We start from the raw sequence: 144,179 nt of genomic DNA, 5'->3' as shown, positions 1-144,179 counted from the left end.
AAGCCGGTGTCTCGAATGCTCGATGCTCAGATCTGCGCTCCGTCACCACAGCGTGAAGCTCATTTAAATTGCCGATTGCTGCAGACTTCGCGGCTTAAAGACTACATAACTAAACAGCTAGCTTCTGTGCTCGGCCTTTTGCGCTTGACTGCTTTTTTCTTAACTACAGTCTCACTTGTGAAGCACTTTAACGTTATCTTGTGCTTATTTGCATCAAACTAGCGGCTTTTGAAACGAATCGCACGCTGATTATGCGCTGTGCCCGAGACCGCGTCCTCACGTGCAGCACTTGCGTTCGTTTCTCTCTCGCCGAACTGTTTCTGCATAGCCTCTCGGAACTACTCATCGAAGAGATCTTCCCATAAACGACTAACACCACAAGCACTTGCGTATATTTAGCCCGAGGCATGAACTTTCTTTTGGTACATTTGGCTGGTCCCTGCCGCGCTCTGACTCGTATAGGCAACGATGCGGAGCCCGCTCTTGGTCGGGGTCAAAGAAAGAGTGACCAAGCTGAACGTGCAGCCCCTTGTCAGAGCAACCTGAAGCCGGAAGAGGAAACACGTCAGCGCTACTTCGGTTGTAAACAAGGTATGCAGGCGCGGAAGCATGCCGCCGTGGCTGACGTCACGCCAACAACGGAAGGTGCAGCAACCACGTGACCGGAACGCCGCCAGATCTTGGTCGCACTCTCAGGTGGAAGGTGAGCTAGAGCACAGAGCTGGAGCTCTGGCAGTGCTCTGGCGAGCTCGAAAACAGCCAGCTGATTGTACGCTTAATATAACAATGCGTGACCGGTGTCAACTGCGGGACACTTCATGCGATTTAGTATAATAGAGCCTGAAAGTAAATATACTATTTAGGAAAAAAAAACGTGAGCAAATGATAAGAAATGCATAAAGTGATTAGGTAAACGCTTATGTCACACACTCGAGTACAATTTGAAGCCATATTTGTGAGATAAAGGCATTGCCTGATTTACCTTGTTAATGAGATTCGAGACGAATAAAAGTAAAAGAAATACAGGAAGATTAACCAGAGGATATCGCCGGGGGCTATACCCTCTCTTGGAGATCGAGTGCCCCCTCTTGGAGTTCTTCATGTTAACGCACGGAGCCACTCCATGTTTTTGCCTGTCAGGGAGACCTAGAGTCTGGGGCTCTTCCACGAATTCTGGGCATTTTAAGAAGCAATGTTTCATACCACCATCAGTGTGGCAGAACGAACACGTTGGTGAGGGTGATAGTGCCATCTTGTTTCGCCACTGTGACGTTATCGCGCTCACCGCGTGCAACCACGGTGTAGTATTGAGGCTTTCCATCGGATGGATCCCTTGGTCAGGCATAGGGCTGGTACGGCGGTGTCCAAAAGTACCGGCAGTTGTTCACGATAGTTGTCTTTGATAGACGATGGGCATTTTGCGCTACTCTTGCTGTCGGTCTGTACGCGCAAGACTCCCCGAAGGTTCGTTTCCGGTAACGCCGATGTGCGATGACAGCCAGTGAAAGTGCAGGTGAAATACTAAACTGCCGTGCTGCTTGAGGCTGCGTAATGACCACTGTATAAGCGAAAGTCCTTTAGAAATCCTGGTTTTAGTATACCGGGCGTTCTCGGTTGGAGTCCGACCATACCTATACCCGACCGGTTGTAGTTGGCAAGAGTTAAATTTTCGCAAGGCAGCTTCAAATGCTAACCTTTCGCTTCAACCCTCGTAGAAACAACCCTCTCAAGTTGGGCAACCCATGAGGCTCCCAGGGAAGGTATCACGAAAGCTGTAGCGTTAGCCTCTCGTTCCACGTCACCGAGTCATGGGTGAATGCCTGCAGGCAGTGTCCATACATCTTATCGAACTGCTCGAGCACCAAGGACTTGGCGGCCTGTACCAGTTGTGTTCTGCGCTTGGTGGCCATTTGAGTCTATGAGATTGTGATTTACTGTTGTGCATCTGGTAGTTTAACTGCATATGATGTAAATGAGAGCTTGTAATAAAGCTATATAACGAAGTGAAATATCCTATTCGCTGCATTATGGGGGATACGAACGGGAAACATGCAAAAAAGCTCCCTTCCGGAAAAAGAAATCTTCTTGCCGAATACAAAGAACAACTAACACATAGTCCTCGAAGGTGGTTACGTGTTTGACGACTCAAGCAAGTTTTTTCTGCTAAAGTGCCGCTAATTACCTGTATGCGGAATACTATAGGCTGCCAAAAAAAAAAGGAGAGAGAGAGAGAAAGAAAGAAAGAAAAGAAAGGAAATGCTTGAGTTCATCGAACAGTGGTTGCTAAGCGCTAGAAAACAACAAAAAACAAAGCAAGAAATAACTGCAACGCAGAAATCCCTGGTTAGTGCCAAATTCACCGCCAAAAAAAATTAAGGCCATCTATAACAGCCAGACATGTACGTAACAAATTACACCTAAATAATAAATTGTAATCAATTACGCTTTTTGATAATTTTTAAATAAACGGTTACATTGTTTACTCAGTAATGCCCACTGTAATTCGATTACATTGTTCAGTAACCGATTACATTATTGACAAAACAAGTTTTGACAAGCGACGCAGCTTTCAGCACTTAGATTTGGCGGGAACTGCTGAGTCCAAAGGGATGAAAACATGAACACGAGTTAACTCCTACCTAAAATCAGCGTAGTGAAGCTACACCTCGATCATGTGATCCTGGCAGGCTTGCAGATTTGCACATTTATCTTGGAAGACCGACCTCTGAGCTTTTTTTCTTATAATATTTTTTCTCTCTCCTGGAAGCGCTTATAGGCGGCCTTTATAGGCGGTAAGAGCTGCTGCTCTATTCTTCTCTTGGTGCAGTCTATGAGTGCTCTGATATAAACAGAAGTTTGTGGACATCTATATCGGCTTGATATTGCGTGACTCATAGACACCTATTTTTGTGATTGTAACAGAGAAGCAGTAATTCCAAGACTGAATAATCAGCTTTATTTTAAATTACATTACAAACTTTGTCATATTTTCAAGGAACGTGAACGCGTTTGCTTGCGTCCGCTACAATTAGTCGTTTAAGTCTAAATGGCTAACGAGTGAAGAGCGCCGAGAGGAGGTCCACCAGAGATGTTGGCCGACAAATTGATACCACGCGTCTATGACTCGATTGCGATGGGCACTTCGGAGGTTGATGCTTAGGAATCATGTACCTATATATGTAAGACTTTTCAATTTTTTACCGGCCATATATCGGGAGTGCCCCAGCAACAATGTAGCGCTGCGCTTTATAAAGAACCCAGAGCATCGCGGCATTCAGTAATCGCCATCTTGAGAGCAAAGCGCTTCTCACCAGCGCGCGCACAGAATGCAGAAGACGCATTGAAAGAGAAAAGCGAGCTCGTTCTATTGACTGTATGCAATGTTTATAACAGTAGAAAGGGAAGTATAACGGTATTAGTAATCGATTACTTTTTAGCAATAACTCAATCACTTTCGTGGAGCAGTAATTTGTTAACTGAAATCAATAAAATTTTCAAAGAAGTAATTGTGATTGTAATCGGTTACATTTTTTTCCTGTAGCGTGTGCAAATGTGACAATAGCCGACTAACGTAGCAATAAAGCAGCGTGGCAAAACCTATGTTTTCCAACAGCCATTACCTCACGCTCACACGTCGTCTATACATCGACGGGCTGATGAGACATGGTCGTAACTTGAGCTGAAGCCACATGCAGGTCAAAATACTCTGCGCATTCCGACTTCAATATCGGTGCGCCAATTGAGAGCCACTTAATAGTCTCGCCGACTGCCAAAAGATGGCAGAACTGTCACAGTGTCCCCGACTGGGTTACGTGCGTCAAGCACCCGTTTCCGGCACGCGCAGAAACGTGAATGTAGCACCGATGACATGTCAAGAGTAGCGAGAGCTCGCACGAGGTGAGATAAATAGTCCGTGACGCATATGACTCGCAGTAAAGCTCGCATGCACGTGAACAGGGCAGGAAGGCCCCTCGAGTGTGCTTATATACCATCCCGATACTTGGATGTCTTTATTTTAACGAATGCAGAAACCGAGTCACATAACGACAACAACGCCCCTGTGGCAAGGTGCGTCTGTATACGGTGTAGTATACACATATACGGAGTGTAAGAAACCAGAAACTGTGGGAAACGGCAAGGGGGAGTGAGCCGGAGAGCCGCCGCCAACTCGTCCAGAGCTGCCGCCTTTTGCCTCCTCCGCGCTTTATTCCTTGAGTGGGCGTCGCTTTCGTTGTATATTTTTCGCGGCAACTTATACCTCTACGGACTCCGTTCGTCTCCGCTGGAGCGGAGCTCGAGAAGTTAAGAGCGTTCAGAGAAGCAAGGAGGGGTATCCTTCTTCCGTTTGTTAGCCTTCTCGATTTTTTTCTTTTTTTTTTTTCTTCGCACCGGTTGGTTTGTCTCTTCTTTCTCTCTGGTTCGTTTGTCTGCTTCTTTCTTTCTATATTGCTTTCTTTCTTTCCATTTTTCTCTTTCTTCAACGTGGCTGGCTCTCCCTCTCCTTTTCAGTTTTATATATGAGAGAAGCGCATACGCCTTCTCCATTTCTGATGACTTTTCGGCCACAGCGTGGTCTTTTTTTTTTTTTTCCTTTCGATTTGCGAGTGCGTGTCTTGTTCTCGCTCCCGCGCATGCAGGTATGGGTGCCACGGTTTTCGAGCGCATATACTTGCGGGCAGGGTGGGTGCAGGTGGAAAGAGCCGCTGCTGCTTTCCGGAACAAAGTTCACGCGCCGATTATCCCACATTTAGGTGACCAAAAGCAATGCGGCGCGATCGATGTGAGCTGAAGCCCTCTTAAGCTGAACGAGAGTGAGCAACGTATCTCTCATCAGTTACTATACACAAGCGTGAGCCGCGCTGTCACGTGCCGCACGTGGTGTAGTGACTGTTTGCGCATGCGCAATGCCTCACAGCATCGCACGCTCTGTTTAGGATGATCAGCTTGGTATATACATTGCATCGGTTTCTTGAGCAGCGCTCGGTTTATGTCTCACGCGCTTGGATCTCATTGGTCGAACGGTTTCATACACTTAGCGGTCGTCCGAAACCCGCTGTTGCGCCATTTGACGTACAAACCGTAAGTGATAGCGAGCTAAATCATGCACAAGTACACGAACACAGAAGAGAAAAAATACTGCAGTCTCTAGCATGACAAAGCCTCACATCGCAGCTACTTGGCTATATAAAGTCCCGCATTTTGTCCGGCGACAATCACGGTGCGCTAAAAGGACGACTTAGTAACAGTATAAAAAAAAATATTCGGAACAGACGCTACAGAACTAAACCTCTTCTAACCGGGCGATACAAAATTCGGAATGCCGCGTTTAGTGCGCGCGCGCAGTCCGTGGCTATAAATTTTTATGTATGAGGCGATCATTCTAAAGTTTTTCGTAATTTTTAAAAAATCGCATGTCGCAGATAACATAACAGTCCTTGAGCTGGTTTAGTCATAGAGGCGGACACCACTTGCACGAGAAATGAAAACATGCTCAAATAATTAACAATAGTTTACTAATTACTTTCTTAATTAATTACTCTGCGGTAGATACTGCAATTTACTAATTGTAGCCGATGAGCTTGCAAGGCGTATCCATTTGGAATAAATTACGAGAATGACACAAGTTTGGAGATATGCGCTATCAAACACGCCGTAAAAATACACTGTTGCTCCACTTACTTTTTTAACAAAACGCTGTTTTACGCATTGAAGCAGAAAAGTAATTGGAACGCCCATATATTTCGTATAACACCAGCTTCGAGGTATTAATTTTGGAAGTGTGCGACGAAATTGATTTATGTTCCAGTTGCTTTTGCGCCTCAGTGCATAGAACAGCGTTTTCTTTCAAAAAATAAGTGGAACAGCAGTGCACTTAGTTTGACAGAGCATATTTTGAAACCGGTGTCATACTTAGAATTCGTTCCGAGTCGATCTGCCTTGCAAACTTAGTATTCGCAATTCGTAAATTGTAATATATCTGCTGTAAATCAACTAGCAAAAACGTAATTAGTAGAATAATTCCTCGAAGTAATGTTCGCCTCGATCATCGAGTAATTTAGTTCAAGGGTTAGAATTATGCTATCTGCTACAGGTGATTTAAAATTTTGTGCAGCTAAAAAAATTACCAACCCTTCCCCTACCGGAAGATGGGGGTAAGCGAAGCATGTCGTTTGTTTCTCCGGTGTCCCTCGGAACGTTTTGCACTGACGAGTGCCACGTTGTGCTCGAACCACAACCGGTCACACGCACTGCAGCTGGCTCCGAAGTTCCGGTTGAGAAAATCGCGTTGAAACCTGGCCGTCGAACCGGGCCAATTGGCGTTGCCAAGGCGTGCACCACCGTTGTCGGGTTCCTGGAGGGCAAGACGGCGCTGACGTTTGGCCTATCGCGCTCCCGCAACTCGGGGTCGGCGGCTCTTCGCTGACGTTTCGCCTGGGCTTCGGAAGGCCTCACGCTAGAATTGGAACGTCGACAACGAGCCCTTTCCCGAGCGAGTTCGTGGCGACGTTGCTCAAACGCAGCCTGTTCCTCGGCGGAACGCATCACGCGCGGGCTTCCCAACCGGGCGCCGAGACTGATCTGAGGCGAGGTAAGCCCGGTGGAGGGCGCGGCAACCCCCTTTTCTTTAAAGTCCCTATATAAGAAAAGCACCGCCATCCTTTGATCAACGCCGCTTCGCTCTCTCCCGTATCTCCGATTGGACGATGATAGCGTGCGCTTTCACTCCTTTATATTTTGTTTTTGTTTTTTTCGCCTCAGCGTCATGTTGAAAGTCCTCTGCGCAGTCGCAGTCGCCGGTGGCGGCGGCGGCGCGCTCCCGGCCTGAAAGCTTCAACGTGGACTTTCTAGGTGCGCCACCGTCGACTTGCTTTCGCAAGCAAAAAGTAAAGAAAAAAACAAGCGCTTTAGGAGAGGAGACGGCGGAGGAAAGAGTAGATTAGGGTGCTTTTCTTATATGGGGACTTAACTTTTCTTCCCTTTCGTTCCCCGCGACACACCGAACGACCCTGATTGGCCGCGCGCGTCCCGTGATCCCGCCCCGGCGCAGCTCGAACAGCTGCTCTACTGTGGGAGCAGCCGGGTTTTTTTGCATGACCGCGGCAACGCCACCGAAACTTGTCAGCCAATACAAGCTTCGCTTGAAAATTTTGGAGGACGCTTAAGCTTCGCTTTAAGAGTGGAACGCGATAGCATTCAAAGATCCTTCACTGTTGGTCAGGCTTCCCGGCAACTGCAGCTTTCATTTTTCTGCACCTTCGCCTCGGCGCGCCGCTGCCGTACGCTGCCGTAGAGTTGTACATGCTCCCTACGGGAGCACAGTTGCGCACAGGTCCGCCATCTCGCCCGCCAACGCATCCGTGTTAAGCAGAAAAGACACTCCTCTTGAATGCAGGATACCGCGCCGCTCAGCTGCCGAGTGTGCTTGCTCTTTCATTCCGCGAAGGCCAGTTCGGGCGGCGGGCGGCAGCGCACAGAGGCTCGCGACGATGGTGCGCGGCGGTTGGTAGTGCAGGCCATAGAAACTCTATGGGGCAGGCGCAGCCGTGAAGTTGGCTTTTCCTGAAAGGGAAGCTTTTTGCGCATGTGACCAGATTTAGCGAATAGGGGCGCGACCGGCGCGTTCATTCAGATGCGCAAGTCTGCTTCCCAAGGGGAGCATATACAGTAACTCTACGCGGCCGAGGAGCTGAGCGCCATCTGGATGGTGTTTTTGCAAGGAACACCGACCGGGCCGCGCCGCTGTATGAATGGCAGAAATGCTGAAAAAGGGGTTTGTGTTTGAGTTTCCACGTAAGAGTATTGTGTTTTCTCGTATATTCAAATTACAATCCGACGCTATCCCTGTAGCTTGTGGTTAAGTTCGTACTTTAAGATTTTTCTGACTCATTTTACTTTGAGAAATTCAATTATTTCACCAGCGCCTCTGCGCCACGCGGAGGTCCTGCGTGGTCGGGGGGTTTCGGGATGATTTTCTTGACCGCGGACGCCGACGCAGATTTTCTGCGACACGAGGCCATTAACGTTGTCGCGTTAAAACACTATATGTATTGTGCATTAGTCTCATGAAAGGGCGTTTAGAACGGGTATACATCGCAGAAACGCAGAGCAACTAACGAGGGGCTAAAAGCGAGAGAGGAAAGGCAGGGAGGTTAGCCAGAGGCGAGTTTCCGGTTTGCTATCCTGCACTGAGGTGGTAGATATAGTGGTTGGAAAGAGGGCAACGAGAGCGAGAAAAAAAAGTAAACAAAAATGAAAACAGGAACAGGTAACAGAAAAGCCGTTCCAATCACAGGCGTTCACACAGGCCGGTCTATCTCGAGAAGTGCAGGGCGCTTGCACGCCCTTCTGATGCGACGTTAAGTAGCGTCGATGTTGCAAAATTGTTTCTTCCGACAGAGGCTTGTCGTCCAGCTCGTTCAGTGCGACGGAAAGCGCTTGTTTCTGCACACTGTACAGCGGGCACCGGCAAAGAACATGCCGAGTCGTTTCCGCGTCGCCGCAATCGCCACATGCTGCGGTGTCGGCCATCCCTACCCGGAACGCGTAGGCATTGGTAAACGCGACGGCCAACCATAGCCTACACAAAATGGTAGCATCTCTCGGAAAGTCTTGTTGGAAGTCGAATGCTTAAGGTTGGATCCAGGATGTATAAACGGGCATGCATAAAATGTGGTTCATTCCACTCTGATGCAGTGCATTGATGAGCAAATAGGCGGATCATCCTTGCAGCATCTGTCTATAGACAGTGGGATCGATAGGCGGTTGTTTTCTGCATGAGCTGAGCGAGCAGCTTGATTGGCACGTTCATTGCCAATGATAGATACCACAGTGACTTGGTAGCCACTGAAAAATTATTCAAGCGAAGCTTGTTATAACTCACAGATTTCGGTGGCGTCCTTGTACGCACAAAATGATCATCATCAGCATTGGCTCGAGCGTCGTCTTCTTCCGCAGCTGGCTCGTTGGCGCCCCCAACCTCCTCGGGCGCCCCTCGGTTTGCGCTCGTACCCCTGCTCCCGCGTTCGTCGTCGTTGCCTGCTTCCACAACTGGCTGCGTATTGCGACTCGGGGTCGAGGACGAGAGGCGGACACTTGGAGCCGGCGAAGAGGAGACGAAAGCTTTATACAGTATGCATAGATATAGCAGGTAACAGCAGGCAATAGCAGTAAGAGTGCACCAGACCTACGGGGCGGCTGGTGGCGACTCTCTCTCACAAAGGGCCGTTTCTGCCTTAAATCCCTTTTTGGCTCCTCGTCGGCAGGAATGAGGCGGGGCGGGTGCTGACGTCAACCGCGTCGAGTTATTCTTTCGTCGCGGAAAAGGCCTGGTGCTGCTTGAAGTCACCCGCGTCGCAGTCTTGATTCGTCGGGGTGATTAGTCGTGGTGCTCAGAAGAACGCAAGGGAAGGGGGGGTGGGGGGTAGGGGGGGGGGGGGGAAGCGCTCGTCACCTCGATGAAAGGCACCGGTCTGGCACAGTACTGCGTTGCCGCTAATCATTCCAGCGTAGAACTTCACTTCTCTTCTGTCGTCGTAATGGGGAGGCCGCGTTTACGGTGGTATGAGCCATTGGTTAAGGAGGTACGTAACGGACAGATTTAATTTTGAAGCACTTTTCTGGAAATCCATCCAGAATGAACGCGCTTGGGAAAGGGCTCGTCGTCGATGTGCCGATTCTAGTGTGAGGGCTTCCGAAGCCCAGGCGAAACGTCAGCGAACAGCTGCGCACCCCGAGTCGAGGGATCGCGATGTTGAGGCCAAACGTCAGCGTCGTCTTGCCCTCCAGGAAACCGACAACGGTGGTGCACGCCTCGGAAACGCTAGCGCCAACTTCCCCGGTGCGACGGCCAGGTTTCAACGCGATTTTCTCAACCGGAACTTCGGAGCCAGTTGCAGTGCGTGTGACCGGTTGTGGTTCAAGTAACAACGTGGTACTCGTCAGTGCAATTCGTTCCGAGGAACAGCGAAGAAACACACAAGCTTCGCTTACCCCCATTTCCTCGACAGGGTAGCGGCTACTGATTTATTTGATATTTAAAATGTTGGTAGGTGCAGTATAGCAAACGGGCGCTTCGGCGTACCATGTAAGCTCTGTGCCTGGAGCCTCCGTGGCACTCCCGAAGCGGCCGTTTACTACTGCAGCTACCAACGTTGGCTACTTCAGCTGTACTACGTATTCCTAGGTGACCTCAAACGTGTACCCGGGAAAACACGACGTGAGAAACGAAAATGACAGAATAATGGTTAACGAAACCGCCCAAAACAAGGTGTTATCTAATTGTGTAAGCTGTGCACAAGGTAACTTTTATTTTGTAATCATTGATAATTACGTTTCAAAGCAAAATAATTCCAGACTCTGATGCAGATTGCTTTGCTGACTGATCTCGACCACGCTGCCGTACGAGAACGGCTACGAAACCTTAAAGCATTAAAGGGGCCCTGAACCACTTTTTTTTTTCGAAGTGGAGAAAGGCATTTGAAGTGAAAATAGGCTATTTCAGAAATACTTTGCCGCAAAAAGTACTTCAATGCGTTCAGCAGAAGCGGAGTTATTAGCAATCAAACATGGCCTCCCCTGTGCTCCCGTTCCTTCTTCAATGCCTTGCACTGCGAAGGCTACGGCGGAGTGGATCGGGGCCACAACGCTCCGCCTTCGAAATGTCACCATGGCGCGCAGTTCAAATTTGATTTTGGATGTTAACGTAGACGCCACAACTTCCGATTTTGGTGCATATACTAAACGCAAGCCAAACGCGGTTGTCCTCAGCGAGCCGCAGTGCGCTTAGCCAGTGGCCTCGTGGCGGCACCCCGCGGCGGCCGCGGTATCTACGCTACGTAGCCAAGCGCAGCTACCAACAGCAGCCGCATATGGGAATCCGCTTTTAACAGCGGAGCTGTTTAGGCCGGGCGTAATGTGTCAACCGCGAACTGAAAATGTGGGCCGACCCTGGCAGGTTGTGCAGAAAGGGTCCAAGCGCAATGGCACATACCCATGTGAACTAGCGAAGCTGACCCTGGCAAAGTCTAGCTAAGCATGGCTGGGACTACTTAAGCTTAGTCAGTCCATCGATAGCCAATCAATATCCAATCAATAGGTAATCAATAATCGATCAATAATAAATTAATTCCGGAAAATTCTGGGAATGATTCGGTAGTGCTTAGCCTTGCCCAAATACGTGGCCAATACCTTGCGATAGGCAATCGATAGCCACTCAATAGCTAATCGACAATCGATCAATAATCCATAAATTTCAGAAAAAATGCTGGGGATGACTTGGTAGTGCTTAGCCGAGCTCAAATACGTGGCCAATACCTTGCAATAACCAATCAATAGGTAATCGATCAATAATCAATAAATTCCGGAAAAGCATAACCCGTAAGGCCAGGACCAGCTATGTGCTGTTGTGCCTGGCGGTCCTTCGGGACAAAGGATACCTCACCGACAGGCGTGCAGCTGTGGAGTGCTGTTCACGCTTCATCGTTTCTCGAGGCCGGGGAGCGTCACCGTCACCCGGGACTAATGGAAGGAGCAATTAGACCCCAGGCTGAGAAATCTGAGAAATGAGAAATCGACCGCGTGCGTCGCTAAAACGGCAACGTCGCTCTTGGTGTGTTTCTGTGAAGCACCGGCACCCGCCCGGACTACGACGGGGCTCGGCGGTAGCTTCCGCGAAGGCCAGTCTCCTAATTGACAAGCTGACCGTCACGGAGAGGTCACTAATTCTTCCAAGGTGCCAACGTCAGTCATTTCCGTGGTACCAGCTTCGACGTTTGGCTCCCAAGGTGCCACCTGTTGCCTGGTATATGCGAGGGCGATCGAGTAACATTGGAGGCGGAGCCCGGCGGAACGGCGCCATATGATGGGCGGGATTTTGCGAACAGTCGACGACTGTGAATGGCCCAGAAGAACCACAGTGAAATCCCTCGACGAGTGAAAGGGGGAAATGAACTGATAAAAAGTTCGGAGATGTAAACGCTAGCGCATGCAAAGACGTTATAGCATGTAGACGGCTCCAAAAGTCATGGAGCCCTTCGTGTACATAGCATGTACAGTTGTATATAAAACCCGTTTCTGATCTCTCTGGACCTCTCCTTCTCCCGGTACCTGGCACGTCACCATCCATGGAACCTTGGAGCCGCTCGGAGCCTCGACTCTTCGCAACAGTGCCGATCAGCTCCGCCGTTTCTTTAGCCTTGCGCCACTAGTGCAAGCTACGCAATTTTTTTTTTTTTTTTCGTGTCCTTTCCCAGCCAGGTGGTATGTGGCCTCCGTGATTTCGAATACCAACTGTTCATGTGGACCGCGTCGTAAGGCGGACAGTAAAATCTGCAATGCCGTCTTCGAGTCGCAGAAAATCGACCATTTGTGGGTTGGTTCGACATTAATAAACTGTAGTGCGACTCGAAGCGCTGCGAGTTTTGCTGCCGTCGACGTTGTCAAGTGAGATGCTTTCAACTTGATAGTGGTGGCTTTTGCTGGAATCATGACAGCTGCGGTAGAGCTGTTCGGCAGGACGGAGCCGTCGGTGTATATGTGGGTGTAATTCCGATACTTCTGATATAATAGAAGTAAGGTAAGGTGTTTAAGAGCCGGCGATGACATATCTGCTTTTTTGAGGGCGCCAGGTACTTTCAGGTTGACCTTTTTCTGTAGGAAGCACCAAGGACTAGGTCTCGGGGCGGGTGTGAAGCAAGATGGTATAGCCTCACGATGTGTGGATACCGTTCGGCAGAACGAGGCACGTAGCCTCCCCGCAGGTAGAGAGACTATAGATTGGGGCAAGCTTGTCCCGGCAAGGTGCCTTACGTGCACTCTTGGTGCTTCAACTGCGATGTGGGTCTTGATGAGGTGATCTCTGGCGATTGCAGTAGTTGCCGCCATTGACGCACTTCGAGAAATACCAAGACAAATCTGGACCGCCTGTGCCTGAACACTTTGTATATACAGTATAGTACGTAGGCTTGTTTTACTTGCGTTAGTCAATGCTGGCAAGCTGTACCGCAAAAAGGCGAGAAAGGTACTCTATATAGTTGAAGCATAGCGCTTGTGGACATTCCTCATGCAGATCTTTCCAGCGATGAACTTCAAAAGGTGACAGATGCCTGTCAACCGCTTTTCCATGTACAATACATGGGGGCTCCATGAGATGTCTCTGTCAATTATGACACGCAAGAACTTGCATGACCGCACAAACGGTAGCATATCCACCCATTGATTAATACACTGTAGTGCGTCATAGGCTTACGCGTAAATACCACAAGTGCACATTTATCAGATGAAATCTCCAGGCCTTGATTGTGGAGGTAGAGTGTAGTGCGAGTGTCAGCTTTTTGGAGCCTTGCGCGGACGCCCAAACGCATATGTTGTCCGTGTACATTGATAATTTAACTGGGCTTGGAAGGTGATCAAGGAGACCGATCAGCGTGAGGTTAAACAACGTAGGGCTCAGTACGCCGCCCTGGGGGACGCCACAGTAGGTGTAATGTAAAGACGTGTGGCCGTCCTCGGTGCTCACAAAGAAAGATCGCATAGATACCTATGTATCCATCGAAAGATCCGACCACCGAGGCCTACCTCTTCGAGATAAAGAAATACAAGTTAAACAAGAAGTCTATGCGCCCAGCAATGTCGTAACATCATTCTACGAAAGATTACATGATAAATGAATATGAACGCTGCTGATTTCACGTCACACAAAAGAACAAGTGGCAAGTGCAAAATAAGGCAAGGTCCACACCTATATACGTCGAATGACTGTAGCAAAATTATACAAACATTGGTATGAAAATGTGCAATTTATGAAGAAAACATTTATTAGCTGCTGTGCAGTGTCGTCAGAAAGGTCATCTTAGTACGCTACGGGACGAGGCAATGATGATAAGATAAGCGTATTGCCGAAGATGTTCACGAGATAGAAGCGGGCAGCGAGTGGGTTCTGGGCCGGTATTTTGTAGCGATGTGTTATATGCCTTATTATATACTAGTCTTATCATCCACCGCTCACGGCCGGCTGATCCCGTTGATAACGTGTGCGGACCGTCGCTCTGACCACTGAGCAAGCGCGAAAAGCGCGGAAAGGCATTAGCATCGGAAAGGCATCGCTACAAAACACCGGCCCTGGCATGCGCTGTAGTAAGCGCACTTGTGATAGGGGCAAAAAAAAAAGAAGAAAATTATGGGGTTTTACGTGCCAAAACCACGATCTGATTATGAGGCACGCCGTAGTGGGGGGACTCCGAAAATTTGGACCACCTGTGGTTCTTTAACGTGCACCTAAATCTAAGTACAAAAAAGAAAGAAAAAAGGCTGGTTCGGCGATGTAGTTCTTGTGGCGGGATCAAGATATCTCGCTTTAATTCGGCTACATTTGAACGCCTGTTAGAATCACGGGTAATGAAACGTGCTGCTCGGTTCGGAATTGATTCTAACGTGTCAGTTAAGTACTCTTGATAAGGGTACTTACGGGCACAATACGGGGAAAGCAGGAAGCATATCCTATAGTTGTGATCTATCTGAATGTTATGTACGATAATTTACAAACGGTAGGTAATGAGTAGTAGTAGTAGTAGTAGTAGTAGTAGTAGTAGTAGTAGTAGTAGTAGTAGTAGTAGTAGTAGTAGTAGTAGTGTTAGCAGCAGCAGCAGCAGCACTGGTAATGTAGTAGTAGTAAGCAGTAGTTGTATTTATTTAACGAGTAACGTTGGTAGTAGTTAGGCTCGTTAGGAGTTTCAGAGTGTTTTCCACGTGTTTGCTAAGCGCCTTTTGCCAGCAGCGCAGAGTACGCCGACGCGAGCCTGCCAGCGCGCGGTCACGTCCGCTCGGACGTCACAGACACGCGCAATAAGCTCCCCGGCGGTAGCAGAAAGAAACTGCTTAAAACGCGCCATTCGTATAGCGCCGCCCGCTCTTCCTGCAACGCGCGACATGCCGCGCACGCGCGGCCCGTAGCACTTCCCCTCTGCGCGCCGCTCACGACAACAAAGCGCGCTTTGGGAAACGTACTACTACTTCAGGGGACTGCGGAAAAGTGCTGAGCTTACGCCTAACGGCACGGATCGCTGCTATTCGCCACCGAGATAAGCGGGCAAAAAGGGGCGAAAACACGCAAAAAATGAAATAACATAAGGGAGTGCGAAATGATAGCTGGTTGAACGGATCGTGCTGGCAGTTTTCGTGCGCGGAAACTTCTGAGCGTTTTGTTTTCCTGGTCCTTTCGTGGCTGTTTTGACTGCGGCCTGAAATCGGCCCGATGCGCGAGATCACGTACGCATGGGACAGACTCGCGCTCCGCGGAGCCAAGCTTTATATAGAGTATACACACATGCCCAGCTTTTCCATGCATCGACGTGACTCCCGGCCCTAATGGCTCTCTCTCTCTCTCTCTCTCCCTCTCTCTAAGCTGTATAGGCAGTGTCCGGAGCCTTCAGCGCAAATACGGGACGGCGTTGTTTCTTTTCTCTATTTTCGTTTCGCGGAAGAATAAGCGATGCGAATCGCTGCCTCTTAAGATTAGATAGCCGCAAACACAACGGCGAAATGGCCGACCCCCCTCCACTTTCAAAGCAAATATCCGCACGCCCACCATGCCATTTGGCTTTTCCCCAAGGACTGAACTTTTCAAAAAGAAAAAAAAGGGGGGAGTACAGAAACAGAACAGAATAAAAACATTGATGTACAAAACGTATTATAGTAATGAACATACGCTGAATCTTGAATCTCGTGTCCTTGATTAACACCCACTGCGGTGGCTCAGTCAGCTAAGGCGTTGCGCTGCTGAGCACGAGATCGCGGGATCGAATCCCGGCCGCGGCGGACGCATTTCGATGGAGGCGAAAATGAAAAAAAAAAAAAACCCCGTGTGCTTGCGTTGTAGTGCCCGTTAAAGAACCCCGGGTGGTCAAAATTAATCCGGAGCCCTCCACTACGTCGTGCCTCATAATCAGAACTGGTTTTGGCACGTAAAACCCCAGAAAGAAGAAGAAATGTCCTTGGTTAAAATACATTAATTTCTGCTTTTTTAATATACTCCCTGAGGGAAAAGCCTCAACAAACAATTGCGCAGAGCCGCAAGCAATACTTGTACGAATTACACACAAAAAGATGAAAAACTCGTTGCGATTATTCACTAACCTAAATTATGGAATAAGTTAAATGAACGGGGGAAACGACGTCCACATGCGGGCAAGGACCGACTGTATACGCGGAGCCCGTGAGCCACCACAACGGACCATCATCAAGTGGTCAACATGCTTGCGTTAACTTACGTAAGCCATGTCAAGGACTGGTCTTTACGTGGCGACCACTAGATTGCACTAATGCCCGTCGTGTTACTCAGGTGATCTGGCGTTGCGCTGCTGAGCTCAAGGACACGGGCTCGATCCCGGCCGTGGGGGCCGAATTCTGATTGGGGCGGAAGGCAAAACACTCGCGTACCGGGCATTGGGGGCACGTTAAAAAACGCCACATGGTCAAAATTAATCAGGAGCCCACCACTACAACGTGCCTCATAATCAGATCGTGATGTTGGCTCGTAAGACCCCTGAATTTTTTTTTTTCAATTTTTTGTTCCCCTGTTGAGGTGAACGTGCGCGTGTTAGTGTTAGTTGCAAGCGAATTTGACCTGGTTTTTTGAGGCGCCTCATACCCTTGACACACGGGCACTCCAAAGGCCTTTGGACTATAGGGGACATCTACAGGAAAGGCGTTCACGCAGGGGTATCTGCTCTTCGGTGAAGGCCCCTTGCTGAAGGGGAGATATCGGACATCTTTCATGGGCTAAAGGGGGTAACCTCGATCGCAGCTCTTCAACAAGCCAAAACTTGACGAAACACAATGATACCTTATTAATAATTTTAGTACATGAAAACACAAGTTTATTGTTAGCAATCAGGCAGTCGGAGCAGATGCACTATTCTATAATGTTTTGTCAGTTTCAGCTTAAAGAGGTAGCGCCATGTGATTTGCTACGGTGCTTACTGAATACATATAAAGGCGACCGCACCGTACCGTGTTTCAGCGTCAAAACGCCCTTGGATAAGGATTTAGTTCAAACGACTTTAGTTCGCCCTGGTGTCAGGGGTATCAGTGTCATCGCATGAGAAGCCAAGGGGTAGCACTTGTCGACCTTGATATCCCTCTGAGGTATAACAACTTTAAATCCTTGAAATACTTCAAGCGCCATCTAGCGACCGAAGACAGCACAAACCGAACATGACAAGTTGCGCCACCGACTTCCACCATGCACGCTTCTATCATGCACATTCAAGTCACAGAGGAGCTGCTTGATGTGCCGTTGCCACTGAAAGCCAGTAAATATTCACGGCGATGCAAACGGAATGTATTAATCGGTGCTGTATAGCCACTGGTATACGCGCTAATACCTGTAATCATGTGCTTTTGGCAACCACTTTCCTATGATGTGGCATCCATCGCGGTGTCTCACAGTAACGAAGGGGCATTATGTGACGTTTCGTGACACTTCTACTTCTCATTCACGCCGATGCGAATGACAGCTACACGATGCGAAAGCAGCAACAAATGTCTTCTGCCATGCATGCACGTCTTCTTTTGTCTGTTTAGCCAATCAGCCACCAAGGAAGAACTAGTAATATATCTAGGAGTTCTCCGCAGTCGAGCATATAGCAGCCTACGTACGCCAGTGTGCGGCTTCGATACAATGGAAGAAAACATTACAAAAGGTACGCGACTGGAGCATCGTGCTAGAAGTCGTGGAGTCACCCCGCGGGTCTCATGCACTTGATGTGGCCTTGCATATACACTTTTGACTAAAGGCGTATGCGCTGCTCCTGTCCGGTGCGCCGTTCCTGACACTTCCTATAGAATGCGGTAGTGAAAATGCGGAATAAGGGCAAGCCTCATGTCAGAGAGAGAGAGAGAGAGAGAAAGAAATGCAGTCAAGAGAGCCGCCACTTCGCTCCCTTTTGCTCTCTAAAAAAAAAAGAAAAAAGGAGAGAAGCAGACGCAGACGCGCTCCATGACTCCTTTCACGCTCGAGAAGAGGCGCGCTGCTGCGCTGGACGCCTCAGGAGCGCGTTTGAGTAGCGCTCGAATTTCATGCTCGACGACGATAGCTTTTCAACTCGTTTAGTCCTTTTGGGTAACCTCGGTGAGCGGGCTCTTTTTCCGCTGCCGCCCGAGAAAACAGAGCGAAGCGCGCGCGCCGCTCTCAGCATTTAGGTGCGGCAACCATTGTCGTAAACGCTAGCGCAGAACGCGCGAAAGGTCTCACACTGCCGAAACACGCAGACCGGGCCCCGTATTCACAGTAAATGAAGTTAATGGGAGGAGAAAAACGCGGTGCGATGGAAGAGTGGAATTTTGGGGTTGCGTGAGAAGTAATAACAATAATAATAATTGGTCGGAGTTTACGCCTCAACGCTACAATTGTGAGGTAGAGTGGTCGGGATAGATGTTAACCACCTGTGATTTCTTGACACGCACTTATATCTAAGAAGGTTTTCTTATTTGTTTTTGTCCCCCCGTATATGCGGCGCCTACGACCGAGAAGTGAACCTGTAACTTTGTGCACAGCAGAAGAATGCCATGGGTGTCGGAGCAAGCTTCACCAGGCGCTGCAGCCATGCGTGAGAACAGAGGAGCAGAGAAAATGATTGGGCTGATTAGTTGTGGAAGCCTGCTGCAAGATGAAGAAGCAGCAGGCAAATAGTACACAAAAGGAACCCGCGGACAAAGCAACGGGTCTGCGCCTCGACGTAGAGGTGGTTATATTATTTGTACAAAATGAATGAACAAACATCTTAATACTAATGGCAGGCGTCAGTCGTAACACTGTGAACATGGCATATCGATCCCACTGCCGCCGCATCCGGGGGTCAAATCACCCTACCCACCCCTCCAAACTTGGCTTTCACTTTCGGGATGATGATGATGATGATGATGATTATGATGATGATGACGACGACGACGACGACGACGATGGTGATGGTGATTATGACGATGTTCTCCTTCAATAGTGGCACGAACCCTCCGTGAGAGGGTTCGTGCAGCGCAGTGGGAGGTTCGAACAGAGCAGTGGCCGTATATACAGGGTGTTTCATTTTAGCTGCACCAAATTTTTAAACATTGCCTGTGGCAGATAGCACAGTTATAATCCTTGATCTAAACTAATCCATGAGGCGGCCATTACTTACACGAGAAATCAAAACGCCTAATTGAGTAATTAATATAATTACGCTAGTCAACTTTTTAATTAATGATTTTACGGCACATCTTTCAATCTACGAATTATAGCCGCTGAGTTCGCAAGGCGTATCCACTTGGAACGAATTCTCAGGACTGAACCAGTTTCGACATATTAATTTTTAAAGTGTCCGACGAAATGTATGGGCGTTACAGTTAACTATTTGAGGAAAACGCTGTTTTATGCATTGTAGCACAAAGTTAACTGGAACGCCCGTGTATTTCGTCGGACACTTTGAAAATTAATATCTCGAAACTGGTGCAGTCCTGAGAATTCGTTCCAAGTGGATACGCCTTGCGAACTCAGCGGCTATAATTCGTAGATTGAAAGATGTGCCGTAAAACAAAGAATTAAAAAGTTAATTAGCGTAATTATGTTAATTACTCAATTCGGCGTTTTTATTTCTCGTGGAAGTAATGGCCGCCTCATCGATTAGTTTAGATCAAGGATTACAATTGTGCTATCTGCCACAGGCAATTTTTAAAATTTTGGTGCAGCTAAAATGAAACACCCTGTATAGACCGAGCGTACTGTAAATTATGTATAGATAGATAGATAGATAGATAGATAGATAGATAGATAGATAGATAGATAGATAGATAGATAGATAGATAGATAGATAGATAGATAGATAGATAGATAGATAGATAGATAGATAGATAGATAGATAGATAGATAGATAGATAGATAGATAGATAGATAGGCGCAAAGCGCACGAGCGACATAGAAGTACACATATTAAGGCGACTAAGGCGCAAACATGTCCGCAACCTCAAACGCTGTATACCGTCTTTACGCCCCATCTTTGACGATGGGGTCCTCTCTCTGGGCGTTAGACAATGTGCGGGCAGGTCAGACACATTCGGCCTGTGAAAAAAAAAAAAAAAAAGTCACAGGAGTTGGCGGGGGAGGTCTGTGCGCCGCGCATCGTGGAGGAGGCCCGTATGATCGGACAGGCCCTTTTATTAGGCTCAATAGCCGACTAAACGGAAGTGGCTTCTGGCGCTCCATCTCAGCCATTGTTACATCGCGCTGTTTCCCATGGACGCTCGCCCTCCTCGTATTCACGCATGGCATAAACACAAGTGTGGACCACGCTGTGCGCAAATGCGTATGGAGAGCAATCTGGCACTCGGAACATTTGAGCACAGTCGCCTACATTCGCTACGCCCGCTCGGGTATGAGTGCAGTGTCCGCGTTATGTAGTGAACATAACATTATGGAGTAATATGAGCGGAACGCCACTTTTAACAGGAGGCAGTGAAAGGAAAACGTGTTCCTTTTATTTATTTATTTATTTATTTATTTATTTATTTATTTATTTACTTACTTAGTTAGTTAGTTAGTTAGTTAGTTAGTTAGTTAGTTAGTTAGTTAGTTAGTTAGTTAGTTAGTTAGTTAGTTAGTTAGTTATGGAACGCGGGATTTTTGCACCATCAGCGTGATTATTTGAGGAAAGTAAACAGCTTCTGAAGTTTTTTACGTCTCAGAATGAGCGGGACCACGAAGTACTAAATTCATTTGCCCTCATGCATCTTAATGCGGTGCCCGTTATCACACATCAGCCAGGTTAGTCTAATACCTAACTGTGGCGTCCGTTTACTGCGCAAAACGAAGTTTATCGAAAGAAAACGGCGCAAGTGCGATGTCTCCGGTATCTTGAAATACAGTATATCAGGAAATTCGATGTGTTTCGTTTTTAATTTCGGCTCGATTCGTTCACAAATTTGTTTGCGAATTTTCTCTTTCTTTTCCCAAACTCATCCGCACAATAAAGTGTCACGTCGTCAGGGGCTGCATGAACGAGCTGGTATACACCAGTTAAATTTACTGTATATGCGTGCCACGTATATTCTATGCGACAGACAGTTCGCAATAGCAACGCGACTAAAGCTATATTCATGTCATATACTGTATACTGGCAGGATGACCAACTCGCCATGATCACCGTGGACGCCGAGTTGTAGGTATTCTTCAGAAAACTGGCCTTCTATTCCGATGGGCGAATCCTTGTAGTGTCTCCTCCCCTATCTTTCTCCTTTGCGCAAACGTCGAGTCTCGCTCGCTATTTCTTTCTTTCTTTTTTCTCGTAAGAGTTATTGTCGTACACGCGCATTATCTTAGAAGGCGCCCGAATCACACGCCGCAGCTGTGAAACGTTCATCTCCACCTATAAGCACACGCTCTCGCTAAGCGTGTCCGTGAAGTATATGCTGTGGAAGAGAGAGAGAGATAACACCAAGAAACAAACGTGCGCGTCCCTATACAAGGCATACATCGCGGCTTTGTGAAAGGGAGAATCGGTTTTCGCTGCGTGCCATGCCCACTCTGTATATATATATATATATATCGAGTCTCCGGTGCCGTCCTTTTCAAAGAAAGCAAGAAGAGAGAAAGGGAAGACGAGAAGAAATACCGGTGTCGCGGCGATCGACCCTAATAGCAGCGTTGGACAACGGGCGGGCGGAGATGCAGCTCCGGCCGACGCTCTTGGGAACGCCGGAGACAATCTCCGCCGCCGAAGAGCGGCGGCTCCTGTCCGTGCCCGCCTAATCGCGTTACAGAAGCCTATACTCTTACGCAGTCGGCTACACACTCGGCTATCAAACGCGCCTGTCTCGCTTGGGAGCCCCCCCCCCTTCTGCTGGCCGCCCCCTCTGCCTCTTCCAGTTTGCAACTGGCCAGAAAATGACCGGTCTCCTTCATTCCGTCTCTCGCTGGCTTCTATTCTCTTGCTGTTTCTTTTTTATTTCTTTTTTTTTCGACCTGTTCGTTTCATCGCCCGCCCTCCTCATCCTCTGTTTCGGTCGTGAGAAAAAAAGAACGCCAGCGCGCGATTCCAAAGCGCCTCGCACCTCGTGCAGGGCTGGCAGAATGTTGCAACTGGACGTGGGGGCCCCATATCACGCGCACACACGCACAAACGTTCGCCCGTCGGTAGCGGTTGCGCGCGCCAGACGATGGACACAGCCATGCTGCAGCATGCATGCGACTAACCGCGGGGCGTTTCGAAATCGCGGCCGCGTGCATGGAGGGAACGGCTATTGAGATTCAGTGACGATGTACGTGTGAAGTCGTCGCTGCCAGTTCGCAGCCCCGAGCAGCCAACTCTAGCTTTATCCTTATCTGGCTTCTGTCTAGACAGTAATATATATATATATATATATATATATATATATATATATATATATATAATAAAAAGTGAGAGGCGACATTACTGGCCGTTGACGGTTGTCCGCTTATGAACCTTCTGCCGATGGAAAAATGTAACGCAAAAGAAAAAAACAATGTCTGACTTTCGCCCGAAAGGCGAAGCATTCAAGCGATAGCAAGGTATTAGACAATTACACGATGGTAGGTTCGTAGTTTTATCGAGCGTATAAATTGCAGTACACATTCGCTTCCTAATTAAATTGACATGTATTCTGTCCCCAGCGCACTGGCAATCATGAACAGATCTCACTCGATGACCACGAACACTCGCTGTCACAACGCTGGCGTGATGAAGAGCGCCGGCAGCAGCGCCGGCAGCAGCTGCCTCTCGCTTCATTGCGTTTCGGAAACTTGAGATTACACGACGTCCATCACTAGGCGCGCGGGAACACGGAGCGCACGAAGCCACCAGTCATCTCGGATCGCCTTTTTTACCTTCTCACCCACCGCAGATTACCGCCAAAATACGGATCGTGGACGCGTATGCCCTCAGCTACGCGGACAGTCATGCGTAGCTACGCCCGGGCTAGATGAGGAGACGCACGCTCACCCCTGCCTCCCTTAGCGTGCGCTTGGTCACGTTACTGCACGCTCACCTCAATTCGACTTAAGTTTAGTTTCTGCTACATTTTCGCTCTCCATTGTGATTACTAAGTGCGGCTATCACTCGCGGTTACTGAATTGAATTTTTAAGTATACATTTAGGTAAGAAATATATCGGAAGGAGTTCTCAAACAACTGTAAGGGCGAGACCTCCTTTTAATAAGACATCCTGTTGTTCTTGAGAGACAGAACTGGAGAATGGAGAGCTTGTAACGTTGAAGCTTGAAAGCAGGTACAGAGCATCGTAGTAATGTTCCTATCGTGAGCTCTTGGGCCAGTGTCACCTTCACGCGAAAGATTCAAATATCCTGTCCCATGCGGTTGGGACAGGTGGCAACTTAGGTGGCAGGTTATGACACTGATTACAAAGCGGCACGTACGTACACTTGCCACATGACCCAAGTTGGTCCGATGGTTGGTTTCGAACCCTGTTACCTCATCCCAGAAGGCCCATGCACTATACATTCGACCATTGACTACCCTGTGACCCAGGTCGCTGGGAAAATGGTTAGATACAAACATGCATTGATACAATCATAGATAGCCCCTGATGCGAAGTGCGTAAACTACCCAAAGAATGATAACGCGTTAATGCTGATAAAAATTTATCTTTCAACCCGGATAGTACAAAAAGTACAGATCTAACAGCATTATTATATTGCCATTAAATGATCTCTATATTGGTAGAAATACAGACTTACAACCGAGTTTACTTGGAAAGAAAATGCCTTAAGTATAAATATCGCCAGATTTTCAGGACGTGGTTGTTCTGTCAGGAGAGAGCACTATAGAGGCATTTTATACCAGGAGGAGCGGATAGCAGCACGTTAGCCATCTTTTCGCTGACTGTTACAGGTAAGGAATATGCCTCTTTATCTTCCACGTGCAATATAACAAAGGGAATAATGCGGTTTTGGTTTGACTGGTATCTTTGAGCCAAACGTGTAACACGGACACTCCGTACGCATGTTTAATGTGTGTGTGTGTGTTTTTTTTTTAGATAGGTATAAACTAAATCTTGAAACTAAAGTCTGCCCTCGTTCGTTTTCTCTCCTTCCATGTGTCTCGTCTTACCGCGCCACTCGCACAAATGCAACTTTAGCCATCTTGTATTTCCGTGCAGAAAAACGCCTATAATCGCACCTAAAATATCCGACATAATGAAACAGGGGCAGTACTTGTCCCATGCAGCTGTTCAGTGGCGAATTATCATGCTGTTTATAAGGTCTTGCGCCATGGCTAAGTTAATTTTGAACAAGACAATGTTGAAAGAAGATATGAGTCACAACATGTATGAGACGCCCTCGCAGTGACCTGGCATGGTACCTCAGTGGCTACGGCGCTGCGCGGCTGAGAACGAGGTTGTGGGTTCGATCCCGGCTGCGGCGGCCGCATTCTAATGGGGTCGGAATGGGAAAACGCACGTGTACCACGAATTGTGCGCACTTTAAAGAAGCCCAGGTGGTGAATAGTAATCCGGGGTCCACCACTACGACGGCCCTCGTAATCATATCGTGGTTATCGCACTAAAATCCCAGAATTTAGTACATTATAACTTAACGACGTCGCAGAACTTTTCCGAATGGTGCAACCGCATAATTTCCACTTCGACAATGTCTCCTGAGAGTCCTGTTAGATTTTTTTTTCTCTCTCTCGCGTTTGAAAGCACACATCACCGCGGTTATTGGCGGGCGACAGTCGTGTAACATGTAGTAGACTGGTTTCGCATGCTGACTGCAAGAGTAAGCAGAAGCATTCGCGCGTGTGTGTCGAAAACATAATCTGAGTGTATTTTTTCTTCTTCTTTTTTTGTCAAACAAGCATTGCGCTCCATAGACACATTATGTTCGTAACACGCGTTCACGCATCAAAGGCGCGCAGGTGCAGGGTTAACGGAAGAGGGCGTCCGCATCAAGCATGTCCGACTGTTTCACGTCGCTGATGAGCAGTGAAGATCTTATTGTCTTCTAGTGGGGCTATGTTTTCGAGCTCATTTTTGTTACCCTCGGCTGAACAACGCTTCAGCAATAACGCTGCATTACGCATGCTCGTTATAGGCTTTCATGCGTAGAGTATAGGAACATTTTACAAAACACCACGAGGGTACCGTTTCAGATTACAGATCAGCAAGGACGGCGCGCTTAGGCATTGGCGCGAACGTGTGAAGGAACGCCCTTGAAGGGGACGCTCCATTGTCTCTCCTGGCGGATGTTAAGGCCGCATAGCTGCGCGTGTGTATACGCCGTGCACAAACGCCGAAACTGCGAGGAAAGCTTATAGAACGCGGGAACATCGGTCGTTCAGTGGGTATTATACACACGTTCCGTCCCGAGAGAGACTTCCTTCGCGAACGGCAACGCCGAGATGGGTTACGGCGGCGAGCTGGCGGAAGCCGTAACAGCACCGGTCTCTCTCTCTCTCTCGGCAACTTGCTCCCGTTCCCAGGAGGGTCAGTCTTCGAGAAAGAATTTCCCAAAGCCGCCGCTTGCTAGGCGCGCCGCCACACGTATATAGCGAACTGTTTCTCGTCGCCTAATGGTTCCCACGCACGGCGACTGCGCGCCAGAGCCAACGCGGGGGTGGAGACGAAGGCGACGACGTAATAGATCGTCCACCCTCGCGCTCAGTGCCTGCGCTGCTCTAAAGTGAACACCGTCGTCGGGCCTTTTTTTTCTGCGACCGACGCCGCGCTCCCAGCCCTCCTTCCTATTTTTCCTCCATCCGACGACAATCATAGCCAGTTTTGTCCGTTTGGCGGCTCCCACGGGCAAACGTACCAGTGGCTGAAAGGGGGGAGGGGGGGGGGCACTTCACGCCCACCCAAGCGCCGCAACTGAGCAGCAGCAGCAGGGAGGGCATCTGGCAGGCCGTGCGTTTCGCACGCACGGACGCTGGAACGGTTTGCCGGTGGCTCTATCGAATCTGTGCGGACGTTTGACCCGCGTAATGACAGAGAGCTTTCCAAGGCGCGCCATTCCTTAAAGGTGCAGGGACTCGAATGCCTGGCCCGAAGCGCCTCCAAACGCCTGCTGACTGACGGCATCTGCGCATGACCGATCGCGTTGCGTCTATATATAGGCGCCCCTGCAGCGGCATGTATACTCGTGCAGCCGATTGCCGTTAAATGGGCCCTTGCAGGACCGCATGATTTTGTCGAATTATCCGAAAGGTCGAATTAACAAACTGCGGCAAAATTATCGAACTCGAATATTTATTTTTTTTTTCATCGCCCCTCGACCATTGTTGCTCTTTGTGGGTAATCACACATTTTAACTTGCGGGATTCTACCTGCCGAAGCCACATACGGGCTAAGATAGACGCCTTAGCGGGGGTCTCTGGATTCATTTCGACCAGCCGTAGTTCTTTAACGTGCACCTAAACGTAAGTTCTGGAACGTCTTTGCATTCCACCCCAGTCAGAAGGCGACCGCTGCGACCGGCAATCGAACCGTCGCCGAGGCCCCCGTAGCTAGTCTTGAGGCAAGGAATGGCTGGGGGAGCCGGAAGCGCCATTTCTTTTCTAGACATGCAACTAGTTGGTGAAAAGCGTTTATATCTTAAGTGATGATTTGCGCTCCGGGAAGGCTTCTAGGGTACCAGTGAGAATGCCATATATCGGAGCTACCAATAGAACGTTACCTTCAGGTTAATTTTATGCATAAGATTGTGACATCCAACAACAATAAAAATATCTGTCGAGAAGAAAAAAAATATGTAAACAAATCTCCACTGGAAGAGCTCGAGCAGTTGGCCGCTGTTATCAAGCTTCCGCAGATTTCTGAGGCTGCTTGATATAAAAGGCATCCATGAGATTCCCTCCAGTAATGACAAGATTAAAGCAATTAAACCTGACCTGGCCTTTCGAGGTTTTTCATTATGCATGACAAGAGACAAACGGCTTGCTTGAAAGGGCGCGAACTGCGAAAGCAAAGCTAACTTTTCAACGAAAACCACACGACCAAGAAACTATCTTGCCAGGTGAAATGTAGGGGCCTCGAAGAGGAATACTAACTTTCGTATAGAAACAGAATGAAAATATTTTCGTGTTAGCGCGACTCTCTCGATCGACTGATCAGAACTTTCACAATTCAGGATCTCAAAAAACTACAAGAAGACTTAGATAATAGCTTAGCAGCAAGTGACAACGTCATATTACCGTGCGATGAACAAGATATATGTGACGGCCTCCTAATGCCAATTGTTTTGTACACTTGTGGCTTTTCGCAATAGAAACAAATTGCCGTTGCCGTATCTGAGTGGCCGCAAAAGTATACAAAATCAAAATCCAGCGATTTTCTTAATATTCAGCCACAACTTTGGTTTCCTGGCTTTTACAGAGAGTTCGTTTGATTACTGCTATGATACCGTGTCGTTTCGGTGTGCAGGCGTACGTCGGTGTATCACGATGCGAAACATGAAATACGTGTGGCGATTCATGTCAAAGGCAGATTGAAATTCGGTACGACGAATGAGTACTTTTGGGCGTATATTGACACGTTATCCTTCCGAATTTTTACATATGCGTTCGTATTTAAGTCCACCAGCTATTTATTTATACATGTACCCCAATATTGATTTCGAACCTGTTATTATATTCTGCGCGCATGGTTCCTGTTTTACCAATGACCCCAATATAACTGTATACGCTTATCTACAGCCTCCCGCATTTTCAGCTAAATCAGGTGAGCGTCCATCACGCGTCATTTACGCGACATTAAGCGGCGATAATCAGCGAGACCATCAGAATTACTCTCAAGTACACTAAGCAGTCTCCCGTGCAAGAGTCGTCTAATGTGATGTTCCCTTCAGGACGACGTACGATCATATTATAGTGTTCTCGCGCGATATAGCTAAACGTGCGGGAGGCTGCACTTATATACCTAGTGTAAGTGATCATCCCCCAATTTTTTTTTCATTGGGTACACCTGAATCTTCTAAAATATAAGATTCAGGTGTTCAGGAAATTCTAACGGCAAAGCAAAACGGTCTATCAAGGACACCTTTCTCGCTGGAGCGTAGCAGCTCTCTCGTGGTAAAATGCAAGAGTCATAAATAAATGTATTCATTTGCGAGAGATGACGACTTGGCTTCGCGTATGGATGAGGATGTAAGGCACGTTGTGCAATTGAGGCCTCGCATGCCGAGTTCCCCTGTGAGGGTAGCATCTTCTTGCCCTTTTGGTGACAAATTCCGCCTTTTGTAAGGATAAGTTGGAAATATCAACATTCGTTCTGCGCTGTCGGTCTGTACGTCACTTCGAATGCTGCTGGCTCCGCAAAGAACGTGCCTTCTATTCCGTCGCGTACTTCAGCCACCCCCACCGTGTTGCGCTGGAACGACGCTTTTTTTCCACTGATGACCCGAAATTCTGGTCTCCACGCGAGAACATTACTCTGCTTCTTAGGTCGAACCATCCCTTCTTTCTCACGCTCGGAAGATAATTCGAAGGAAGGCAAGAAAGAAGCGGAAGCAAACGGCAGAGCTAGAGCGAGAGATATTACGAACTTTCTTTAACGCGCAATGCCATCCACCACGATATTCCTTTTTGCTCTCAGGCTGTTGCTCACTTGGGCACGCACTGCGCGGTACCCGCGTGTTGGCGCTTCCGACAGCGAGCAACCCGCGTACGCGCACGTCCCCATACGCCACACGTAGGATAGCACCCCCCCCCCCCCCCCCCCCCAAATCAAGAAAAAGCAACGGGCGTTCTCACGTTGCTCACGCAGAGCTGCGGAGCAACCGAGCGCAGCAACAAACGAGAGAGCAGCGGAGAACCTCTCCGGAGGCGATCGTCAAGCGACCCTGAAATGCGTCGCCGCCGCTGCGCGCGTGGGAGGACGCCGGACCGTGCGGACGTCGGCGTCCATCTATAGTTGAGTGCAGCAGCGACCCTGCGGGGCCCAAGATGCGCGCCGTACGCTACACTGTGACGTAAGTCAGCCGCCGCTTTTGGTAAAAGCCATGACACGGTGTCCTTATCGCACGGCCACGGGCGATGCTTTTTCTTCGTTATAGCCGTATATGCTTCGCACGAAGGCAGCGGCAGCTTTTCGCTAATGAAAACATGGCAGGAGTGAAAATGGGGAATTTCGCCCTGCGCCGCAGTCACTGTTTCTGTTCCACCGTGTTTGTAGATTTCGGTGTCCTGCTGCATGCAACTTGACGGAAATAGGGTTATAAACAGCGCTTCTGAGGCGTGACGCGCGCGCCGAGCGCGCCGTCTACCGGAGTTCGTCGAGAGGTGCTCGCTGCGTGCCACCGGGCAGCGGGATGGAGAGAGAGGGGGAGAAGAAGCTAAAACTGTACCGCAAACGCAAGAAAACGATCGTGACCATGAGAACCAAGTAGCTCGATTAACCGTCTTCCGCGGATAGCATAGAAGGAGGAGGGGGAGAAAGAGAAGAAGTGAACATAAGAAAATATAAAAGCTAAGCTGAAAGACTTCCGTGGCACTTGTACGGCACGCAGTGGACACGTCTTCGGACCAATGAAGGGAACGATCGAAAATAAATAACAACAAAAAAAACGATGTATTGCGGGGGATAAAAAGTTTTTTTTAGATTTTTTTTTTCTTAAACACCTAAAAAAAGTGGCCGATATCTTCTTCAGTCCTCGAAAATAACACCAAATTTGAACAAAATTTTTGGGCAGAAAGGGGTCCAAAAGGTCCGTTTTCTGCACAAGAAATCCAAAAACGAGCGCAGTGATATACCGACAGAGAAGAGGTGGTGCCGTTTTGTTTTACGTGTTTGTGTTTGGAAACATTTGCGCTATGTTTGTAGAAAATGGATGTTTTGATTTCACGTTGACTGCGGCAGATCTGCTTAATCGTGTATTTCTAGTCAAGTGAATAAAATGTATTGAGTCAGAGTATATATTTTTACCTGCATAGCGCACCGAATCGCTTTGCTACAAGTATTTGCAGTGGACAGTGTAAAGCCTAGTCTGTTTCGAAATTCTGTCTCTGAAAAAAAAAAAAAAAAGCAACGAAAGGCTTCTGTTTTCTGTTCTCCTTTTTTTTTTGCCATTTGAATTTTCCGAAAATTTTGCACCTCTACTTGCATGGCATCGCATTGAATTGCATTGCCTCACTTATTTCGCCTTGGTGATAGTTTATTGCTATCTCGTGTCCATATTGGGGATCGTACCGCAACCATTACCTCGTGAAACACTGCTGTTCAATAGCGCTCGCGCTTGGTCGATGCCCCGATGCTGTATTCCCGGTCAACCTCGGGGATACATACTTTCGGGGATACATTCACTTCTGCGTGACGTGGTGTCCCGGCGAGACGTCTCATTGGAGTGACTGGCGTTTCGTGTCCGCTGGTTTAACCAATCAGCGTCCACTGAAAGTCATACCCTTCGGATATTATCGACGTTTAGTTTGAGCGCCAACTTAGGTAAGTGGGGGTGCCGGTTTGGATACCGACTGAAGTGCAATTTTTTTCAATCTACATGTTGTCTTTAGATTAAGGTCATGATGATGATGATGATTTGCGTGGAGTTAGAATGACAGAGGTCTACTGTGACGGCTACATCGCGAAGGCAGGCGGGAAGTTTCTAATACAAATATTGCCGTTAAAAAATAAAAATAAAAAATTGCTGGCTCTCCCGTAACCGAGAGTAGATGTAAGCATGAAATGGCTACCATATGGCGTCTTTTGCTGCCTGTGGTGCCGCCGCTTTCAACCGCTTTTCTTCTTCCAACAGTGCAGCGCGCTCAGCGTCTGTCGCTACTTTTTCTTGTCGCGTCGATGTAGGCGGCTGCAAATGAGCGGCCAACTCACGGACCACTGGCGTTGAAAAGAGCACAGGCAACCCTGTCTCAGCGCCAAAAGATGGCAATCAAGTGTATGGTGCCCTGTATCTGCCTTTTGAACGTCGCTGTTGGAAATGACAAATAAAGCTTGGGCGCACTATAGAAGTTACAGCTTGAGTGATATTGTGAACAAACATTAGGAAGAAATCGGAAGCAATATTTTTTTGTAACTTGTTTGGCCAGTAAGTAGCGTATGTAATGCGGTACTGTACAAAGGGCCAGAGACCGTATTTTCCAAAGGTTTGACTGGTTGCCCAGATGTTCTCGTTTCAGTGCGTTTGAGTGCCCGGATAACAGCTCTGGCTTTTGGATCAAGGTCACTTGAAGGTCGCCGATAACGGGAGCTAAAAGCATTTCATGCTTAACAAAGAAACAAGGAAAGAAAGGAAGAAAGAGGAAGAAATAAACAAACAAACTAGTATGAAGTGGTCGTGATGCTTTGTTTTCGATTTCCTTCCTTCCCTTACCTTTTTCTGGCTGTAAGGCAGCAAACCAGATGTATATCTTCCGGTGAACCTCCCAGCCTTTCGAACAGTCATTTATATCTCCCTCTCTTTCGACGAATTGTTAACAGAGTGTGTTGATAAGTAGCGGTGAGACGGCGTCTGCCGGACTCCGATAAGGGCGGAGTCGCACCACGCACATCTGTCGCTGTGTTTGTCGGGAATATTTTTGTGCATGCAGTATATGTAAGGGTGGGTATAGGTATGTGTCTGCATTCGGCGCCAGTCTCTCGCCTGTCGCCTGTTGAGCTGGGGGTGAGGTGGAGCTTTGGTTCGTCTTCCCAGCCTTTTTGCTTCGAGTATGTCTCTCGGTGTGCCGCCGGGTTTCGGAGAGGCGTCCGTTTGAGCGGTATGTATCGCGGCTCGGTCTATTATGACTCGAGCCAGGCGGTCTCCCCGATCGTTAATTGCCTTCCACTCCGGTGTGCGCCAGACACCAGTATGCAAAGGTCGTGGGAGGCTCTCCGAACGGGACTTGGGAAGCCAATTGGCGACCCTCGACCAGGCCCGGCGAGCCGCAATAGGTATTGGGGTCCTGGAAGAGGGACTCCACCCGCATTAACCAAGCGCAGACTTTATTGAAATAAAAATGTTTCTCTCTCGCGCGCGCTCTCTCGTTCTTTCGAACCTCGTCTTCCTGTTTCACTTGACTGACTGATTGCTTATCAGGCAGGCAGCACAAAGGGAGAGAAAGAAATATAGCAGAAGTGAAGAAGAGCAAGGGGTGTGCCACGGGCTCCATAGCTGCCTCACTGCCTTGCGGGCACCTGAACTATCCCGCGGCCAAAGATGAGTAGAGAGAGTGTCATTTGGGAATGAAGAGGTGGAGATTTGGAGTGGAGAGTCCAGCGTATGCCACATATCCCGCACGCTGGCTTTTGCCCAAGTGCACGTTGGTTGCGAGCGGCAGCTTACCTGGCTTTCTCGTGCTCTGCGACAGTGCTTGTTCGCGGGTCAAATTCGCTGACTTATCGGCGCCACTCGTTCGAAGAGTGCTCGGTATTCACTGAACTGACCCCTTGTTGGCGTTGCTGCCATCAGCGACAGTGGTACACCTTGCTGTGAGGAATCTACCAAGAATGGGTCGGTGGATTGTAACGAGATTGTGGTCGACCATTAAAGATAATTTAAGGCATCTTAAACTATTAAAAAGGACCGTGAAATTGAGAACTGCCACGTTGACTTCGAGAGCAAGAAACTTAAAAGACATCCAGAGGCTCTTCAGTAAACAAATTGAGATGGCAACAAAGGGGGGAGAAATGGCCCACGGTGGGAATAATGATGATGACGATACTAATAATCATAATAAAAACTTGCAGTTTCGCCAGAAAGACGAAGCATCGATTGCGATAGCAATTTAGTAGAAAGCTTTACGACGGAAGGATAGTAGTTTTGTCGGCTGTATAAACTTGTAAACATAGGCATACTAACTAAAAAGCATGGTGTCACGTGCTCACAAGCAAACATGAACGCATCTCACTCAATGACCGCGGAAACTTGCTGTCGAAATGCTGGAGTGAGGAAGTGTGGCAGCAGCAGCGAGCGAATTGACCTTCGTGCCGCCACTCGCATCAACGCGACTTCGCCGCGAAAACACAGCGCGCGGCGGACTCTGTCCACGTCGCAGATGGCTTTCATGATACAGCGGCCCGGAGTAGAACGCGCCCCCCTCCCTCCCCTCCCGCTGGAGCCTTGCGAGCGACGGAAGACGGTGCGCTTCCTCACAGCTTTCCTCCATTTCGTGCGCGAGATTGAACCGCTATCGCCGGCTCACCCTCCCACGCTTTCACTGGCACGTACAGCATATACGGCGCACGGCGATGATTTTATCGCCCTTGCATTTTATACGGAACCTCACGGCGACGGCGATGGTAGAAATGCGCCTGGAGTGTCCATATAATTGCTATGACAATAATAAAATAATAATAATAACAGCATCTTAAAAAGTTGCTCGTCACAGGTAGCGAAATTGCAGTTGTGAATTAAGAAAGCTCGAAGAGTCAACATTGTATTTATTCGCTTCAGGAGGCATGGTGCAAATGCGGAATTCAAGCCCGTCTGTGTTGAGTTGTGTTAAGCAGATATCGGGGTACTCTTTTTTTTTTGTCGCCAGTATGCCCAAAGGCATAAAAATAAATGAAAAGGTGTAGGCCTGTTTCCTGGATGAAGTCCAGCAGCGGCTGGTGCAAAGGTTCGTGCGTCCAGCGCATTAGGTCGCTGGCCTGTGCCTTAAGCCATGGCGAAATTTCAGGCAAGGGTATATCCTGGTACTCACGTCCCTTTTGACTTTCCCGTCCCCAATATAAACTGTGAAATACATTGACATATGATTTTTTTCTGAGGGGGCGGAGGGGGGAATTGAATTACTAAAACGCAAATTTATTTCGTAGCGTATTTTGGGAACTCTGCTCTTTGCAGATATATCGCGCAACTTGCACTATACTCTAAAAAGGGAGCTCTACTCTTCGGAGACAACTTGATTGCAGCGTAGCTACTATGGCACAGACAACTATACACAGATACATTATGTAGCCGATGGTCGTTGGCTTGGCCACTATGTCTATCACGAAGGACGTTTTAGAGCTTTTCTCTTTTGCTCAACACGTAGCTGTATCTCCTGCCTTTACCTGCCTTTACCTTCGAATTTACCGCTGCCATGCGGTGATTCACTCGGTGAACGTCCTGGTTCCCTTTACTTTTATTTTTATTTTTTTTTGGCAGGTCGTGTATACACTTGTCACAGGCCGCATCAGCGTGCACTCACAAACACGGCAACGACTTCCTGGGAGCTCTCAGATCATTCCGAGTCAACTGCCCGAGTAAATCGCGAGCGTCGAAGTGGACTTGTGCGTGCACCAAGCATCGGCACACGAAAGCATCCAACTCGGCGTCGCTTCTTCGGGTACGCGGCAGCGGCGATAGAGGTCGCACCGCCTCCAAGCGCACCGTTTGCGGCCCCCATCGTATGTACGCACACACCATCCGCAGCGGATGCACGCACGCAACGCGCAGAGTCATCCAGACGTTCCTCTTCTCCGCCTCTCAAAATGGTGCGTTTATTGCGTTAGCCTGCAAGCGGCGCCGAGAAACTGCCGACAGATGAGCGGGCTCGGGCACGGTCGTGGGAGAAGGCCTCCCATGCACTCGCTTGTTTCTCCTGTGTTTGTGTGGGCCTATGCGAATGGGAAACTTCTTCGAGGAAAAGAGGTGTTATACGGTGCGTTTCCAGAGGTGTTTCTTGAAGGGAACAATCAACCATGAGAACAGCCCATACGCTGTCCTTTTATTTCCTTCTTTTGCTTCATTTTTAATTTTTTTTTTTTTTTTGCGAGCGATGGTAAAAGACACGACTTGCGTGTTTTAAAGGAGAGCGAATAGAGGTAAGTGTACGTTAGGTGCGATAACTGTAACGTAGATCCACCATCATAAAGTCTTGGCCTCAGCGGGCTGTTTCGCCATCCGACGCTCTGGCACCATGCTGTGGGAAAAGGGAAGGCGTGTTTCGATAACATTCATAACACGTCGTGTCTTTCGCCTCAACGATCTGTAGCAAACCGATATTAATAAAAAGAATGTCAATCAGCTTTTTTACGCGTAGGATATAAGGTGATCGTATGGGAACAATGTGAATCAGTGTAGTTCTGTAAATGAATCACCAACATGTGCAGTCGCGCGCTATATGAGCTGCAACACGGTGCCCGAAGTCGAAGGCACCCCAGGACTACACGGCAGCGCCGACATTATTGGTTTCATAAATACCAGCATAAAATATTCACCAAGATAATTTCCAATATAATCAGGGCAACACTTGACTTCAGTCAACCAAGAGAACAGGCTGGCTTGAGGAAGGGATATTCTACGATGGATCATATCCATGTCATAAATCAGGTAATCGAGAAATCTGCGGAGTACAATCAACCTCTCTATATGGCTTTCATAGAATATGAAAAGGCATTTGATTCAGTAGAGATACCAGCAGTGATAGAGGCATTGCGTAATCAAGGGGTATAGGAGGCGTACGTGAATATCTTGGGAAACATCTACAAGGATTCCACAGCTACCTTGGTTCTCCACAAGAAAAGTAGAAAGTTACCTATCAAGAAAGGGGTCAGGCAAGGAGACACAATCTCTTCAATGCTATTCACTGCATGCTTAGAAGAAGTATTCAAGCTCTTAGACTGGCAAGGCTTAGGAGTGAGGATAAACGGCGAATATCTCAACAATCTTCGGTTTGTTAATGACATTATCCTATTCAGCAACAATGGGGACGAATTACAACAAATGATTGAGGACCTTAACCGAGAAAGTGTAAGAGTGGGGTTGAAGATTAATATGCAGAAGACAAAAGTAATGTTCAATAGCCTGGCAAGGGGACAAGATATCAGGATCGCCGGTCAGCCTCTAGAGCTGGTAAGCAGTACGTTTATCTAGATCAATTACTCACAGGGGACCCTGATCATGAGAAGGAAACTTACAGAAGAATAAAATTGGGTTGGAGTGCATACGGCAGCCATCGCCAAATCCTGACTGTCGTTGAAAAGAAATGTGTACAATCAATGCATTCTACCGGTACTAACATATGGGGGAGAAACTTGGAGGTTAACAAAGAAGCTCGAGAACAAGTTAAGGACCGCACAAAGAGCGATGGAACGAAAAATGTTAGGCCTAACGTTAAGAGACAGGAAGAGAGCGGCGTGGATCAGAGAACAAACGGGAATAACCGATATTCTAGTTGACATTAAACGGAAAAAATGGAGCTGGGCAGGCCATGTAATGCGTAGGATGGATAACCGGTGGACCATCAGATTTACAGAATGGATACCAAGAGAAGGGAGGCGCAGTCGAGGATGGCAGATAACTGGGTGGGGTGGTAAAGTTAGCCAATTTGCAGGTACAAGCTGTAATCAGCACAAGGTAGGCGTAATTGGAGATCGCAGGGAGAGACCTTCGTCCTGCAATGGACATTAATATAGGCTGATGATGATGATGATGATGATGATGATGATGATGATGATGATGATGATGATGATGATGAAATATCAGTAATCAGAATGGTAAATAGTTGTCCAATTTTCCGTATGTAGGCGCCGGCGTGCAGTCTCGGGGCCCCTTCAACCACGGGCTCCGGCTTGCAGCGCATATTGCACACGACTGTACATGTTGATGATTCTTATACAGAACTATACTGACTCTCATTGTTAAGACCTTAAATGACCTTAAACGCGTGTAAAAGGAATATGTCCCATTTGAGTTCATTTCCCGACGAGATCATATACAGGGTGTTTCATTTTAGCTGCACCAAATTTTAAAAAATTGCCTGTGGCAGATAGCACAATTATAATCCTTGATCTAAACTACGCGATGAGGCGGCCATTATTTCCACGAGAAATCAAAACGCCTGATTGAATAATTAACATAATTACGCTAATTAACTTTTCAATCAATTATTTTACGGCACATCTTTCAACCTACGAATTATAGCCGCTGAGTTCGCAAGGAGTATTCACTTGGAACGAATTGTCAGGACTGAACCAGTTTCGAGATATTAATTTTCAATGTGTCTGATGCATGGGCGTTCCAGTTAACTTTATGAGGAAAACGCTGTTTTAGGCACTGAAGCACAAATTTAACTCGAACGCCCATAGCGCTCCGCCGAAAAATTGCAATGCTTTGTCTCTTCCACAAATTATATTTTACTTTCCTGCTCTACGCGAAAACTTGTTACATGCTCCTTTACGCTCATCTCGCCGTATATTTAACTCTCTCAGCATTCAACGTTTGCACGGCTCATCCAACGCCTTCAACAAATATTCACTTCCCGTCACCATTGAAGAATGGAACAATCTTCCTGAAAGAGTTGTTACCGAATCTAATCCCTCCAGATTTCGGCCGCTACTAACTGACCACTTGAACCTACAATAGTTACTTCGATCACGCTCCTCTCCCAGCAATACGATCTGCTTGTATTATTGCGTCATCACCTATTTTTCTGTTTCTCTATCTCTGGCCAACTTGTTTACTCACCACGAGTTCATTTCGCCCGCACAGCTCAATTTGTACTTAAATATGCCGGTACATTGCTTGTCATATTTTGCTTTTTTATTGATTGGATTACTTGACGTTTTTTACACCTTTTGTTATTCTTTTTATTCTTATAATGCTGTTTTTCACTTCTGTTTTCCCATGGCTATGTATGACCGCTTCACACCCTTGTCCCATGCCCATTTTTGGCCGCTTTGTTTGCTCACCGAAGTTCGTTTCGACCGCATAGCTGAATTTTTACTTTTATACGAGGTGTTTCTTCGAACACTTTCAACACTTTTTAAAGGTTGCCTGTGGAAGATAGCGCAATTCTAGTTCATGAGCTGGTCTACTCGAAGAGGCGGACATTACTTGCACAAAAAAATTGAAATGCATAATCGACTAATTAACAAGAAGTTACTAATTAGGTTTTAACTAATTATCTTATGGCCCATATTGCAATTTACAAATTCTAGCCGTGGAGTTCGCAAGGCGGATCCACTTCGGAACGAATTTTCAGGATGACGCCAGTTTCGAGATATTGATTCCCGAACTTTGCGGAGAAATGCATTGGCGTTCCAGCTACTTTCGTAACAAAACGTCGTTTTATGCATTGTAACGCAAAAGAACAAAAGGGAATAGGTACGAAGAGGGCACGCACGTTGATACCACCAACCCGTATTTTCTTCCTGTACGATACTACGTTCTCAACTATATCGTGCACTTTTTATAGAACCTCCGAGTCTGCTCCTTCAGTGGCTGCCATGCTGAAGAAGTTGAGTCCATGGCTTTTCACCTATTGATTCGATTTTTTTAAATAATCGCGAAAAAAATAAACAATTGTTTATATGGAAAGTTGGTCCATCAGTCGCCCAGCCTTACAGTCAGGAGTACTAAATACGAGTCAACTCTGAAAAGAAGGGTTTTCCCAGAATTCGCATCAAAGCACCAACCTTGTGTTACTCATTTGCACAATCCTCTTGACGCAGGTTTGTATCTGCCTTTATCAAGGGTGTCATCGCAATAGGCGCCCACGTGAACTGCGCATCAGCAGCAATCTTATCGTCTTCGACCCCGTCTGCGACGCCAGCACGACTGGTGTTCATCGCGGGTATAATGTGACGATGCCTTCCGCTCGATTCAATGCCACTCTTATCATCCACCGTTCACGGCCGGCTGATCCCATTGATAACGCGAGCGGAGCGCCGCCCTGGCCACTGACGAAGCGTGAAAAGAAATAGCATCGGAGAAGACGTACGTCATTACAAAATCGCGGCCCGTATCCGCCTTCCTTTGTGCCCTTCTTACTCGGCTGCAGTTAGCTTTTTGTATCAAAGTTGCATTGGTGCTCCCTGTGTCAGGAAGCTGTAAAAACGCTAGGGGTGACGTCTACTCTGCTCAAGGTGAACCATGTAATTGGTTCAGCCTGTGTTTGAATCTGCTCGACTACCAGACGTACAGCGTGAAACTCAACGATCTGTGTCCAAGACATCGCATGTAAACTTCCAATATATCGCATGTATACAACTTACGCATACAGTGAGAGATGGAACCACAAATAACGACATTGACCTGTTTTTAGTGGTTGAGTCAGCCGAACAAGGTGCAGATGTAATGCTTCGTAGGCAAACCTACCATATATGTTTACGCGTGTCTGCAACTGATATTTAAGTCACTGTATAGCCACTGTTATGGATCAACGCCGCCACTGTGGATGTTCCAAAACGTTATTGTATTGGCGCATATGTTGCAATGGCCTGGCATTGTCAGTCGTTTTCCTTATTGATCCACGTTTTCAGGCTATAATAACAAAAACAACGAGTGGCATTCAGCTGCACACTTATTCCTCGATAAATTTTGATGGGGTCGATGCCTTCCCAGCCAAGGAAGCGAACGCTGTTCCTCTGTGGTCCATCGTGGCCGTGATGTAGTGTACTAGAATTCGAGTACACTGTAATGGATTCGTTATAGAACCTCCAAGTCAGCTTTCCTGCACAAGGCATACTTCTTCCGTGGCAGTTATGCTGTAGGAGTTGAGTCGATGAATTGCCACCTATAATTTCGATTTTTTTCTTTTAATAATCGCGATAAAAGTAATAATAGTTCATGCGAAGAGTTAGTATACCAGGGGCTACATTAACGCTACCACCCCCGTGTCACTCGTGAAAGTTGACTATTAACAATTCTTAATCTATTTTGATCAAAAATTCATCAGCTCTCTCTACCTTTGTTAAGATTATTTGCGAAGTTTAGAATTGCCTGTGGCAAATAGCACAATTATAACCCTTGAGATAAGTTACTCGATAGATAGATAGATAGATAGATAGATAGATAGATAGATAGATAGATAGATAAATAGATAGATAGATAGATAGATAGATAGATAGATAGATAGATAGATAGATAGATAGATAGATAGATAGATAGATAGATAGATAGATAGATAGATAGATAGATAGATAGATAAACTTTATTAGAAAAATAATCAGTTTTGTGTTTCTCCGAAGGGGCATCGCTAATGGTCGGGGCCCCTAGTCCAGGGCTCCGCTGGCCCTTGCCATCTTCTCTGCTCTCTGGATCAGCTTGAGCTGGTCGTCGAGGGCCGAGCTGGACAGTAGTGCCTCCCATTGCTCCCTCGTGGTGTTCGTGTCGTGGTGTTCGTGTCGTGGTGTTCTATGTTGTGCAGCGTGCACTCCCACGTAATGTGGTATAGGGTTGGTGTGGCCCCGCACCACGGGCATTCGTCCATGTAGGCTGTGGGGTGCATGCGATGTGTAGGTTCGTGTAAGTGCCTCTCTGGGGCCTACGCCAGGCACCGGCATCCTCAGCTTTAGTTTTCGGTGGGGTGGGGGATATCGCAAGCGACTCCCTCTATGGTAGTTCAGGATGGCTGAATACTCGGGGTCAACTGGATCAGGGTAATCTGCAGTCGGCGTGATGAGTGCTCGGTTATGTACAAATTCTCGAGCTGCTCTGTCGGCATACAGTTTACCCGTGATGCTAGCGTGGCCCGGTAACCAGATGATGGTTTGGGTGGTGATGTCGTCAGTGCCCTCCTCGGGTATTTGGGCTAGGACTTGTGCAGCAATTACTTCTATGAGAAATCAAAATGCTTAATTCAATAATTAAAATTAAAATTACACTAATTATTTTTGTATATTATTACTTTGCGGCACATATTTCAATCTACGAATTGTAGCTAGTGAGTTTGGTAGCTAGCTATATCTAGTTTGTAGCTAGTGAGTATTAGTGAGCTAACGAATTCTGGGGATGGTACCGGTTTCGAGATATGCGCCGTCCGACTTGCGGTAAAGATGTACTGTTGTTCCACTTAATTTTTTAAAGAAAACGCTGCTTTATGCACTAAAGCGCAAAAGTAACTGGAACGTTAATGCCCCCATTTCGTCGAGCTATTTGAAAATTAATACCACGAAACTGCATGGTGTAGTCCTGAGGAATTCGTTCCAAGTGCCTTGCGAGCTTACCGGCTACAATTCGTGAATTTCCATATGTACCGTAAAGTAATTAATTTAAAAAGTAATTAGCGTAACTGTTTTAATTATTCAAATTAGTATTTTGATTTCTCGTCGAAGTAATGGCCGCCTCATCGAGTAATCTTATCTGAAGGGTTAGAATTGTGCTATCTGCCACAGGCTTTTTTTTTTAATTCTTATTTAAAACATGCACATTGTGTGCGCACAACGGAATACAGCAGCTCTGAAGTTTCGGTGCTGGCCTTAGAATTTTTTTTTCTTTTTTTCAGTCAAACAGTGATTTTTATTATTTCATCAACCACGTATCATTTACGAGAGGTAAGATCGAAGCCGGGACAGCTTAATTTTGAACGCTTAGCACATTGGAAACGTGCTCGACATTGCATTATAGCTGCAGGTTGGCAATCACATATAGTTGACTGGCCTGAAGGGAACCGAGGGGAACTGTCGGAGAGCACGATAGGCAGGCGCGTTTTCATACCTTTTGGTTGACACGCTAACCGCAGCTAAGGCGATGCGCATTTACTACTTACCGCAAGTCATGCTGCATGAGCGACATGAACGGACTGCCGTTATTCCCCTCAACAGTTGTATACAAATAAATATGTATACATAATACATATAAAATATAACGTAGCCTTTTTGCTTGGAAACAAACGCAACCGTTGTTGACCCTGAATCCGAGGTCAACTTAACCACGGTTAGCGTGCCTATATATACGGTACACATATTATACTTGATTTTGCATGCGACCTCACGTTTCACGTGCAGTGCACGTTCACGAAATCAAAGACTCCCAACACAACCACTTTTTTTTTTTTGCTCGCCTTATTAGCATTTTTTTTATTGCCATATCTACGCGAGATTACAAACTTATATTACACAGGGCGCGTTCTGGTGCGCCGTACACCCGAGCTTCCATTCACAATGTCACACGAGGATAACGGCACACGATTCTTTTCCCGCATCGTCCACAGTCACTTTCGCGAAACGTGCGCGACTGTTCAAGAGCGCACAGCACACCTTGACGCGACCTCACGTCGGAGGAGGAAACAAAAAATGCAACAAAAGCAGTACGGCGAAAGAACAATTGCAGCTGCGTTCGTAATGCGGTGGTCTCGTCAGAGGTCGGTCGAACTGACGGTGGATGGTCAGGAATGCCGCTTGAAATGGGTTCACGTCAGCCAACGTCGCTGCCGAGGGCATTGCTGTCCGTTGGCGCCATCTTATAAGACAGCCTTTGTCTTCTTCAGTTCTTGCACGCACTCAGTGTTTTCACGAGACTGTTCCAAAGAGCTCTACGAGTTCGAAGCACGGCACCGGCCTTCGCGGCACACAGTTCTCAGCCAACAGGTATCGCACTCGTAAACAAGTCCGGCTCGCGCCATTTAATACCAAGCTGCTTCCGGCGAGTCGTCATATCCACTACCGAATTTCCTATAGCTTTTTCCCTCTTTCGGTTATTTACACAACGCGAGAAGATTGCCCTCCAGCGTGGAATGCGTTAGAAGTTACACGTCGGCCATAGCCATGCTATAGACACTGACATCGGAACGCAACGTATCTTTTCGCTTAATTTCAACACGTTCACTCGCGACTGAAGTGCGCCGCCAATCTATACACCTGGACAAGATACGCAAAGGTGTGTTCGCAAGAATGCTGTTTCAGCCGGGTCGCAAGAAACCGACACTGTTACCATCTCGTAACAGCTTCCTTGGCAGACTGCGTTGCTAAAGGAAGGTGCAGATGGTGGGAGTTCGTACTCGATTGAAAAAAACAAAATTAGCAATGGTCGATGCGTGAGATAGAGCCACCGAACAGTAAAGGCGTTCGTCCTAAAGTTTGACTTTGGTCTAAACACCCCTGCGGAAATACAGTCCCACGTAACGTGTCATGCCCTTAACCATACGCCTCCATATTACTCTTTCTTCACAAGCACCGTGATGCTTACACGGGAAATTCAAATGCAGTAGAATTTACAACTCTGCTGCACTACTATGCCGCTTGCACGAATTATCTTATGCCCGTCGGTAAATCTACTCCCGGCTTAAAATCTTCGCGCCAGTGGCACCAAATTGACCCGCGCAGTAAGTTGTCGAGTGACAGAATAACATTTCCGCAAGTATCACTTGACAAGCCGGTGCGCACCAACTTACTGTCCGTTGCGCAAAGCCTCTCATCCGCGGAAAAAATTGACCCGCCGGTAAAATGAATCGCGCAAGAAGCTCCTCCTCTAAGAGCTTTCAAAACACCGAAGTTTGGGTAATGGCTCAAATCGGTGGTTCTGCTCGCTCTTGCTAAGCAAATGAGGAAAAAAAAAAAAAAAAAAAAAAAACGAGAGCGTAAAAAGTTCGCATTCCGTGGGTGTAACGACTAGACTTTCCGCTTCGAAAGCTCACCACCCTCCCACTTTTCTCCGCCCCTCTCTCAGTCTCTCTCTTGTAGTGCATCAAAGAGCAAGATAACGGTCGAAGGTGGGAGGAATCTTCTCTGCTTTCTACAAAAGGATTGGGACGAGGAGGAGGTTGCAGGAGGTGCATCAGTGCGGGGACGCCTGCGATGGAGCGGGCGACTGACGCTGGTCTCCTCTAGCAGGATTCCCTACTCGTCGGCCGGAAAGATGACACCGAAGACGACAGGGCCATCGACGAGGACGACATAGAGGACGACGACGTCGTGGGGAGAGGAGGATGAGACGGCGCAGCGGGAGACGACGGCCTGGCCGTCGAGCACGGCGAAGCGCTCGCCGTCGAAGACGAGCACGGCGGCGGCATCTGAGGCGGCACGACGGCCACGGAGGCGGGCAGTCCGTTGCTCGAGGCGCCCGGCGGAGGAGGAGGGGCGTGATGGGGCGGCGGCGGCGGGGGTGCGCCGGCACCCGGCGGTGGAGCGACCCCGGCCGGAACCCCCGGTGGCGGAACGCCCGGGTAGAGCCGGTACGCCATGGGCTTCTGCAGAGCGGCCTGCCGGTAGTAGAGGTCCAACGCGGCCATAGTGCTTAGCGAGGACTGCGGTGACAGGCCCGTGTAGCTGGACAACCAGTACGGGGCCGTCTGGAGCATTCGCTGCACGGCGGCGTAGTTTCCGGCCTCCGCCAGCAGCTCGAGACCCACGGCCGTCTGGCGCTTCCATTTCGTCCTGCGCGTGGGTGAAAAGAATGGTTGGCAAACGCTCGGCGCACCAGTCGCGTCGTATTCTGTATGTGGGCGACTCCTCATTAGTTCACCGAAGATTACGGGGTGGCTGCGACTCCTGCAGCACTTAGACCGCGCGAGGCGCAGATTTGGTGTCATAAACCTCTGTAAAAACGTTGACCACCGAATGTCTGTCTACACCGCTGTCTAAACGGTATGAAACATGAAAGCACGAGCTTAGCGCAGTATCGCTAAACTCGAAGAAAATGACTGTCAACAATAAAATTATATGCCAGCTGGGACATCATTTAATGAGGTTTAAACAAAAAATGAAAAATAACCACAGTTTCATTGGATTCCAAAACATCTTAGAGCGCAAGCAGTGCATTAGTGTGAATTAACATTAAAAAAATACTACAGCAAACGCGCAAGAAATTAATGTAATAATGATTAAAACATCTGTTCTTAGCACAAAACAGACAGTCGAGAGATTATTTTCTTGCTGCAGTAAATCATCATCGCGATCAAGTACCCCTTCTATAAATATGCAGGGAGCGAACCTGGAAAGCATTGAAGTGACTATAGGAGAAAAAGAAAATGGAGAATGGGCTTTCCGAGAAAGTCTGCACATTGTTTCCGAACACGCGTCCACGCACCCCTATACAGGGCAGCGTCAGGCTCTGCCGGCGTTGCAGACATGCTCGACGTCTGGGAACCGATGCATGCATCGTCCGCACCATAAAGCAAGCTTAATTAACCGCATTCACAAAAAGCCAGAGGAGGACTGGATGAAAGAAAGAGGGGGGAGGGGGCAGAGAGAGAAGCCAGCGAAGCGGCTTCCGAAAAGTTAACCAGACTCACAAATGGTTTCTCGTTTCCTCTTTCCTCTAAGGGCTCTATACTACACCGTACTATATAGAGAAACAAAAAAGCGCACGGAAAGGGCGGCCTCAGCTTAAACGCTCTAAACGCTCGTTTTGTACACACGGCAGCAGTGTCGGCGGAAGTCCTTTACGTGAGCGCCGCGGAGATAGCGGCGAACGAAGACGAAAACAAAAGAAACGTCCAAAAACGCCGCTGCTGCTGAATACGGTTGCGGTCAGGAGCGGTCATTCATTTGCGAGTGCCTTTCCGGGGGGCTCGCGGCTATACGAACGTTTTTTTCCCAACTCCCCCCGCTCTTCTTTTCCCGCGCACGAGCGAGCGTCGACGCGCATGCATCCCGGGGAGCAGTTGCCGTCGAGCGCCGCGCGGCGCACGCGGAGATACATACATCGCGTGCGCGCCTCCCCCCCCCCCCCCCCCCCCCGTATATTTCTTGTCGGTTTTTGGCGTCGACGCAGAGAGACACAAGGCGCATGCAACGTGCAGCGCGGCAGCCGTTTAGCGGACGGCTGAGAGAGCGAGAGGGGGGGGGGGGGGGGGGGGCTGCTTTTGCGCGTATATATCTCTGGCTAAGCGATTCCTGACAGGAGTGCGGCCGCTGTGTTTAGGGCGACGTCGTCTCTGCCAGCGGCGACAGAAGGGTGCGCGCTCTCTCGCCATGCCTCGCGGCAGACTCGTCTCCCACGATGCTCAGGCACCATACTTCCTGCCGCTAAGAGCAGTCGCGGGAGCGAGCAAGCGCTTTGGCGAGACACAATTAAAGGCGGCACGGAAAGTTGGAAATGAGACGCCCACTTTTTTTTCTTTTTTCTGTGAGCGCCAAAGCTTTGGAAGAAGAGGCCGCTCGCGGTCGCCTTTGCTCGCTGGCTGAGTGAGCCTCTCGGCAGCTAACACCACCGCCTCGCACTCTTTGCTGTTGTCAGCGAAAGTAACGCGGATATGGGACCGCGCATGGAGCGGCGATGTTACGTTCCTCGGAGCAGATGGAGTGAGCGCGCGTGCCCCAGTAATACTATATGCTTGATGGTCACGTCGAATCGTCGATTCGCGCCGCGGTGTCGCACGTTGGAGAATGTATATACTATAGACGTATACCGCAATACAGGGAGACGTATCCGGGAGCAGCAGAGAGGGTGGTGGCTTGTGACGCTATCATGAACCACGTATAACGTGCAGGAAAACTTGTGTTTCATCACTATCCATCGCTCCATAAAGTACACACAGGTACATTCGGAATAAGTGGAACAGGAGATAGGTGGAATAGAGTCGGTGATTGAAATGTATACCTTCGGGGAGCGCTGTGGTTAAGCACTGCGTCACAAGGTATCGCTACCGGCGTTGCTGCTCACCACTACGCCTTTGCTGAATGCACTTGTTCCACCTGAATACACTTGTTGCAAGCCCGCGCTCGTGGTGCGAATATTGAAGATACGGAGAAGGGAACGCTGGATATACGCAGCTAATTTAGACGACTAAGAATATTTACCTTCTTCAGTAGCCATTAACTTGTTGGTTAAGCCCCGGGCCTTGCGTTTATTGTTACACATGAATGGCCTCTCTTACAGGTCGTCATGACTTCGTCACCCACGCTTTTGTGTCACTGTAATGGCGCTTATACTATCGAACCACTGTGATAGAGCAGGTAATTTGTAATTCCTTAAAAAAAAACGCAACACAAATAAACAGGGTATTTTAAGCAGAAATTACGTGTGGCAGTGGGCGTCAGGAATTTTGCTATAGTTATCAGTGAATTGATTATTTACCTTAAATTTACACTGAATTTTTATTAATACTTTGATACACATGTAATTCTGGAACACAACCAATCAAGTGCTCAAGCCATGTCCATTAAGGAAGAATATTGAGAACATATAACACTATAGTTTCGGGATATGCGTGCCCAAACATGGCGCGGATACCCTGGCGTTACATTTATCATTTATTTTCCCACCAAACTTCTGTATGCTGTCTATGCTGAGGGCCAACACTATACGGGGAACATAATTCGTGGTAGAGTTTGGGGACAAATCTCACCGATCAAGTCCTGCAGCCTCAGCATTACCGCAAAACGCGTATACATGCGTTAAGTAGTCATTGGCTTCAACTCCACAATTACGATGTGTGCGCTAGCGTCATGAATTCAACAAACATGTGAAACTTCGTTTGTAAAATTTCCAGGTTTAAAAACAGTGCATAAGACGTGGCGATGAAGAAAGAAAGGGTGAATTACTTTAGGTTAACTTAATCCGAACCTAAAATGTAGGTATGTAAACTTATTTATTTCAAGACTTTCATGGAAATCCTCGCACGATTTCTGAAGCCCACAGTGGAGAATGATGTGATGCCGGGAAAAAATATTTCAAACAAACCTTTTTTAAGAATTACTCATATATTCTCTGAAACGCCTCGTAATGCCCTGGCATGCCACCGCTCCATTTGCGCAACACTCAAAGAATCCCCTGGAGAGGAGAGCATATTGAATACTTTCGTATTCAGCATAGACAGGCATTTGCGATTCCCAGCTGCTGCCAAAATTAACACGGAGCTGCCCAACATAAGTCGTCTCTCATAGCCACTGCGCTGCTTCGAGACATTCAACTTCCCTGCCTTTCCTTTTATCCCCCTCCCCCTACTCTCTTATATCTCCCTTGCAACTCCAACATTCAATCAGTCACTAAATCCGTAAAACTATGAGGTTCCGCATGCCGCGCACCTATACACACCGCAAGCGGGGCGTACCTTCTGTTCTGGTACCACGTCTTGACCTGTGTGTCGGTGAGGTTGAGCTTGGCGGCCAGTTCCATGCGGTCCTGCACGCTGAGGTACTTCTGGCGCTCGAAACTCTTCTCCAGGGTCTGCAGCTGGTGGTCCGTGAAGGCGGTGCGCGCCTTGCGCTGCTTCTTCATCTTCAGCGAGCACACGCCACCACCGCCACCCCCGCCGCCGCCTCCAGGGGGCGACTCGAGCGTCCGTTCCGGGGACTCGCTCCCTGCGGTAGCCAGAGCCAACGGGGCAACGAATTAGTGCCGAAAAACAAAGCGAAAACAAGAAAACAACGACGTGCGTATTATAATGCCGCGACGAGGTGCCTACTGAAGAACCGTTTTGATCTGAGAATAGTTAGCTCATGCTTACTGTATAGCGTACGCTACATATAGATTAACGGACAGCACATACAGCTAATCAACACGACAGAAGGCTGAACAAAGAGGCACATTGTGTTTCATGCCGTCAAGTGAAACGACAAAAGCAAATGTTAACTTGAGCTGGATTTGAATATTACTCTTGTATAGAACACAAACATGTCACCATTAGCGCGGTAGCTGTGGCTATATCGCTATGGTATGAAACGAACCCGAAAGTGAAATACAGACGGCGACGCCATCGATATTTCTCTGACTTTTCGGCGCCACCTATAGCACTGTAGTGCCGGCCTCGCTAGCTCGACCCTTGCGCAGCATTGCATAGGTTATGGATAGCAGCCACGTCTTGAAAACACGTGCATGCGAGGTTTTCCAGAGCCACGACAACAACACGAGCGAAAGTGCGGAGGTATTATACATGCTCCTTCGCAGTATCGGTGACACGCGCACAAGCCGGCTTTGATATCGCTTCACCCACATGAGTTTTGTTGGTAATGTGTTGTCGGCTTGTGTTGGTAATCTTCAGGCTTTTTATGTATTTAAGCCGGTCGTCCTTATCAATAAATATCTAGCGCTCAGAATCTGAGTGCAGCGTTATATACATGTATGTATCGCCTTCTTCTGCCTCGTCTTCTCACGCTACCGTGCATCATGCCTTCGTATCGAAAGAAGGACGTGACGCTCAAACGTAGCACGTGGTTCTAGAAACTGGACACAAGTTTGCGCACAAGACCGCTTCGTGGGCGCTAACGAAATGTGTATATATCTATAAGAACAGGTGGAGGCTAATTGTGACAGCCAATCAGGTGACAGCGATGGGCGCCGGTTGAAGACGAATATTTCTTCTTCGGATAAAAAAGTTTCGTAAATCTGGAGCATGCATCCGTGGTCCTTCCTCGGTTATTTCATGGAAGCGCTCCGCGTATATGCTAATACCTGGTTCTGAAAGAGTAAAATTATGAACAGTGGAAACCCATGACAGCCTTGCATTGCGTATGCTGTAGAACGGCTGCGCAACAAGTAAGCGTATAGCATGCAAGCTGAAGCTGCCGCGAATGCAACCACGACGCCAAACGCGGAGCATCGGAGTGTGCGAGCATCAATAACTGCTCCGCGCTTCCGTTGTGCATTTCCGAGTCGTTGGTGCTCCCTATTCACGCTGCGGTCATATCTGGCCGGTCGTCAGGTGTTCGGGGGCCACGCATAGCCGCTATTCACGCGGTGATGGACCAAAACGCCGTCGGTGTTGAGCGCATCGCCCAGTATATACATTCTGCAAGAGTGCGGCTGCCGAGGATGCAAAAAAAAAAAAAAAAAAAAGCGCGGAACGTTTTAGCCGCGCTTGACGTGTTTCGCATTGTGGCGGCTTCCTCTTGGCACGAGGCAAATCGGCGCACGCGTACAACTGCGCAGTGGATATAAAGGGCCATCTGTAATGGTGCTTTTTGGCGGGCGCATGAAAGCGCGCACCTGCTGCGTCGTGCGGAGGCTCGCCGTACGGAAGCGCGGAGAGTTGGATGACATGAAACGAGACCTTCCCGAAAGACGGGACTTTTGTTATGCCGCCAGACTCTCGGACAACGTTGCCACGCATGACGGACTCTTTGTGCGGATTTATTATGCAGTGTGCGAGTGTACAAGGCCGCCGATAATACGTCGGGAGAACGAAGCCTTATAGCTCCCTGCTATTATACCGCGGAGATGAGATTCCATGCCTTTATGGTTTGATCACAGCTAATGTAACCGCGTGGCATCGGGGCAAAATTACTAGGGGCATCGAGAGGAATATTGTATAGGGTGAGCGAGCAATCCAGTCGGTAAGCGACTTGCTCAGGCGCTCGGCAGCGATATTTCCCTCCGTGAAAGATGGTTACATCGATGTGGTTGATGACCGCATGTTCGCCTCCTTTTCAAGAAGAGATGACACACCGGGAAAAAGAACGTACCAACGCAGAAAGCGAACGAACGGACCACGCCCAAAGCCAAAATCAGTTCAGGACACAGCTATAGCACAGGAAGCCGACAAATAAGCAGCAGCGGGGGATGTACGATCTTTGTCAAATGAAACAAAGCACGTGAGCGTTACTGGCCGTGTATCGTCGAGCCCATGGATCTCCTGGCGCTAGCAAGCTTTGCAGTGCAAATACTAGACGAGAGTTTGCTTTCCTCTCCAGAGCTTTCGAGCAGTTCCGATGTGACAAGTCCCGGAGTGAACGTGCGGTCAGGTGCGCACTGTCTTCGTTTCTTTTGACGAAGTCGGTGCGCCAGTGGTATTTGCCCACACGTAATAACTCAAACCACATGATTTCAATACTGGATATCTTGGTTAAAAGAGATTTAACGTTAGCGCGAGCCGTAAACGCTTAAAAAAAGCTATATAGAAAAAAAATAACTAGGAACCTAGACATGGTGAAATTTCTAGCGCACACAATTGTCAAGGACACAGTGAAGGTGGACACAGGAGCGCTTACTCACAACTGGTTATTTTTGGAAAGAGACAGAACATATAAGCACCACCTATCTGTACTGAGCATGTGCAAAACGAGTCATTCGTTTTTATATAAACAGATTACGAAGGTTCAAGCAGTATTGAAGAATGCAAATTCTTTGTCAGTGATTGCAACCAATGCAAGCGCTCGTGCGTCGACCTTCACTGTGTCCTTCTCTATTGTGCGCGCTACAAATTCCACCATGAATACGCACCAACTCGCCCAACTATCAGTTCTGCAACCTAAATCATCTTTCATCAGGCTGCAATCGTATACACGTTTTGGTTCTTTTTCGATGCATACGTATACACGCACGGAGGGAAAACTTTCTTTCGCCTGTACGGCGTTCCTCGCCGACGGGGGTTAATCTTGGCGACGTGTGTATACACGACAGCGCTGTCGCGTGTCACGCACCGACCGCATTGTTATTATTTGCCGGAGCGGTCGTGTAGACGGTGACCTCGCGACCTTGGCGAGGAACGGCATCTTGTGCGCGTCTCCACTTGACCTGCATAAACACTCGGCGGCTGACCCGCGCACACCTCTAGCTGCCCCCTTTTCGTTTGTGCTCGCGCATACATGTCGGCGCCCACCTTTCGCACGGCATGTGTGTGCCTGGCTCTCTGAACCATGAAGAGCATTGCATGGCGGACCTCTTCGCCCCGGAGGTTACACATCGGCATTAGCACGCGCTGACTTATAGTCACACGGTCGCAATGGACAGCTGACTGACCAGCCGTGCACGCCCACCGCTTGTCAGCTTTCGTTCTATAGTGACGCTTCTTTGAGCCGTTGGCCTGTAAGCGCGTATAGTTGTGATATGAACCATGCAGTTTTTAGACAGGTCGAAAGAAAGCTTTCACCGCCTTTTTGGCAATTCCTTCAAACCTCTGACGCTGCTCACAATGGGCACCTTGCGCTGAAGCTTTCCACAGCTGAAAGAAAGTAGCGCCAGAACACAGAGCCTATACGAGCGGTAGAAGCAAAATGGGAGGCGCGCATTTCACACGAGCCGTGACCCAAAACAAGAGTGTTCGAGATGTGAAAATGATGAAATGCGCGCATTTTCCGAATGACGGGCATCGAGATTAGAAACGCCAACATTGCTCGACCTGAGCTTCGCAAAGCTTGGTACGTAACACTCAGACGATCGATGAAGCACGGAATGTCAAGTCATTTTCTTCGCAACCCTACAGCCGCCGGTGTCGGCGACGCTGGGGTGATAAATAAGAGCGTCACAGCAAAGTGCCTGTATATTCCGAGCGATCGATGAACAATTCTGCTCGCTGTCCTGCAGCGAATCTGAATCTGAAGTAACGTGGATACCCAGCTACGCAAACATACAAACAGAAAAGAAAAAAAAAAGAAAAAGAAACAAACTAAGAGCGGAGCGTCCACATTAGGACGCTGCATAATATGCACGGCTTCAGCCCTCCATCGCAATTCTTCTAATGCTCATTCAGATTATCGCGCGTATATGAGGCACACGCCCACTCGCGAATCTCTCTCTACCAGCTCCCATCTGCGTTAATATACCGCTAATCATTGTCTTCCTCGCAGACGTCAATTTCTCTAAACGCTTCCGTCGCGTTGTTGTTTAGCCAGGGCAAAACGGACCGCGCGCGCTGCAGCGATTCCCACTGCGGCCGCCGCATCTGTATATGGTATATACTGTATACACACACATACAAAACGCAACCGAAAATGATGCGCGCAAATGCAGCCTGAGAATTGAGTGCCCTCTCCCAACCCGAGGAGATCGGGGTTGAGGCTCTAACCGGTGCGACTCTCCTTCCAGTCGCCGCCGCCGCGAGTGCGTGTGTGTGCCCACTGTTCCCAGGCGTCACACGTTGCATGGGATCCGCGCGCTGCCGCTGCCGCGCGGGGGTAATTGCAGGGGAGGCATCATCGCCGCGGCTTTTCCCTGACAGACGCCAAACGTTTTTGGGAGCCTCTCAGCGGGCCCGGCGGTGGCGTCGCCGGCGCTTGTTTTTTTACGAGCACCCGGCCGCCTTTACGAGGTTCATATATACGTCTGCGGACGTGGCGCCAGGTAGTCGAGACGAGCCAACGCAAGACCTCGGCCGCGGAGTGCGCTGGCCTCCCCACCTTCGAAGAAGAAGAAGAAACTGCGTTGCGTGCCTTTCGTATATGCCAACCCGCATGTATAGAGGTGCGCACACGCATCGGCGCGGTCCACAAAGGAGGCTCTCGAGCAGCTCTGTTCGCATGTATACGACGACTAACTGTGCGCGCGTGTACGGCGCGCATGACTATCGCCACCAGCGGATGTTCACGTTATACGCGGAAGCTAAGCGAACAAAAAAGACTGCGCGATTTCCCGAGAGAGTCTATAATAAGGCTGTGCAGCCTGCGATTGAGAGGTGTAGTATGCGTTTTGAACCTCTTGCTTTGCAGTGCAACAGCTCTCAGGTCCGCCCTGTATGCCAAGTCTGCAAGAAAATTCCGTTTTCTTTGTCCCGACTCTTGTGTCAAAGGTTTCGAAGGCGATTGTAGAAGTCGAACCAAAACGAGGTGATTCGCAGTTAAGAGATATACAGCAGCAGGCGACGCCACCGTTTGAATATGAGGTGAGCGAAAAGGCATCAGGCAGGCGCGCGCATCTGCGCCTTCGCTGTCTTTCGTTCCTGGTTTCGTTGGGTTTTGGTTTCAGATGCGTGCATGGCTGAACGCGTAAATTAAGAACAAAGAAAAGAGGAGTTTTACAACTACTTGCTTCGACTTTCCATTACCCTTTAACAGATTCTTAGCTATACATTATATAGCTTTGCAGACCTTATATATTCAGACTTGAGCGAAGCGCATTAAAAAAAAAATGAAGAAACACAGCCTATACCACCACACGATTTTCACCATTACTAAATTTGAAAATACCGTGATCGCGCAAACTCTGACGTTTTTGGTGCACGGCGCAAGAATACTTATAAAAGGGAAAGCAGCGACGACGCGAGTGCTTATGTAAACTGACGGTTTATTGGATACACGTACAATACACGGTATAAACACTTAACAACTGCAGAATCGAAAGAATGGCTCAACCTCAAACAGCCAAACATCACTAAATTATAACTCGTCCAGCTACTCTGTTCAGACCACTGACGTAAATCACGGAGCTCGATCGATCGGCGACGCAATTACCAGCGGCTGACCATGCGATGGAGTCGAACCAGCGTACTCGCCTTATACCACAAAGTTACATCTGCGAGGGCAAAACAGCTTGGCCACAGCATTTTTGACGACCTCGTGACATCTCTCTTGCATCCACTTTCACTAACATGCGTGCTCATGCTTCGAAACAACCCTGAAAATATTATGTCAAAAGTACAGTTTGAAGAAAACGAAAGCCGAGTTTCTATGCCCATATTGGCGCCGCTTCTACGCTTTCCAGTTTTTTTCCTACTCGCAGCCGCCCGAGGCGATGGTTCTTTCTCGCCTAGAATGTCTACCCTTAAAGGCTCGAGTAGCTGAATCGAAAACAAGATTTCTTCGCAACTTCAGGTGAGCACCGGTAAAAAAGAAAACTACACCTTCGTGGCGCGGAAAGAACTCGCTGCATACCCGTCTTAACAGAAGGCCAGCAGGTAGTATGCCAAACCTTGTTCGCGCCGTGCAAACGTGAGGAGCATGGAAGCCAGTGATGCGCTCTCTGCAAATGGGGAGCGCGTCAGAACTTGGCGAGGTATACGGGGGGAACGTGACTGTGCAAACAAGCACACCGGGTGTATCCCGAAGCTGTATCTAGCCCACGCGATATCGCCCAACTATACATATACGACAGCTAAACGACTCTGGCGACCTCTGACCTGGGAGCGGCGATCAACTCGAGAACAGCTTCCTTCCCCGGCTCGTTTAACAGGCAAATCGTTCCGTGTTTATTGGGATGCACGAAAAGACGGCGACGGAAAAGAAAAAAAAAAAGGAAAAAAGGTAACTAAAAAAGAAAAGAAAGCGCGAAGGTAGGGGCTTGCGCGCGCGGCAGATGAGGACTCGCGCGAAGACTCCACTCGCGGGCCCTGATATGCCTGTCACGAACGCAGTTTGCTCCGAGCGCATGCAGGCCGATCGCTTGTATCTTTGCGCACTCCGTCTGTACTACGGAGGTGGGGGGAAGCCAGTTTGCAGAGTGTGTGTAGCGTTGAGGTAGGAGGGGGGTGGCAACCACGCTCCGCGGGGCGTGGAGGAGCGACTCCCTCGTCATAAAGAATAGCGTCTGGCGTCTTCACAGCTTTTAACAGCGGCATACACGCTGTACAGAAGTTGCTCGAAATTGTGCGCCGCGCACCGCCGCCGAGTCTATAAGAGGTCTTTATTTATGAGCGCGTGGAAGCTCGACGACGTGTACCGGAGCACGGACCCCTCCATGATCCGCAAAGAGTAATTTTCCTGATCGCCGCGCGCCAGCCATGTCATTGTCATAATGGTTGCAGTTAGCACGTCAACGCTGCTTGGCGTTTCGTCTGTGGGAGGCGCGCCCGCGTCTTTCGAGAGGCCGGTTTCGTGGGGGCGGTTGAGCGGCCTCAACGGATGACCACTGACCACGCGCTACTGTGTATATATAGTCTAAATGAGCGAGATAATAATTGTCCATGTTAGACATCGAGTGAATGACCGAGTCTTTGAATGAATCGCCGTAGTGTCCAGTAGTTTTATGTGATGGTCAAGTCCCTTTGAATGGGGGATTGCGAAATAATCATTAATATCAAGAAATGCTGCTTAATAGCGTAACTGAGTGAGAAATGCGACGACGCGACAGGTGCTGGCGCGCAAGTGCCGTGACTATTTTACTGTTTTGTTAGATAACTTAAACGCCCTTTTGTCTGCCGCAGTTGTTTGCTATCGACCCCAGCAGTGCATGCGCTCAGTAAGTTAAAAAAGAAAGAAAACGACCTCTTCTGATAGACAAATTGAGAGACTCAACTTTAGCGTTTTCCTTCGGGTCATGGAAACAGCCCAATGTTTCGCGCTATACACCCCTCAACCATATACGCTATAGATACATCTCGCGACGACCTCGCCATAAAGTTACCGCGCTAACCATCCACCCTAACGATTCTATATACGTGCTGATACTTAGGACAACGTTAAGTAATCGTATATGTGCCTCCTCGCCGATCATTTATCAGCAGGAGCACTCGTAAAAGGAGTGTAAAGCATCGCGAACGATGGCTGCCCGCGGGAGGTCTGCTGGATGTTTCTGGAAACGATATAATCCGGTCCGGCAAGGCTGCTTGCATGCTCGCGTTTATATAGACGCGTTAAGAATTACGCGAGGCTATTTCAGTTTTACCGCCGCAAGCAAAGTCGCGTATACGGACGTTTATGGGCTCTTTTTGGCAACGAGTCTGAAATGAGCCGAGCTGGCCTCTGTCGCGAGATAACGCGCAGCGCAGCCCGCGAGGTGCGGTTATACGTATAAGAACGCGGTTGAAATGTACGCGTACAAGTGCTGAATCGTACTTAATTCGAAACGCCCCTTCAGTGACGGGAGGAGAGATTCGCAGCGTGGCGCGATGCACTTTAAGATCCGTGCGTTTGCTCATTTCATTTTACGAAACCGGTTGAGAAACATGTATCTGGAATGCGACATCGTATACAGAGTGAAGCGGCGTATAGTTGTCGAACATTCGTCCCTCTATACACGATCTATCACGCGAGAGAACAACAACCCTTTAACGTTGCAAACGTGCTCATCGACTAAGCGATCTTCGAAACAACCCACGGTATATATACGAGGCGACCGCCGATACACTCACCGCATTTTAAAGCAATCTCAATGAAACAGCGAGAGCGCGGACGTCACACGACGGCGCATTGATTCATCCCACGAACTGAAACAGCAAATATAGAGAACCTCGTGGAGAGTCGCAAACGTTAATTACTTCATGGTTGCTTTGGCCCGCGCTATAGGCTTTATGACGTAATTGCCTTGGTGCCACCGGGGCATCGTTTTGCGAAGGAAAATGCGCATTCTTGTGATGAAAGATACACGCCTATCAAAAACGTTTCTTATAGCAATAACACAAGCACGCACGCACACACGCATGCACACATACACAAAGCTTTGTTGCCAAAGTTTCCAATATTGTGATTGAGTATATAACATTCGTGAAGTACACTGTGGCTACCATGTTTACAGCTTACATAGTGAAAAAAAAGAAAAGCAAGGCAATTTAGTGGGTAGAATTGGTGGCTTCCATATAGTGGATACGCTTCAGAGCTGCAGCATAAAACGAAAATCAAATGACATCTGTGCGCCCCCAACCTGCAAGCATTTAGTCCTTCGTAATAGCCCCACCATACAAGAAGTGCATAAAGCGCCATTTCAACGCAGAAGCTTAAGAGACGAATGGGGAGGGGGTGGAAGAGGGAACAACGCAGCGTAAAGTGGCAGCCACAAGTTCACCCGGGCGTTCGTCACTTCCTGCCGGTTCCATTCGCTTCCGGTTGACGCAGGCGTCATTCTCCCGCGCACGCGATCAGTGTCTATATGTGCCGCGGCGCGCTTCCCCTTCTTTCTTGTCGCACGCGTGCTCGCTGGAAAAAAAATGAAATGCAGTTCCTGTTCTTTCATCCCTTCAACAACGTCCGATTGTTCTCGTTGGCGCATATCTCTCTGTTTCGGCACTAAAAGGCCCCAGTGACGCTTTAATTTCGCCCCCCCCCCCCCTTTATCTCTCTCTCTCTCAAGGGAGACGCGTGGGGCCGAGGATTTATTCCGTCGCACGCGAGGCAGGAAGCTTACACACGCTCAGCGCAGCGATTACGGCCGCCGCGCGCGCGTCTCATAATTCGTCGCACGCATACACTGACCGCCACCACGCAGCTTCCAGCGATGCTATACCTCCTCACGGCCCTATTTTACGCTGTCGTGATTCCCGAAGAGGAGGCGGATGTACTATATATGCTCACGAGAACGTTGAGTGCTTTGGCATTTGTGCTCGATCTGCATGCGCACAGGCTATAAGTTTCAGTCCATAAAGCGTTGCCGCGTTTGTAATGAGGTAGCGGACTTCATATTGTACAACAAACTTGCAGAACTCCGAATACAAAATACGCCTTTAGCGCGGGAAATCGGGCATTTGAGATGTCCTGGAATCGAGGACCCATTCAATACATTGGTGCGGCCATCACAATTCCTACCACGATAGTGACCTTTTCTGCTGTTTCGCGCGAGATCCTACTAGTTTAGATTCTCAGCCACTCTGAGCGCCAAATGCACACAGATTTGTGCCCTGGACTCATGGGAAAATAATATCTCCCCCCTTCGTGACCAGCTCAAGCTGATCCAGAGAGCAGAGAAGATGGCAAGAGCCAGCGGAGCCCTGGACTAGGGGCCCCGACCATTAGCGATGCCCCATTGGGGCAAGACAAAACTATCTTTGGATTAAAGTTTATCTATCTATCTATCTATCTCCCCCCCCCCCTTCGTGGCGCGTGAAATTCGACTTAAATTGTGGTTTTAATTATTGTGATGTCCTTCGGTACGGAATCCAAGAAGTACCTTTTGACACATATAGTATATACCAAAACCACCACATGAATCAATTTCCAGCATGTCGTTTCTGTCTTTTCTTTCTTTTAAACACAACGCTCAGCTAATTATCCTATAACCTGAAAGCATCAATGGAGGAAGGGAACTCGAAAGCTCCATCAGTGGCAGTTGCCCGGCACAGAAAATAAAATTAATGATAACGAAGATCGGAAATTAAATAAAGGAGGCTAACGAGAAAGCATGTATACGCCCACGCCGTGCATGCTCTTTTGCGTGTCTTACTTCTCACGTGGGCCGTATAGAGAGGGAGAGATATATAAATGAGATACGAAAGACAGGGAGGTTAACCGGAAGATAGATATCCAGTTTGGTACCCTGCACTGGGAACTAAATGTTTGTTCAGTCATGCCGGTGCATGCATTGGGCGAGACAGGCTGGACAATGGAGCGAGAGAAGCTGAGCACGAGCGCCGCAATTTGCCAATTTCGAACGTGTGCAGTGAGAAGATGAAAGTATTCATAATCGGCGGTGCTTGCCGCGTAGAAAGCTGCCAATTCCCGATGTTTGCTGAAGCAATAAATGGGAAAAGACTGACGAAATCAGCCGTCGCTTTGCGTGTACGCAGGTGTGTGCCTTCTGCGCGGCATATGGTATTTGGACTGCGAACGACGATGTGTGTTCGGAGTATGCTTGCACTGAGACTCCGTTTGGTGATTTCTGCCGGTACAAATGGGCCACCACGTCCAGAAGTTTGAGTAGTATGGACACAAGGGAGGGTAAGAAGAACAAGCGAACTCTTTCTTGTGATTGTGCTTATTTGCGCTACGTTCCGGTTAAAAGTACTTTCCGTACAAGGCCATGAGAAAGCTTTACTGATGTATAGCTAAGATTGCGTGCGTACGCGTCCAATCCACTTCATTGTTTCTTCGCTGTGTTCGAGATGCGCATATGCGCGCCCACGCAGTTTACCTCATCTCGCAAGTAGAAGAAAACATGAAACCTTCGCGATTATGTTATTCACGTTTCGGCAGACGTATTTGGGAACTCCCGCGCTTTGCGAACAAAGGCCACCGCAATTATATATATATAGGCGGCACGAGGCAACAACGCAGTTCCGGTGTGTGAGTGTGCGTGCGTGCGTGCGCGCGCGCATGCGTATACATTCATTCCATTTAGCCGCAGAGTCACCGAAATACGCGTAACTCGAAACAACAAAAATTAATGACACACACACGGAGTACGTGCAGTCATCAGTTGCGGTCTCGTGTTCAGTCTCTGCCTCGGACTCGAGCGATGCTGAGTCAGAGACGAAGAATGATTGCTTCGACGACGCGCACATCGCGTGTTTTGACACAGAAGCTTTCGTGCGCGAGCGCTGCTGAGATGTGTGCCGTGTAAGAGGCAGCATCTCAACAACGCAACTGCGACGAATCAACGCATACATGCAACGGAGCCGTTTCCTCCTGTGAACCTGTTTTGATGTTCTAAACGTTTTGAGACGAAGCGTATAGAGATAGAAAATATGGCCATGCTTAATATGCATATGCTTGGCCAATATGTAAGCATATACAACATCTTCATTAGGCGCGCAACAGGAGCGGTTGATTGCGTCACTTATACAAATTCTAGTGCTTAATTGATTACGTTTCTAACTGTCCGTGGAAGTTATTCTTATATTTAAACATTTATTTATTTATTTTGATAATGAACATTTGGCCCTTTCGGAGAGAATTTCGAACTGGAACTGCCTCTCATGGTCCATTCAAGCTCAGACAGGATTCCAGCGCACATGCTATCTATTTTCCACAGCCATGGCGCAAGCGTTCGTGCGTTTACGGCGCACTTATTCCCTCACCAGCACGAAGGCATGGCATGGCATGATCGATTCCTCAAGGCTTGACACTTATCCAAGACAATAAAACAAAAACACGAATACATATATCTAATCCGCAGTGTCGACTGTAATTGAGACTCATATATACTTCTTTGCCTGTGTTTATAAATTTCCCGAGCGCGCGCCTATATACGTGCAGTTTTGTGACGAGAAAAAGTAAACGGGGCCGGTTTTCCTCGAACTTGCATGGAACGCGCAATAGTAATCGCGAGTGGAATCCCTTAAGCCTCCGAGACGAGGTATTATAACGCGGCAGCAGTTTCGTTTATCGACTATATATAGTCTACAGTTCCAGCGCGAACAGTAAATTGTATATATTTGCTGCATGAGTGTTCGCCAGGGGTCTTTTTCTCGCGTCTCAGCCGCATCCGGACAGCTCGCCATTCGCAGTGGCGCCCGGTCATGATCCGGAGAATGCCAAGAACTGCTCCGCTCCACCTTGCACGCCGGCATTTCTGCATCGAGTTTGCGCATACCACTGCATAGCGCGTGCACCGAATGCGCTGTCACATAATGCGTGCTGGTTTACGCTCACTGCATGCGTATAAGCTTCGGGACACCACGTTCTTTTTTTTTTTTTTTTTTTTTCAGAGCTGCGTGTATTTCCAACCAAACCGCGCCAACCTGTATATGCCAACCACTCATCCCACCACAGCTTTTTTTTTTTTTACTATTATTATTATTGTCCGTAACCCGATGTTATTATTCGCAGTCCATGTATACCTACGCGAGACCCTGGCGAATTTTCGAATTCAGCGCGCGCGTGTCTGCAGCTTTGGGACAGAACAGACGCTGCAGGTTTCCGGAAACCAACACTTGCTGTCTCTCGTCCTCATTCGTCTTCGCTGTTGCTATTTAGCAGATGGTTTTCTTGAATTTTCATTTGCTTTGCCTTGCGGGGTTTGTAGACTTCTGTATGCGTAAACAGTGCGTAGTATGCGGCCATGCAGGGTATAGGCTGGATGTTCTGGTGTTCGTGCCCGATCACCGAAAGAAGGAAACATCAGCGGAGAAAGAAAAGAAAATAGAAAGCAGGGCAAGATGCTTTACAAGACACCACAAATGCGACTCTGGCGTCCTGCAGTGTGCAACTCTCGCGAGAATGCGTACATGTGCTAGCGCGTGCCTCTCTTCATGACTTCTTATCGTGTTTTTTTTTTTTTTTTTTTCTCTGTTCCCCTATCGAATACGTACATATATACGTGAAGCAACTACACACGAGATTGGAAACGCGTAAACTTGAATAACGTCTCGTTAAGCAGTCCGTTTCTCACTGCAGGTTTAAAGGCTGTCTGGATACACAGAGTGCGCAAACGCACGTATATATCGAGAAACTGCTGTTAACGAAAATTCGTGCGCATCCTTGAGAAAACGTTGAACGAGAAGGTGAGTTGAAACGTGTGAGTGTAAACGTGAATTGAAAATCTGATGAGCCGGCTGGACAAATAACACGGTGTACAAAATCCCTTATTATGCTGTACTTGCTCCCGTTGCTGTGCTCACGGAGGAATGACACGTCGAGCAATTTCGATAAAATAATCGAGGAACAAAAAAGAGAGAGCGCTACTATAGATGTTGCTCGCTTGTTGAGAAACACCAGCACGCGTGAACAAATTACCCGATTTTGTTTAACGCTCGCACTATACACATTACACCTACTACACTGTGACACATCAACGTTTCAGAGAAACGACAGAATCAGCAAGCAGATAGATGGCTGGGTGTAACTCGTTAAACAGATTAGACGAGGTTGCCCGTTTTCAGTGAGGCTATAATGGACGAAACGTGCGCGGCTCAGTCGCGAAACGTTGGCGTTCGACGGGTTTCCAGCGGGAAGTCGACCAAGGCCCAAGTTCACGGTAAATCACAATCTGTGCGAAGCCCTGCTTTCATTGCCTTCTCAGTTACTGTGTCCCACTGTACAAGCGCGCGCGCGTGTTTAGTATAATGCAAAACAATGTGTTCTCCGCAGTCCCTGCACCTCCCTCTTCCTATTCATGCATTTCTACAATCTCATGACTCCACTTGGCTGAGGTCACTACATTAACTCGCATATGTATATAACTGCAGGCCTTGGGGAGATTCCCCACCTTCGTCCATAGGGAAATTTCTGAAAGAATAAAGACGGTTTCAGCAGCAAGTAGAAGCCAAGTCGTTTCTTTCATATATACTCAGTCTATGTTCATATACTCCGTTCGTATACTCATGTCTATATTCCTTAAATTCCAGCATTCATCCCCGAGCACACTGCAGCTATAAGTTGCCATAGAGTGAATGGTGACGTTGAAGCCGGTGGTGACGTTGACGTTGAAGCGGCATATGCGGTAGCACCACGCATGCAGTGCATGCACCGTGCAGAAGAAACACGTAGCGTGTTTCAGAAAAAAGCAGCGTCTTTGGCAAGCACGACACCAGTTCACCGCTCGGTTACATCAGATGACGCGCCGCACAGCGGTTGCCACACGGCTCGATTGCCTTATTTTCGAGGCACCATGTACTAAGAACGTTTCATAATTTATTCCCGTTGGCTTCCGTTTACAAAAGCCCAACCAGCGCTATCAGTCAGGCAAGCTTAATTTAGACGCAATATTACTCACGTTTACACTGACACCAACATACAGATGTGCAACATACAGGCCGGTGCGAATACCAAAGTATATATATATATATATATATATATATATATATATATATATATATATATATATATATATACTTTTTCGCCTCCGACACCGTGACCTCACGACGCCGCTAAATGCTTCACTGGGCTGTATTTAAGTTGAATACGCATTTTATAATGTTTCTTATTCACGGAGTTATCAGTTTACAGCTGGTACACTGCTATATGCCATCACTGCAAACACAGACACAATGCACGGGTTCGCTGTATATACCCGCTGTATACAGATGTATGACACGGCGTACACGAGGGCGAACTTAGCGCTGCGGCGGCGGTAACGGTGTATACGCTAAATACTTCCAATACGGTCTTTCCACGTATGCATGCGCACACTCTACCTCCCATATGCTTTATTCATGATCCCATGTAACGTGTCCGCACTTTAGCTGATATCGTCGATCATCCGCCCACTGCCCGCCCGGCTGTGACCCGCGCCGCGCAAGGGAGACGTAATGGGACGGAGCCCGGAATATCGGTGTCCCGCCGTCGGTCGAGCGGCCACGAGGCGGCATATTTTCGTCACGCTTGGCTCCCGCGCGCGCGCGCGTTCTCTCTTATGTCGCGCTACGCCGGCGAGGGGCAGCAGCAGCTCGTGATGAATGTCCGGCGCGTCGCCGGTTGGCCCCAGCGCTCGCTGGCGACCCGTGCCAACAGGTCGGAAAGCGAACCGCCAGCGACAGGACCCCAGCATGGCAACACGCGCACTAAAGGCGCATGTCGAGGCCGCGTTTCTCGGAGCCGATCGTTGAATTTGTCCGCGGTGTGTGTGTGGTGTGGGTTTACGGTGTCTGGCGACCCCTTATAGTTGGAAAGAGACGGGGGGGGGGGGGGGGGGGGAGGACGCCTATGCGCGATTTTTATCCCTCCCTCCTCCCCCATTGTAAAACTAGATGTCGCCGTGCAATGGTCGGTTGACCTATACGGAAGATATATATATATATATATATATATATATATATATATATATATATATGCCTTATTGTCAGGTATTTACGCAGACGTTAATGAAAAAAACCGACGAGCGCTTTAGAAGGCAATGAGAAGAATGAGCAGTCTTTACCGAAACTTATCGGTGGGCTGGTTATATATACGCATAAGCACGACGCACGATAGCTGTGCGATAAGCTCAGCTCCTCTGTGCTTATCCGCCGATTCTGATCAATTCTTGGTACATGAAGTTTCCTAAATAAGGGTAAATGTATACTATAGCAGACGAAAAAAAAGAAGAAAAAAACACGAAAGTGCCTATAGGGACGGTGACAAAATTAAAGCGATCCATTTCGTGCCTCATCACGGGCGAAAGAAAGAAAGAAAGAAAGAAAGAAAGAAAGAAAGAAAGAAAGAAAGAAAGAAAGAAAGAAAGAAAGAAAGAAAGAAAGAAAGAAAGGCAAATTAAGTCGACATTTCCACCATATTAAAGGGTGCCAAGGCATTGTTAAGGGACACCTTGAAGTCTATGCTGCTGCATATAGAGACGGAGTACTGTTATATGACAGGACGAAGTGGAAGAAACTCATCAAAAACAATAATGTTTTAGGGATGTACGATTATTATAAACTTCGCATAGGAACCGCATAGCCATAGGAGCCTTGGCTATTCGATTTGTATTTAATTCGGGTATTCTCTATTGGAAATTATCGAACATTCGTTTCCGTTCTAATATAAGTATTAGCGCACCTATCGCAGCCTCGGAAGAGAACAGTCGATGCAAGTTGGCACTGATCCGCATGCTGCAGAAGAGCCGGGGTTGTTTCGCCGAGGCACCAGGGCCTGTATTTACAAAAAAAAAAGCTAGAATTGTTCAAATCGCAACCGAACCTGATGCCATCGACATAATATTATCGAAGGTGGTCAGCCAATGGCAGAGAGCACGTATACGAGACAAAAGGCTTTGGAAATACGTTGACCCCTTCTTGGGCGAACGTATATGAGGCCGATAACGTCTGCTGAATGATTACCACTCATTAAATATAGGAATGTATCGCATTTACGAAGCCTATACCAGTTGTCTCAATTTAGGGAAAGCAACTTATTAGTTTACAGTCTCACCACGTTTGTATCGTTTTGAAACAGTGTATGCAAGTGCTGTATATAGTATCGCACTAATCTTCAACGAACACAACACTCTATGTGTATCTGGTGCATGAGGTGATGTTCAATCGTTTCACTAATATAACGCTATGGCGCACCATATAACAGAAAGCCGCTGTTTATCACTTGCGAGTTACTCAGTTAACCAGACGTCCAGTTGTGATGGGCACATTGCATGCATATACAGATGATCTTTACTTAAGCCAGCTTAATAGTATTATATTTTAATCAGAAGGACTCCACTGAAACTTCGTTTAGAAGTGATAAAGTATTCGCTATGCGATTCTATTTTCGGAGGCCGTTTTTTCTGGAACGTTCGCATTCGATTCGATCTGGAAATTTCGCAATCGAACACGACTCATAATTCATGCAAAAAAAAAAAAAATGCGGAACATACGGTACAAGGCCGTCCTTCGCTCACGGTCCTTGCATGTCTGAATAGGAGACAAATTTATGACATAAACTGCTTAACTCTAGCCCATGAGAATCGCAGCGCCCATACGCTGTTCGCGCCGCTCGACTTGCGCGGCGCCTGCGATCGGTGGCGCTGCAGTCGCGTTTCTGCAGCCTTTCTATTTCTTTCCTTTTCGCTGCTATCTCTTTCGGCCTCCCGTACAAATTAAGCTGATTTCGCAACAGGCGCTTAAGCGGGGCCTGCCTCTTCATCTGCCCTCGCTCCTTCGTATTCGTTCGGGCAATTTAATGAGGCGCATTTATATCGGCGTAAAAAAAGGCGATCGTGGCATGGTAAACGCGTCTTCGGCGTTTTATTCATGCGTCCCTGATGGACTTCTTTTCTTTTATCTTCTTCCCTTGTATTTTTATTTTTCTTTCTCGGAGACGCCTTTCGAAGGGGTATCGCATTCGCGAGTCAAGAGAGTGCGCTCCTCCCTCCCGATGTAGGAAGGCGTCGCTCCAAAGTGCATTTAGCTTGCAGCCCCGCTCCCCCCATCTATTCAAGCATCCTCGTCGGTTGCTGCCAAGCCGTTCAGTTTCTGCTTGTTTGTGTAAACCAAGACCGTTTTGGGAGGCGGAGCACTTTCGTTGCGCATTCACAAACAGAAAAAAAGCGCGGATATATATATATATATATATATATATATATATATATGCTTAGCCGATATGGTTAGGGACTGGCCCGCTAAAGCGCTGCTGGCTTTTATCGAATCATCCTTAATGCAGTTTTGTGACTCGAAGAGGGCTCTCGAACCGTGAACAGATTCTGCCAAGAGTGTTTACGCCCAGCGCGACGTCGCTTGTTTGTGCTGTCGCCCCCCTTTTGTTGCTGCTTTGTCCTTTCGTGTTTTCGCGGCTCTCTCTTTAACACTCCTTTGCTTGTTTAGTTGTTCCTTCGTTTCCATGCCATACATGCTATGAATATGTTGAAATCAAGCTCTCCCCGTTTTATAGCTTGGCGTACGACGGGCTAGCGCTATTAATGCGTCGTTCAATTAGGTTAGGGGAAATAAAAAAAACTGGACCAGTACTATAGAATTTCGTATACCTGCTGATGACATATTCTTACAGAGGTTGCACTGTTCACCGATCCCAGCGCTATTCACCAATCCTAGCGTAGAGCGCGCGCTAACGCCAACGCGACCGCCGTGCATTATGTAAAAGCTCTAAGACTCAGGCTATACGGAACGGACGAAGCTTGATTAATTTCCAGAGACGTGTTGAAGAGGCCGAAAATAGTCTAAACTTTTGACCTTGCCGGAGGCCGCGCTGACTGGCGCAAAAGGGGGGCGCCTTTAAAGGAAGAATGGAGGAAGGCGGGGGGAGGTGACGCGAAGCTACAACTTGAACCGCACCTGCGCGCCCCATAGTTCGGCAGGCTGCGTGCCCTCTAACCCAACCGGCTGGGGTCCCCATCCTTGGAAGCCGCAGCAGCTCTTGTGCCCTACACCGCGACGCTCCCGATGCTTTGTTCCAGACGAATGTGGACCGGCGAGCGGACAGGAAATTGTTTCCGACCGTGGCACGGGTTGATGAATGATGGCCAGCGCCGAGAGAGAGAGAGAGAGGTGCCAGCGCTTGTACATTCGCGTCGCGCGGCCGAGCCTCTCGCTCTCTTCGGTGAATGCGCAGTCCCAGCCGCCGCCGCTACCGTCACGGCCATCAGGCTCGATGCGCGGTGTCGGAAACAAATTAGTGCGCGCGCCCTCCCGCGGAGTCGCCTTCTCGCGATGCCTATGCTGTGCGCGCGCGCAGCAGCACCACTACTCCATTAGGCCACCGCCGGCCGTGAGCTCTTCCTTTCGTTTCTCCGTTCGTTTCGCGCTTGTGCGCGCGTGCGTCTGTCGCGGGCTTCAGAGTCTAAAGAGGCGCACCCCGCTCGTTCGCTTTTAATGAACTTGTAGAGAGTTATAAATACAGCGCTGAACGGAGCTTCCGAGTTTCGCTGAAAGCAAAGGAAGAAAAACGAAAGTACACCTCGAGGCATGAGAGAACGAGAAAGATTGCCAGAAGAGCGAGGACGAACTACGGTAGCGGACCGGATGACGGCGTGCTGTGCGCGGACGCCTTTGATGACGCCACACACACTCGGATGCGGGACTACCTGCGCCGTGGATCCGATGGAGGCGGGTTTTCGAGAAGTGTGTGTGTGCTTTGCTACAAAGAAAGTTACACGCGGCTGAACTTTGTTGCCCGCCCCGAGGCATTGTTGACCCGCGCCAACGGGGTCCTTTGAGAGGCCGCCGACTATAGCTGCCGCCTCTCGGCGCAGGTTAGGCTGAATATTTGCGGCTTTTCGAGGCACGGTGGCCTGTGTATTGATGTACGTTGTAACGCGCCGCGAATACTGACCATGCGCGAAAAGAATGATCACCGAGAAAAAGGTGCAGTGTCCAGTGGACGGGTTTCAGCAATTCAGAGGAGCTTCTCGTATGCTCATGCAGTTCAGCCATAAGGTGATCGTTGTTCGACGTCGAAAACAACTCTTCCATCCTTCCCCCCTCCCTCTCTGCCCCCCCAACACAGATACACAATTGTAAGGTCTGTAATATTGAAGGCATCCGCAGGTTATCAACGGAACCATCCAGGCAAATGCAGGGCGTCTTCATAGCCTATCTGATACATTGGTCACCGCTTGAGCATAGTTCACCACCTAATAACTCATCTATAAAACGCGCGCCTCCCGTTCCGTAGTCTATATAGCTACCAAGTAATTGACTTCATGCTTGTCGCTCCGCTGGTCTCTCTATAGTATTTCCTCGCCGCTGCCAAATGATCCTCTAGTGTACTTTGCATCCACCGGACGCGTAAATCATGCGGCCATTTTCATATTTCGCGCGTTTTCTTTATGACGCGGAAAACATAATTATGCGAGACAGAGCACACAGAAAACAACTGAATCGGGTGTTTTAATCAAAATACAATTCCTTTTTTCTATAAAGCTCGCGCCCTCAATTCAGGAATTAAAACGTTTGTTAATTAATATAATTCAATTATCGATAGTTCAATTATGAAAAAAATCAGCATGGTGTGGTACGTCACTGCTGACAGAATGCAATTGGTTGCGCCCTCGTATATTCTATATTTCATTTTTAAGAGCTTGGCTAGCGTTAGCAGGGACACCCTGTGTTTCAGTGAGCTTTAGCGCTGCCATATATTTCCGTATCATCCCGTACGGTAATACGGTGACCCTCTGCCTTCCACCAGCTCCGCTTTGCCGGATAGAAATATCTACCGTATACGACCAGGTGCTTTCCCGAACAGTAAGTCAGGGTCACGGCTTCCCTGTGCGTTGGTGCATGCTCCAGACTATATACTTTACACTTTCTTTAAGCACCCGACTTTCTCTCGATAGTCGGCTTTCTCTCATAACTTGGTGTCGCGTGACTCGTGCGAGCCGCAAATGCTCTTTCCGTGTAGAGGGGGCCATCCGCTAATAAGGCTTCGGCCCCCTCTGATTACTCAAGCACGCCTCGCGCCTAGGGCCACCGATTCTCGAACACTACACAAACACACAGACGCCCGCCACGCCTCTGCGGCGCGCACACACACACACTCGAAGACGGCCGCGTTCTCCCGGTCCAGTCATCGCGCTAAACCATGCCGAAAACAGCGATGTCAAGAAGCGTGCGTCCGCGACCGGGAGGAGGTCGCCCGCGTCGCGCGGGTCTCCCGCCTCGCCGCAAAGGTCGTGATCCAGACAAGGCAGCGACGCGAAGGGCTGATAACCTGCTTGCCGGGTACCCCTCCGCCTCTATTCTCATCGTTCATTTTAGCGGCGGCGGTCGCCTTCCTTACAGCGAACCCCCCCTTCCTACACATCCTCACGCAGGGGAGTCCGAGGAAGGGGAGGCTATTAGCGGCCGGGCTCATTAACCCATTGAGGGCGAAACCGCGAGCCGCTGCGAGCCTATTAAAAAGCCATTTCTCACGACCACCCGCCCTCCGACAAGGGGCGAGCAGTGCTGCCGCCGACATGATGCTCTCGTCACTCGCTCGCGCCCGCCGCCGCCTCTTCTTCTTCGGGAGCCTCGCGCTTCTTGCCCGTTTTTCACGCGCCGCTATCGAGCACCGCGGTAGACAACTTTCTTTGTTTTGCGGCGGGGTGTAGCTAACGCTTTCAGCAGCACGCCCGGTCACTTTTCTTTTCTCTTTCATTTTACTTTTCGTTTTGTTACCATAACGGCAGTTCGTAAGCGTGCAGCGGACACTCCTTATTAAGGTTTGAACGGAACTATAAACGCTTCGCAATCGGCGTGTGCGTATTGGCCTCCACGCGCATTAGACGATGCAGGTGGGACATACCGAAAATAAGTGTCCCCAGCGAGGCACACGAAAAAGAAACGCAAGAAACTGCGCAGTAGCGGGGTCTGGGGCTGAATTCGCGAAGCTTTTGGTTCGTAAGCGCTGCTTGCTATTGGTCGCCCGTTTTCGCCCATAACATATCCAGCGTCACGAGTGCCTGGAACCTGATCTTACGAACAGTTCCGTATAATACAGCGCATGAGAACTTCGTTGTCAATACTCTATACACGTTTATTGGCAGATGCAGTATAGACGTTCGCGACAACTAAGACAGAACAAAACGGAAGCTGAGTTGTATATGGCCTCCTCCTCCATTTTCCCAATAAATTATCTGATACAAAAGTATACGTCCTTAATTGCCAACCGCCCATGCATCTTGATTTACTGATAAACTGGCCATATCACACACGTGTCTCCAGGGTACTCAATCTCAGGTAACTTGTTTCTTTTCCGGAGCTCCTATAGAGTCCCAAAATCGTCAATATTTGGTCCACCTAATCACCCGCCAGTGTTGGCAGGCCCAGTGAAATATAGGCCAGCGCACTTCCATCCTTGCAGCAAACGAGGGCGTGCACCTATTTTTTGCGCTCATCATATGCCACAACGGCAAAGAAACAGCGACGCGAGCTTGTTTTTGTAAAGGAAGCCAAACGTCTATAGTACAGCATACGGTTTGAACTGGGCGTCACGTGGAGGGGACGTGGAGGCGCTTTTCGGAGGTCGCCGCGCGCGCGTGTGAAAGAGGCGGCACCTCGTGAATGACATACTATAACTTAGCGCATGGACTTCATGGGAACTCGCGCCAGGAAGCGTCGAGCGGCCCTCACCGCAGGCGCACGCTTCTTCTGTTGTGTTGTGGGTCGCGAAGCCTCGCACGTGATGAACTGCATGCTGCCACGGGCAGAAGACAGGTTGAAGCTGGACGAGGGTCTCAGATTACAGCTTAAATGCTTAACACCCTGCGGGTGCTTGTGTGTGTGTGCGTATATATACGTGCTGGTAGATTCATACGCTTATATGTATATATAACGTACGAGTTCCCTGACCATGTCCTGCCAGGCGTGACTTTAATGAATGGTCCGAACAAAGGCGAAGCAGCGGCAAGAGAGCCCCAGGAGCAGATTACGGCTGTGCGCATTAAAACTGCGCCGAAGACCCTCGGGCCGAATTCGCAAGGCTTTTTGTTCCTAAGTGCTATTTGCCATTCATTGGCCGTTTGCACGGTAATAACGTGTCCAGCATCACGACTGGCTGACACTTGCTCTTGATAACAGTTCTATATAGCCTAAAAACGTTTTTGTTGATACGGATCCTCGTCACTGCGCGGCTGTACGTAGTATACCTCTCAAATGTATACGTATGCCTGTAAAACGTTTATGGTCTGCATCATACGCCGGCGCATCGGCGTGGCAAAAGACGGACCTGCAAGGAATTACAAAATATTTGCACCAACGCAACGTATCAAGTCGATGTCATTTGTTCTTTCATTTTAATTACAGCGCAGCTCTCACCATTTTCGGAAGGAGCTAAAAGCGTGACTCTTTTGTTGCAGTCTCTAAAGGAGGCATGATCACATATGGTGAAAATGGCCGCTATAAATCTGCGTTAACAGAACGACTGTAACAATCTCCTTATGTATGCCGGACGCTATAGTCACGGGGTCCGAATCAGGTGGAGTCTCTGCGTTCTTGCGCAAACACGCTTGTAACTTCCTGAGCATGTTTGCAAGGTACATTTGTTACTGGCCTTTATTCTTTTTGCTCTTAACACATTTCGAACACGAGCGCTGGGCATTTCTGGAACTCACATATTGCGCACAGGTTATGCATACTTGGATCTTGTACACTTATATTATATGTATACATGTACTTTTTTTGTTTTCTACTTCTTTTTATTAGCTTACAGACATTTCCCTTTTCGTTTTGTTCTTTCGTCCCCCCAATTTTTTTTCTCAGTTTTACAGCTTTATTAACGTTTTATATTATTATTAACGTTTTATTAGCGTTATTAACGGTACAGCTAACGTTTTGACAGATTCGGCTCCTTAGTAGACAGATTTCGCGCATTTGCGCAGCTATAGTAAAAACAAGAAAAGATGTAGCATTCGGGAAAATATATGTTAAATTAGCAAACAACTTTCGATGCACTTTCTTTGTGTATTATATGAGGCAATAGGTAGTGGGATATACTCCGAAAAGCGCGCGATATGACTTGCTAACCATAGATCCCCTCAACGCCGCCCCCCCCCCCCTCCCTCGCCCAGTTTTACCGTAAGAACATTTGTGTAAATTCAGCCACCCTTCTCGAAAATTTAACGACCACTTGGCAGCTATACGCTCGTCACGCACGCAGACTGAGAATACGATCATTACAAGTTGTCCTATCATAGTACACCGTGATATATAGACACGTACAGTAACAGTTGTGCCCCGAATTTGCAGTTTGGCTATAGTGAGAAAAATGAAATGCCCTAAAATAAACGAAACGATGAAACACCTGGCAGAGGTATACAAGGAAAACGAAACATAGCCGGTTGCAGGCGTCACCAGTGACCGGTCACTAAACTCCGGTCAAGTGTGCATTCTGTGCGAGAGACGGACCATCATGCAGCTATGTTCCAGTCCAGCTGAAAAAGGGCATTACAAAAAGCGGAGAGAGAGAGAGAGAAAAAAAAAAAGCACGTCCCGTACTTTGCTCCGGACCACTGCTTACAGTCTATGCCAATTGTCAGCGTACGGTCGTTCGCGCTCCATCACCGTGCGCACCTCCAACTCCTTTCTTAATACTTTTTTGTAGAAGAGTTTGGAGAATTTGTTCTACGAGGTTTAGGGAGAGAAAAACAAAAATCTCAAAAAGATGTCCTATTGTCTTCTTTTCTTTTTATATATCTTTTCTTCTATTTTTTTAGGGCTGGTTCCAATACCTGCCTATATGCTCTTCTTACTTTATTTTTTTTTAAACAAAGAGATCTATGTTTCTCTGTTCTGGCCGAAGAAGATCCCCTTCTTTTGTGGGGACAGGAGTTTTTGTTTTTATGCCGCACTCATCGGCAGTCATTCGTTCCTCTACGTGTATGCGTCTAAAATGCCAGCGGTAAAAACAAAAAAAAAAGACAATAAAAGAAAGAAAAATATTGAGAAGAGCCACCACGTCAAAGCAAGATCAAAGAAAAACACAGGAAAGAAAAAAAACCTGGAACGCCCGTCTTCGCTCGCCGGCTAGCCTTGAAAGCAGTTTCACGCATTATACACCACACGCACGCTTGCCAGGTGTCGCCTCGGTCCGCCGGTCAGCGCAGAGTTTAGCAGCTCTATCCGAACGCTTCGCGATGTGTACAAAGCTGCCTTGTTTTTCTTTTCTTTGTGTGTGCGTGTGTGTGTGTGTGTGTGTGTGTGTGTGTGTGTGTGTGTGTGTGTGTGTGTGCGCGCGTGTGTGCGTGTGTGTGTGTGTGTGTGTGTGTGTGTGTGTGTGTGTGTGTGTGTGTGTGTGTGCGTGTGTGTGTGTGTGTGTGTGTGTGTGTGTGTGTGTGTGTGTGTGTTCTTGAACGTCTGCTGCCGTCCCGCGTCTGTAATATCCAATTATAAAGACCTGCCTCAACGCTATATATTAAACCAACTACCACGCCCAATACGAGCCGAGACTTGCAAGTATATACCACAATCCGCCTCCACAGTCATTCGTATACTTGCTAGAAGGGTTCTGTCGAACGTGCGGCGGCCAGATAATTGTGGAAGTGAACGAGGTCGCAAGCCAGCCAATGGACGAACAACTCTGACGGATGAAAGTCCTTGTAAAGAACCAACATAGCCAGACAGCGTTAAGTAATCTGTTTTACTACTGTTGCTTAATGATTCGCAAAACTGCAACGGCATCACGACCGGTACCCCCCCCCCCCCCCCCCCCGAAAAAAAAGAAGCAATAACGTCAATGTTCGTATTAGCTTTTCAACTGTCGTCGCTTTCCAATCGATGTATGCTCTATAGTGGCTTGTTCCGCTATATTTGGTAATGGTGTATGAATAAACAGCGCCATAAGACACGACACAGAAAAGGGGCAAAACGCGCACAATCTGCTCGTGTCTTCGTGTGTCATGTGTTATCGCGCTGCTTAATTGTGGCCTGTACGACAACTATAGGTAACTCATATGTCTATATCAAGTAGTTTCTCATAAAGCAAATGCACATCCTCTGTCCGGGAAGAAAGAAACCAATACGATAAAGCACGCACGATGGATGATTCAAACTTTGCTCTATAAGCACAAAAAAACATACAGCGCAACCAGACTGATTTCTTGTTGAGCTTTCCTATACGAAGAAGATATTTACGAATGTTGCCTTTGCACGCGCACTTCCGCGATAATTTCCTGGGACGCTTATTCCCACAACACATCGGCATCTCTAAATTCTGAGGTTTCCCAAGCCAAAACCATGACCTGAGACACGCCGTAGTGAGGAACTCCGGATTAACTTTGACCACCTGCATATCTTTAACGTGCACCTAAGTATATAAATACACGAGCGTTCTCGCATTTCACCACGCATTTCACCACGCAGCCGCCGCGGTTGTGATTGAACCCGCGACCTCGATCTCAGCATCGCGATGCCATATATGTATAACCGCCATAAGCTACCGCTGTCTTCGTTGGAAGAACGAATTAATTTCGTTCGTCGTGGTAAATGTTATGGGAACATGTGCGCAGCGCGACCCATTGGAAACGCAGCTTGAGAAAATTTGGCGACCACTCGGGAACAGAGGAAACAAACTTCACGGACACAACTGCACGCGATTCCTTGTACCGGCAGCAAAGGCCCACCCGATATGCACTTCGGCCTAAAGCTGCGCGTGCTCTGGTGCAGGTCGTTGTCCCACTGAATGGCAAACACACACACACACACACAGTCTCGTAGTTTCTCCTCCACCGACAGTGTACGCTAGCCCTGCAGGGGGTCACAATAATGCCTGGCGCAGGTCTTCCTTCGCTCGTGTATCGTTTCTCCATCTTCCGTGGTGCTCGCTATAGCGTTCGATAGAGTAACGTGCAAACGATCGTAAACACGCGGGCCACCACAACAAGCGGGAACCTGCGTACGCCTAATGACGGCCGCGTCCATCAAAATCCTCCCCACACTTGCCGGAAGGAAAGCGATGTGCGTCTCACACACGCCCCGCTCCGGGAGGGCAACCGCTGTCCCCTCACACGTGGGTGCGCTGCTAACGAGCGCGCATACCAACCGCCGACTTCTTTTTGGGACTGACTAGAAGATATACCCGTTCACCTACAGCTACACGTGGGGGAGACCGCCAGAAAAGACACAAATGGCGTCCCCCCGCGCTATATATGCCTCCGTGGGTGCCCTTGTCACTTCCGCGCGTATCTGTAGACGCGCGAGCTGGTTAAAAACACGACTCATCACGGCCGAACGAGTGCGGTCGTTTAGAAGACAATGCGAGGAGGCGGGTGTGCGGAAAAAAGGACTTCGAACGGCTTTTTGTCAGCAATCGCGCAGGGTGGCTTTCTTGGCCTTTTTGTTTGCCCTCGCCGTTTCCCATGCACACTTGGCCATCGTCGTGCAAGTTCGGGAGAGGACTCCTCGCCCGCGCTGTCACTGGGCGAGGAGATGGGAGGAGAGGGAAGTCACGCTGGCTTCCCGACCGCAGTGGTATTAGCGACGTTCCGCGTACCACCTCCTCGAGTCTAGACCCCCGCGTTCCCGAAAAAAAAAAAAAAAAAAAAAAAAAAAAAAAAAAAAAAACAGTCCAACTTAGAACCCCGTCCGCTCTGTTCGTTCCCTATACTTTCTTCTTCCCACGCCCGCTGCATGTGCGTGCGTGCAGCGGTTTGATTGTTTACCACCACCACTCCCTAACAAACAGTACACGCTTCGAGCGAGGTACACACAGCGCGAGCCTTGTCTTTGTTCGGTCCAAAAGAGTTCGAAGTAAGCGTCGTTCCAAGCTTTGGTGCCCGCCGCCAGGGAGAGAGGATGCGTGCAAGGGACGACCGGGATCGCATGCTGGAAAACGCACGAGCGTGAGCGAAAAACGCGACAAGGCAAGCCAGTGGTCGTCGCCACAAACGAGTGTGACCGCGCTTTCTTGCGTACCCGTATACTCCCCCGCATTTATCTTTATTTTTCTTTCTTCGTTCGCACCCGAGCGACGCGTTTGTCTAGCAAGCGCGACGAATCCACCGCAAGTGCACCCGTAGCGGCAATTTGAACAACGTTCACGCGTTTTTCGCAGCCAAAAAGTCTTCGCCGTGAAAGCGTTCCCATCCTGCTCGGAAACGGGCATGAAACGCATGCATGCCAGGGGGCGCCACTTTGCAACGGCGATCGTTCGCCGCTTTCCCGAGAGCTGGATCAAAGGGACAGGAAAGGGCAACGGACGCGCGAGCGGTTTCATGGTACGTTCGGAATCGGGAAAAAAAGTGGCAGACCCCCATAGTTTGACGTGTTAGGATTGAAAGGGCGTGCCCGAGGGCCGTGCTATGGGGTCTTGCGGTGTTGCATGACATTATAGCTATCTGAGACCGAGGCAATTCGCGTTTACTATACCATTAGCATGGCTGAAACGGGGAAGTTTAGAGGGGGAGAAAAAGAAGAAATAGGCTGCCGGCGCGTTCTTAGCCAATTAAGCCCGCACATCAACGCAAACCGGCTTAAGTAGTGCTCGCAGTGACTCAGCACCGACGGCGCGCGCTTTCCTGTCCATCCAGTGGATGCTTCTCAAGATGTGCTCGTAATTGCAAATACGATAGTCTGCCAACTAAGTGGGGCTCTTACTGATGATCCACATTGTGTAAGCTGTCACCGGAGGAATGCTTTATACACTTTGGCTGCACATACAAAGGGATACACAGGTCGCAAGATTGCGATAGGATGCGCGTTTGCCTGGCCGGTATACCTCACATGGCTATATATGCCACATTGCAAACAGGCAAAATCATGGGCAGTTGGAGTAGGTGGGAAAGGGGAAGGGGGGCTTGCTATCATTAGCATTATGAAATAGGAAGAACTCAATTAACTATCGCTATTACGTGACCAAGATAATGAACGCACAGGCACAGGTCGGAACTGAGAGGTAGGTGCCTATGCTTGATACAGTATTAAGCGCAACAATAAGTAGGAGAGAACATGGACAGGCGCTAAACTTAAGTTTTGTTCGCAGACCGTAGTCAGCCACCCATCACAGTAACGTGTCAGAGTTTTAATGATCCAATAGCAGGCCTTGCCTTTTCACTGCATTACACTACAGGTTATATTGTGTAACAAAAGTATGCTCAGTACTGGTGACATGGGTATCTTGCCAAACAAACGTAGCGTTTGTTTACTTCATACAATATATACGGCACAGGGATGCATGGACTCGCAATATCGAAGCACCGACGGTGAAAGGCGGGAATGGGTTCTTATAGTGTTCATTTCTGTGCGCGCGTGCGCGGGCCGGCTGCGTGTGTGTGTGGCCTCAGGACACTTATTATCGTGTAACAGTTTCCAGCTGCACTTTAGGAACCAGGCGCAAGCCGTACATATATATATATATATATATATATCGCGACACTCGCATGGTGGGCACCCCCCGTGACACCGATGCCATGGCGCGGCCGTGCACATTTTGTGCTCCTCTGCCGCGTGCTACTCCTCTCTTGTGCTTGTGTTTGCTTCCCAGCTGATAAACGCGTTCGTTGACAGCCCGCGGGCGCCGTTTCTTAATTCGCTTCCAACTGTCTCGCGGCCATTTGGGCCGCAGTCGAGGCGCGGCCGCCTAAATGGGCCCCAATTACACGAGTCGCTCTCCGGCAGCGGCCGAGCGGCGCGCAGCCATGCGTCTAAGCGGCCGAATTAGGCGCCGCGTTCTCACATGGGGCCACGAACCCCGATCGCCCCACGCGAGCGCGATATGACAGAACATGTCCGGCACAGGATACGCTGGAGGTCTAGAAATGCATAGTTGCACGGAGCAGACCTGTTTCGATATTTACTGGCTGCAAAGTGTGGGTATCACTTTCAGTTATGGAGAGTTACAGCTGATCGCAACTATATTGTAGTCCCGGAACGTGATACGCAGTTTACGAACACGTGGTGTCGGGGAGCATGGCGCTATACAATTTAAGTCGAAATGCATCCGCCAAGCTTCACGCCTGTATATACGAATCAATAAGCTGAAGCTTCGCTCCCAACCTGTCCTACTTCTATGTGGCTTATTTTATGCATTTAGCCTACAATACGCAACCATGAAGCTGCGGTTACAATCTTCCAAAATACATGTTAAACAGATTGAAGGCCCCATGCCCGGTTCGCAAAACCTTGCTCTTGCACTATCCGTTTGTCGTTGGCGGACACATCTGATTCCCGTTCTTATGAACCGTTCTTGTTTTCAGATGAATTCGTATAGACCTTGGCCAGCGGCCTGCACCGCTACGCGAGGCCCCGAAGAGCCGCACGCGCATGCGCCTCGGCGGCCGCTCGTGCATGCGCAAATCAAACCTTTCCGGCACGCAACTCGTGGTCGTTAACAGACCGGGTACTGCGGTATGCTAAAAAGAAAAATCTACTAGGATAAAACGATGCTGCCGCAAGTTTTCGCAACATACTCAGTTTCAGAGCACACGGAACGCCGAAAATGTTCAACGTAGCCGCAGCGGACTCATATCCACTGACGCAGCAAATGCAAGGCGCATTCGGTACGTTTTGCCTTCATCCGTAACGTGAAATTTATAGTATATAGTGAGGGTTATATATAGTAGTAGCGCGACAGCAGCGTGTTACAAGCCCTTCCTTAATTTCCCTTGAAGTCCTGGTAGCGTATATAGACGTGGCAAGGGCCGTCGTGTCCGTCTTGTGTTCAAACCAATAAAAGCGAGCAATGGAACTGACTTGGAAGAGATACATACGACTGCCGTTGTTGGTCGCACGATATCTCTACTCATGCCACAGCAGATGCACAAATTGTTGTACATGGTTTATGCTAAAAGCTAGACCGCAAATGTGTGGCTTTTAAGAGGCTCGGTCGGTGATATCGTGGTACATAATTTCCCGCGGCGCCGAACTCAGACAGGAAACAGCGCCGGTTGAATCATGTATCGCAATACTTGCAACCAACTAGACTGGCAGATTTTCTTGTTTATATAACTCACGAGCCCCTGGAAGTTAAAACTGGCCGCATAAGAGATGCCACTCAATTAGCTCCGGGGGTTGAATTTCACTGGAGGCGAATTCGACCCATTTCAAAGCTACACGAAAAGGGATGCGATGCAAACTTTAATGCAAAGATAGTTTTGTCTTGCCCCAATGGGGCATCGCTAATGGTCGGGGCCCCTAGTCCAGGGCTCCGCTGCGCGGGAACGATTCAAAACGTCCAAAAGGCCCGCACCCCGTCGCCACAAATTCGAGACTCTCTCTCTGCCGCATGTCTCGCGGAGTCACTGCATACCGTCCGCTTCACTGAATATCCGAGCAGCTATATACCTATAAGTATATGTAAGTAGCTGCTATACCACTTTACACCCCTGTCCTCCTATTTAGACATAAGCACAAGCGCGTTTCTTGTGCTGCTGCAACGATGCTATATACTGAAGTGCTTTACAGACACATGGAAGAAGTGCGCGCGCAATTCGCAGCGGCGACACCAGCGCGCATACAACCGTTTCCTCGACGGGGGCGCCCTGCAGCGCGAACCTGTGGCTGTCGCGGAGGGACGTTTTCGCGAGCGAGCGCATATACGCGAACTCAAAAAGGGTGCATGCTTCGCGATGCGCCGCCGGCGCGAACCATTGTTCGCCCGAAACGTCGCCTAACGACCCCTGCGGGTCCGTCCTGTGTTCCTCTGCGCGCATGGCGTGGTCATCTGTCCGTCGCCCGCCGCAACGGGTGTCTCCGTCTGTGTCCCTACACACACTCGTAATGCTCGCTCGGCGCGTGATTCGGTCATGTGAACTGGGTTAATCTTGGGAGCACGAGGTGCGCGCGCGGCCACTATATACCTGTCACACACTCGAAGCGCTGTAGCTGCAGTGCGTGGCTCTCTGTCTCGCTCATTTTTCTTTTTCCTCCAAGCCAATGCGATCGTTTTAGAAACGTCCGTCCGCAGGTTTTTATATACTTGAGCGCATATACGTATATGCAACGTGATGTCCGTGCGGCTGAAGTATACGCTGAGAAGCTGAGGCCTGTGATTACAAGGTTAAAGCCCCCGTCTGTGATATAGGATTGCACGCGGAGAGCGCGCGTCACGTCTTGACGCGCATGTGTCCGAGTTCGGAACGAGCCCGCGCGCTAACGGGACATGTCCATTGTAGTTCTATTGTGAGCGCCGTGCTAGATTGGAAAGGGTCCGTATATACTTCCAAAACTGATTGTCCCTGCAGCCCAAGCATTTATGCCGAGGAAAGCTATCTGACGAATTAGGGAACGAAGACACCTTATCCGCCTTCACTCGGTGATGTGAGCCTTGAAGTCGAAACGAGAAGTTACTCGAAAGAGAGTGTCTTTGTTCGAGTCCACACAAAGTGTTCACATGTTATTCGAGCACGTGTGCGTCTGAATATTTTCTGACGAAAGCGCGCAGCATGGACATTTTCAGATATTAGGGCTCACTGCATGGGGATCCCTTTTTCCTGTCATTCACTTAGCGCGAACATTATAAAGCAATGGCAATAAGTTAGAAGTCAGGAGCACTTCAAGGCGTCGTCCGAACGCGGGTCGGTAGCTTTCTCTAGAAAAGTGGCATTCATCGCCTCCCCTGTTCCAGTCCTTGCATGCTTTAACAAACATTTAACAAACTGCAAGTGAAGATCACCCGCATTTAGATTTAGCTCTTCTACCTAACGTTTTAATGCAGGGCGCGAACCAAAAGCAATACGATCAGTCTCTCGGCTGACAAAATTGCTTTTAGTCGGTGGTCTAATGTGGCTCTGACTTATAAAATATATAGTCTTGGCGATTTCGCAAACGCTCCATCATTCGCCTTTGCGTAAGGCAAGTACCAGCCGCAGACTGTGTGAGCAATGGCCAAGAAGTATATGCTCACGCGGAAAGGATCGCCTATGGAGTCTGTCGCTTCAACATCCCTTTCTCCACTCAACAGACCTCAGCCTAAAAACAAGACTTCCATATCATGCAGTTTCCCCGTCACTATGAGACAATGTATCATCAACTTCGTCGGAACGCCGCATTGCACCTATTGCTATACCTGTACAGTCTTGAACTGACCACAAACCCGTACTGTGATAATCGCGGTGCGTTAGAAACTGCTGAACACATTTTGATGGAATGTCCATGTTACAGAGACGAGTGACCTTGTTATTTCAGTGGAATGTGCTCTGCTTCCCAAGAATCACTGAGTCTAGGAAAAATACTAGGCCCTACGCCTTCTTCAAAGCAACGGCAAGATTTAAAATTTATTTTAGTAGTCCTGGGAGACATTGTCTTAATTGACAAGTATATAAACAGGCTATAGCCTGTTTATATACATAAACACCATCACTTTTGTCTCACCTGTACATAGGATGATCATATATTTTGCACCTTTATTTTTTATTTCCCACCCTTCTCCTCCTAGGGCCTTTCTGTCCCTAATGCACTTCCCTATGCAGAGTAGCATGTCGGCTCTATATACGTCGGCAAAATTCTCTGTATTTCAATAAAGAGCTTTCTGTCTCATGTTTAGTTGAGCGCTTCGCTTCCCGACGTGTTTCAGAATATTCGTAACTTCATAAAGTTTTAACCTCACTTATTTTAAGTGTTCTAGCGACGCATATAATCCATCGGATTTAAACACATCGCGTTCAAGTAATTATACAGTGATTTCAACTATACAAACTTCAATTCCATTCGCACTTTAAGGAACTGTACTTTTCTTTCTTTTTTGCGTACCACCGTGAGCTGTATAATGTGCACCCGGTGAAAACAATTGTGTTTAATACAGCTAATTGTACAAGTGAGGCATGTGTACGGTGCCAACGATGATTGGAAAATATAGCAATATCAGCAATAATTCTGAAGGGACCCATGTTAGCAGTTTAATTTCTATATCGAAAGGGAACTTTCAGATGTTTTCAGCGAAATTGGGGTCGTTAAATGAGCGAGTTTAAACAGCTTCGCAGCAACACTTGCAGAGGGATGCCAATAGAGAGAGAGAGAGAAAGAGAAAAGGCATAGAAGCGGTGATTTTCGTTGTGGCTTTATCACAAATTTTCCTATAGTACGAGATGCTTTCTGTGTCACTTGTATACGCGGTGTCGCGATAACATTTGCGAAATGTCACCTGCGGGCCACCTCAAGCTTCCTCCGTGTACTTAAAATAAAGTTTTTCAGACAGACCGACCTAGAAATTACTGCTGCGGTATAGAGAAGATAGTTAAGGTATAGACAGCAACGTTCTATGCAGGTGAAATCTAAGAAGTAGTAAGTAAGTCTAGTGTATAAGACCCCGGATTATATTCTTCTTTGAACACACAACCCACTGATTACACGTTCATCAACCCGAAAGTCAACTCGCGATTGGAAGTGTGGAACGGCAGGAAGAGCCAGTGCTGGGGCACTTGCTTTTCGATACGAACAATCCGGGATAGAACAAAGCGAAAAGAGAAGCATAAAAATTCTGGACGCCCACGAATCCAACAGAGAACGAATCCATAGCAAACACTACATATCGGATAACACGTTCGCGATCAGTAGCACTCACAACATGGGCCGCGATTTCATTTGTACGGCAGCAAATGTTTAAATGCGCGCTGCGAAGTTCAGTATGACAGAGAAACGACAGAGAGGAGGCAGATATACTGCTTGACCAGGCAAGCGTAAATATATATGCCTGCTCTTCAGCTGTCGCGTCATCGTCCAGTAAGTAATCCGTTTGGCGTGCAGTACGGATCACAGAGAACGCTATACATGCAACTTTCCCCCCCGCTGAACAGCGTCGCAGTGCGTGCAGTGCGCTCGCTGTTCGTTCGGCTCAACCGTCAAACGCGTGTGACCCGCTGGCGAAACGTATAAAGAGCGACGACGTCGACGAGCTCTCACCGTGGCCGTCGTCGCGGTCCGAGTGTCTCGAGTAGCTGTCCGCCGGACTCGGCGGCCTGGGCAGGTGGTGGTGCGCCATCGGGTGAAGCGGGTGGTGCTGTCCGAACGGCATGTGTACGAGTCCCTGCGCCGCAGCCAGGCTGGCGGCGGCTGCAGCGGCCGCAGCGGCCGCCGCCGCGGCCCCCTGGGCTCCCGACTCGCTCAGGATGTCGCGGATGAGAAAGGACGGGGGCGCCGGTCCGCCGGGCATCGCGTCGCCGTCGTGCTGCTGCCGCGAGCACTTGGACTGCTGCTGGCCCGGCGACAGGTCCACGGTCATCGGGCTCGTGGTCTTCGCCGCCACCCTACGTCCGTCGACGCCCAGACACCGTCGCTCCACACGCGGCTCGAGCGAACGCGCCGCCGAGTCCTCCGCAACGGTCCACCCCCACTGGACGAAGTGAGGCGGCGGCGAACGCTCCAACGAAGACGACGTCCTTCCTGAGGGCGATTCTTCCACGAAGGATCCCGCTAGGCGCGGATGGATCACCGTAGACTTCTGCCGCGCAACGTTGTCGAGGTCGTGCAGTTGACAGCTCCGGGCGATGTCAGGTGGCGTCGTCTCTGTAGAAGCAGCTGAGCGGAGTCGCCGTTTTTTTCTTCCAACGTCGAATCGCTCTATAGTGGCGCGATCGCCGCCTCGCCGCCGTCGATTTGCCTGTCGGGGGTTCACTGCGGTGTTTCGTTGAGCGTGGCCAGCGAGGGAAGCCGCGCAACACTACTCACTCGCCGACTACGAGGAGGTCGGGAAAAAAAGAATAACGACGCGCAGCTCCCGTGCGGGGATCACGGACAACTCGCGGCCGAGTGACTGGCCGCCGGCAGCGATCCGGTCGTTCCGCCTCCCGGCAGAGGCGGTCCTTCAGTCCCCGCCCTCGAACGGTGACGTCATCTTTCGCGCCGTCCAATGCCGACTGGGTGTCGTGGCTCTTTCGCACCGGCGGCCGGAGTTGCACGCGTGCGCGGCTCAGCCACTCGATTCCGCTGCGCCGTTCGTTTATTCCTGCTATACTTTATCGCGCGCAATGCGCGCGGAGGTGGGATGTCGAAGGAGGAGGAGGAGAAGGCGGCGGCGGTGCCGCTCTTCTGCTCGCTCCCCCCTCTAGAGGGCAAGCCAGCTTCTCTGCGCGAAATAAGCGGTTCGTTTTCGGTGATTAGGAAAGCGCCGCACCGATAAAACAAACACACGTTTCTTGGGACGCAGAGAAGGGGGGAGAGAAAGGAGAAGAGGCAGAGGGCGAGTGAGGGGGAAAAAAAGAGCTCGAAGACGCAACGGAGGGTAAAACGAACCGAGCTTGACAAGAGTGTGAGTGAGAGAGAGGCCAAGGAAGGAAAATATTGAAGACGGGGCCGCAAGAGCCGGGCGCGCGAGGCATTTTTCTTGCTCGGACGAGCTCGCTGCCGTTGGCAGGCCGGCGTCGGCAAGAAGCCATTGCCGCCACCAGCGGTAGGTGAGTTCACGGCGGCGGCGTGAAGTGGTGACACTGAACTCATTAAAATTTATCAAGGAGCGCACTGCTCCCTCGGTGTCTGCCTTCTTGCATCGGCGTGGGGGGGCCCGACTCGCTCGCTCTCGCGTATCTCACGCGTTTCCTAAGCACTTCCCGAGTGCGCTATTAATTCGTTCCACCCGATTCGCGCTGTGTTTCTCCACCTCGGCCTCTTTGCTTTTGCCGTATTCCTCTTCCCGCCCTCGCAAGGCGCGTCTCTCCCCCTCAGCAGCCGAGCTGTACTTCGTCACCCTCGCCGTCGGGGCTGTTGCGAATGAACATCGTTCTTTCTTCCTTTCTAATGATCGACACTAATACCAGTTAGGGAGGCGCGCGCAGCCGGAGGACGAAGCCGTTGAGGCGAGGGTGGCTAACGAGGCCGAGGAGGAGGCGCCGACGACTTGTTTTAAACGACCAGTTTAGGTCGGCGGTGGTTCGCCCACTCTTAATTAGTCGCGGCAGCCATGCAAAGGAGCGGAGTCTAAAAAAGCTCGCTCGCCCGTCTCGCGTGCGCGACGAACTCGAGCGTAAGTGAGAGCTGGGAGAGGGCCCGCGCCGAGTGGAGAAAGCGAGCGCACTCGGCGCTTGCTCGGCCGGACGTGTTGAAAAGCGCGAGGAGCGAGCAGTTTGTCTTCGCTCCTTCCGCTCCCCCTCTTTTTTTCCCCCTCTTTTCACTTCATTTATATGCGTAGTTCCGAGAGAAGATGCTATCGCCGTCGTGTCGTATATACTCTCGTCCTTAAAGAAGCTCTCAGCGTCTTTTGTTTGGGGGAGACGCCGAGGAGTCTGTGTGTTTTAACCGGGTCGTTAGTCTGCCGCGCGCCGCGCTCTTAACGCTTCTCGCGCGCGGAACCGCGGCCCCGCGTGTATAGAAATCGCGTCGAATGAATTATGGTTTGGCTCGCGCGTTTATGGCGCGCGTGTGTCTGCAAGCTCGGAATAAACGCGTCACTCATACCCGCGATTCGGAAAGCGCGCGCGGATATGAGCATTCCCGTTTCCGGTTCCTCTTCTTCATTCATTTTATTAGCTTTCTTTTTCTTTTTTTTTTTGTTCTCGAGTGCCATTTTGGCTCGAGAATTCTGCCATATAGCCCCTCGTAACGGCCTCTTATTGAAATTAAGGCACCGACACACGTTATTAATGAAGCGCTTTGTGTAAAGGGCCGCGAGCTTGGTGTGTTGCGTCTGCGACGCTGATGGGCAAATATATACGCCGCTTTGATTCGGCTGTTTGCCCATGGGGCCTCGCAGTTCTTTTGGCTAGACATGCGCGTGAGTAATGGTGGTCGGCAGCGCGACGCTCGGCCAGTGTGTGTGCACTTGCATCTACGCTGCCAACCAAGCGAGGGCGCGTCTTGTCAGCGCTGTCATGGCCGACCGCGTGGACCACTTCCAAGACGTGTCACGGGTCGCGATCGTGCACCATACTCCTTTTCGTGGTTCTCTGTTATAATGCTGAAGGCTGTGGGCGACATGTTTACCGAGTTATCCGTGTCAGCGGAGCATCAACTTGTAGCTCTACTCAATGTTACGAGATGCCCAACTTTAAGTCTACATATATAACACGTGCATCTCGTCCGGTGACCATGGACTTCATGGGCAGGTTGTCAGCAATATCTAATTACTAATCGCAAATCAATTCTCCTTCATTGTGACATTCGGGAAATATAGTGCGAGTTCTTTTATTTCACTCTGGTATTAAAGGTTTCGATTTCGCAGTGTCACCGTGCTTTTGCTCGCGCGAGAACGCGACCCGCGCAAGAACGCTCATGTTAGAGGACGCACGTGTATATACTTTGGGTGCACGTTAAAGAACCCCAGGTAATCAACAATATTTCACCATGCCCCCCCCCCCCCCCCCTCTCCATCTTTCTATGGCGTCGCTCACAGCCCGTGTATTTCTATGCATGGGACATTATCACTCAATAAAATTTGAACACCCCGATCGCTGTTCGAATTAACGCCGCCCACTTGCAAATGCATGATGCAAGCGGCGCCAGCGAACTATATATATGAGTGTCACAGTGATCCTCGAAAGCGCGTGCTTCTGATTCTTGGTTGATATGTCAAATCACATTTTCCTTACTGCATGTAACGTTGTCATTATGTGGTTTGGGACAATAGAAGCATAATCACTTGCTCCGAGCGGTAACCTAAAGAAGATGGCGTCAGAACGTGACTCCGAGGCGAATGTATAAAGAGCTCCGTCAGTTGACGGGGGGCGTCAGTTTACGCCTGTCTTTTTATGTATATCTTAAAATTACATTGCAAAAATAAATTAAAAGAAAGGACCAGGGACAACCGCGAAGCACACTCTGACATATCACTGACTCACAACTGAATTTTTATTGCAGAAAAAGCGCGAACAACCAAGACAAATGCGCATGCGCAAAAGGAACCACAAAATACGAAAAGCAGGTAAGAACACTAAAAACTATAAGGCTCTAAACCCGTCGCACGTGCTAAAGGAAATCAAAATATGCGGCATCAGTAGAAAGAAAATTGACCCGCCAAATGCCCCAATTAGCAGACACGGAAATTAGTCATATATGCCACACCTGTCTGTTAGGCACATATGTCTGTTAAAACAACCCAACAATGGAGATGACACGCCAAAGCACCAAGTAATTTATGATGAGACGTTCTTGCGCCCCGGACACGCCTTATTAACGCTTTTGCCTGTTGTATTTGAAAAATTCAATTTCCTTATAACTTAAAGGGATTAACTGTTGGCTAATGCAAAAAGGCCACTTTCTATTTATTTCATAGGCCTCAAAAATCACTATTTCATTCATGTAGCTGTGTATGCCTAAAGTTACCGTGTTACAAAACGTGGGGGGCATTGGTGCCTTTTGCAGTGCGCAACGACAAGGTTTTACAATGGGTATGTGTCACAAAAGAGCGCATAATCTAAGCGCACGCCGCGCGTCACTCAAGCCAACAAGGAACAAGCCGGCCCCGAGGCAGCTTCGACAGAGGGAGAGAGTGCATACACCACAGACAACCGACGCGATCAACGGAGTGTATAAACAAAAACAAGATACGCGAAGGCGACGGTAACGAGCGAGAGAGAGAGCGCGCGCGCGCGTTGAAACCCCTCTCCCCCAGCGAGCGGAGAGAGAGATGGAGGATGGCAACCCGGCTTGCGCCTACGGATGAGTCAACACCCTCCTCGACGACGCTCCAACGGCCGCAGTCGAAAACGCGAGAAACGTCTAGAAGATTCCCAGGCTTTGTTCATGCTACGGGATCCCAACCTTGATCGAAGGTTCCAGAAGCGCCGGCGAAGGCAATAAAAGCGGCGTGCGGGAATCGGAAGGGGGATCAGACCGCGCCGGTGAAAATATGTGACGTGAAGACCGAGCGTCTGCGGAAGAAGGGAATTCCCCGGCAAGCTAACCGACGAGTTCATCGAGGGTCTGCATTTCCGGAAGAAGTTCCTTATTCGAGATTTGCCTCGAGCTACGTCAAGATCGTCCGGCTCAAGACCAGCACGGGTGAATACGATTCGACACTTTATGTTCCTATTCATTCTGTATTTTACGTGTTGGACTTTCAGGGCTTGTCGTTACTTATTTTCCAGTGTTTTGTTAATACTCATCTGAATTCTATTGGATTGTGTCTAGCCGAAGTGTGCACGTGTGTATGTAACTGCCTTGTTTGAAGAATATATTTGTGGTGTTTTGACAACTCTTGTCCTGACTCATTCTTCGGACCACAACCGGCGTTCTCTGGCGCACCAGAGGGCCCCTTATTAATTGTCCTTGCTTCCGTGGGGTTATTTTCGGAAGCTGATAAGTCGGCTTTGGAATTTGGCCCGGCGTTGGCGATGTGTGACAGTCGTTCCGTTTCATTTTTCTTTGGTACTCTCTCAACCTGACATTTGCACATTGTCTGATTTGTCCGATATAGCATGACTGCCGTACGACAGAGTTCCTTTTGATTCATTGAAAACTAATCTAGACTACCCAGGCCGGCTTTCAGTTCTTTAATTTGTCTCTTTATCAGCGGTCTACGCTCTAAAAAATGCTGCATTAAATGACGGGAAATATCTTGGCAGCTCTATTTCCAATCATTTTTTTTTCATGTAGTATTCGTGACTGTCTTCTTCTCTCCTTGTCCACGGCGGTAGTAACGCCAGGTCGGAATGACGTCTATGGCTTGTCGTAAATATTAAAAGCATGACCGTTAAAATGACGACTGGTTTTTACAGCGTAGAAAGTGATGTTACAGCCGCTGGATCGCTTCAGTGTTCGCGTTTCATTTGTTTTCTTGTCCTTTAAGTGTCACGCATCGTAACTTCACATTAATTATGGTTTTAAATTTTTTTCTGGCCTAGTTGTGCGTACCGCCCTTTATCACCGACACATAGGCTCCGAATTGTGTTACACTATTGCAGTTATGTTAAGCTAATCTACTCATAAGTTATACTATAAACGTATTATATTATATAGTCCAAACGTATTCCAGTTTTTCATGTCAACGGCCGTCAACGTGAGTGCGTTAGTGCCACTGCGCATTCCTGAGTATATGCAAAAGCGCAAGCACTGAGGCTGCGAGCCCGTAAGCGTGACAGAGGCCACGCTGTAGAAGCGCAATGTGCACTTCTATATATCGTCAGCCTTCACCCTCCTCTGCAGCTTCAGTGGATAACCCATGGAGTTCTTCAACGCCATCATACAGCGAATCGCTCTTCAACATTACAGGTATACAACTGGTGACTGGCAGCTGTCACATTCAGTTAGATCCAGATGAGCCGCTAGGCTTTTTTTTTTTTGTTTTTAAGTTCACGCTATAGATTTCCTCACGACCTTTTCCTTCAATGTTTTTTTCTCGCCAACAAATCTACACGTAAACCTCAATGATATAATGTTTGTTTCCGCATACGAAATGAAACCAACGCTTTTCCCTGTCTCCCTCTCTCTCTCTTTTTAAACAGATCTCTGAAGGCATTACTTTTTACCGCAGAACACACATATTACTACATAACTTGTAACGCCGGTGGTATATAATCCCAAATAAAAACCAGACGTTGACATCGATCGCCGACGACTGTCATCGACGAATTGTGGCGCGGCAGTGAGGTAAATAAATAAATAAATAAATAAATAAATAAATAAATAAATAAATAAATAAATAAATAATAAATAAATAAATAAATAAATCCCTATAATATAACTAAGCACAGTAAAAAAAATGTCGTCAGACTGCTGATCGCCAGTGGGGAGCAATAAAAATAAACCTCGTTCAAGAATAAAGTACAGAGAGAGTGGCAGTGTAGCGAGCGTTCCATGCAGTGCCAGCATCGATCGTTGCAAACGGAAGTAAGCGACCGCCGTCCACGCGTGTGTAATTTCGATTCACGCCGAGCTTCACCGCGGCGAGACCCTGCCGGGCTACCGCGTATATACAGTACAAAGACCCGCGCAAGGACTCATAAAACGCGGCGCACATACATATATAGACAAGACGCAGCAAAAAAAAAAAAAAAAAAAAAAAACAGTTAACAAAGGGAAACAAGCAGACAGCTACAAGTATGAGGGTATAATACAAGACGAGAGGCCCCATGCAGGTCCTCACTGGAGAGACAGGCCGCAATCTCCTCGAGCAAAGGCACAAAGCCGCGTTACACACACGCTTAGAAAGCAGGACGATGAAAAGCTCGGTGTAGAAGAGAGTGCATACGACCGCGTGATCACGCGTCGCGTGTATGTATATGCACGCATTCACGAGCGCGTTTCGAGTCCACGACACCCATGTATACTATCTCGCGCGGCGGAGTCCTGACAGCGTCAAGTTGTTGGCCGCAGTTTTCCACGGAGTCGTGGGTCTCCCATCGTTTTCAATGGCGTCGTTGGCGTTCGGAGAGCAAAGGAAGCAAGCCGCCCACTTCTCTTATAAACTCGATTGATCGGCTCTCGCCGAGTGCGTCATACACTGAATCAGTTTTTCCGTGAGCGACGCCTGCATGCGCTTATACCATGTCCGTTCGAAGGGACCCTGCAGCAGTGCATGCGCTCAACGCATGTACGCCATGATGTCACGTTTACCGTACACTTCCGTACTTAACGCCTCTGGAAAAGGCAGCTCTTCCAGCGCGGATAAACAGAGCAACATAGTATAGACGCACGTATCTATAGGCGTACGTCCTAAGTTCACTTTCGAGCTCGAACGTTATAACTTTTCGAGAACAATGTGGCAACCTCGTCAGCAAACGAGGTCGTTTGAATGAATATATAGAATATGGACTCGAGACCTTGCCCAGCTTATTATTAGCCAGTGCAAAGAGTTTGTTCGTTGCTATCTAAATAGTTCCAGAGGGCAGGCCACGTGACCAGCAAATGAGGAGAGGCGCGCTGGGGGAGGAGGCGACCATTGAGAGGCCACGCTGGGCGCGAGGAGGAGAGGCGATGGGTATAAAGGAAGGTGTATCTGTACGGCGCGTCCTTTTGGATAACGCGCAGAGCTGCTGCCGACGCCGTCCGCGTTTCCCCGCGTTCGCGCCGAACGCGCGCGGGCTCCGCGACTGCAGCTGATGCCTCTGGCAGCGGCTCGGCAGATTTCGACCAGAGAACTGGACACTCGTCGAGTAGCGTCGTAAGTCACTGCCTCTTCTCGCCTCGCAACGTCTCAGTATAACTTCCTGTTGTATATCTGTGTTTACTTGTGTTTACGCAATTGCATCACATGCACATGTAACACTCGTACCACTCGGTGTAACTAACAAAGCTTCGCTGTTCGACCATCTTCAAGGAGTGGCAGGGAGGTATAATTTTTTTATAATGCCCATGAAGATAGACAAAAATGAGGCTATATTTCATCCTTCACTCAGTGCCCTTGCGAATTCGACATGGGAAAAGACCCGTCCTTTGGTGTTTTTGCTTCTCTGTTAAGGGACCCTCTGGGAACATGCATGGAGCGGTCCTCTCACCCTCCCTCCCTGTTATCCTGTCGAGTGCTTAGCTTTCGGTGCGGTCACAGCGTGGCTTGCGACCTTTGTACCGAGCTCACTGACGCCTACGTTGACGGTTTGCAATGCCGCGTGCCCACCGCCTCTAATTCGCATGATGTCACAAAAAGGCCTGGTTCAAGACCGAGATCGCGGTGCGCTTGGCGCGTGTTTTGAAATGGTGGCTGTAAGATATGACGTAATTATGTTGTAACGCTCTCAAAGTATAAAAGCATCATACTGCGATTAATGACTCGACAAATTTAGATCATGAAAAGTAAAATAAAACAATTATGGGACAGTATTTCGTTACGATATTGAAGCACCATGATTGGTGTGCGATTTTTCTTGCTTCTCGCAGGATCATCGAGCTCGCCCATTCGCTTCTTCGGCACTCCACTTCTACCCGACGTCTATTCGGCGACGGCTGACTATATATAAGTGTGCTCTACTCACAATCTTAGTCTTTAGGAGCTTCACCTGGCAAAGAGGAGTCATAGTTCCGAGTCCACAACGGTTGCGAAGTGGAGGATTGCACGAATGTTACCAAATCAATTAAACTGCTTCTGCAAACTTTCCTCCTTAAGTCGGAGGATTGAAGCAGATGTCTAACACGCAAACACACGCAACATGTGACGTTCTCACAGCCTAAACGACGCCTCTTAAGGGTGGCACCATTATTTATTCCAAACCACGCTCGGTTCTTCTTCCTGCCCGGCGTCGACAGCCAACTTCCTTGCTCTATATCTCCTGTTTGAGGCTCTCTCTCATTGATTATTATTATTATTATTATTATTATTATTATTATTATTATTATTATTATTATTATTATTATTATTATTATTATTATTTGCTGCTTACATAGCACCCGATATAACTAGGAAATGTCAAAAATTGCCAGGTGGTTCAAGCGATTGTTCTGAACACCCTCACCACCGTTCACTCCAGCGCCTTTCGTCGACACTCACGTAGAGGAATAGTATACTCTGCATACTAATCGGGAATCGCGCTATATATATACTCAAAGGAGATAAAGCTGAGTAAAAAAATAGACACAATCAAAACATACTTATTCTCTAAAACCGATTGACTGCTGACTTCGGCCGTGCAATGCTAACAAAGCTATGACTGTTCGTTTTCAATAGTATATCAACGCTGTATTCTACGAACACGTTGCTCTTACAAATTGCACTAAACCTGAAATTGTGGCATTCACCGCCCCAAAGCAACTCTGTGGCTACGAGAGACGCGGTAGTCGAGGGTTGCGGATCGATTTCGACCATCTGGGGTACTTTACCGTGCACCGAACGCCCGGTTGAATTCTGCACCCATCGGATCGAATGCGGCCGCAGCAGCCGGGATTGAACCCGCGACCTTGGTGCCAGCAGCGCTACGCCATAGCCACTAACTCGACCTAGCAAGTATAAGGATGCAGCGTACACGCATGCGCAAACGTAGCACTAATAAATGCGCTTACGGACAGGCATGAAACGCGTCGCCATCTACTCCCCTGTTAATTGTGGCTTCTCCGCACTGCTATAATTTTTGTGGCGAAGCTAGCTTGTCGTCGCGTTTTTGTTTGCGTTAGTTGCCGCCGATAATCACTCTCAAACGAAATATAAAGTGTTTGCCTGAAGCTGTTACCTTACTCGACGCTCAGGGGCTGTGACGTTCTAATGCTAAGCACGAGGTCACGGGTTCGTTTCCCGGCCGCGGCGGCCGTATTTTAAATGGGGGTGAAATGCAAAAACGCTCGCGTACTCGGATTTATGTGCACCCTCGTGGTCAGAATTCGTCCGGAGCTCTCCACCACGGCTTCCCTCGTAAACCACAGTGCAGTTTCTGGACGTCAAACGCCACAATTTAAGCGGTTACCTTTCTTTCACAACGCAGATTTCATTTCACCCTGTAAGAAATTTAATCCAGAAAGAAAATTAACAATCAACACCGAAAAGTGTACTGTAAGGTTTCGGCGTTCCTATACGACTATCCCTGGCTCGCCTCACGTATCGGGTCCAGAGTTAGTGACCCGATCTCGTCGTTCGTCAGGTCACGTCTGAGGCGAGAGGCTCGGATTCCCAACTGCATTGTAGTCGTTCTCGAGTACTACGTTACCCCATTCACAACCGCACGAAGGGTGGGCGCTGGACGCGTTTGATGACAGGCTCACGCCGACCGACGCAGGCGTCCGGCAGCGTTCTCGATACCTGAATATTTGCTTAGCCGCAGCGTCGCTGCTTTTTTAATAACTCCCTTCGCTGTGCTTCGACCAGAAACGGGGCGAGAGTATAAAATACCACACCAATAACGTGAGCCTTGACAAATGTACGAATACAATCATGGTATCCTGCCGGTGCTTGCATATGGGGCAGAAAGTTGGAGGTTAACAAACAAACAAGCCTCAGAAGAAGCTAAGCACAGCGCAACGAGCGACGAAAGGGAAAAAAATAAATGATCGGCGTTAAGACACGGGAAGACAGAGATGTGGATTGTAGAGAGCAAACGGGGGGATCCGATATTCTAGTTAACATTAAGAGGAAGAACTGGAGTTGGATAGGCCGCATAATACGTGGGACAGATAACCGATGGTCTACTAGAGGAGAAGGTGCCGAGGGAAAGAGAACTGCCTTAGAGAACGGCGGAGAAAGGTGGTGGGATGAAATTAGTAAATCTACAAGCATAGGATGGGGATCAGCTGGCGCAAGGCATGGATAAATGGAGATTGGTGAGATGCATTCGTCCCGCAGTGGACAAAGGAGACGATGATAATGATGATGGTGAACGTGATCCTTCAGCTCTAACGCTGCTCTCAAAACAAAGGTGTGCAGCGGAGCTGCACAGCTCTTCTTTCCAGCGACACCGACATACAAAGCCCACAGCATGCGAAGAAGCCTGTCGTCGTTGCAAGAAGGCCGGATGCAAGGAGATGCCACGTCTCCAATGTAGCAGCGTACAGGCCCCCACGACTGCCTAAGGATCTCTGCGATGCTGGTTGCCAGGTCGCGTAAAACCTGTCAACTCAATATTCATGGACGATATCTATTTCGCTTGTTTTCCTCTCTTTTCTTCATTGCTACCAACTATTATAATATGATATGTCTGCTCCTTGACTTTCGCGAGACAACTTCCCGTAAAACGTGCAAAACCGCACGCACGTTGGCATGCATTAACTGCTTTCCAGCGCCTGCAGCCTCGCAAACGTTCCCTTTTTACCGCCGCGCTATAGGATTTCTGCTGACCTTTCTGCTGACATTGTATCGATCATTGATAACTTACGTTTTCTCGAAGCACTAACCACCATTACTTAAGTACATGCCTGTTTGAAATTGTTATTATTACTCACTGTATCTTGCTGCTGTATTTGTCTGTATTTTTTCCCACTCCCCTCTGGAATGCCTTTGGCCTTGAGGGTAAATAAATAAATAAATAAATAAATAAATAAATAAATAAATAAATAAATAAATAAATAAATAAATAAATACACGCAACATTGTTGCGTGACTGGCCACTCTATGCACTTTACGTGTATTCGCTGGCATCTTTAACGCTCGGAAAAACGATTTTATGTAGCACGTATTGAGAAGCAGAAAACTGTATCGGGAGTTTTTCATGTTGCTCTACAATTTTCTCATTGACACTTTTCATCTAATTATAATAATTGAGAAGTTGATGAATTAATGAAGACTTATTATCTAAATAGGCGGAATGCAAAAAAAAATAGTCTAAGTGTCTCCAAGCGGTGGCAAACAACATCACCTTGGTTCTGTCCAGCTACGTAGCCATTCGCATATTTTTTAAAGTTTGGCCCAAGTTAACTGAAACACCATGTATACGGCATATTCAATAAGAGGTTATTACTAAAGCCCTGTAAAAAAATTCTATAATGAGGAAGAGTAATATTGTCATGCCGTTTATTGCAGATATTTCTCTCCCTCGCCCCGTTAAAGCATAGGTTCTTGACGTGTGAGCGGTCTTGCAGTACAGTCGTCGTGTCATCGTCGTCCTCGTGCTGCCGTCAACGTCGTCGTCACTTTCGTTCAGCCAGCAGCTACTGCCGTCATGTGTCGTACCGACGTCTTTGCTTTGAGCGGCGCTGAACTGTGTGTGTGTGTGTGTGTGTGTGTGTGCGTGCGTGTGTGCGATCCTTCACTACTACTTCTAAGACACTCCAAAACTGAGAATTCCCGTGATGACGCAAGCAGTCATGTGAATCCTTGAATTGAATTGAATTCTGGGGTATTACGTAACAAAACAACTAACGTGAATCCTCGCATTTGACAAATCAACAAGATCTTTCGGAAACGTGGCGAAAAAAAAATAAGGAGATAATACTGACACAACTGAGCTATAGCGGCACCTATAGGTTCGCCGCGTACCATGAATGCAGTGTTTAGTGCGATGTCCGACACCACTGTCTTGCAGTCTGATGCCTTATGCCAGACAGTGTCATGATCGACAGATCTACTTTCCCTCTATTTCCCACCTTAGTGACGGCTCACATAAACAGTATAACAGAAGCAAAACAATTAACACATATATAGGCCTTCATCCCACCAGTATGATGTATCGTGTGACTGCGCACAGCTTTAGTCGCACCGACCATGTAAAAAAAATTGAAAATTAGATTATGTGGTTTTACGTGCCAAAACCATGATCTGATTATGAGGCACGCCGTAGTGGAGGACTCTGGAAATTTGGACCACCTGGGGTTCTTTAACGTGCACCTGAATCTAAGTACACGGGCGTTTTCGCATTTCGCCCCCATCGAAATGCGGCCGCCGCGGCCGGGATTCGATCCCGCGACCTCGTGCTCAGCAGCCCAACACCATAGCCACTGAGCAACCACGGCGGGTGCACCACCCGTGTACCAAGCATGGGCTCGTATTAATTAAATAATTCTTTTCATTTTCCATTCCTTTCGCCCTTCGTCATTTGCTCGCACGAAGCCGCGCCACCGCTATCGCTGAGATCGGCCACTAAGTAGGAACGATTATAAGAAATGAATAGAATCGGACGAAAAGGATACTTACATATACAGGGTGTCCCAGCTATCACGCAGCACGATTTAAAAAAAAAGAGGAACGGCGTTACGCGAAGCCAACCTAGTGCGTATTGTTTCCAGTACAGTGGAGTAGCCGCCAGTAATTTTTTCGTTACTGATATTTAATTAATTAATTGTAGTTAATTATCTAACTCGAGAAGTACTGTCCTAATGATCAAAGTGTCAATGAGAAAGTTGTAGAGCAACATGAAAAAATCCCAATACAGCTTTCTGTTGCTCAATACGTGCTACATAAAAGTGTTTTTCCGAGCATGAAAGAAGCCCGTGAATACACGCAAAGTGCCTCGAGTGGCCAGTAGAGCGGCAATTCTGCGTGTATTCGCGGGATTCTTTAACACTCGGAAAAACACATTTATGTAGCACGTATTGAGCAACAGAAAGCTGTATCAGGGGTTTTTCATGTTGCTCTACAATTTTCTCATTGACACTTTGATAATTAGGACAGTACTTCTCGAGTTAGATAATTAATTACAATAATTTAATTAAATATCAGTAATGAAACGAATACTGGCGGCTACTCCACTGTACTGGAAACAATACGCGCTAGGTTTGCTTGGCGTAATGCCGTTCCTCTTTTTTTTAAATCGTGCTGCGTGATAGCTGGGACACCCTGTATGTACGGCTATTCCGCTAAAAAATCGTTCTATGAATTCTGTTGCGGTTGTATTGATGTTTTGTCACACCCAGTAGACGTCCTGTTCAGATGCAATTGAAAGTTATGCAGGATTTTTGGGAGGGTTGGCTACGTGTTTATCGTCATATAGCTTCCAGGCCCGGGCTCCGAAAGCTCGATGCCTACTGCTGGCGTCGACCCGAGTGTCTCTTCGAAACTACCAGTTTTTGTTAATGCTCGCAGATTTTGATCCGTGTCATATAATGGCTTCAAACGTGAATTATTATCACTTCAGTCATGTAATTGCACCCCGCGCCTGGCCATAACTACGGCAGTCATCGCGTTATTACGCCGATAGACTTCATGTGTTGCTGTTGACGGAAGTCTGGCCAAAATAAATGCTTGAGTTTTGTGAATGTCGACGCAGAACCTCAAGTGCGCAGCACTCTGCGGTTAGCGTGTTGCCTATGTAAGCGTCCTTAGCTCTGTTTTTTATTTCTGTGTTCTTTTGTTCTTTTAATGTCTTTTTTTTTCTACCTCGACTACTCAGCAGCTCAGCACGCTGCGCTTCCCGGAACCTGTCCTACACTGGAGAACGAGATTGCAACCATTGTTCCCTTTCCAGGTAAGTCGCCACTCGCCTATCGCTTTTTCATGCTATCTGGCCTTGCCAAGCTCTCGCCCATGGTAAGAGTGTCCTATTTGCAATTAAAGCCGTGTAAGCAACCCACCTAGCTTACATTAATATATCCGTTTATTGTTCCTTTAGCGGCTGGATGGCGCCGCAAGTGAAATTTTATTGCAAGTCAGGTAACCTTAAGCGTGTGGGAATGACAGAACTAAGGGCATTCCGTGAGAACCACCGATACCGGAACGGTGACGTCCTTCGAGGACTGCATCTGGCTACGGGATAACGTTAAAGGGGGATGGGTAATCTATTAAATATGTCTTGAACGATTGTTGCTCGCAGAAGAAGAAGAAGGTAAACTTTATTTTCAAATCAATGAGACTCGAGTCCGGCGTCCTTTTAGTGGGTTTGGGCACCCGCCGCGGACGTGGTTCCGAGACCTTGTCTGGAAGCGGCTTCCTCGGCTCGCTGGACGGCCCAGGGTTGTGCTGTCAGATTCGAGCTGAGCAGTGCGCTCTTCCAGCGCGAGCGAAGGCTGGCGGTGGAAGAGACGGAGGGGTCGGCGCTGCCCGAATTGTTTGTTAGGTCCTGACACTCCCATAACATGTGATTAAGCTTGGCAACCTCATCACACGATGTGCATCTGTTTGTAGTGTACATGTCTGGGTACATGGCGTGCATGAGTCTGGGGTTTCTGTAAGAATCCGTTTGTAATTGTCTGTAGTGTATACTGCTTGCGTCCTGTCTAAGCTAGCGTGAGGGAATGGGTATACGCGTCTCTGTAACTGGCAGTGTGTCGTGATATCGTGGAACCTGGTCATACGGTCCTCCCACGCCCAGACGTTTGCAGTACCCCGCGGGGGCTCTTCCTCCGATGATGCTCGGTGAGTGAGGCCTCGAGCAACGCGGTGAGCCGCTTCGTTGGGGGTGCTCAGTCCAGTGTGTGCCGGGATCCATAGCAAGTGCCTTCGGTTATCGAAGTCGGCTTCTCCCTGGTGCATGGGATGTCGCTGGAGTATGTGATACGCCTCTTGCGAGATGCGCCCATTTGCAAAATTGCGAACTGCCGTTTGCGAATCGCGGATCACGTATATAGCCTTGGTTTGTGTGAGGGCCAGTGTCATGGCCGCTTCCTCTGCCGCTTCGGCGTGTGCCGTGTTCACGGTGACGCTCGTGAGGTGGTGTCCTCGGTGGCTCGTAACTGCCGCCACGAAACTCTTCCAGTCTCGATAACGGGCTGTGTCGGTGAAGACTGCCTCCTTGTCGTTGGAGTAACTTTGGCTCATGTGTTGTGCCCTGGCTTTACGTCTCCCCGTGTGGTGTTGGGGGTGCATGTTGCGAGGCGAGGGGGGTACGTGTAGTTGCTCGCGTATGGTTCTTGGAATTTCCACTTTGATGCCATGCTGCGTGTGGTATGTGATGCCGAGCTTTTCGAGCACGTGTCTTCCCGGACGGGTTTTGGATAGGCGCTCGAGTTGGGACACTTGTTGCGCCTCCACGAGTTCCTTGAGCATATTGTGTAAGCCTAGTTCTAAAGCTTGGTGGTGCTCACTCCTGGCACAAGTGCCAAAACGCACATTTGTACGCCTTGCGTATGAGGGCGTTCAGCTTGTTTTTTTCCGCAACCGACCAGTTGTGAAACGCTGCCATGCACTTTATTTGAGAAATGACGAAGGCTTGTATGAGTCGTATGATGCTGCCTTCGCGCATGCCCGCGTGTTTGTTGGTGATGCGTGCAACTTCGCTGCTTTTTAATTCAACGAACTCAAATTTTAGAACTATTTTGATAACTATACTCTAGTTACGTTCCGAATATTGCACATAAATATGTGCAGATATAAATATGTGCACAGATATATATAAATTATAAAGCTTTGTTGTTTTCGTTATATAAGGAACGTTTTTGATAAACTTTTTTAGGTACGCAGCTGAAATTTATTCAGCTTGTTTTAGATATACTGGGCTTCCTTCTGAACTAAAACAAAAATTGTGTCTGTCATCATCCCTTCGAAAAAAAAAAGAAATGTAAAATAGTGGCTCAAATTTAGACCAGTTTTCTTAGACAAACTTATTAATAAGCACAAAAGTTCTGACGCATACACAATTCTGTTGTTTCAGTAGGCGCGACAGATGTTCGGAAACAACACACATAAATATACTTTTCGAGGGTTTACCGATTTCTGAGAAAATGTTCTTAATGTCTACTAAAATAACACGAAATAAGTTTTCATTCCACAGCAATCAGGCCAGAAGCTTTTTGCAGTGTAATCTCCAGCTTATTTTTGTTGCGATGGCCTCTCGAAACCTTACCTTTCGCATGCTCTTATCTTCCTCTTGTACCTATGTTTTCGGCAGACACCCAGACGTCTGCCTTGGCGATTCTGTTATCGTCTGTCCTGCTCAGCACCGTATCATAAAACACTCCTGGTGTGACACCGATGACCTCGAATACTTTATTTATAGAACTGTTCCCATAATTACGATAACTAATGATGCTACTATATACACAGAAGTTTTCACAGCTTTCTCAAACAAATGTGATTTTTGACAAGCACACCAAGTGAAGTTGTTCGATGACTTGCTTGTGTTCTGGGTACACCCATTGAGGCACTTTCTGCCAAGCTCAAGTGCATATCTGTTTTCGTCAGGCGCTCGTAAACGAAGACAAAAACTTGGGAACTTTAGGAAAGCCAAAAATTACGAAGCGTGCAAGCGGAATGATGATAACTTGTGATAACCGGTGGCAACATGCACGCAGACAAGTGTTTCCCGCGAGATAATCGCAACTCTTAAATTTAATTAATTTATTTATATTGTCATACTACAATTCGCGCATGGAATTTTCGCAAGGTGAAAATAAAGGTAGATCATCATTTACATATTTTACAAAACAAACATAAGCAGTATTTACAAGATACTGAATTACACTAAAAGCAACGAAGGGCATGATAACATATTATATCACTTTTCACCCTACATTGAACTAATGAAAGCATTAAAGTGATTAAGCATATTTGTAAGTTTTTGCATAAACAGCAACTTTGAAGTATTTTTAAATAAAAAAAAATCTATAACGCTAAATGTCACCCAGCATGCATCACTCAAGCTTGCATCACAGCCAGTAGGCGGAGCCACGAGAGTACGTGCTTAGCGCCATATTTAAATGACTTCTATAGAGCGCTTACGCCACTGGGTGGAAAGATGTGCAAGAGATGCTGGAACATTTAAACATAGAAAAAAGAAAGAACGCATTTTGGTCAATTTTGGTGCTAACGTTAAAGACAACGAACTCGCTACGGAGCTTCGCAAGTGAGGCTTTCATAGTTAGCAAAACTTAGTCCTTTGTCCCTTCACTTAAAAGGAGGCTTCGACCCCAAAATAGACCTCGAGTAACGATTTAAATACGTTACTCTTATGTGGTCTATAGTTTATGCCTTGAGCGCTCGATGAAAGCACGCACAATGACAGCGCGAGTTGTACAACCTTTGACGAGAGCCAGGGGAGTCTCAAGATGCTGGTGACACTGATGGCACTCCTCGCACTCAAAGCACCCTTCGCCTTCCGAATTCATAGGTGGTGAAGGGAGGGCAGCACTCACTCCAGTTTCTGCGGGCCAAAGTAAGATAAGTCTGCATCACGGGTGAGAAACACGTGGTCAACTTGCACATTTAGACCAAAACCATGAAGGGGTTACAGCAGAACAGGTATTATATGCAGGAATGCCTCGCAGGGCACAGATCCAAGAAAGTGCGAGCGCGCACGCAGACAGACACACACACACACACACACACACACACACACACACACACACACACACACACACACACACACACACACACACACACACACACACACACACACACACACACACACGCACACGCACACGCGCACACACACGCACGCACGCACGCGCGCACACGCACACGCACACGCGCACACGCACACGCACACGCACACACGCACACGCACACGCACACACACACACGCACACACACACGCACACACACACACACAAACACACACACACACACACACACACACACACACACGCACGCACGCACGCACGCACGCACACACGCACGCACGCACACACGCACGCACGCACACACACACACACACACACACACACACACACACACACACACACACACACACACACACACACACACACACACACACACACACACACACACGCAGGCTCAAATAATAATAATTGGAGGACGCTTAAGCTTCGCTTTTAAGAGTGGAACGCGATAGATAGCATTCAAAGATCCCTGACTGCTTCTCACGCTTCCCGACAACTGCAGCTTAAGCAACCGTAATGGTTACCGGGAAACACTGGCGGCGAACGCTATGCACGAAGGCGAGCTTTCTGGTAGAAACGCGGCCTCTTGTGCGGGGCGATCCCGGAGATATTGCACAGCCGCGCAAAAAAAAAAGAAAAACAAAAAAAACATAATTTACTGGTTTCCGTTTTCTTTCGTACTTTTAATATTTCAGTCTGAGAAGATTTAACATAAAAGACATACGCTGTGAGTGTTTTGTTTCATGACATTTGTTTGTGGATTGTCATTCTCAAAATTCCGAGGAATAGCTTTGCAATGAATACAAGACAAGGTATGAGCAACATTAATGATAGATTGGTGTGGCAATATACATGTACCTAAATATATTCGGAGGGCCTGCGTGGTTGGGGATGATTATCTCCGCCACCCGCCGACATCACACGCTGACGCCGGTTGCCGACGCCGGATTTTCTGCGACACGGGGCCCTTAACGTTAACGCGTTAAAAATGATAGCAGCCTTTGTCGCCAAACGAGCGATTGGTTTTGACCGCGACGTCAACATATTTTTTTAAAAGAAAGTGTAACTTGCATGCGGAAGTTTCAACATATTCTTTCGCATGCATTGATGGTGCCAAGTTGTTGGATTATTCTTCATCAATAAACGAGCGGCGTAAGAGTTACTAGCGTTTTTTTTTTCTTTTCAATATGTGTAATACTTGCGCTGTTAGCTCCAATGAAGCTGAATCTGTTGAATCTGCGAAGAAACTGTGCCACTATCGATACCGCCCCACGCACTTGCACTCTGTGCGTGCGATTTACTGCGCGCCTCTCGCATGTGACTGACAGGGTCGGCTTAGATTTGACAATTCGTGCAAAGATTCCACGTGGCCGGGGTGGTAAAAATAAGTTTCTGCTGTGTTAAAAATGCCATAATATGGACATATAACCAATCTGCTTAGAGAAATAAGAATTAAGAGTGCATACGATATATATGTATTGAGCGAGGGAAGAGTGGAGGATGACTGGGTGCATTCGTTAATCTACATAGGCCCGTAATCTATCGAGCTACACTTTCAACAGCATCTTTTCTTATTGCACTTTCATTCCTCACAGCACGGTTCACAGTTCAAAAGCGTTCTAAAGAACCCATACACTCAAGCACTCTTCCAAGAAAAAGAAATTACCCTCGTTTATACAGTCAACTAAAAACTGGCACAAATAGAAAGCAACCTATAGGGCAGCATTTCTCTTTGAGGTGAAGCCCTTTCAGGAGCCTTTTCTATTGATTCGGTGTCATTCGCCATGCCTTTCTTCTAGAACAAAACGAATTGAGCACAAAATAATAGGTGGCGCTAATGAAACTGATTCGATTCGCAGTGAGGAAGGAAAGGTTGCCAGCTCGAACAGAGACGCTTTGGACGTGTCATCATAACAACACGCCAGAAGCCTATTATGCTTGTTCCTGTATATTTATTAGACTTACCTTAAATATACTTCTCTTTTCTTTTTCCTGAAAAGTGATATCGACTCTGAAATTCACTTCTTGCTGGCCATTGAAATCATAAGCCACCTGAGCTACGCCGCATTCTAAACCAAACATTCTAGGAAGGTTTTTTTTTCTTCTTTTTTTTTTGTGAGTGACAGAACAGCCCAATTGGATGCTTAAATTGCTGTCTAGATGCTGTGTGCACGAGCTAGTGCACCCAGCTTGTTAAAAGTAGCCGATGGAGGCAATGGTACTCTTTTGCAGGATCAGATCTGCCATATGATCCAATGCCTAATGAACTATATTGTCGGCAAACGCAACACTAAATGCCATCCTCCGCCAATCTTTGAGTTCAGCTAAATGGGCAGCAGAGGTGTCCATACGTTACTGCTGGATGCGCAAAAGGCGCGCCATTACTGGCCACCTTGGAAGCCGTGTGTTTTCGGCTATGCTCATCTGCGAGACTGGCAGCTGAGTTACCTATCTTACACAGCTTCCATATTTTCATATAGGGCACCTACAAGGACGCTGTCTAAATATTTCTGGAACGCTCGTGTAACTGCCGTAAAGCACTAACAATAGCATAAAAAAGTCTATACTGCCGGCGCATTTTTTTTCTAGCCTAATAGCGCCACAATCTCAAAGCTATAGCGCTATGTTCGAGAGTGTAAGCAGGATCATCCTAGTTAAAAGTGATCCTGAAGGTGCACCAACGGATGACCGCAGAGGCAATTGAACCCTAAATCAATTTTGGCGGAACTGATAGGGCCCCGTTTACGTCGTAAACGATAACCGCTTATGCTACAGCGGACTGGAATGGGGCAGTAGCTCTACCACATTGATATATATATATATATATATATATATATATATATATTTCAAAGAAAAGAGCCACCGAAGCAGAACATCGACGCCACCTTTATCATGGAAGGTGTTGAATATTAGGTTGGCTTCAAGCCACGAACAATGTTGCTATATAGCAACTAGATAATCAAAGCGACAAGACACAACAACGAGCCATAACAGTCGTAAAAACCAAGCGGGACAACAGCTGTCGCTGTTAACGGTAACAGCGAGGTTCTGCGTTGGGGGCCCTTAATTATAATTTTTTTTACTCTACATGCTTCACTGACTAGGTGTGTCTTTCCTGTACATATCGCTGAAAAAAAAATTCTAGGGTTTTAGTTTCCAAAACCATGATTTGATTATGAGGCACCCAAATTGCTCTACACCGGTCACATCGTAGAGAGCCCGACCTCTATGCATCTTAGTGCAGACCTTCACGGGTATAAAAATGGAGAACTAATTCAGAGCAGCTAGTCGAGTCGTATTTCTTTTCTGGTTCTGTCTGCAAAGGCTTAGCTCCGCGCTTCCTTCGACGCGCCCCAGCGGATACGGCAGTATGCAACGCGACTTTCCACTAAAGGCCGCTCTCTCGTATAATATGTACGGGTGTGTTGGAGAATAGGTAAACGAAGCTGTTGAAGCGCATTCGTATACAGAGACACAAGCTGAGTCACTATCAGTTGCCCATCGCCATCAGCCGCCAAGCTGATGGCGATGGGCAATGGTGACTGATGATGGCCCAGTGCCACGTATAGTTGATCACTTGATGCGGCCTGGACTACGAAGTCGCACAGTCCGTTTATTATCAAGCTTTTACAAGTACACGGCACACACAACTGGATCAATCGTTGTTCAAGAGCTGCACATGGTCCTGCGAGCGGAATTCCTTCATTGTTCAGTTAGAAAAAATATGTCGTCTTATTGAAGCTACTCAGACAGATATAGGGCCAATGCATCAAAACCAGGCGCGCTATGTAAGCAAGCATTTGAACGGCATACAAGACGAGACGCTCACCGATCGCATGCTTGGAATTAGTAAGGTTTCGGAGCTCTCGGGATGCACGCGTACGCGTTACTGCAGAAAACTTGCACAAGCCGACCTATACCGCGATACGATGTGCACAGCAGAAAGCCAGGCTGCTCTGTTCGGAACTCGGCGGCCAGATCATAATTACGGCACAGATCATAATTCGGGACTTGACTTTTCGCAGTGCACGATCCGCAAACGCCACCATGACGCGTGTGCACGAGAAATCTTTGAAGCTGCTGCCATTGCAAGGAATGGTGCGTCTTGCATCCGCACTCCGTCGGTGGCCTTGTCTGAGGCAGAACTAACATATCCCAGGAACCGTCATAATTCGCGGGAAATCCAAATCTAATCGGTGCCGAAACATTTTTGCCCATGCGCACTGATCTACCCTTCTTTCTTTTTTCTTTTGGTATATATGTGTTCTTTTCTGAATAAAGAATTCAGTCGTCAGTCAGCGCTGGTGTGTGTCTCCCTTCTTGTCTTCTATAGTCGTGTTTTTTTGCGCTGTTCCCTTATCGAGTATGTATCGACTAGCCCAAGCCTCTATACGGTCTTGCATTATTAAGTGAACTGCACGACCAGTTTAAATAAGCGTATAGCCACGTATATTTGTGTTCTCCTGTCCCAGTCACCGCTGACGTTCCCACTAACTATATACGAACCAACTCGCGCAAGTCTAGGTTTTACTCCAATCAAAAGCATTGCTGAAATACTCGTAACATCGCTCGCAAGATAATGTTGCAGCATTGAATCTAGCGCGTTGAACCTGTAGCGAGTATAACGTGAAATGATATGTACTTTCTCTAAAGCCGCGCAGCAAGAACGCTACCTCTCAAAGAACCGCTTATAGGGGGCATGTCAAAAAAATTACGCGGATTTAGGTCACGTGCACTTGCGCACGAAGTGCGAGTTAAGAGGAACTAGGGGGGAGGGCAACACGGCCCGTCGATTTTTTCGTAATCTCAGGGCGGTCTTACGTCTCGGCTAAGATAAGGATTGCGCGCTATACGTGTAGCCCGCGGAGAGTACATACAGGCGTCCACGGGTAAAAGTAATACGAAAAAAAAAGAAAAAAAAAACTGCAAGCGACAGGAGCTACCGGCCCCTCGCGCGTATATACAGATCCTGGCGCCCGATTTCGCCTAAACGTTCGGGAAGACGCGCGCGGTGGCAGGCCCTCATCGGAGGCGTCTCCTTGGCCTCGCGTGACGGCGGACGCCGAGTTGACTCCTTGAAGCCACGCATGCTAGGCGGCAGCAGCAAACGAGATTACAAACCGCGCACGCATCGCGATGAACCGTAGGGCAAGCGAGGTTCGTCTCGGCTGGGACTGCGTTGGATGTGCGCGAGTTGGCCACCATTGTGCCACCGGTGTAAATTGCCGGCTAAGTGGCCCGCAAACCGCGCTGCAGCCGGGACTGCAGCATCCAGGGGAGCGTTGTAGGCGTTTACTGCGATTGCGCGAGCGCGTATTTTATGTGGAGTGCAAGATGCAATCGGAACGGGAGCAGCAGCGTGTGGCTTTTTTTTTTTCTTTTTCTTTCTTTCTTTTCTTTTTTTTTTTTTTGTGTGGCGCACGCAGCGCAATGCTCCGAATTATTGGTACAGTTCAGTGGCACTCATGCGGTGCTGCATCTGTGCTCGCCGTGGTCGCTTTGTCGCCGTGGGCTCATGGCTGCTGTCGATTTGGTCGCGGCCGGTGGCATATATAAAGGTCTGCGATCAGACCGATGCTCGCAGGCTAAGAGAAGTTCGTTATACAAGGTGTTTCAGCGAACACTTTCAAAATTTATTTAAGGTTTCCTGTGGTAGATAGCCCAATTATAGTTAATGAGGTGATCTACTCGAAGAGGCGGACATTACTTGCACAAAAATTGAAATGCGTAATCGACTAATTAACACAAATTCACTAAGTAAGATTTTAACTAATTACCTGATGGCCCATATTGCAATTTACAAATTGTAGCCGTGGAGTTCGCAAGGCGAATCCACTTCGAATTAATTCTAACGATGACACCAGTTTCGAAATATTAATTCCCGAACTTTGCGGAGAAATGCATTGGCGTTCCAGTTAATTTTGTGCTTCAATGCATAAAGCGACGTTTTTTTAAGAACTTAACTGGAACGCCAATGCATTTCTCCGCAAAGTTCAGGAATTAATATCTGGAAACTGGTGTCATCCCGAGAATTCGTTCCAAGTGGATCCGCCTTGTGAACTCCACGGCTACAATTTGTAAATTGCAATATGGACCCTCAGGTAATTAGTTAAACACTTCATTAGTGAATTTCTGTTAATTATTCGATTATGCATTTCAATTTCTTGTGAAAGTAATGTCCGCCTCTTCGAGTAGACCAGCTCATGGACTAGAATTGTGCTATCTGCCACAGGTAACCTATAAGAATTTTTGAAAGTGTTCGCTGAAACACCCTGCATATTACGGCAGTGCAACAGAAACAGGGACAAGAAAGGAAAGGAAGAAAAAAAAAGTTCTGCGGTTTTACGTGCAAGAACCACAATATGATTACGAACCACACCGTAGTGGGGCGTGTTCTTCCTAATTCTTCGTCTTGTGGTTGGTCAATTTTGCTCTGTTCCCTTACTTTCGCACCATGACCGCAACTAGCCCAAGCCACAGCCCTATCGTAGTGGGGGACTCCCTGGATTGATCTTGGCTACCAGGGGTTCGTAAACGTGCTCCTATATTTAAGTACACGAGCCTTCTTGCTTTTCGTCCCCATCGAAATGTGGCGTATACGTGGCAGGGATCAAACCCGCCACCTCGAGCTCAGAAGCGCAACGTAGTAGCCACTAAGCTATAGCGCGGCGGGTAGTCAATATTTTAAGTAAAATGTAAAAAAAGTAAAGAAAATAATAAGACGATAAAATGAATAATAATAAGAAAGATTATATAAAATAAAGAAAAGCAATGGTTACGCGTTTTTATTGGTTTCATATACTTTGGTAGACTTATACAGGGTGTTTTCTTTAGTCCGCCTTTTTTTATTTATTTATTTTTTAGCTGCACCAAACTTTTTAAAATTGACTGTGACTGTTAGTGCAATTCTAACCCTTCATCTATGTTATTCGGTGAGGCTGCCACTAGTTCTACGATAAATCAAAATGATTAATTGAATAATTAACATACTTATTACGCTAATTCACTTTGTAGTTAATTACTTTAGGGTACATACTTCAATCTGCGAATTGCAGCTGATGAGTTCGCATGACAGATCCACTTGTAACGATTTATCAGGACTACACCAGTTTCGATATATTACTTTTCATAACGTCCGACGAAATGCACTGGCTTTCCAGTTACTTTTGCGCTTCAATGCATAAAAAAGGCCGTTTGCTTAAAAATAATAAGTAACTCGCCGTAACTTTGACGACGCATATCTCGAAACCTATGCCATCCTCAGAATTCGTTCGAAGTCGATATGCCTTGCAAACTCACTAGCTACAATTCGTAGATTGAAATATGTGCCGTAATAATGTCATTAGTTAGAAGTATAATAAGTGTAATTATGTTAATTATTCAGTTAAGCATTTTAATTTTTCGTAGAAGCAATGACCGTCTCATCAAGTCATTTAGTTAAAATTCTGCTTTTTGCCGTCGGCAAATTTTTAAAAATTTGGCGCAGCTAAAAGAAAACACCCTATATAATTTCACAATAGATATTTTTATTTGTACCGCATGCGGCACAGATAAAATTCCCGATTGTGAGTCATAACGCGAGATGTGTCTGCAGATACACCAACATCTCGCGTAATGATTCGAATTAGTTTATTTGCTGGGCTATGAGGTATAGGTTCAAAGATTAACCTGCACTACCAGAGCGATACGTGGCGACGAAAAGTCATGGATTGTTATCGATAATGTCTTTTTTGTTGCTTTCTTTATTTCTCCCTGTGGAATGTAATTTGACAAACATCTTGCGTAACAGAGCTCAGTGGACAATTAGCGCCCGCCTACTTTCTTTCCTTGTCCTCGTTTTATGTTGGCTAGTTGACAGTGATTCATTATATATGCTATATAATGAATCATTGTCAACTAGCCCGGCTTTCGGTGCTGTTGTAAGCAAAGTTCGTCCTCACTAGCGATACCGTACCCTCGAATTTGTGCATTAAGAATTATCTCAGTCATTGTCATATGGCCGAGTGGTTGTCGCCGCGATGATCTGTATGATTCAGCGTGTGTCAATGCCGTATAGCCAGATGTTGCGTGGTGCACGTTTTCAGTCTGTCCGTAAACGGTTTCTCTCTCTCTATGGAGCGCGGTCTTATATAGAACAATCAACTAGAACGCGCGTTACGACTTCTTCAAGTACCGACAGAGCGCTTCGGCTTGCTGCAGCATAAACTACTCAGTGCACTTGTCTCAATGACATGCTTGGCCGTATTGCGGGCATGCTAAGGGCGAAGGCTTTTTTCTGGGGCAACATATTCTGCGTAAAGAAATAGGCTGTATCTCTCAGACCTCGAGAAACTCGCTCCATGCTAGAAAGAATCGGCGAACTAACTGCTTACTGACATCAGGCATGAGGTATACCGGCAGTTGCTGCAACGATCGCGGCAACAATTCTCTTGCAGCTGACTGTTGGTCTCGCGGCAACCACCAGGCCCCATCACTTTTACTATGTTCTTCTTCTTTAAGTGTTCTCCCGTCGACGACGTCCGTTCTTCCGAGGAAGACGGAAGTGCGCGGCCGGAAGGCCTGGCATTCCCTTATGCAGAGCCCCATGCCAGTTGTTCCAAAGACAACTTTCGCCGCGCGCGCTCCGTGTACGCCATGACGTCTTCGGCGACGGCGGCGCCGTCGGCCACTTGGCGATGCCGCGGTCGGCGCCAAGTCGCCCCCCTCCCGGCGCGGCTGCTTTCCACGGTAGCCCGGCGGCGGCGCGCCGGCGGGGAAAGAGATTCGCGGCGGACCCCTTTTTGATTACAGGGAGCGCCACTTGACGCTTTTTGCCGCGATCCGCCCCCGTACGTCCGTCCGCGCGCCGTCAAGAATCGGCGCTCTCGGACGGGGCACCCGCGCTGCTGCTGCTGCTGCGATGGGCAGGCCCGCGTGATGAGAGGCCGCGAGTGCCGTTTGGGCCAAGCTCGATGCTCCTCGTTTTAACTTTGCTCCACCGTACGCTTCGGTTTGTTTTTTTGTTTGTTTGTTTCGTCCTCGGAGAGTTCGTCTGGTCCGTGTCCCTTTTGCGGCCCTTCTGCGTCGTCGCCTCTTCTCGAAGTGCGTGCGTGATTCTCTCTTATTGCTGTTCGCTGCCTCCTTCCTTTGGCCACGGGCTTTGTGCTCTCTCTCTATCTCCCTTTTATTTCTCTCTCTCTTTTTTTTTTATCCGTGGTGACTGTCTGCATTCGAGCGCCATTATTATTATTAAAGGGTCTTCGCATGCGAATTGCGCCGTTCCGTCGTTGGTGCTCCCGTCGACTTCGATATTCCGGCGTGCCCTTATTTAGAGAAGATGAGGGGACGCCTACCGGGCCACCGCGGGCCCGAGAAAGAAGCGGCGACGAACGCGGTTGCGCCGCATTGTCGGCTCCCGCCTACATCTTTCGTTGATAGCTCCCGAACTGTTGTCAACCGCGCGTCCGGACTTTCTGCTTGCTTGCGTTACAGCACCCTTCGGCTTCCCTCCTCCTCTTGCATTTCACACCTCGTCGCGAGGCAATGTCTCTCCGCCCCTCTCTCTCCCACGGCGCCCAAGTGCACGCGATCATTCCCAAAACGACTCTCTTGGTTTTATGCTGCTGCTTCCGCCTATATATACGAAAGGGTCACCGCCAAGTGTCCCGTCGAAAGGTGCTTAGGCCGCTCTTGGCCCCAAGTTCGTCTCTCGATACATTAAAGTGCTCTCGGTGGGGCCTTGGCGACATTTATATTTGCCGAGCGGCGGGCACAAGTTGTGACCAAGGAATGCGTACTCCCGCCGAGTGTTTCTTTTTCGTTTTCCATTTTCTAGGCGCCTTGAACCATTTCTGATGCCTTTTGCGTGCCGACGCGTCGCGCCTCGCGACCCAGGTGTTTCTCGCGTGCTCCCCCGCGTTTCTGTTTCTTTCTCTCCCTCGACTTGAGCGTGCCAGCGTACGCACTTCGCACGGCAGGGTGCTACCGTGCAGCGCTCAATGAATCGCGAAGGAATTCATTCTTACGCGGCCTCCCGTCCTGCCGGCTTCCTTTGACATTCCTCGCTGGCGATCATGGCGAATGTTTGTGGCGTAATGACCGCTCGGGGTCAACAGTGGACACAACGCGCGTCGCGGCTTCGCGTGCTCTTTCGGCAATCCTTTACGCGCTCTTCGTGCGCTTCGTCGGCTCCTTTAGCTCCCGCCGTCGCTGCTATAGTGATCTACTCGCGTCGTTTGAACGCGCGGAATTTTATTGCTTTCTTTTTTTCTGTTTTTAGCTCTCTGTTTTGGTCCATCCCGCCGGGCGCGCGCTCTGAAAGCCCATTTCGGGCAATGTGCACGCGATGCGGAATTTAGATTCTTCTACAGAAATGACACCGTGAGTCTCGCAAAGGCGCCGTTTCAAACTACTTTGAGCGACTGGAAATGCCGATACCCTGACAACAACGGTCGCATTCAGTTCATTGAGGGGGATCCAGCGTGAAGAAGCTCTAGGTGGGCTTTATAACGCCTCGATCACTTCGATGCTACAGTGTCCTCCTCATTTCTCCATTCAGTCGTCGCTTTCCTGATGCTAGATATTTTGGAATTGGAAGACGTGCAGGGACAACTCTGTGCCTTCTCCCTGGGGAGTCATCTCTCTGCCAACTAATTGCCAACTCGCCAACAACACTGCCAACTAATTGGCGTTGCATGGCGTCCCTGAAAAACTGTTTTTTGTCTTTGCCAGAAACGTGTCGAATATACCGAGACTAAATTAGTGGCAATAGTTATTACAACGAAGTTAGCATGCTCAAAAGCTCACAGTGCCTATCAATTCGTATCGAATACCAGAGGCGCCCCCGACTAATTCTGCTTAGCGCGCACGTGTGCACGTGTATGTGTGCGTTTGTGTGAGTGTGTTTGTGTCCATGTGCGTGTCTTTATGTGTGTGTGCTTCGATCACGTGCGTGATGGAAGTCATACCACTATGGCCATCGAACCGAAGAAATAGGCTTTACTACATATGGGCATCCGTGATTGTTTGTTTCTGCGCCTTTATTGCCTACGATGGTCGATATTAATGGCTATGCAAGTGCGCGCACTCCCTTGAACACGTCGCAGTAATAACATCCGCTTTGATACATGCAAGTTGAGCTCCTGTATCTGAAGTGCTTTATAGAGGCGCTCTGCATTATTGCCTTCTGTATACGAACCTTACGAGCAAAGACGCTCAAGCCATTTGAATACTGACTCGTCGACTGCGGCGCATAAGCAGCAAGCGGGCGAGTAGATGCTATATACTGACTCCAGCATTATAATTCGTGCCGTCGTTCAACGTTATATATCTCCGCTATTGTTGTCGTCGACTTGGGGATCAAGCATGCGCGCATAATAAATGAGCGTTGCCTTGGGCACTTAAGTGTAGGTACGCATCTGAAGGCGCGCTGCCGACTGGGATTCTGAAGATTTGTTCGGAAGTATTGCGCATGTTCTTGGGATGACAACAATCATTGTGAAAGTGCCTCAATTAAAGTGACATATTATTCCTAAAGGGATTGCTCAACATGCCGGAGTCGTGTATTCTGGCTTTATGTACGTTTACTCATTCCCAGACGTCATCACCACATTACATGTCGGGGGGTAATATATATATATATATATATATATATATATATATACTTACACACGTACACCCTTTGTCAAAAATATACGGGCTATACACACAGTCAGCCTGCTACCTGCAGGCTGACTGCAGGCTACTTAAGGGAGCTCCTGTGGTTTACCATAAGTTTTGACGCCCCGTGGAATGAAACGAACTCTCGTAATCACTATCCACAGGTCTGGAGTGTCATAAGCACCACGGGAACCGCACCACACACAGTTGAACAACATAGTGAAGATGCGGAGAAACCCGTACACTTTTGACAAACATTGCACAAATTCGTGTAGTAGCGGACTCTCACGTATTGAAGGGTGTAATTTAATAAATCTTGTCTCTTTCTCACTTCCGTATTCGCAATAACATAGAACGTGTCTTCGTCTGAAGGTACACCATAGGGTTGATTGGCGTATAGAGTGGAGAGTAACCTGCTTCCGGCTGGCTTGTCACGTAGTCTGTCAACCTCTCTTTACCTATAGTAGATGAGCTGAGCTCGTCAACAGGTTTTGCACAACCACTACCGTAGACGAACCTAGCTTGTCCGCGGTAAAAAAAAAGGGGGGGGGACCACTTTGTGCAACCAATAACAATCTAAGCACGTCCACGCGTCTAAGTTCAGTTTTTCAGTCGCAGATCGTGTTGCAAAAAATTAGAAATCTCAGCAGAAGCATTTTTAAAGCGGAGAACAAGAAAAATGACAGTGTTGTCGTCATCGGGTGGCGCATGTAGTGAACGCAACGAAAGCGCCGAAAGTGGGCAATCAGTAAAGTTTCTAATTACTTTGAAGAAGAAGGCAACTTCTTCAAATCGGTTCTTTTTTTAGATATCTCTGTGCCGTCATTAAATGTTCAGGTTTTATCTAGGAATCACAGTGGGGACATGCATACATGCCTTTTCTGGACGATTGACCAAGAACGGACATACACCCAGTAGCAGATACTGAGTGTCGAAATCAACGAACATAAGGTCAATCCAAGAATTCGTCAAATATAATTCACCATTCTATTAACAAATTGGTGTGCTTCAAAGATGTCAGTGAGCCGACCCTGTACGTGCAAGTTATATGTAGGAAGGCAACATAATGAATATTATTATCTGCATACTTGGGCAAAACACAAGGCTTGTATAAGCCGCCAAGCTGGTTGTTTCATATAAGCTTGAGATATATATCCATAAACGTATATATCCGTCGAGTCTAGGTAGCGACGGATACGTATTTTGCCCGTGATATCTGTGTGTGCGTGGTCTCGTATGCGTGATCATTTTTGTATCTACGCATCTCATAGCATCACTATATAATTATATAAAGTGCCCCTGTCACATCATCATTGTACATAACCGTTGTGTACAGTGTACATATTCAACATCATTTATATAATGTGACAATTAGTTTATGTGCAACTGTGCGTTTCTGTGGGTCTCTGCGGTTATATGCTAGTGAAGCCATGTGGACTCGGACATTTCCTTGAAAACGTGCCGTGTATGCAATGCTCAGTACTTTGTAGCAGTGATCGTCCTGGTGGAATTGTGCCGTCATTGTGACTCAAAATGTTCGTATCGTGTTTTGTTGAAATAAACTCTTTCGAAACACGTCTGGTCATGTTACTGCCACGAATTACTGCGCTCTGTTGATTTGATACGTTCTGTTAAGTCTATTAAGCTTCTCGTTCCGACCCAACAGCACTCGGCACCCAGGCGGCCATGCGAAACCCGGGAAAGTATAGGCAAAGGAAGCTTGGCTTTATTATAGGTACTGTGTTTTGAGGTGCCCTACCCCACTGACGCCTTCCTGCATGACTAATTGTAAGCAAAGGTGCAACACCGTAGAGGCTTGGGAGTCGGTCAGCGCAAAAAAAACGAAAGACAAGAAGGGAAAGACACACCGCTGGTGACCAGCGGTGTGTCTTTCCCTTCTTGTCTTTCGTTTTTTTTTTTTTTGCGCTGTTCCCCTGTCGAGTAATTAAAGGTGACAGTCGGGTGTCGCAACACTCACAGGGGACAGTAGTCATGTTCATTTTACTTCTTCTTTTCTACTTTATTGCTACTCGAAACACCAACTTCAAGAAGGGCAATGAAGCTAACTTTATCGCACGCTAAAATATTTTTATGTGTGTTAAACAAGTATACCGTTCTGAATGTGTTTCAGGCATTTATTCAGTGTATTGATTCCATCAAGCATTTTTTTTTGTTAATTGGTATTTTGGGAACATTAAAAAAGTAATTCTGGACGTAAAAAAATGTGGTTGATCCCTCTTATATAGGAATCGGTATAGAACACGAAAGTGAAACGTGTCTTCACAGAAGTAGTGTAATGTTTATTGCACATTGATATATAATGTCTATTGGTGTTTTGTGGCTAAAGCGCCCTTAGGCGTTGATGCACCCACGCTGACGCCTGGTGGCACGTCTCCTCCATCACGACTACCAACGTCGATGACCATGAGCAACCGTCGTGCATATGGAAGCTGCACTACGCTGCACACGCTAGCACAACGCGAAAGACGAAGCACGTAACTGACACACTAATACAACGCGCAAGACAAAGCACGTAACTGAATCGTCACCGAGTCAAATCAGCGCGTACAGCGCGTCGTAATTGCAGCCTCCGCGATCAACTTCAGAAACATTTTCAGAGCTAATTGCGGAGGCCACGCTCCGCTGTGCTGAGTACGGTGAACGCCACCTAGGTGGCGTTGGTAGTGCTTCTTGATGCCAGCGTCCCTTCGAATGCTGGCATCGAGGCGTCGTAGTGCTGAGACCACCGAAGCGTTCACTGTCGGTGCGCGTTAGTGTCATAATGCAGTACTTCTCTTTTATTGCGATAGCAATTATATGGACACTCAAAAGCAGATTTATGCCGTCGCCGTCGCCGTGAGGTTCCGTATGACGTCAATGGAGATGAAATCGTGACCGCGCGCCGCCGAACGCTGTATGTGCGAGTGAAAGGGCGCGAGGGACGCGCTCTTTCACGGGGAGTGAACGCACGGCGGAGAACAAACGCGCGTTCCGCGCCGTGCTTGCTTAAGGGCTGCAGAAGTAGGCGTCTCTTTCCTCCTTTACAATCACCATATATGTGGAGCAAACGCGCCTTCTTCCGATGCGCGAGAGGCCGTGGGGGAGGGAAGGAAGGGGGAGGGAAGGGAGGCGACGTTTAGCTGCGGCACCAAGTGCCTATTTATATCAGAGGCTCCGGCAACAGTCACCAACGCCGCACGCATTTTGAGCGAACGCGGGCAAAACGCCGACGGCGTCGACAACAGTTCTGCGCGTTGCCGGTGCTGCTGCATGTCCAAGTTTATACAGCTGATAAAGCTAATATCATTACTCCGTATAGCTCTCTACAAATTTGCTATCGCAATTGATGCTTCACCTTTCAGGTGAAACTGCGACAACTTTTTTCTGCTCGTAGGCGGCGGCACCGCCCCGAGCAAGAGCGCGGGTACACGGAGGAGTGTTAGATATATAAGGCGCGTCTGTGTAGCTCTCTGCCAATGCGTTTGTGGCGCAATGGGTTAAACGCTCGGCGATCTATCGTCGCGGACCGAGAGGTCGTGGGTTCGATTTCCAAATTTTGCATGTTTGTAGAACTTTTTCTTCTGGTTTCTTTCTTTGTATTATGTTCGTGTACATTGTAAGCTGACGTATTTCCGTGACGGAAATACGTCAGTGAAGTCTTGTTGGACCCCGGCATAAAACACTTTCGTGTTAAAAGGTCAAGGTCAGTAGTGGAGTCTTTGCAGCTGAGCGCAGAGCGAAAAACTCACATCCTACATCATACCTACATGCACGATATAGTATGTGCGGCCTGAATTCTTATTTTTTTTTCTTTGACACAAACACATTTATGATATAGACATGGTCTGTCAAACTAACAGTGGAGGGTGCTTAGGTTAGGTCCCTGCTTATATACCTCTATTACTAATTTTCTATGCATAAAGCCGCTGACTGTTGCCATCAAAACATCGTCGCTCTCATAAACGAGTACGTAAGTACTTCGGTTATGCTGGTTATCGCTTGCAGAATGATGAGAATTACGGAAGCAGGCTTCGCCCCACGGTGCACCGTACTAAGGAGAAGACAGATTACACGAACGCCTCACAAGTACAGAGAGCTATACGAACGCATTCGAAACCTTGTCGCGGTTCGCACATGCAGGTAGAGTATCCGTGCGCACCGAATACAGCCGTACCACCAAGTTCATATAGTCACAGCGCCCGACGTTTCGATAGTCGTATCGCTTCTGACCACCTCCTGCGTCGTTTTGCCCTTCAGTTACACTCACTTTCGTGCTATATTTAATCTATGCATTAAATTGCCATTTCATTTCTCGTTCACAATATCAACGCGAAATTCGGAATGCGCTTTTTTTAACGTCAGTAGCTTTGTGAAATCGCTCAAAAGACCCCAGACTTTCTTTCTTTCTTTCTTTCTTTCTTTCTTTCTTTCTTTCTTTCTTTCTTTCTTTCTTTCTTTCTTTCTTTCTTTCTTTCTTTCTTTCTTTCTTTCTTTCTTTCTTTCTTTTTCATGAGGAAAATTGCGCCTGGCCCAAGACTTCTTGTGTTAGAATCACCGAGGAAAACAAAACATCTCTAATGTTGCCTGTCGACCGCACAAGGAGGACGGACAATTTTGGCTGTATGAAAGCCCCTGATTTATTACTACGAACATTAGAACCATATTAACGCAAGAAAGTCTGTGAGCACGTCAACGCACGTGGCAAAATTATTTTATTTTCCTATTGAGAAATATGCACTCTCGTCCTTACAGTGATGCATAAAGAGCACAATAATGTTTGCAACGACAAGCTGTAGTGGCGTAACGAGTAACTGTTTTCCTTAAACCAAGTTCTTTGTTGATAAGTAGCGCATGCATGATTATTGCACGAATGCGTATGGGCGTTCGTCCAACCCAGGAAGCCCGACGAAACACGTTGGCCTGAATTAGGAGAAGTGCGAGAAAGCGTGGATATTGGAAAGCACCAACGAAACGCTGGTAACGTGAGGCCGACCGCGTCTAGTAGGCCTCGGAGTTGCCGGTGCCGCGCAATAGCCCGCACGCATAGCCCTTCACCGCAGCTTTTCTGACGTGCATTATAGTGTTACGGGTAGCAGATATCGTACCACAACTGCGCTATCACAGTAGCAGGATGCTAAGAAGTTTTAACAAACGCAGACAAGTATACTCAAGTCCATGCTGCTTGTATTTAAGCGGCACATCACGTCGTGAACGAAGGGAGAACACGATATTTTGCATAGTTAACCATGTTAAAAAATTCTGAGCCCTTCCACTGTGAAGATGGAAGCCAGCGAAGCTGTGACTATGGTGGGTCTGCTGTAGTGAACTTTTGCCCCACGATCAGAATGGGCGTATCGTCGTTGGACATCACCCAGCCGAACATGTCTATCATAAACGTTCCGGTTGAGAAACTCGCGTTGAAACTTGGCCGTCGCACCGCAGAAGTTGGCGCTAGCGTTGCCGAGTCGTGCAGCACCGTTATCGGGTTCCTGGAAGGCAAGACGACGCTGACGTTTGGCCTCAACATCGCGCTCCCGCAACTCGGGGTCGGCGGCTCTTCACTGACGTTTGGCCTCAACATCGCGCTCCCTCAACTCGGGGTCCGCGGCTCTTCACTGACGTTTCGCCTGGGCTTCGGAAGCCCTCACGCTAGAATCGGCACGTCGACTGACGAGACCTTTCCTTAGCGCGTTCGCGGCGGCGTTGCTCAAACGCGTTGGGACACGTCGTCAGTTACTCATGAATGGCTCATACCGCCAAAGCAATGGCTCATACCCCTGTAAACGCGGCCTCCCCTTTACGACGACAGAAAAGAAGTGAAATTCTACGCTGAAATGATTAGCGGCAACGCAGCCAGCTGTGGAAGCAGACGACGACGACGAACGCAGGGAGCAGTGGCACGAGCGCACATTTCACTCTCTTCCAGCTCACGTTCTCCCAGCTCGGCGATTCTGCGCACGACAACGAAACCAAGGGCGCTATAACGTAAAATGATTCCAAACTGTTTTGATTCCAAACTCCTGGCGTCAAATTTACGTAACCACCGACGCAAGCATCGGGCGGTGACCCACAGTGTTGTCTGAACAACCCAATCAAACACTCTCCTCGTTTATAGGAGGTCACCTTTGTTCGCTTTCAAAACCAATAACATTGTCTACACTCGCCTCTAGCGGAGAGGGTAGTGGAGAGAGAGGGAGAGCACGCTCTATGGGGCCGAGCCAGCACAGTGAAAATAGATAACCGCATGAAGAGGGTGGTGCCGGCTTCTTCGATTGGTCCGCTTCGCCTTACTTAGCTTGCGGTGGCTGGTCGAAAATCGCGGCGGCGTGCAACGGAAGGATAAGAATGCCGCTAAAACGGATCCTCAGCAAGGAAGAGTTGGCAGAGCGATGTCGTATGCATGCCGGGAGGGCTCGATAACGTTTTACTGCCACGCAAAAACGTTTATCATGCGCAAATAAATACATGCTCGCCGGTACGTGCGAGTAGCGATGGCCTGAGCGATCGGCGGGCAGCCATCTTCTATTCCGCTCAGACCTAATGGATAAACAGTCCTTCATAGAACAGGTCAAGCGGGCGGCCGAGGCCAGTGGGGCCCTGGACTAAAGGGGCTCCGATCATTCCACCAAAATACTTTTGATCAATAAACGTTTTCTTCTTCTTCTTCTTCTTTCGGAACGGGGCAGTCTGTGGCTATTCAGAATAAATTGCAGTTTTGTTCGGCATATTAATGCTTTTTTCGCGTACACGTCACTTTGACGTGGTGAGTTTTCGCAGTTTTGTGAGGTCGCGTGACAGACAGGCGAAGTGAGCGTAGCCAGAAAACGTTGGACCAATAGGAGAGGGCTATAATGGGGAAAAGGCCTCGAATCAGGAATGATTATTTTTCTTTTGTGCCGTTTAATCATGAATAATCAGTGTGTACACGATATATATCAGATGGGGAGCTATCGAGGTTTTTGTGACGTCGCGTGACAGACAGGCTAAGTTGGGAGTGGCCCGAAAATGTTTTGACCAATCGTGGAGGCTGATTGCAGAAATTGTAAACAAAACAGTTTGGAATCATTTTACGTTATAGCGCCCCAACCTAGCGAGCCTTTAGCAGCTCCGCTGTAAAATGGCGGTGTATATGTACTGGAATATGCAGGTTGTGACCCCGTGCACGCGGAGAAGTACGAGCATGCGATAATGTATACGTACTGTTTTGGGGTACGCCGGTCTCCGGCGCGCGGCGTTCCATGGCCAGTGCCCCAGTTTAATGGTTCATGCACTGCAAGTATACAGTAATAGAAAGAATAAAGGTCATGCACAAACTGCTCTGGGAGTTGTCTAAGTATGCGTAAGCATTGTGCCACTTGCTCATCTCCACGCAGCCCTGTGTCATTATCAATGTTATGAAGCTTGATCCGACCAGTATATATAAACCGTTATCAACCCTTATCGGTCGTTATCAACCTTATTAGTTTGTACCGCCGGTAGAAAACATTCATATGGTTCAGATATACAGGGTGTTTAATTTTAGCTGCACCAAATTTTTAAAATTGCCTGTGGCAGATGGCACAATTATAATTCTTGATCTTAATTAGTCGATGAGGCGGCCATTAATGCCGCGAGAAATCAAGACGACTAATTGAATTATTAATATAATTATGCTAATTGACTTCTTAATTTATTATTTTACGGCACATCTTTCAATCTGCGAATTATATAGCCGCTGTGTTTGCAAGGCGTATCCACTTGGAATGAATTCTCAGGACTGAACCAGTTTCGAGATATTAATTTTCGTAGTGCCTGACGAAATGCATGGGCGTTCCAGTTAACTTCGTGCTTTAATGCATAAAACAGCGTTTTCCTAAAAAAGTTAACTGCAACGCCCATGCATTTCGCCGGACACTTTGAAAATTGATATCCCGAAACTGGTTCAGCCCTGCGAATTCGTTCCAAGTGGATACGCCTTGCGAACTCAGCGGCTATAATTTGTAAATTGAAAGATTTGCCGTACAATAATTAATTAGAAAGTTAATTACCGTACTTATGTTTATTATTCAATTAGGTGTTTTGATTTCTCGTGGAAGTAATGGCCGCCTCATCCAGTAGTTTAAATCAAGGGTTATAATTGATTATCTGCCAGAGGCAATTTAAGAAAATTTGGTGCAGCTAAAATGAAACACCCTGTATTTACCTCCTGCAAGTGTGGGGGTTTAGCCCAGTGGGCAAGACAATCGGCTTCTGAGCGTGTGGTCGTATAGGTTCCGGAGCTCACCACAAAGTTTTTGCTTTTGAATTCATTTTGTTTTATAGATTTTCTTTATTGCAAATCGTCTCACGTAACGGACAGGTTTCCTCGTTGGGTAGGCTAGAAATGCTTACGCATTTAATAATGGGAGTGCAGTATATACTATGTATACTTATCTGGCGTATAGACGTAATAGTTCAGCGGAAAACCGCTAGGTGGTGAGAAGTAATTAAAGGGAAAGTGAGACATCCACCCAAATGCAGCAACTGCTACAAAGGTAAACCCATACGGGTTCCTCGCAAGAAAGCCTCGCAGTTGAAGAAAATTCGTCCTGTTCCGGGACGGAAGAAAAATTCGTCCCGGACCAGGACGAATTTTTCTTCAACTGCGAGGCTTTTTTGCGAGGAACCCGTATGGGTTTCCTTTGTAGCAATTGCTGCATTTGGGTGGATGTCTCATTTTCCCTTTAATTATCTGGCGTATACGAACCAAAAAGCGCCGAATTCACAAAGCTTTCGTCCGTAAGCGTTAATTGTCAAATAGCGCCGGCCGCCTTCGCTAATAATAAGGTAGCGGCTGTTATATAGCTGGTATTTGTTCTGATCCCGACTGATCAAGAGTAATGAACATGGGCCGAATTCTTAAAGATTTTTGACCCTAACTGCTGTTTGTCATTTGCCGCTGCTTTCGGTAACAAAATATCCAACATGACAATTGGCTAGCATACGTTGATCGAATACGAACAGTTCTAACATAATAACTTTTTTTCTTTTGGGGGGGGGGGGGGGGGCAGGTCCTGCTTCATGAATACAGGGTTAGATGAGGTAGCCACCACGCTACACGCACACAATACATAAAACATGTGTTCATATTCTATATATACTTACATCGTAGATGTATATATTCCCTTTCCTTTATCCCTCACCATCTCACCTGGAGTAGCATACCAAGCCTGTCGCCTGGCTAACCTCTCCAGATATCATTAAACTTTCTTTCTCTCTCTCTTTTATTTTTGTGAGCCAACGTTTAGTGTATTATACCTAAATCAGTTAATACGCGCAGAAAATGCTCGAAAGTGTGGCCTTTATTAGAATTAATCTTTCTATGCCTCCTCGAACTTGGTATGCGACATTAATATGAAAGAGATCACTTGGCTTGATTAAATCACCACCAATTTTGTCGTCATCTTCCAAATAAAAAAATCACAAAGAAGCAAAGTTTGCTTATAAAGAGCCACGGTAGAAAGTATATCAACGATCGACTGAGGTCTGAACTCGGAGTTCTCCAGGAATCGTGGCTTGAACGCCGATTAATTGTTCGACAAAGGCGCACCCTAGGTGATCACAGATATAAAAAAAGCGGAAAGAATCCTTTTCGAACAGAAAATGCTACTGTAATTGCGAAACAAGGTGTTCATTAGTAGGCTAACACACGCACGCACGCACGTACGCAACTTATAGCTGCTTTTTAGTGTCCCTATAAAGCACAAGAAGAAAGCATGATTCGGCCAACCTGGCAGAGGTCAACCAAGTCAGTGTCATAAGTTATCCCCGGCCCATCAAGAAAAAAAAGATGCTACAGCGAGGTCCACGAATGACCCACAATTGACGTGAAAGGCACGTTTACGACACTATACAGCATATACGAAACTGGAGAAGCAGGCTTGAAGGCTGGTAACAGCTCGCTTCCAGCTGCCGTCCCTTTCAGTTAGGAGGGAAAATGACGCGAGGGAAACTGAGGCGTGGCATTGGAATACGGTGCGTAAAACTTGAAATGATTACGACGCCACTCACTTTAACATGGACAATTTTCCCTTAAGCAACGAATATATGCCATGCCCTCTGCTTTAACTGAGGATGAAGAAAAATATTCAATAGGTGATTTTTTTTTTTCGGTGACATATCATTAGCAACGGCGGACGTCAGGAAATACGTCTGCCGGACAAATGAAAACCTGGGGCAGAATTCACAAAGAATTCAGTAAGTGCTGTTTGGCCATTGGACGCATAATAAGATATCCAACATCAGGATTGGCTGGAATTTCCTCTTACGAACAATTTTAGCGCTAGAGTTTTTGTGAGTGCGGGCCCAGGTCAGTTAGCGCGATCTATAGATGGCTTGCACTGACGTCATTGTAGCCGCCATATTGGTGCGCCGACATGATGATAAGCTGGGTCCCTAACGTCACGTGAAAGCTTTCAATAAGATGGTTTGGACTGAAGTGCTCGTAGTCACCATGTTGGTGCCCCAAAACGGCGATAAGGTGGGTGCGTGACGTCACGTGAAAGCTATCAATACAAGTATGTTGAGGGCTGTGTATACGTAATACTATACACACGGAATAAAACACGTCAATTTATGACTTACTAATGCGCATACTTTCATTTACTTCGCCTCCAGCTTGTGTGACATAGGCTTAATTTAGGCTCGCACACTTAGATCATAGTCCGACTCACCTTTAGTGACTAGGGCCAATATTCACAAAATATCTCTTAAGCTTGCATTGTTCGTAAAAGGAAATTCCCCCCAATTCCACCCAGTTACAAATGAAAAGCTTTGTGAAATATTCACAAAGCTGCTCGTTCGTAAGTTTTCTTGGTCATTGGCCAGTCGGCGTAATTTAATTACCTTGTGCGCCGTAAAGCGACCATAATTACTGCCTCGTTAGGTATAGCTGCAGTTAGGGCTCACACGTCATCGATATAATTCGTCCTACACGTTTGCGCCCGTAATGAGGCAAAAGAAGAAAAATCTCAGTGGCGCAGTTATTCGAAGCCTGACATTCCAGAAGGTGGGTTCCTAGGTTCAAAATTCGGGCAATACTCAGTAGCCCCCCCCCCTCCCCCTTCGATATCGACATTGCGTTCATCTTACGTTTTATCATTGACATGGTGGTTAATGATGCTCATTACAGGCAAGCTATTATTGCAGGACATTCGAAATGCTGCTGGAAATTCCCTACATACAACAGCTATCACCACACCACGTGTCATACCAACGTATTTTGCTGTACGTATTGGGAATAGATAATACCCATACTGGTGCTTGTCTCAGGGTTGCTGGTAAATGAACTTGGGTTGAACACTAATTGACTTCGGTTCCGCGATCGCAGCCGGCTCTCTAACAAGATTAGGTATGAATACAATTAGACAACGTTGGTGAAATAACTGAGCGATAAACATATCCCGGGCACAGTTGGCCACAGCTGCAAATAGAGCGTGCTGAAAAATATTCAATTCACAGTTATAAAGAATTTTCTTTTCTTTTCTTGCTCGCTTTTTTTTTTTTTTTCACACGACGGCTCGGTCACTCAGGTTGACAATAATTTCTGCTTGGAACGTAAGACAAGATGCTCAAGAATAAAGATGAGGAAGAGAGAGGTCCAAAGCAACAGGAGACGCGCTGAGTCAATCAGAGAGACGGTACAGTCCGTCTCATGGCGGCACAAGCAGGCATTTTCAAAGAGGCAGACGACGCCCGCAGAACCGGAAGGCGACTGGCGTCGTCCACTCGCCTCCCTAACGGCTTCTTTGTAAGCGCTGAAAGACAGCGCGTCGGGGCGGCAAGCGCAAGTTTCAACACTTTGCGCGTTCTCAGCTGCTGGAGCAAGCTGTATATCGCCTATAACGCACGACAGAAAAAAAAAGAAAAAAAAAGAAAAGAAAGGAAGAAGCTTTTGTTTAGACCCCATTCTTGTCCTTCTCGCTGGCTTCCAAGCTTGTATTCTCGGTCTCGCTCCCTTCTTTTCATTTCTTTTTTCCCGTATCACCGCTATTAGGAGCAGAGGTGCAGAAGCTTCAACGGAAGTCCTAAAACGAAACACAAGAATAACAAGCTCGCGGTACGGTTACTAATCGCCGCAGCGAAGCGCTGCAAGCGTACTTCATTTCTGGTTGTAACTCCACACTGTGTCCCTTCTTCCCCCTGTGGCTGTCGCAATTGTTTCCCCCGAAAACCGCCGTTTTCTTCTTCTCCGTTACCCCCCCCCCCCCCCCCCCCCCCTCCTCTGCTTTCTTCCTCGGCCTTCGCGTCGTCATTTGAAAGCCCAACCTCCGTAGCTGTGAGTGTTACGTTTTAAAACGAAAGATAGGGAGAGAAAAAAAAAAGAAACAACAATCTCGAGCACACAGGCATACACCCAGGACGAGACAAGGGAGGTCTTCCGCGTGCCCCTTTCTGTCGAAGTACCACCTCCCGTAAATTGGCGTCTCGAGGGCCACTGATTCACGTGTAGGGAGGGGGACGGAACGGCTATACGGACCACCCGAAAGACGCCGCCGCCATTGCTCGGAACCTAGGGGAGCAATTGAGGAGCGGCTTTAGCGTGCGCTTAAACAACGAGCTCGTTCGTGCATATATACACGTGTGCGCATATGCCACGCAGTCAAGAAACGAGAACCACCACGTACTCCACTGACTCGGAACTGAATGAGCGTAAGTGCGAGCCGACGTATACTATAATACGGCGCGAAGAAAGCAAAGAAAGTCGCTGCCGCCGCCGGTTTCTGCTGTCAGTCTTTCTCGGTGGAAAAAAAGGAGGGCCTCCCGTGCCGCTAGCCTGACCCGTAATGCCCGGCCTCGTCAGAACGCTGGTGGTGCGGGCGACCGTGTTGTTTCGCTCACGGCCCTGCAGCGGGTTTCGCCTGTTAACTACACACACACACGCGCGCGAACCTTCCGGAGAGAGAGGCCGCGAATTGAGAGAGCTTTGTCTGGCGCCGGTCGGCGCGAGCTCGCGCGCGAGTCCCGGCCGTTTAGTGGGAGGAACCTCGCGCATCCTTTGGTGGTTTCCGGTGTTGCTCGGGGGGGCACCGTTCTTTCTGGTCAGAGGTGGCCGCCGCTGTAGCAACCACCGGCGCCGCCGCCCTTCCGGTGTCGCGGGGTCAAGCGAAGTTTGGGCCGCGTTCTTACGCGCGGACGTCGTCGTCTCCGACTCTTTCTTTCTCCTCGTGACGACAGCTGCGATTGTAAAGCGCACCGTTCTCGTGTTATACCTGTAGACGTGTGACGCGGCTCCTGGCTCCGTTTTTTTTTTTTTTAAATTTAAGGTGGTGCGTTCTAACGGTCACCCGCCGCGGTGGTACAGTTGTTATGCGTTGTGCTGCTGAGGTCGTGGGTTCGATTCGCGGAAGCCGTATGCCGATGGGGGTGGAATGCTCGTCTACCGCGCTTTGGGCGTCCCTCACGGTAACCCACTGCGCCAGTTTCGGGACGTTAAACCACTACATTCTGATTCAACGTATTAGAATGGTTTTGCACCTTATGCCCATGAATGCCTAATGCCTGATTCACGCTGACTTTGTCGCACATTGAGCTTGCGGTTATTCATCGCTCTTCCCGTCGGCGAGGTCGACAGTTTATTCGTTCTTAATAATATAATATGTAGTTTTACTCGTTAGGCGAGTATAGTAACATCTAAGGCGAATGCATTCCTGGTGATTTTGCTTCCGCAATGTTGGGTGCAAGTCCTTTTTTTAAAAAGGACTTTTTTTCTTGCCCTGCAACTTTCAGGTATCTCCTTATTCTTTCGAGAGCAAAAATGAAGAACAAGATTGATGCATCTTTCCCGCATAGCACGGCAAAATTAGTTGCACCATTCACGCTGCACTCATCGGTATTTTATTGAAGTATACCAACACACGTGTCATCTCGCATTCACCGGCACTCGAGCCCGTTTATGGTTGTGGAATCAGGGTCGGTGGGAGCGCGACGATGAATAGGTGGGCTGATATCCCAGGCAGTGCCCATATATATATATATATATATATATATATATATATATATATATCTTCCTCATCCAGTAAGGCGAACTCTGGGTAACCAGGGCCTTCGGTTGTCGTTGCACGGAAATGGAAATACGAATACAGAACCTCGTTCAATGGCCTTTTCGACTGGCTGTCTGCCTACACGCGTAGGAGTAATACGTCTAGCTCCTGCTGAGAAAATCCCATGAGTGCTTATTACATAATATTTTTTTTAAATTTCTGCATCTATAAAGCTAAATTTAGTCTCTACAGCAATCAAAAATTTATAAATTATATTTCATTGTTTGCTCTTCGTTCAGATATGGTGTCAATAATGTTTCGAGAATTGAACAATACTTGTCTAGAAAAAAATTATCAACATTGGTCGAACAAGGAATGTTGCTGGAGACAACGTTTCGACGTGATCGCCAAGACTTGTCTTTTCCTATCGATTATTGTTGACCGTTGTGGATCCCTTCAAGACTCCAGCTTCCTGTGATCTTCTGTCTTGTCTAGATGTATAGAAATGGTCACTCGTCCAATCTATACTGAAGCATACAAAAAAAAAATATTGTGCGCTTTTACTAAACGATACATTACCCGAGTTCCTGAGTAACGCCCGCTCCAGGAATTATGTCGTAACCGTGACAAATTGCTGTGCACCTTTACCAGAAGTTACGATATAGAAAGGTGACGACGTTTCCTTTATTTTTGAAGTGCACAAAAAAAGAAAAAAAAGAGAAAAGAAAACTAAAATGTGCACCTTCAATAGTGATTGCGAGACTAAGAGTGTATAGTTACTACGTACGCAAAACAATACAAACTGAGCGATTTATTTATTCATATCTATACAAAACAATTACTTGTCCTTTTTAAAACAATATGTATGATTGTTAAGCCACTGGCATAAAATGTGAAAATACTCCCCAAATGTTGGCATTGAGGCGCGGACTCTCAAGGCAGCCTTGTGATTTATGCCGCCACGATTTTGGTTTGGAATATATAATTGCCTGTGGTATCGCGCCTGACCTTCACGGCCCTACATATGGGCGCCTATAGCGTTAATCTATTATTTTTGCAACGACACTTTTCTCTCTCCCACTCTCCTAACTAACAAGTAAGTGTCACCGACAAAAAGCCACTTCTAGCCCTTTCTGGTTTATGGCTTACCGCGCAGTTTCCTAATATGTCTTGCAGTAATCGCGCATGCCCAGTATCATCATTTGTAATCTCATGCCTATCGAGTACTCGAGTACCGAGAAGTAAAGAGAGAAAGAGAGTATGAAGTTGGACAAGTATTCAGCGTCGTCGAGCGTGCCGTACACACCTCGACACAAAATTCTTCATTGTACTCTCAAAAAGCGGCGGCGACCGCACGTGTATATTAAAGACCTGCACGGTTATTAATAACACAAAGGCTCTTCGTAAACGAGTCCCTGGAAGCGGGGGCGGCCAAAGACACTCGAAATCGACGAACCAGCGAAAAAAAGAACAACGCACAGATAAAACAAAGGAAAGACCGAGACGGCGCCAAACGACTCGCGCCATATAGCCCCAAGCCGAATCGGGACGCGCGTACCGTGCAATTTGCGGCTCTCCGCGCATACGGCCACGCTGCGAATTCCCGCAGCGGGCGGATAATGGCTTCCAATGTGCTGCTACTCACTCCTCATCCACGAATTGCAGCGGCGGCTCTCTCCTCTGTTTGCCTTGCTCCCTCCCCTCCACCGCAAAGGGCCACAAGCTCCCCCCTTCCCACCCAGCCCGCGCCACACGCCTTCACCTTCTCGCTTTTTCACGTCGGCGCCTTTCTTCTCTTCACCTCTGGATAGAGCAAACAACGTTTAGCAATGGTGGCACGTTTGCCGCCTGTTGCCGCTTGCCGTATAATACCTCAGCAGGAACGCTCCTGGTCGTTCTCCGCTCGAGCGCGGCCCTCGCGGACTATACGTGGTGTTACGCCGACTGTGGTGGCAGCCAAGTGACCGCGCGCATATGTTGACGCGCTGGAGATTTGTTTGTCACGATCGGTGCACCATATGGAACTGGCCGCCGGGAGTCGAGTGCTTGCGCATAGGTGACCTAACAGGCTAACGCGCGCGCAGGGAGATCAAAGAAGCACAAGTCGATTATGTGTGTACGCCCTCGATTATATTTCACCGCGCTCGTTCCTTCTATAGTGCGAGTTGTGCTTTTGGCGGGTTATAACGTGGCCGAAGGGCATTAAAAAAAAAAAAAGAAGGGAAAGAAAGAAAGAACGAAAGTCGCGCCACTCGGGGTCGAATTTTCGAAATCTGCTGAGCACTTTTGCGAGCTTTTATCCGAATGTCGGTTTAAAATTCTAATCTCTCATCCGATGCAATGGACAGAGCGCCTTCCTCGCTGAATCAGTTTCCGTTACACTTCGCAGTTAGCGTACTGGTTTGCAGCATTTATTTTGAATTTCTTTTTGTTTACTTCCCTTGCTATGTGAAAAACGACTGCTACAGAAGTTAACGCACTTAAAAAGGCAAAAACAATAACAAAAACCATAACTATACCACCTCGGGGTGCTTTAAGAAGTGTCAGTTGTCTGTAAAAGAATGTATGTGCATGACACTGGTAGCTATAGTACACAGATGAGTGCGGAACTAGAATATAGCGTCGGCAGTGCCCAGTTCTCACGCAGTGATCTCATACCAAGCAGATGTTGCACTTAAGGTGAAACATCTTCATATGTAGTTCTGGCACGGGGTGCAATTATCTTCCATAGTTTAACGTATGTTTTAGTGCGGCTGAATGCACTGTGACACCACCGGTAAAAGGAATCATCCCGGCGTGTACACATCGAACGGAAGCAATTATGAGCTTACTCATATACCGTGTCAGCGTTTATATAATTTGCCGCTGGTTGTCTGGGAAACGCATGCTTTCAAGAAACTGTTGAACGATGATTATGAAAAGCGATCAGCAAGTTCATACTAAACCTTTGACAGGGTGTACAACGTCCTACTGCGCTTACAAAATGTACTGCACGTTTTTCTGCAAATTTACTGCAAGCTTTTCTTTTGCTGAATGTGCTTAGCCTGCTCTCTTATGAGCGGTAGTATGTGTGACCTTTAAAACGAAGTGACTTGTACAACGAAGGACCTCGGTGGTCCTGAGATCTTCGTTATAAAGGCGTTTGACTGTAAAGGGAACTGCACCAAGAGGTGGTGATCTCACTAGCTACATCAAAACACTGATATTGTGTAATATTTGTTTCAGCTTTTTAATTCGTTCAGCGATTCTTAGTGCCTTCCAAAATTGCCATGTGTGGACCATGAAAGCACCAGCCTAAATAAATCTAGATAAATTGTGAGTGAAGCCTAGCAAAAAACTTCATATGGAGTCCGTCTTTAAAGGGACACTAAAGGCGAATACTAAGTCAAGCTAAAGTGATGCATTAGTGCTCGAGTATCTCTAAGCCGCCAATATCATCGCGAACAGAGCCTTATATATAGTAATTGAGAAATTGAGGTATATCCAGGACACGATTAGAGGCTTCCCCGGGACATTCAAGTACTTGCCCGATGGCGAAGGCACACATCATTTAAATTCTGTCACTAGTATTCAACCACTCATTATAAAAACATCATTATATTGTATTATAAGAAGAAAGAAAATGCTACTTGACCTGTTCTGTTTCATTTTCAGAAAAAAAAAAAAAAAGAACTCGTTGACATTAACAACGACGCGGCCGGTCGAAAGGTTTCGTTTTCGCTCGACTCTGCACGCCCGCGCTTTCGCTTTTCAGTAGTTACGTTATCGCGTAGTGCTGCGCTGGTTTTGCTGGCTCGCGAAACTCGCACAAACTGCAAGTAGCGGGGAATTCCACGCTATGAGATGTCGCGGGATGCCCGAACGGCCCACGACACTGGACCGAAAGCAGCTGCAGCGGATGCTGCGGCGCGCCGTACCGCCGTCTGTCGGGCGCCGTTTTACTCGCCGACGGCAGCAGAGGGCGGTGATGGCGTATGCAACGTCACCACTCACTGGCTGGCGTGGTGGGAGATTTGAATTACCAAACAGGTATTCGGACCCTTCAGATGCAATTTTCTCGTAAACTAAGCATTTTCTTTGTACGAAACAAGCGTTGCGAGGTTTCTGTAATGATATTTAAACCGTGTCCCTTTAATAGACCGAGAGCAGAAACTATGTTAATTAAGTTTGGAGAGGCCTTAAGATCAAACGAACGCTACTCACGACCACTTTTGCGCCCACAGCTGTTAAAAATAAAACGAAACTATAGGATGGCGAGCTTATTTTCTCGCCAAGAGGTGAAAGAAAGTGCTGTGTATCTGTTAAAAGACGCTGCACAGATTTGTCCATCTCTCAGCTAACGTGCACTTCCGCACTTCATGAAATCACGTTTTAGTTGTGTTCTGCAACCCGATACAAACGTCCACAAAGAAACGAGTCAGGGCGTCTGCCTCAGCTTTCGAAGGCCGCTTTTTCCTCATTGTTCCTACAGCGCAATAGACGAAGACAAAGCAAATACAAAGACGGCTGGACTGCACGCTGCTCTTTGTTGAATTTCAGTGAATATAAGAACATTGCTAGAACTGTCCTACTCGTCGTTTTTTATCCGTAAAAGATTGAATCCTAAGTTTAGCGAGCAATAGATGTCCTCTTGCAGCACAGAGGAACAAACTTTGCAGATATTGTACACCATTTGACATCAAACATAATCAATATGCAATTATGGTTGGCATAAATGTTTGTACTGTAACGAGAACATTAACGCAAATGTTACGCGATTTACTTCAACGCAAGTCCTTATAATGGCAAAATTCTGTCTTTATTTTTTCCGGTTTTTATGCCGAGAGGAAATAGACAACAAATAAAAATTCCCCCATAGTTCGCAGGTTTTCTTTGTTTTTGTTTCTTTCTCGTTCTCGCATCTCTAGTAGGGATAAAGGTTTCGCACTCGGGCAACTGAATAATTCCAGCGTATATTTGAGGGAAGTGTATACACACAATCGTTCGCAAACGCATGCGTGTCAATGACGTCAGAGCCTATATACAACTAGCCTTCGTTGTTAGACAACTATGAAAAGCAGAGTTTCCGTATACGCTTAACATATCTTCGTGCAGGACTCGGCGGCTAGGGAAACGTATAGGTACTTCTTGGATCCAACGGGAGCGGTTTCGGAAAGTGAACCCGCAATACAAGAAAACTATACTTTGTAATCCAACTATACTGTGAGTCGACTATACGAGTCAGTGGAGCCCAATGAAAGCTGAGACAAATCATCTGTTCAATAAATGATTGAGTAAAAAGGAATCTGCTCGGAGCACATCAACAAGAACCTATATAACTAGGTCGCAGTGCCCAGCTGCAGTCAGTAATTAAGCCATTCGCACTAACTAATGAACCGCCAATCAATAGTGTGCACAGGTGTGTGGCCTTCGCATGTATACGCCAGCGTGACTACACGAGGTTCGCAGAAGAACCGTATCCAAGTCTACACTGTTTATTTACATTAATTCCAATTCGACAGGATGTGAAACAGGTACGAATTATTCTGTGCTTGAATTTAACGATGTGTTCAAAATTTGTAGAGAAATAATTTTTCATTTACCTGAATATGTTATGGTGGTGGTCAGTATACTTGCGATCAGCGGCTGGGAACGCGCAAACGATGTGAGGCGCCGATACATGTATCGATAGTCGCATTGCTTGGCCAGCATTTTCTTTGCACTCAAAGAACCGTTCCGTCAGTATTTATTCCAGCTTCCACTTCACCATTAACCCTGCAATCAATCTGTCACAATGCTAAAAACACTGTTGACGGCTCAGAGAGGTGATAGTCTACTAGTTATCTGCCAGCAAAAGAAGCCATAGAAAAAGAGAGAGAGGCAGAAAGAAAACCGTTCGTCCGCATGCGCGCCTGCGTGACCACTCACGACTTCATGCATTTCCAAATGTGTCCACCGCGTATGCCAGCGCTCCGTTCTTAGTGCCACTACTATTCCAATAACCGACCGACAGATCGATCGATCAATTGATTGATTGATTGATTGATCGATTGATTCTGAGCATAAGCAGCGCGTAAGACTTTTGAAGTCCACCACTCTTCGTGGCGAACAGAGTCGCTGCGGCATCAGGCGGTATACCGCGCACAACTGTCAGCGCGGGAGCACCGTTTCGGCCGTGTGCCAGGAACTGGCACGCCCGTACGTGGAAAACCGAACCCCGTCGGAAGAGGCGGGCGTCGAGGTGGTAATGGTTCGCTTTGCTCGTTCGCACCGCGACTGCCGCCGTCGTGGCGATTGCTGACCCCGCCACTATAGCATAGTGCGCCGCTGGCTCTGTCGGCCTCCAGCCTCCCCTTTCCTTCTCCTCTCACCTCACGGCTTCCCGCTCATCGGGTGTCTCTGGGAAACGGCCTCCCGCACACACTGCCTGGCTGATGCGGCAGCAACGAAAGTCCTTCTCTCTCATACTGCGTGCGCCCACCACGGGGTTATGGAAGGGCGGAAACGGTGGCTGCGCTTGTGTTCGCTGAAGCGAGCCTTCATTTGTCAGGGTCCTAAATGAGGCGCTGAAAAAAGCGTAAGAGGGGGGAGAGAGAGTGACCGGTGCCGAGGTCTTTTAGGCAACGATATCTGCCATATAAGGGTGGCTGTAGGCGAACGCACACCTGGATTTTACCCGTTTGTTCGGCACGTTTGTCTTTATACACGCGTATGCGCAGCTGCGATTTTTGCTGTTGCCACTGTTGTTACAGACTTCTATGAGCTGTTTCTGGATGTCTCTATTATGGCGGGCGTCGAATGACTACAGAAGACAGGAAGGAAAGAGTGGAGAAGGAAAGGCAGGAAGGTTAACCTGTATAGCACAACCGGTTTGCTACCCTACACATGGGAGCGGGATGGGGGGGGGGGTTGAAAGATGGGGAGGAGAGACTACAGAAGCATCTCACGCTTGCAAGGGAGGTTAAGAGTATAGAGGATGTGTTGGCGCCTACTTTAGCGTGACAGACCGAAGGCAACACCGTATGAACAGAACTGATCGGTTAAAAAAAGGAACACACATTTAGTATGTTCCCAAGATTTCTAAAGCAGGACCACGAGAGGAACAAACGGTGGCTCCACGAGCTTATCGACCCTACATTACTCATTTTCGCTGTTATACATGTGGCTGTTCTCGAAAGTGCATGGTTGTATTATTCGGGAATGCAATAAACATCGAAAGTAGCGGTATGCAGCCAATTGGCGATGGTATGGGCTGTTTAGTTGCGCGTTCTAATGATGATCAATGTCGTGTTACCGGTCATATCAGTGATTGATATATTGTTCAGTAAGAAAGAGGGAAAAAAAGAGAGCATAGCAGCATTACTTAAAGAATTGAATGACGCGAAAAAAAAATTCTTTAAATAATACCGCGTTAACATCTGACATTGTTGTCGGCATACGTTGTTTGGTGCTATACAATGTATTGCTCTAGGCTCCTACTCTCTAAACCTCTTGCTGCTCTATAATGTGGACCAACATACCTGTCCAACCGGGCCACGTTTACAACACATTGACGGGAAACTCATCGCGAGTAAATTTACAACTCATTAAAGCGAAAATGTGAAGAATCAGTGTTTCGAGGGAAAAAAAAGAAGACCTTCGCAATAAACAAACAAACAAAAGACCATTGTAAGAACATCGGAAATAAATCAAAATTCGCTTTTCCAGACTGCAATAATCTCGACCGAATCAAATGAAATCGGGAGCAGGTATAAATTACTTGTCGTCATTGTTGTTTCGTCACGGCAGCATAAGAGGAGCACGCACGACAGTCCTAGATTTCATCTTATGACAAGAAGCGAGACACATTAAATTATTATTTAGCTTTTGGTGGCCCGCAGATGACTTACAACCGGAAGCCCGTCAGGGCTGCGTCACAGCTCCGCCGTCTACCGGAACAATGTGAAGGCAGACACATAAATCTTGGCGCCTGCGCAGTGTGAGTGAGTGCATAGTAGTGGAGAAGGAGAGGCATTCTTGCTCTTCGTTTAGCTTACTGTTGCTTCGAATGGCTGTATGTGACCTGTTACTATAGGCTCTCTTCAAAGCACACCGGAATCTTCGAATTTTAAACACCAGGAGGAGCTGCTTTCGTGCCCACGCGCACAGCCTTCGCCGGCCCTGTGTACGGCTTGAAAAAAAATTGTGCACACCGTATAATAAGGGTCCTTAGTTTTCGGGTTTTACATTTCTTTCTTATTTGTAGTGAGTAGAAAAGTGGCGCTGCCTTCGCCTTCGTTTTCGCTGACTTGGCTTGGCTCGTCTATCGACTAAATGACGACGGGGGCCAGCCCGCCATGAGGTAGGCGTGTACTTGAGAAAAAACGTGGTACAACTATAAGAAAGGTCTGTAAAACAACGCAACCTTATTGTACCAATCCATCTACCTTTAAAAGTGGTTGGACAGGTGACAATATATGTGGTTAACCACATTTGCACTCCGTCCAGTGAAAGCAGGACGATGGGCGTCTTTCACAATTTGCGAGGCGGGCTAGCGGCATCGCTATCACTTCTCAGCGTTGCTGGAGGAGGGACTCTTATTTTTTAGAGGCTGCTCAGATCGAAAAATTCTGCTTACAAAATATCCACAAACTTTTGGAAGTAACCACTGCAGCTGTAAACACTACTGAGGGTAAGCTTTTCGTTGCGCCATAAAAAACTGGGTCCATAAATATTGGTTGTCAGTCCCTTTAAATTTGGGGTTAAAAATCTGGCGCAATATTTACTGAGGAAACCCGACAAGACATAGGGGTTTCTATTGTCTGGGAGCTCAAAGTTCGGGATATATCTGGTATTAACCCTTACGAACGATTAACACAAGCAATAGTCTCCTTTTCGACACAAACGTAAGCGAAATAACTCAAAAGAACATGCAATGGCAAAGAGAGCTGCTCTCAAATCATATGTCGAACTCATCTCTTCAAATATTCGTTGTTCGGCATTATGAATACATTTAAAAGAATCAACATTAACAAAAGCAACAAATAGAGAAGGATTCCTTCTCTACTTTGTTCTCGGCGCCTTTTAGACATAGGAAAAAAAAGTACGAAAATTTGCGCACGCGGGCATCCTATGTAGGAGGTGTGATTCTTTTCCGTGTTTTACAAGCCCTCGCTGACGTGCGTTATCGTATTCATTGGGAGCATTCCTTTGCCTATCCTAGACCTGTCGGGCATGCCGTCTGTCTGTTGCCCTGTTTTTACTGGTTCGAAGTATATACAAGCGCAAAAAAATTAATGGAATACCAACTAGAAGAATCAGTCGCCCTTTGAACGTAGTATAGTTGGGCAAACATCGTCTTAGCGTCATCGCTATACCGTTGGCAATGCAGAGCAACGCCGACGCTGCGTTAATTCATGTACTGGCGCGTTAGTGCCGTTTACATGCGTGAGACTTGTGGGAAATGCGATACATTGCGCAATTGTCGTATTCGTGTAAACGTGGCTACTAACAACAAGCTTTCGTTCACTCAGCGCCGGCGGGTGCTTAATATAATGTTTTTTGTATGCGCTGGTTTTAGCTTAATGTTAAGCGAAAACGAGGCATATACTATATATTCATGCAGTGATAGTATGAATATTATTATATTTCTTGAGTACTTTCTCCCAAAGGGCGGGCAAAGTTCATTAGTTCTGTAACATCTGCACTTATTATGATCCTTTCAGAAAGTGCAAACATCGGGGATAAATCGCGTTTAACCCAATTTTCCTAAAATTTGTTCGGGGTGTAAAGATCTGGTATTGTCGCGTTTTACGCGAAAACCGAAGGTCCCTACGTATATATAGTGCGTTCGCGCGATCTAAACGCAACCGCCGGTTTGATGCATCTTTCTTCTAAAGCAGACATATGATGTGCCTTAAGAATGCGTTTCCAGGTGGGCAAACCAGCATCATTTGCGTCCCGTGTAACAGCCGTCAGACGACTGTTAGCTCACCTACGACAGCAGCGGGCACTCACAGCGCCCACCGCCCTCCCAACTATAAGCTTTAATTGCGATGCGCCCTATGCGCCGTCTTCGTTCGCTTCAGTATATTGCTTGCTGTGGCTCCCGAAATAAATGCACAGACACCACTACTGTCAGAGTCAGCGGGACGCATAAGGCCACGCACAAGGCCACCTAGAAATGGAAAAGCAGGAATGTTGCGAGATGGCTTAGCGGTTATAGCGTGTCAGTCTCACAACTGAAATTTTCTGCAGGCACTAGAGTTGCCCCCCCCCCCCCCCCCGGGGTGGTTTTCTGTCGCAGTAAACTATATGCATCGAGTGAATACCACTCTGCATATGATTGTATATAAGGTGAGACTTATGTGAGGACCGACTATATCGACTATTTTGGTGAAGCGTTTGAGTGCCGCCATCTTGGACGGTTGACGCTGCCGTTTTCTGTCTGTAGCAACCAAATGCACGCTATTAGATTCATATGCATGAAAATGGTTGTAGGGATGCGTTCGGTGTGTTTCATGACCATGTTAATTTGAGTTTCACTGCGCACGAAACAGGGAAATTGCATGTGTAACAGCCCAAGATGGCGGCTGCCATAAATGAAAAATATAGTTGTCTATGCGCGTTTGTGCTCCTTCTTTGTTATCGGATGGGGGACGACAATATATATTGAGATATTGAGCTTATAAGCAATTCGTTTCCACAATAAAAAGAAATGCACAGGCGGTTATGAAAGTGTAATTTTTCATGTCGTTATAAAGTTGAACGCTGAAACGCGCAGACCTTACAGTATTCTGACAACTAGAGGCACGAGACAAGTACGCGGCACGACTGTCGCTGTTAAGAGTACTATAAATCTGCGCTCAACTATTTCCAAACCAGTACGTTTCTCAACTCGGACTGTCGTCACCTTCGTTCAGCTGGATTACCTTCTGTTTCGTCACTGAGGATTGCCTTGCGAAAGCCGTGAATTGAGGGCCGCCATCACCACAGGCTGTTAGCGAGGACGTTTTCTACTTGTAATGGCCAGTGCGCGGTATTACGGCTAACTTTCAAGTACGAAAAATAGTTGAACAGACACATTTGGCGGTTCACACAGACGTGAAGTGACACCCAAGAGTAGCAATAAAGACGCTTCTTCTTGTTGGTGTGGCGCAGCAATGTCTGCTGTCCGCTCTATACGGCGTGGACCACAAGACCAACTAGTTCTGGAAATAAGTGAACTACAACATCCACTTGCAGAAAAAAGACATGACGTTACATTTAAGTTGCTTCCAGGTCATGCACTGTGGCACCATGGGAGATGAACATGCCGACGAAGCTACCGGGAGTGCTCACGAAGATGGCGTGCAGGAACCCGTACCGCTGTCAAGAACAGATGCAGCAGCAAAGCTTCGAATGCTCGCGCGTGATGTCCTACAATTCATGAGGAAACACGCATGTCTCCGGCATACCCGTCTGCACCACCTGAACCAATCTCTCGGACTCCTATCCCATCAGGACTATCTGTCACCGAGACAAATGTTCTCTGTCGACTGTGGCTTCGTGTATCTTTCACAAATAGTTATTCTTGCCGCAATCGGAATAACCGAAAGTGCTACCTTTGACGATTGCGGCAGTGAGAAAAACGATAGAACATGTTCTTTGTCGTTGTCCTCGCTACAGCACCCAGGGAGAGTCGCTCGCGACAGCGTTGGTACGCCTCGACGACCGGCCGCTGCCTGAGCAGATGATCTTGGAATGCCCGCTTATACGGTCCCCACAACAGAAGGTCGACAAGAGCGCTACTGAAGCACCTTCGTTCAAGTAACCTAGTTAAACGACTCTAACAAGCTCGCTTTTTTTTTTAATGTGCGCCTGTGTATGTATGCTTTTCTCTCTCTCTCTCTCTCTCTCTGTGCTTTTCATTTTCTTCTGCCTGTCTACCCTTCCCAAAAGTAGCAAACTGGATGTTTGTATTCCCGTTAACCTCCTTACCTTTTATCATTTCATTTCACTCTCTCTCTCGCTCTAAAAGTAGCAATAAATCAGTTTTTTAAACCGTTAGAACGCTTTTTCATAGTCGGAAAAAGCTGTTATTGCTGAAGAAAATGGACGACAAGCGCTTCCTTCTTTTTAAACTTAGGGATATTTTTGAGCTGTTCTAGCTCGTCAAAAAATAAAGAAAGAAGAAAAAACACAACTAAAACACTTTATAGCCGGTTTTCAGTCTTCGGCTCATTTATAATCTATTGTAATCCTTCTTTGTCGGTGAACACTTAACTGGATACGGGTAGACGCTTATTAATGCAACTTAACGTAATATTCCTCTTTATAGTCCATATAACTTGATTTCACGTGCAGAAAGCGCTAGCTCGCAGTCCAAGATACCGGCACCTGGAGTGTTACGTGATATGATTGTGAGGCCCGTACATTTATATGGAGTGCGGATTGGTTTTGACCCCGTGGAGTTCTTTACGTGCACCTAAATCTAAGTACAGAAGAGTTCTTGCATTTCGCCCCCATTTACTGTCGCCGGCGTGGCCGGAATCAAACCCGCGACCTTGAGTTCCTACTCATGACATGGGCCGTTAACTGAATATCAGCAGTATACAGAAAATAACAAGCTGCCCTTGGTCTGCATGCTTCTTCGCTTGCATGCAGACCAAGGGTCATATAGCACATTAAAATTTGCTGTTTTTTTTAGTGCTACTGAGTAAGGCTGGCTTATTAACCCCCAGTTTAATCGATGAGGGCTTTAATAGGGTTAACTTTTCTTTTTATCACAATTACTCGATTGAGATCGCATGAGAAAAACCAGGCAAGCATCGGCGCCGACACCTATACGCTACGCTTGCTTTGCAGCAAGAAAGCGAACGATTCATTGAACTTCCATGTACCGACCAAGACGGTACTTGTGAGTCTCTCTGGACAGGAGCTAGCCAGCGGAGGAAATTGCAGCATGTGGACCTTTCATTGTGTTCGAGTGAGCTTGATATGCTTGATAGCTCGCCTTTAGCAAGGCATCGCCGACGGGCAACTGTCGATTCAAATAGCGTGGTTTGTTTTTTCTGCAAAGTTGACGAACATTTACCACCAGTTTTAATCATTCCTTTAACTCACGCACTTAATTCCGCTAGTCCGATTCATCGATTAGCCATCAGATTAAAGATATTTCAGGGTAATTAGGTTAAACGTTTTAGCCGGTGCTCAGTCTCAAATGTTCATTTTGCGGCTTCTCGGTCTCTCTCCCAAGCAAACGTGGCATCGCCTTCCACCCGAGTCTCTCTCTCCTTCATAGCGACCATTTCCGTCCGTCTGCACTCGGCATCGGCCATATCAGCTAACCGCTGCCGCACGGCGTCCCTTGCACGAGCGTCAACGCTAAGAGCATGCCTGATACGCGCCTCCATTGCAGTAAATCGAGACCTCTTCACCGACGTCGCAAGAGCGGATATACGTATACACGCTTACAATGTAGCGAGCGTCCTGCCTTCTCCTTGTTCATATGACGGCCCTGTATGATGCAGCTATAGAGCAACGCGACACACGATGGTGCCGCGCGGATCGCCATTGTTTGGTCGAGCAACGGCGCGCATCCGTTACTGAGACACCTCTAAGATTACTGCACGCGACAAGGAGCTCCTTGTACCAGCTGGTACCCCAATATTTCCTATACCGGCTCTGTTTCGAAGGAAGTAATGTATATATGGGCATTCAAACGCTCTCACCTTCGAAATAGTCCCCTTGCACGACAATACACTGCAGTGCTCCCAGCGTGCCTGCCAATTTGCGAATATGTCTTGGTAATGTGTGACCGTACAGAAGCATCAATAACTATACAAAGGCTGCTCTGGACTACTTGAAGACCACCGGACTAGATACAAGGCTTTAAGGAAACCACTGTGCTCGTGTATACATATATGCATCTCTTCTTCCTGTCCTCATCATCTTTCATCACTCTGTTTTTGTCCCCTTTGCTTTTACCCCTGAGCAGAGTAGCAGGCATACTCGCTCCGGCCGACCTCTCTGCCTTTCTAATCAATTCTCTCTCTCTCCCTCATGTCTTTGTAGTGAAGTTGAGCGGCGTTTTCAATTGGCTTGTTGGTTGTGCATCGTAAAGTACAGTGCCGTGTACGTCTTCTTTGTGCCTCTGAAGTCTCTTTTTCGGAACCACTCAAACACCCTTCTGCGATTCGAGCTTGAGTCAAGCGACTGTGTCAAAATAGCGACCTTCGAGCAGTGATTTTAATGTTGTGAAGAGAGCGAAATAGGCGAAAGTGAATAGACCGATCCTACCGGCCAGTTTCACGACGCCACCGCTGCCGCGGTGCATGCTGGTACTTGTAATCATCCGGCCGCTCCAGCCGCCCGGATGCGTCCTGTTTCCGAACGAGTTTTGGCAATTTTTATGATTCGTGTGGAGCCATCGTACGATGGGAGGATTCACCTGCTGCGTTCCTGGGTGGTACAACAACAGCACAAGGGACAAAGGCTTCGGATTGTATGCGTTTCCTAAAGAGCGGAAGCTTCGAGAGACGTGGATCCAACGGATTAATAGGTGGTACTGGTAATACACAGCGCGAGAAGAAACACGGGGACGAATAGCGGCCGCATTTAGATGGAGGCGAAATGCGAAAATACCCGTGTACTCCGTGTACCCTGTGTTTAGATTTAGGTGCACGTTAAAGAATTCCGGGTGGTCCAAATTATTCCGGAGTCCCCTACTTCGGCGTACCTCATAATCAGATCGTGGTTGTGGCACGTAAAAGCCCATAATTTAATTTTAATTTAACATTTTCTTTCAATTGTGCGCCTCTTTTATATTTGGAGTAATATGTATATTTACTGCTATTTATGTTCAAATTTCTTGTAATCAAAACCAACTCCCCTCTGTAATGTCCTTGGGCCCTGAGCATATTGTAAATAAATAAATAAATAAATAAATAAATAAATAAATAAATAAATAAATAAATAAATAAATAAATAAATAAATAATATAGTTTTATAAGACTGAAACACATGGCTTTCTATATTTATTTTCACCTGTCAGCCTGAAGTTCCCGGGCGCTCAACTGTGCCGCCCGAACATGAGCAAGAGGTCTCTGTCATCGCTAGCAGCGACAGCGATGATACTGTCTTAAACGGCTTAATCGACCAGTACGGATCACTCATGAAAGTATATCGCTGCTGCTCATAATGGAGAGTGGCGCTTATTCACGTGCGCAAACGATGGACCGCCCGCCTCACGCCACGCAGCCGGAGCTTTCGAAGCAGCAAGCGTGCCATTCGCTTGAATGAAAAAAGAAAAAAAAAATGCCTAGCTTGCACTGGAGGCGCAATGCTAAAGACAGCGGAGCTGACGGGCACCTAGCTAGTCCTGGCTTTTGGGCTAGGCTAAGCACTACCAGGCCATCCCCAGCCTTTTCCGGAATTTATTGATTATTGATCGATTATCGACTAGCTATTCATTGGCTATACGATTAGGTTATCGCAAGGTATTGGCCACGTTTTTGGGCTAGGCTAAGCACTACCAAGTCATCCCCAGCATGTTCCGAATTTATTGATTATTGATTATTATCGATTAGCTATTGTTTGGCTATCGCAAGGTATTGGCTGCGTATTTGATCTAGGCTAAGCACTACCAAGTCATCCCCAGCATGTTCCGGAATTTATTGATTGTTGATCGATTATTGATTAGCTATTGATTGGCTATCGACAATGACTGACTCAGCTTAAGTAGCCCCAACCATGTTTAGTTAGACTTAGCCAGGCTCAGCTTCGCTAGTTCACAGGGGTTCTTCTTTCTTTCAGGGGCTTTACGTGCCAAAACCACTTCTGATTATGAGGCACGCCGTAGTGGAGGGCTCCGGATTAATTTTGACCACCTGGGGTTCTTTAACGTGCACTACAACGCAAGCACACGGGCGTTTTTGCATTTCGCCTCCATCGGACCAGTTCACAGGGTTATGTGCCATTGCGCTTGGACCCTTTCTGCACTACCGCCAGGATCGGCCGACATTTTTTGTCCGCGACGGACGGACTAACGGCCACCTTAAACAGCTCCGCTGTTAAAAACGCCGCCTATCTATAGCTTACCTCAGAACTTCTAGATATCGCTGTTACCGAAGTCTGCAAGTCGTGCGTGAAACCCATGTAGGTAAGCATCATTAGGGCACAAAAATTTCGGCACCCAATTTTAAACCTGTCTCCAACAGGTATACAAATCTGATTATGTCCGTCGCTAAGCAAACATAACGTTGCGGTCACCGAGATGCATGTGTGCAAAAGTAGTAACGCAAAACGACCGCGTACATCAGCATGTACTACATACAAAGCTCGAACAAATACGATACTCAACTCATCGAGTAACCACCGAAATGAAAGAGCAGCAGGCACTTTTCAACGTTCAACCTCGCATGCTGCAATGAACAACCGATGCAATTTCTTAAAATGCATGAAGAATTTTTCTCGGGTGGAATAGCAGAGATGTCCGGGAAGCTCGTGCGCAGTACTCAACGAGCGGAGACTGCGGTGGTGTGGTTGACCAGTTGACTACAACCAAGATGGTGGCAGGGCTACTTCCGGGAAACCGGCGCATGCGCAGATCGGTCGAAGGTATCGGTCTATTCTTACGAATGATTTGTCACGTCGAGGGTCATCACTACGGACGACGAAGCTTAGATGCACGGGTACGATCTTGATACGAGCAACAGTCGTTGCAGCGGACAAGTCCAACGTCTCCACATCCGGCGAAAAAAAAAAAGAAAGTCCCAACAAAGTGCAGGCCCATCGTGTTTTTCGGCATTCACGGCATTGTGCGCCGAGAAATCGTCCCGAGTGGCCAGACCAGGAACAGCGAGTTTCACTGCTAGGTTTTTTTAGAGCGTCTGAGGGAGGCCGTTTGGAGAAACCAACCCCACCTGGGATGCACGAGGAGCGGGATGCTGCACGACGACAATGCACCCTGTCATTGATCCCTCTGCGTACGCGAGTTTTTTCGCTGGAAACAACATAGTTTCTACCTATACTCGTAGAAGGTGGCTCCCCCTTATTTCACTCTCTTCTCAATATTAAAGACCCAGATAAAAAGTCGTAATTTCGGCCCGATTACCTTAATCAAGCTCGAATCACCGAAGGGTGCTTGACTGATTCCAAAAAAGAAGACATCAAAGACCGATTTGCAAAGTGGCAGGAAACCTGATAGCACTGTGTTGCTGCGCAAGGGGACTAATTCAAAGGTTACAGTGTTAATGCGATTAGCATTCTTTGGGAACTTCACCCAGTTTACATACATACGTACGAACAGTCGCGAGCAAAAGTTTGGAGGCTCACGGCATCAGCAAAAAAATTTAACTATATTCAAGCACAGCTCCGCGGCCTCGAATTGGCTTAATACGTTGTATTGGACACACACGTGCACGTAGGCGTGCGCTCTTGATTTCAGCCGGAATGCCCAGGCTGCGAAGAAAAATAAAATAAAATTGCGGCACCTTTGGTCCACAAACTTTTGCTCGCGACTGTAC

At 47.8% G+C, this 144,179-nt stretch overlaps 1 protein-coding gene across 1 annotated transcript; it reads right to left on the bottom strand.

The window, feature by feature from the left end:
• Window positions 1–41,707: 41,707 nt before the first annotated feature.
• Window positions 41,708–83,235, bottom strand: LOC119440176 (homeobox protein B-H1). The gene is made up of 3 exons (XM_037705112.2): window positions 82,490–83,235; window positions 47,633–47,882; window positions 41,708–44,012 (listed from the first exon to the last, which is right to left on the bottom strand). The coding sequence occupies exons 1-3, from the start codon at window positions 82,806–82,808 to the stop codon at window positions 43,463–43,465; spliced, it is 1,119 nt and encodes a 372-aa protein (XP_037561040.2). The 5' UTR covers window positions 82,809–83,235; the 3' UTR covers window positions 41,708–43,462.
• Window positions 83,236–144,179: the final 60,944 nt, after the last annotated feature.

Source organism: Dermacentor silvarum, chromosome 1 (genome assembly GCF_013339745.2).
Source record: "Dermacentor silvarum isolate Dsil-2018 chromosome 1, BIME_Dsil_1.4, whole genome shotgun sequence".
NCBI classification, from domain to species: domain Eukaryota; kingdom Metazoa; phylum Arthropoda; class Arachnida; order Ixodida; family Ixodidae; genus Dermacentor; species Dermacentor silvarum.
This window is presented reverse-complemented; position numbering and strand designations above follow the sequence as displayed.

Excerpts from the sequence above, each read along its gene's own strand:
- LOC119440176 (XM_037705112.2), bottom strand. The coding sequence starts at position 82,808 with ATGACCGTGGACCTGTCGCCGGGCCAGCAGCAGTCCAAGTGCTCGCGG. Across the intron at positions 47,883-82,489 it reads GGACCGCGACGACGGCCACG|GGAGCGAGTCCCCGGAACGG; the intron begins GTGAGAGCTCGT and ends TGGCTACCGCAG. Across the intron at positions 44,013-47,632 it reads ACGTGGTACCAGAACAGAAG|GACGAAATGGAAGCGCCAGA; the intron begins GTACGCCCCGCT and ends ACCCACGCGCAG.